Source organism: Muscardinus avellanarius, assembly GCF_963383645.1.
Source record: "Muscardinus avellanarius genome assembly, chromosome: 13".
Lineage (NCBI taxonomy): Eukaryota > Metazoa > Chordata > Mammalia > Rodentia > Gliridae > Muscardinus > Muscardinus avellanarius.
This window is the reverse complement of record NC_137799.1, coordinates 24,396,610-24,540,788: the sequence shown is the minus strand read 5'-3', so window position 1 is coordinate 24,540,788 and position 144,179 is coordinate 24,396,610. Positions and strand designations below refer to the sequence as shown.

The window sequence follows — 144,179 nt, the reverse complement described above, 5'->3', positions numbered from 1 at the left end:
TTAAAATTACCTTTGTGCAAGAATTAATGCATCCATATTAAAAATATTAAATGTTATTATGTAAAAGTAGTGCAATTCATTTCTTTCAAAATTATTGACTGTTTCCACTATAACTAAAAATACCAAAGGATAGCAACTGAAACTGTATGCAAATTTAAATCATTTGTTGTCTTAGGGAATATCTATTGTCCCTGAGCAATTTGAAGTTCAGCAGCTATAATATACAGAAGCGTAAAACTTCAAATCCTTCAGGGATGATGTCCCAATGATCCAATTATATCAAACTATTTTAGTCAGACAGAATGTGAGCTGCAGTGTCTCAAAAATACTTATAAGAAACTCCTAAAAAAAAAAAAAAGGAAAAAAAACAGTTTTTTATTCCTCCTTCTCTATCAATCACTAGGTATGTCAAGAATTTTTTTCTTTTGGTAAATTATTACAGTATAGAATTATTAACAGCATACAGAGAAAAGATGTCCCTAGAATTCTAAGATATACAATTTTTCAATTGTGAAATTACTGCCCACCCTTCAGAAATCAAGGGAAGAATGTTACTCTTTTAAGCCACAAATAAGCCACTTAATGTTCCAACAACTGGTCACAATTTTTATTCAAAATATACATATTAAGAGGGCCTTAAAGCACTGAGAGCTCAGTACCAATGGGCATGCTCAAAATCCAGATATGGCTTCTAAATAGCATTCTCTACTGGAAGGAATTACAAACCAGATGTGGTGGCGCACACTTGTAATCCCAGTACTTGGGAGGCTGAGGCAGGATTGCAGGTTCAAAGACGGCCTCAGACACTTAGTGAGATCCTCAGTAACTTAGCGAAACTCTGTTTCAAAATAAAAATAAATTAGGGCTGGAAGTATAGCTCGGAGGTAGAATGCCCCAGGATTCAATCCCCAGTGCTGACTCACACACACACACACAAGGAATTACAACTCTTTGGAAAGTAACTGATACCAGTACTAAAGCAGAGAAAAGACAAGAGACTATCTTATCATGCTAGAATTAAAGAACTATACAAAAAAATAACAAGCTGGGCGTGGTGGCACACATCCGTAATCCCAGTACTTGGGAGGCTGAGATAGGAGGATCAAGGTTCAGGACAGCTTCAGCAAGTAGTGAGACTCTCATTTATTTGTTTCAAAACAAATAAATAAATAAATGATTGTGAATGTTGTCCAGAGGTAGAATGCCTCTGGGTTCAATCCCCAGTTCCAAACACACACACACACACACACACATACACACACACACACACACACACACAGAATGACAGAATATAGCCAAAAATCATAGATGCCTACTTGATGAATCTGTTATTGCTAAATCTGGAACTTTTGAGTATCAAATTAAAAAAATGATAGCATAAAATTAAATGCATTAATCCATTATGACATAGAAAATAAATAGTAATGGAAAATAAAAACAAATATAGAGAAATGGTGTTAATTGGAAAACAATCATGGTTAAGGGTTCTTATAAGCAATAAATGACTATGGGTCAAAATAGTAGTCTATTGCAGTTTTTCTAGGAAAAAGTTGGACCAAGTACAGGATGCTTATGAGGAGGTTGAAGGAAATAGGCAGATAGGAAAGAGGCCTCCATAGAGAAAAACCTAATTTCCTGAGGGGCGACGAATATCTGATATTCCAAAGGCTCAGAGATAAGAACCAAAGCTTCACAAAGCCATCTGTTTACTAATCAACAAATCCAGGAGCCATCACCAAGCAAGTCTGGCACTCCTGAAAGGAGACCCTTCAAAGGACTTGAAAATACCCTATGCAAATTCCAAGAGCTGCTTCCCAGAATTCCCGGAATCCCAAACTCACCCTAACCAAAAAGAGGACTTGTAAATGTCGGGCAAAGGCCCTAGCAGGCCAGCAAATTGGGTTTTTCCCTCTCGGGACCCCCTCCTCTTTGGGGGAGCTTCTCTCTCTCTCTCTCTCTCTCTCTCTCTCTCTCTCTCTCTCTCTCTCTCTCTCTCTCTCTCTCTCACAGGTCGTGTTAGCCCTGAGAGAAGACAGAGTGCAATTGAGGGCACGTGGCACAGGCAGCTCTTGGGTAGTTACCTAAAGGCCTCTGCTGGACATCAAGGCCAACCAGGGCCCCTAGGGGTGCCCTGCTCCTCTTTTCTGGCAGATTGCGTGGACTCTGGGAGAAAGTAGTTTGCAACTGATGGCACGTGGCTCGGGCGACACTCGGGAAGTGACCTAAAGGCAGCTACTGGACACCAGAGACCCGACAGCCCAAGAATTGTTCTGCCACTTTTCCTATTCCTTTCTGGCAGATCGCGTGGACTCTGGAAGAAAGCAGTCTACAACTGAAGGCAATTTGGCTTGGGCTACTCTCAAGTATTGTCCTGAAGTCAGCTGCTGGACCCCAGAGTTCTAGCCCCTTTGGGGTGTTCAGCCACCCTTCCCCATTCTCTGCTGCTTCCAATAAACCTTTTACTCCCCTTCCTGAGGTCTGCGGTGTCATTCTTCGCTCACCGTAGACGAGAACCCTGTAAGGAAATGGCGAGTTTCTTCTCAAGAAACTCCGTTTCATCTTTGATGAAACTCCAGGTTTCTTCCCAGGAAACCCCCCGTTTCATCTTGGGGGGCTCAGAAGAAACCCCCGTTTCACTTAGATGGTGTCAAAATATCCCACTACAAATGACTTAATAATTTCAAAGGTAAAATAATAGCTATACAATGGGGAGACCTTGGAGATAATCACCAACACTGGACAAGTTGATTCAACGGGACTGGTGTGCTGATGCACTAAGGATACAGCAGCATTTCTGTGGTGTTCCTAGCAAAAATAAATTCCCTGAATCTACTTGTGACGAAAAGCTGACTACTAAATGTTGAGATGTTTTATAAAAATAATCAGCTGATAATTTTCAAAAACATCAAGATCAGGAAAAAAAACAAGAAAAAGTTCTAGACTAAAGAACATTAAAGAGCCATGAGGAAAATAACTAGCTGCCATTAGGGCAGCACATGACCTTTGTTTTGGGAGTTTGTTTGTCTGTTTTTTGTGTGTGTCTTACTAGAAATTTAATCCAGGGCACTATACCACCAAGCTACATTCACAGCCCTATTCTTATTTTGAAATAGCATCTCACTAGGTTGATGAGAATGTCTCTACTTGCTGAGCTGTCCTTGAATCTGTGACCCTTTAGTCTCAGCCTTGCAAGTACCAGGATTATAGGCTTGTGCCACCACACCCAGCAAGCAGATGAACTTTGAATATGGCCTGGGGGTTAGGTACTTGTATCAGTGTTAGATTTCCTGATATTAATAACTATACTGTGGTTCTGTAAAGGAATATCCTGTTCTTAGGAAATACATGTTGACATGTTTAGTGTTAACAAGGCAATATCTCCAACGTAAACCTCCAATAATTTATAAAAATATTTTTGTTTTTAAATGCCCACCCCCATTGGATGCAGGAAGAAGGTGCCTGTATTACATGTTTTTGCAAATCATGCAGTTCCCATATATTCTGTGTCCTTATGACAGTTTGCTCTGGATCACTGACAGGAACTGGATGCTCCAGATCAAGGACCATCAAGAAAAACTTGGAAGAAGCATTTGTTTTTCCTTTTGAGGAAAAGAAGTAATAATAACTAGATTGAATAATACAGATATTTAAAACAGAGTTTTAAATTAGGTCGTAGTATAAGACCGAAGTGGGGCCAAAGTGGGGCCATGACAGGCTTCATCCATACAGCAAACACGCTAGGCCTAAGTTCAGTTTCCCAGGAATACAACTAACAGTTAAGTGCCAGTTTTGGCACCTGGGTCAGGATGAAAAACTCCCAACCAACCCCAGGAGGCACGAACCAAATGGGAGGCACCAAGTATCCTGCCCGTTGCTTGTGATAACAGCAGTAAAAATTCCTTTAGGTCTAAAGATAGCTCCTTTGTAAATCACAGCCCGAGTGACTGAAATGTATAGAACTGCCTTGGAACAAAGACTCGGGGTCCTTGTCAAGACTCCATTGCATTGGAGGAACTTGGACCCTAGCTCAAGTTAGTTCCCCAATAAACCCTTCCTGCCTTTGCATTATTGTGTGAGGGTGATCTCTGTCACCCTGGGATCCCAGACTTTGGGGATAACATGATAAATAAAATCAAAGAACTATATAAACAAAGAGCCATGCCATGTTCTAAGATGACAGGCAGGAAGACACACTATCAGGATGTTGGTTCTCAACTCAATCCAAACCCCAGAAAGTTATTTGATGGATAGCAATAAACTAATTCTAAAGTTCATTTACAAAATAATACAGTCATTTTGGAAAGCAGTGTGGCAATTTCTTACAAAACTAAGTGTACTCTTATCATGGAATCTATAATTATAAATTTTAGAATTTACTCAAAGGGGCTGAAAACTTAAGCCCACAAAAACCTGCACATGGATGTTCACAGCATTAGTATCACACGTTACATTAATTGACTCATATGTTAAACCTGAGATAAATCCCACATGGCCATAATGTTTATAATCCTTTTCATCTATTGCTTCATTCAGTTTCTAGTATTTTATTCGCAACTTCTGTGTCTATGTTCACAAAAAAAATTGCTCTATAGATTTTCATCTGATGTCTTTATTTAGTTTTGGTATCAGGTAATACTGGCCTCACAGAATGAGTTAGGAAATACTCCCTCTTCTTTTTTGTGAAAAACTATTTAAATGTTTGATAGAATTCACCATCTAGATCTGAACTTTGTGGGTAGTTTTTTTTTTTTGTAGTTGTGTGTATGTGTGTGTGTGTGTGTGTGTGTGTGTGTGTGTGGTTTTGTTTTGTTGTCATGGTGATGGTAGTGGAGATTGAATCCAGGAGACATTCTACCTCTAAGCTACACCTTTACCTCTATTTTATTTTTTCAATTTGAAACAGGGTCTAAGTTACAGAAGGCCTCACTAAGTTCCTGAGGTTGGCCTTGAACCTGTGATCCTCCTATAGCAGCCTCTAAACTACTGGGATTATAGGCATGGGCCACCATGCCCAAGTTGTTGATAGCTTTTTGATTATTATTTTATTATTTCTTTACTTATTTTTTTTCTTTTTTTTTTATATAACAATTTTTTTATTGAACATAAATAGTATACATTTACACTATATTTGGTGCCCTCCCCCCCCCGCCCACATTTCCCCCCACACACACACCAATGGTTGTCCAGGTTAACCATGTCTTATTCATAATTTTACACATGTTCAAGTGTAGACCCTTATTAATCGAGACCGGCCTTCCTCCTCTCCTATCTTACCATCCAAACTTAGCTAGTATTTCCCCTTCAATATCTGGAGTCCCTCTGGTATTCTTTGTGTTTCCTAGTTTGGGCATATTAGAGGAAACATATGTATCTTCTTCTTCTGTGCTTGGCTGATCTCACTTAACATAATGTTCTCCAGGGCTTTCCATCTTCTTTCAAATGATATAATTTTGTTCTTCTTTATGGCTGAATAGAATTCCATTGTGTGTATTTCCCATAGTTTTGCTATCCATTCATCTGTTGATGGTGATCTGGGTTGGTTCCATATTTTGGCTATTACAAATTGTGCTGCTATGAACATAGGTATGCATATGTTGCTGTAGTTCTCTGAATTCAACTCCTTTGGAAAGATACCCAGGAGTGGTATAGCTGGATCATATGGTGGATCTATTCCCACCTTTCTTAGGAATCTCCACACAGATCTCCATAGTGGTTGAACTAGTTTGCATTCCCACCAACAGTGTAAAAGAGTTCCTCTTTCCCCACATCCTCGCCAGCATTTGTTGTTATTTGATTTCTTTATGCTTGCTACTCTGACTGGGGTTAGATGGAATCTCAGTGTAGTTTTGATTTGCATCTCCCTGATGGCCAGTGATGAAGAACATCTTTTCATGTATCTATTAGCCCTTTGTGTCTCTTCTTTTGTGAAGTGTCTATTTAGTTCATTTGCCCATTTCTTGATTGGGTTGTTTGTTTTGCTAGTGTAGAGTCTTTTGAGCTCTTTGTATACTCTGGATATTAGCCCCCTATCAGAATGGTGGCTGGTAAAGATCCTTTCCCATTCTGTAGGCTTCCTCTTTAGGTTATTGATAGTTTCCTTTGATGAGAAGAAACTTTTTAGTTTGATGTTATCCCACTTGTTTATTCTTGCTTTAATTTCCTGAGCTTTGGAGGTTTTGTTGAGAAAGTTACTGCCTGTGCCAATATGTTGTAGTGTTGAACCTATGCTTTCCTCTACTAGCTTCACAGTCTCAGGTCTAATTTCTAAGTCTTTGATCCATCTTGAGTTGATTCCTGTGTTTGGTGAGATATAGGGGTTTAGATTCATCTTTTTACAAATGGTTAGCCAGTTCTCCCAGCACCACTTGTTGAAAAGGCTGTCTTTTCTCCAGCGTATGTGTTTGGCCCCTTTGTCAAAGATTAATTGACTAAAGATGTGTGGGTTTGTTTCTGTATCTTCTATTCTAATCCACTGGTCAGTATATCTGTTTTTGTGCCAGTACCATGCTGTTTTTACTACTATTGCTCTATAGTATAGTTTGAAGTCTGGGATTGTAATGCCTCCTGCGTGTTTCTTGTTATTGAGAATTGCTTTGGCTATTCTAGGTCTTTTCTTTCTCCATATGAAATTCATGATTGATTTTTCTAGGTCTCTGAAGAATGTCACTGGTATTTTAATGGGAATTGCATTGAACCTATAGATCAGTTTTGGCAGAATGGCCATTTTGATGATATTTATTCTGCCTATCCATGAGCACGGGAGATCTTTCCATCTTCCAAGGTCTTCTTCAATTTCTTTCTTTAATGTTTTATAGTTTTTGTTGTAGAGGTCTTTTACATCTTGGGTTAGGTTTATTCCTAGGTATTTTATTGGTTTTGAAGTTATAGTGAATGGAATTGTTGTTTTTATTTCTTTCATTGTGGATTCGTTGTTGGCATAAAGAAAAGCCACTGATTTCTTTAGGTTGATTTTGTAACCTGCGACTTTGCTGAATTTGTCAATCAGGTCCAGAAGTCTTTTGGTTGAGTTCTTTGGGTCTTCCAGATAAAGGATCATGTCATCTGCGAATAAGGATAATTTTAATTCCTCTCTTCCTATGTGAATTCCTTTGATTTCCTTCTCTTGTCTGATTGCTGCAGCAAGAGTCTCAAGGACTATATTGAAAAGGAGTGGTGATAGTGGGCATCCTTGTCTTGTTCCTGACTGTAGCGGAAATTCTTGCAGTTTTTCCCCATTCAATATAATGTTGGCTTTGGGTTTGCAGTATATTGCCTTAATGATGTTGAAGTACTTTCCTTCTATCCCAATTTTTTGCAGTGTTTTTAACATAAATGGGTGTTGGATTTTGTCGAATGCTTTTTCAGCATCTATTGCTATGATGATGTGGTTTTTGTTCTTGGTTCTATTTATGTGGTGAATAACATGTATTGATTTGCGTATGTTGAACCAGCCTTGTTTTTCTGGGATGAAACCGACTTGGTCATGATGTATTATTTTCTTGATATAGTTTTGAATGCGTATAGCTAGTATTTTGTTTAGAATTTTTGCGTCTATGTTCATTAAGGATATTGGTCTGTAGTTTTCCTTTCTTGAGGTATCTTTATTTGGTTTGGGGATTAATGTGATACTGGCCTCATAGAAGGAATTTGGAAGAGTTCCATCTCTTTCAATTTCCCGGAACATGTTATGCAGTATTGGTATTAGTTGTTCACTGAAGGTTTTGTAGAATTCAGCTGGGAACCCATCTGGGCCTGGGCTTTTCTTTGGTGGAAGAATTTTTATTGCCATTTCTATTTCTTTGGTTGTTATTGGTTGGTTTAGGCTTGCTATGTCCTCTTGGCTAAGTGTAGGAAGGTTAACTGTGCTTAGAAATCTATCAATTTCTTCCAGGTTTTCAAGTCTATTGGAGTATAAATTTTTAAAGTAGTTTCTAATAATATTTTGAATTTCTTCACTATCTTTGGTGATATCTCCTTTTTCATTTCTAATTTTGATAATTTGAGTTGATTCTCTTTTTCTTTTGGTTAGGTTGGCCAGGGGTTTATCAATTCTATTAATCTTTTCAAAGAACCAACTTTTTGTTTTATTGATTCTCTGAATTGTTTTTTTGTTCTCTATTTCATTTATTTCTGCTCTAATTTTGATGATTTCTTGCCTTCTGCTGGCTTTGGGAATAGACTGTTGCAGAATTTCTAGATCCTTGAGCTGTGTCATTAGGTTCTTTACTTGGTGGTTCTCCGTCCTTTTTATGTGGGCACTCAATGCAATAAACTTTCCTCTTAGTACTGCCTTCATGGTGTCCCATAGGTTTTGGTAGGTTGTGTCTCTGTTTTCGTTTGTTTCCATAAATTTCTTTATTTCTTCCCTAATTTCTGCTCTTACCCATTCGTCATTCAATAGTGTATCATTCATTCTCCATGAATTTGAATACTTTCTTTCGAGTTTCCTGTTGTTGATTTCTACTTTTATTCCGTTGTGGTCTGAAAAGATGCAAGGAATTATATTACATTTTTTGAATTTGCTGGTATTTTCTTTGTGTCCCAGGATGTGATCAATTTTGGAGAAGGTTCCATGGGCTGCTGAGAAGAAAGTGTATTCTGTAGTTCCTGGTTGAAATACTCTGAAAATGTCTATTAGGTCCATTTGGTTTATGGTTTCCCTTAGTTCTAAAACGTCTTTACTCATCTTTTGCCTTGAAGATCGATCCAGTGGTGTGAGAGGCGTATTAAAGTCTCCCAGAATTATTGTATTTGGGTCTACTTGGGATCTTATGTCCAGAAGGGTTTGTTTTACAAATGTGGTTGCACGCATATTTGGGGCATAAATATTTACTATCATTATATCTTCTTGGTATAGTGTTCCTTTTAGTAAAAGGAGGTGCCCTGATTTGTCTCTTTTGATGTGTTTTAGTTTAAAGTCTGTTTTGTCGGATATTAGGGTTGCTACCCCTGCTCTTTTTTGGTCACTGGTGGCATGGTATATCTTTTTCCATCCTTTCACCTTCAGCCTGTGAATGTCTTTGGCTGTGAGGTGTGTTTCTTGCAGACAGCATATATTTGGATTATGTTTCCTAATCCACATTGCCAATCTATGTCTTTTGATTGGTGAGTTAAGTCCTTTGACATTAAGAGATATTATTGATATATGATTTTTGTTTTCTGCCATTTTGTGTTCTGTCTACTCTTGGGTGGTGTGATCTTTCTTCTTTACTTAAGTGGCCCACTTATTAACTTCCTCTCTTCTCTGATTCTGAAGTCTGCTTCTTTTTTCTTCCTTATGGTTTATTTCTTTAAGAATTTTCTCTAGTGTTGGCTTTGAATTCATGAATTTTTTGAGATTCTGTTTATCGTGAAAGACTTTGGATTCACCATTGATCTTGAATAGTAGTTTTGCTGGGTAGATGAGCCTTGGTTGGAAGTTATTTTCTTCCAGGGTCTGAATCACATCATACCAGTCTCTCCTAGCATTCATGACCTGGGTTGTATAGTCTGGGGTGATTCTTATTGTTTTGCCTCTATATGTCACCCGTCCTTTTGTTCTCGCTGCTTTTAAGATTCCTTCCTTGGCCTCTATATTGGTCATTTTGGTTATTATGTGGCGTGGAGTGGTCTTTCTTTGGTCCTGTCTCAGTGGAGTTCTGTATGCCTCCTGGACTTGAAGATCGAAGTCTCTTTCCAAATTTGGAAAATTCTCTGAGATTATTTCCTTGAAGATATTACAGATGCCCTTGGTCTGTACCTCTATCCCTTCCTCAATGCCTATTATCCGTAGATTAGGGCGCTTCATATTATCCCATAATTGCTGGATGTTTAGGTTTTGTTGCTGTAAAGATTTCTGTATATCGCTGACTGTGTTTTCGGTTTGGGATGTACTGTCTTCTAATATTGATATTCTGTTTTCCATTTCATCTAATCTTCCAGAGTTTCTTTCAATTGCTGTCTTCATTTCACTTATTGCCTCTTTCATTTCATTCCAGACCTCTTTCTGATTCTTTTTTAGTGTTTCTAATTCACCTTTAACCTCCTCTATACTTGTTTTGAATCCTTTCATCATATTGAACAACAAGATTCTGAACTCCCCTTCTTGCATTTCTAGTAGGTCAGTATTCGTGATTTCTGCTGTCTCTTCGTAATTCCTGGTTCTCATATTTGTAGCGTTCTCTGTCCTGTTTTTCTGGTTTCTACCCATCGTTCGTGAGTATTATGCTTAGTCAAATCTTAATATTAGGAGTTGGGGTATCGGCTAGTCAGCAGAGCCTTTCCAGTGTTGAGGGTGGGTGATGTGGGAAGAGCTGGGGTGATTAGTAAAGGAGTCAGATTAGGTAGAGGATATGTTTAGGTTGAGAAAGACTTTGAGTATCGTAAGGTGAAATCTTGCTAGGAATGAGAGAGAGTTAACTACTAGGACTCTTGTCGTTCGTGGAGTAATTATGAATGTAAGAGATACTTAGAGTATTAGACCAGGAGGTATATTATGTGGAAAAGTTTTGGGGGGGAAAAGTATGTAGGGTTAGTGTGGGAAGGTTTGTAAATAGGGGTGATGGAAGGAGCAGACAGACACAAAAAAAGAATAGAAAAAAAATCCACACAAGATACCAAGACTATTATGTAATCCTAGAAAAAGGGAGGAAGACCAATCAAAGGAGGAGAATGAAAATAAAGGAAGGAAAGAGGAAGAAAGAGGACAAAAGAACAAGAATAAAATAAAAGGAGCTAGCAGCTGTGTGAAATAAAAAAATAAGGCAAACTATCCAATATATATATATATATAAAACAACATGTGAAAGTAAGAGAAGTATGGGGTGAAAGAAAAAAAAATAACACAGCAATAACCATACCAAAACAAAAGCACTGTAAAAGCAATATAAAACAAAACATCCACATTAAAAGTAAAATAAACAGTCCTCCTTATTTACGCATATGGGGTCAGGCCTATATAATATGTGCGTATGTGATTGCTTTAGTAACTTTCAGAATACCATCCAATGTCTCTTAGTTTTCTTTGTACTCTATTTTTTTATCTTCTTAGGTCACTCTGGGTGTTTGGACACCTTCTCTCCTTTAGCTGCTTTAGGTTTATGTGTCCGGATGTCTGGTTTCACTGTTATTTGATTCTATACAATTCACAGGTTCTGCGAAATTCTAACCTGTGGTCAGTACCTCTGCACTCACCACCCTAGACTCCAGCCTGTGCTTCCCTACGACACGGGTGGAGCATGACCAAGGTATAATTAGAACCTCCCCCTGAGGTCCTGTGCAGATATTGTGGCCCGATGGATTTTCCTGTGTCTCTGGAAATTCCAGCTGGGTTAGCCAGTGTGGTCCCAAGATGTACCCTGGGCAAATGGGTGCTGGTTCCTGGGTGCCCACGCTTGCTGCCAGAGCTCTGCCTATTCCAAGGGTGCAGGCTGGGTGTGCTGCTTTTACTGGAACCAGGAGTGAGTGGATGCAGCTGTCTGTTGCTGCTGGTATGCTCTTCCAAGGTGTATTGAGCTGAGTTCTCGTTCTCGCTTAGAATTAAGCCTCTGGCTAGCAGGAGGGTGGGAACACCCAGCGGTGGGCCAGGAGTGCAGGATAGGTGCTCAAGGATCCAGTGCGTGGTGCCCAGTAAAGGCCTCTGCCTCCCGCGGGACGTAGAAACTGGGGGTGCCCCAAGGAGATTTCCAGTTTACACAGGGCTTTCGCAGCCTTGAAGGCAGTCTCTGGCAAGGTGGCGGGGGGGGGGGGGAGCTAGACACCCAGGTAGGCTCCAATTTAGTGGAGAGAGTGGGACAGGCAATGACTGCTAGCAGGGAACCGGGGCGCCGACAAGGTGCGCAGAGGGGAGTGCTCGGGTCTGAGGCTTGGGCGTGCTGGGGGGTTGGAGTGCAGCGCACGCTAGGGTCCGCACTTCCCGTTGCCCGCAGGTACCTGTCTTCCTTGGTCCAGGATTCGTGGGAGTCTCTATGCTGTTGTGATCCAGTCGCTGGTGGGCACACAGAATTCTGACGTGGGAGCTGCTCGCTGTTTTCAGTCCCGGATTATCTTGCTGCGGGACTATCGGGGCTATCGGGCAGGCAGCTCCGCGGGCCCGCGAAAGCAGCCCGCGGCCGCCGATCAGCGTTTGCAGCTGGTCCGGTGTCCGGGTCTATGTTCTTCTTCTTCTTCAAGTTCAGAGTTCCCCCGAGGTACCAGGATTTGTTTTGGTTCCTGGTATGTATTTTTTTTTTTGTTGATTAAGACACAGCTTTCTAAGTATCTGAAGTTTTATTTGCTTCAGCTACTGAGGAGTACTGTGTCCCTCAGTCGCCATTTTGAAAAAAACTCTATTTCTTTACTTATTACAGTTCTATTTGTTTTCTATTTTTTCTCAAGTCAGATTTTTCACGTCTTCCTAGGAAGTTGTTTTCATATAGTTATTCATGGTATTTCTTTATATTCCTTTTTCTTAAGATTAGTAGGTAGTAATGTACCTTCATTGTTGTTTTAGTAACATGAGTTTTGGGTTTTTTGGGGGGGAGGGAATATTGGGAATTGAACCCAGAGACATTCTATTTCAAAGCTACACCTCCATTTATTTTTTTTTTCCATTTCTGAAATAGGGTCTTGCTAAACTGCTGAAGCTCTCTTCAAACCTGGGATCCTCCTGTCTCGACTTCCCCTGTATTGGGACTATAGGTGTTTGCCACTATGCCCAGCCATGAGTATTCTTTTTCTGTTCTCAAGTTTATCTACTTCTGCTCAGATCTTTGTTTCTTCCTTTGTTTTCTTTGGGTTTAATTTGCTTTTTCTTCTTTTCCCAGTGTGTAGGGCTTTGACTTGAGATGATTTTTTAAATGTTGGTTTTTTAGCTATATTTTTCCCTCCAGGCTATGCTTTATCTGCAAAACCTTCAGGTTTCATATGTTGTGTCTTTATTTTCATTCATCTCAAAGTATTTTTTAATTTCCTTGAAGATTTCTTCTTTGGTCCAGTTTTATTGAAAAGTATTATTTAATGTCCACATGTTTATAAATTCTCCTAATTTCATTTGGTTATCCATTTCTATTTTCAATTCATTGTGATTGTATACTTTCTATTAATTTCAATCCTTTTACATTGAACCCAGAGACATTCTACTTCAAAGCTACACCTCCATTTTTTTTTTCTCTGAAATAGGGCCTTGCTAAACTACTGAAGATCTCTTCAAACCTACGATCCTCCTGTCTCGACTTCCCATGTATTGTGGCATGTTTTATGGACTATACGTTCTGAACAATTAATGCCTACACCAGAATAAAAACAAGTGGAAATAAACTTCATTAAAAGGAACATTCTAAATAACATTAAGTATAGTGCACCAAATAAAATAATAACATTAATAATGAAACATTCTAAATTTTTTGTGATTTTCTTCTTCCCCTATAATTTTGATTCCTAAAGAATAGTTCTCAATAATGTGAAGCTTCCTTTCAGAACTTAATTTTGAAAATTACTTACCTGGCTAGAATAATTCAAGTCAATTTAGAAAGATTAGAGTAGCATAGGAAAAAGTAATCCAGAATCCAACTACCCTGGGGACCCAAATAATTACAGGCAGAAGTTTCAAATGCAAACGTCCTGGATTCAATGCTGTAAGCCACATTTGGAGAACTAAATTTTAAAATACTGGAGACTTCCGGGAAGATGGCAACCGAGAAAAGCGGGGCTTATGAGCCCCGCTAACAACAAATCTCCATTACCACAAAATCAGCGCCTTTCATAGCCAGAAAACACCATCACCAGTGAAACAAAAAATCACCAGGCTCCAGAGAGAAAGCAGACTGAGAACAGAGCCACAGAGGAGATAACCGGTCTCGCGCCCAAGGACGCGGCAGACGCGACAGCAGCGCCATACTGCCGGCGGCACCGGCGAAATCACGGGATGGCTACAGCAAGCCGAGGTGAGCCACTGCGGAACAGCCAGGCGGGATTTCTCCAAGCAGAGAGCGTCTAAAGCTCCCAGTGGCTGAGCTCAGCACACGCTGCAGGGATTCAGAGTCGAAATCAAAACCAAGAAGAAAACGCCAGCCCCATAGCCGAGGGCGTAGCAGCGGCGCCATATTGCCACTGGTGGCAGCAGCAGCAAATTCAGCGAGGCCAGTACAGCTACATCTGCGCACTCAAGAACAGTGAGTCAAATTGCGGGCCACAGAGGAGAAATCCCAGTACTGTACTCCCTGGGACTTGACCCAGTGGGGGAGGGGCGGTGGCAGAGATATCACACCATAGGAGAATGTGCAACCTGGCACCCCCCACAGTCTAAAGCAGCCTCTATCGACTCTCTGGGTCAGAGACTCTGTGATACAACCCAGTAAAGGAGTAGTGGGGTCTGAGATACTACTGACTCGAGATCCAGAACACCTTAAGTGAAGTCATAGTGACCCAAGGGAAGAACCCAGAGAAGGCACAAACATCTGAAATCATGGGAAAGAGGAATAATACTGGAGCAATTAATGCACACAACCCCACAACATCAGAACCCGATAAAACTGAAAATCAGAGATTTCTAGAAGATCAAATCAGGAAAATAACTGTAGAAATAATAGAGATGCTTCGAAAAGAACTCAGAGAGAGCCAAAAAGAGATAAAGGATGCAATTAATGAAGTAAAGGCCTCAATTCAAAGCACAAACAACCGATTAGAACACATGGAGAACAGAATCTCACTCTTAGAAGATGAGCAATCCAAAAATGAACGCATAGTTTCTAATCTAGAAAAAAATATCCGACAGCAGGAATCTGATATTGAAGAAATATGGACCCATTTTAAGAGAGCTAACCTAAGAATAATTGGAATAGAGGAGGGAAAAGAAAGTGAAACCAAAGGGATCAACAATCTCTTCAAGGAAGTAATAGCAGAAAATTTTCCAGACATCGAGCAAGAGGCCGATACACAGGTCCAGGAAACTTATAGAACTCCCTTTAGACAGGATCGAAGAAGAGGATCCCCACGCCACATAATTGTCAAAATGACCAATGTGGAAGCCAAGCAGAGAATCTTAAAGGCAACAAAAGCAAAGGGCCAAGTGACATTCAGAGGCAAACCAATTAGAATCACTCCAGACTTCCCAAACCAAGTTATGAGAGCCAGAAGGGCTTGGAGTAACATATTCCAAACTCTGAAAGAAAACAACTTCCAGCCAAAAATTTCCTACCCAGCAAAACTTTCTATCAAATTAGATGGAAAAATAAGAAGCTTCCATGACAAACAGAAACTGAAGGAATTTATGTCTTCAAAACCAGCGCTAGAGAAAATACTCAAAGAGATTAACTACAAAGAAGAAATAGGTAACACACACCAGAACTAGAGAAACAAGATTTTCCATCCAACAGACAACTAAGATTGGTTATCTGTGGAGATTCATTATTTATGTTAGTCTTTTACCTATCTCTAAAGGGTATTGTTTGTCTTTATTGTTGTTAATTTTTAGGATTTCTAGTTGGAATATTAATATACCTTCAGATATAGCAATTGGAAATATTTTATCCCATTCTATTAGTAACTGTTAACTCTGTTTACATTGTCTTTGGATATACAATTTTTTTTTTTTAGGGAGTTTGTATACGCTTCTGTTGCCTGTGCCATTGAAATCATAACCAAGAAATCACTGCCAATTTCAATGTTGTGAGGTTTAATGACCCAGATTTTCTCCTAAAAGTTTATAGTCTTAAGATTTATATTTAGGTCTTTTATCTATTTTGAGTTAATATTTGTATATGGGATTAGGTAAGGGTCCAATTTTATTCTTTTCCATGTAATATTTTTTAACAATATTTAGTTAAAAGATTAATATTTCCACCACCAAATGTTCGTGGAAACCTTGTCAAAAATAACTTGACAATATAGGGAAGAATTTAGCTCTAGGCTTTTATTTAACTCCAATGGTTTATATATCTGCCTTTAGAATAGTACTACACTGTTTCAATTATCGTAGCTTTATATGGTTTGAAATCAGAAAATATATATCTTCTAGCTTTGTTCTTTTTCAAGATCGTTTTGGGTACCTAAGTCCATATTCCATATTAGGATAGATTTTTTTCTGAAAAATAAATATATAAATATATGATAGTTTCACCTAAAAAATAGAAAAAAAATATTCTCTGGTAAGAAAGAAAGCAAAAAGAAATATTGAAATGTCATCTTTAAGTCATCAAAAGCTTGGTATCAGACAAATGAAACTGTTATGTGAGATTATCATTTTTAATTTTAGATAAATTGCCATAATACTAGATGTCAACTACTAAGCCAAGCATGGGAGGGAGGGATAGGGAGAGAATGGGGTGGGGGTTGGGTGGGGGCTGACTGGGAAAAGTGTGCAAGTATGTCTACAAAAGTATGTATCCTACTATGATGTATGAATACAGTGCACCAATAAAAAAAAAATTTAAAATCCTGAACTCTCTCATCCTTTTGCCAGAGTCAACATTGCACATATTCTCCTCTTCAGTTAAAACAAGTACAAATGCACTATAGTTATATGCAAAGTATAAATCATCACTCTTTAATAATTTTACATAAAATACTTAATTCATAAATCCTAAATTAAGAAGAAAAAATTTACATGAGAAGTCTCTGTGCTTTCCATTAATTTTCCTATGGATCTAAAACTGCTCACAAGCAACTGACATTTACTTAAAAAATGTTTTAAAAGGAAATAGTGATGTAATTGATATGTTTATATCACTTTCTCTTTTTTATTCTTAGACAGTATTCAAACTTTTTTTTTTACAATGTCAGATAGAAAATGTTGTATAGGCTTTGTGGGACTTATGATCTCTGTCACAGTCACTCACCTTTTGTGAAAGCAACCATAGACTAAACATAAGCAAATGGACCAGGCTGTATTCCAAGAACATTTTATCCACAAAAATAAGCAGCAGGCTGGATTTGACCCATGGGCCATAGTTTGCTGAACACTGCTATAAGATAACTGGAAGAAATGGAATCGTTGCATGCACAAAGAAGTCAATTAAGAACCACAACAGGAAACATGTTTCAGATTTTGCTAATGAAGTCATCCAGAATAAGAACACGATTCTTGGGAATAGGAACATTTTCACAGGGCTCAATTTGACATTTTCCTTTTATTTCTAAAACTTTTGAGGAAATGTGAGTAGAAAAACCTGTTTTGTTATCAACTTTAATTTTTAAATCACTGCATGTTTACACAAATCAGAAATTACCATTTGGTTACTGGAGTTTTGTACTCATGATGCATGTTTTTTCTTTGTTTGTTTTTTTGTTTGTTTGTTTTCTTTTCTTTTGAGGGTCTGGGGATGGAAACCAGAGGCTTTTGACTTCTGAGCTACACCCCCTGCCCAATTTTTTATTCTTTATTTTGAAACAGGATCTCACTGAGTTGCAAAGAGCCTCACTAAGTAGCTGAGGCTGTCCGCGAACCGCGATCCTCCTGTCTCAGCCTCCCAAATGCTGGGATTACAAGCATGCACCACCATGCCCGGCTTATGATGCATGTTTTAAAATTGTATAAATAGCAAGCACTATAACATTTAGGATCAAAATTAAGAACTGAAAGCTTTTCAAAAACAGTTCCTCCATTTAATAGCAACACAGAACTCAAGAGAGATACCAGTGATCTAGTTCCCAATGGCAAAACAGTTGGTATTCTAATAAATGACTTTGCAACTTTTTAGCTAATGATGACTATAGATATTAGTCAATGTAAGATGGGATCAAGTCAAGCGGGGTACTGCACACTTGTAATCCCAGCATTCGGGAGGCAGACAGCGGAGGATCATGGTTCGCAGACAGCCTCAGCTACTTAGCAAAGTCCTCCACAACTCAGTGAGACCCTGTTTCAAAAAATAAAAAGACTAAAAAATAGGACTGGGGGTGTAGCTCAGAGGTACAATGCCTCTGGGTACCATCCCCGGTACGGAAATAAATAAATAAATAAATAAATAAATAAATAAATAAATAAAATGGCATCAAGTCCACCTATGCACCAGTTTAATTCTGTGTGTGTGTGTGTGTGTGTGTGTGTGTGTGTGTGTGTGTTACTGGGATGAAACCCAGGGGCCTTCTACCTCCATGTTATACCTCCAGACTTATTTTATATTTAATTTGGAAACAGGGTCTCACTAAGTTACTAAGAGCCTCACTAAGTTACTGAGGCTGGCTTTGAACTTAGGTTCTCCTGTCTCAGCTTCCCAAGTACTGGGATTGCAAGCCTGCGTCACCACGCCCGGCTGCACCAGTTTATTTAAGATAAAAAGAACCATAATGCCCATGACTTTAATAGTCTAAATAAAAAAGTAATTCTTTTCCCCTTTGTGCCAAATCCCACTTAGATAACAAAGTACTTCAACACTCTCAAGTTCCTGTCTAGCAATTCCACTTCTAACAATTAATCAAATGAGGTAACTGAACAAGTGCTCAAAGCTGAATGTTCAAGAATGTGTATCACAGCTCTGTTTAGAAAAGAAAATAAAGTAAGCAACTTCGAGGTATTAAGAGGACAGTCAACTCTATGTGCACTCTGAGACCATAAAGCTGAGTTCAAACTGAACATATTTCATAAGATATTGAGAACACAAAAGGCATAAAACATGTGGGTCCATTTCACCTTCAAATTAATAATATTCGTTTCGGGAAGATGGCGACCGAGAAAAGCAGCATTTACGAGCCCTGCTAAAAGTCTATCTCTATTGTCACAAAATCAGTACTTTTCATAGCCAGAAAACTCCATCAGCAGAGAAATAAAAAATGTAAACACAAGGGACAGAGAAAAAAAAGACTAGAAGAACAATCAGAGACCAGAAATCAAGCCTGCAATGCAGCAGCGGGGCCACACCAGCACCATCTTCCCTCACAATACCAGGATCCAGAGAGGAAAGGTAAACAAGGAGCTGAAGTGAGCAGCTACAGATCATTCAGGTGAAATTCAGCAGTTCTTTCAGCACAAAGAATCTCTAAAACTCCCAGTGGTCAAGCTCATTACACCTTCCAGGGACTCAGAACAGAGCTCAAAACCAGAAAAAAAATATGCCAGCCTCACAGCTGAGGGTGTAGCAGCGGCGCCATATTGCCAGCAGCTCCAGCCTCAAGACCAAGGGTGTGGCAGCGGTGCCATATTGCCAGCAGCTCCAGCCTCATGGCTGAGGGCGTGGCAGCAGCACCATATTGCTAGCAGCAGCAGTGAGTTCACCGCACTCTTGACAGTTCCTGATCAACATGCACAATAACCATGAGTGAAATTGCGGCCCCTAAAGGAGAAATTCCTGTACTGCATGCCCAGGGACTTTGATAATCTCCCTGGGTCTGAGATTTTGCAGTCCAACCCAGTGAAGGAGTAGCGGTGGCAGAGATACCACACCCTAGTCGCAGATCCCCATGGAAAACGCCCAGTGCAGCACTCCCACAGTCTACCACAGCCTCGATTAACTCCCTGAATCTGAGACTTTGAGATACAACCCAGTAAAGGAGTAATGGTGGCTGAGATTACCACAGACTCGAGATCCAGAGCACCCTAAGTGAAGTTGTAGTGACCCAGGGAAGGCACAAAATTCTGAAATCATGGGAAAGAGGAACAAAAATAGAGCAATGAATGCCCACAACCCCATATTATCAGAACCTGATAACACAAAAATTCAGACATCTCTAGAAGATCAAATCAAGAAAAAAACTGTAGAAATAATACAGGACCTTTGAAAAGAATTTAGAGAGAGCCTAAAAGACATAAAGGATGCAATCATTGAACTAAAGGCATCAATTCAAACTATAAGCAATCGATTAGACCACATGGAGAATAGAATCTCGCTCCTAGAAGATGATCACTCCAAAAATGAATGCATACTTTATAACTTAGAAAAAAAATCAGACAGCAGGAATCTGACATTGAAGAAATATGGGCCCATTTTAAGAGAGCTAACCTAAGAATAATCAGAATAGAGGAGGGAAAAGAAGATGAAACCAGACTTCCGGGAAGATGGCGATGGAAAGAAGCCGGACTTACGAGCCCCGCTAACAACCAATCTCTATTACCACAAAATCAGCACCTTTCATAGCCAGAAAACACACCAGCAGCAGAGAAACAAAAAATGTAATTAGCCGGGCGTGGTGGCGCACGCTTGTAATCCCCACGCTTGGGAGGCAGAGACAGGAGGATCGCACAGATTCGAAGCCAGCTGCACGCGCTGGCTTAGGAAACCCTATTTCCAAATAAAAATGTAAAAATAGGTCTGGGAGTGTAGCCCGGAGATAGAAGGGCTTCCAGGAACCCCAGTACCCCCCAAAAAAATGTAATTACAAGGGACAGAGAAAAAGAGAGCTGGAAAAACAAGACACCAGAAAGAAACCAGACCGCAGTGCTGCAGCCGGAGCCTTGGCGCAGAGCGGCGGGCACCATCTTCCCTTGCAGGACCACGCCCCAGAGAGGAGGGGGACTCTGAATGGAGCTCAGAGACACAGAGGAGAAACGCCGGCCTCCTGCCCAAGGACGCGGCAGCAGCACCTTACTGCCGGCGGCAGTGGTGAGTTCACCGTACGGCACCAGACCAATGCACTTAACAGCCCACCAGGCTCCAGAGAGGAGCGGCGCACAGCGAGCCGAGGTGAGCTGCTGCAGAACAGCCGGGCGGAACTCGGCAGATTTTTCGGCGCAGGGAGAATCTAAAGCTCCCAGTGGCTAGGTTCAGCACACTCTGCAGGGACTCAGAGCGGAGCTCAAAACCAGAGAAGAAATATGCCAGCCTCATGGCCGAGGGCGTGGCAGTGACTCCATATTGCCACCGGCGGCAGCAGCAGCAAATTCACCGAGTCCACTACAGCTCCATCAGCTCACTCAACAACAGTGAGTCAAATGCGGCCCCTGGAGAAGAAATCCCAATACTGTACTCCCAGGGACTTGACCCAGTGGGGGAGTGGCAATGGCAGAGATATCACACCATAGGAGAACGCCCAACCTGGCACCCCCCATAGTCTAAAGCAGCCTCGATTGACTCCCTGTGTCTGAGACTCTGTGATACAACCTAGTAAAGGAGTAGTGGGGACTGAGAAACCACTCAAGATCCAGAGCAACTTAAGTGAAGTTGTAGTGACCCAAGGGAAGAACCCAGAGAAGGCACAAACTTCCGAAATAACAATGGAGCAATGAATGCCCACAACCCCACAACATCAGAAACTGATAAAACAGAAATTCAGAGATTTCTAGAGGATCAAATCAGGAAAATAACTGTAGAAATAACAGAGGTGTTTCGAAAAGAATTCAGAGAGAGCCAAAAAGAGATAAAAAATGAAATTAATGAAGTAAAGGCCTCAATTCAAAGTACAAACAACTGATTAGACCACATGGAGAATAGAATCTCACTCTTAGAAGATGATCATTCCAAAAATGAACGCATAGTTTCTAATTTAGAAAAAAAAAATCCAACAGCAGGAATCTGGCATTGAAGAAATATGGGCCCATTTTAAGAGAGCTAACCTAAGAATAACTGGAATAGAGGAGGGAAAAGAAGGTGAAACCAAAGGGATCAACAATCTCTTCAAGGAAGTAATAGCAGAAAAATTTCCAAACATAGAGCAAGAGGTCGATACACAAGTCCAGGAAACTTCTAGAACCCCCCTTTAGACAGGATCGGAGAAGAGGATCCCCATGCCACATAATTGTCAAAATGACCACTGTGGAAGCCAAGCAGAGAATTTTAAAGGCAACAAAAACAAAGGGCCAAGTGACATTCAGAGGCAAACCAATTAGAATCACTCCAGACTTCCCAAACCAAGTCATGAGAGCCAGAAGGGCTTGGAGTAACATATTCCAAACTCTGAAAGAAAACAACTTCCAGCCAAAAATTTCCTACCCAGCAAAACTTTCTATCAAATTAGATGGGGAAATAAGAAACTTCTATGACAAACAGAAACTGAAGGAATTTATGTCTTCAAATCCAGCGCTAGAGAAAATACTCAAAGAGATTAACTACAAAGAAGAAATAGGTAACACACACCAGAACCAGATTTTCCATCCAACAGACAACTAAGATTGGTTATCTGTGGAGATTCATTATTTATGTTAGTCTTTTACATATCTCTAAATTGTATTGTTTGCTTTTATTGTTGCTAATTTTTAGGATTTCTAGTTGGAATATCAATATACCTTCAGATATAGCATTTGGAAATATTTTATCCCATTCTATTAGTAACTTTTAACTCTGTTTACATGTCTTTGGATATACAATATTTTTTTTAATTTTTTAGGGAATTTGTATACCCTTCTGTTGCCTGTGCCATTGAAATCATATCCAAGAAATCACTGCCAATTTCAATGTTGTGAGGTTTTATGGCCCAGATTTTCTTCTAAAAGTTTATAGTCTTAAGATTTATATTTAAGTCTTTTATCTATTTTGAGTTAATATTTGTATATGGTGTTAGGTAAGTAAGGGTCCAATTTTATTCTTTTTCATGTAATTATTATTTTTCAACAATATTTAGTTAAAAGATTATTATTTCCTCCACCAAATGTTTGTGGAAACCTTGTCAAAAATAACTTCACAATATATGGAAGAATTCATCTCTAGGCTTTTATTTAACTCCAATGGTTTATATATCTGCCTTTAGAACAGTACTACACTGTTTCAATTATTTTAGCTTTATAAGGATTGAAATCAGAAAATGTACATCTTGTAGCTTTGTTCTTTTTCGAGATTGTTTTGGGTATTTATTGTTCATATTTCATGTTAGGAAAGATTTTTTTCTGAAAAATAAATAAATGCATGATAAAAAAACAAATTAATAATATTATACTCACTACATTAGTGATATAATAAGTCACTAATAGCTATTATTCCTGAAATGGTACCCCATCAAAATATTAACAGATGTTATCCCTGGGTAGTTAAATATAGGAGATCTTCATTTTTCTTCTTTAAACTCTTCTGCTGGGTTTAGTGGTAATCCCAATACTTGGGAGGCTGAGAGAGATTGCAGGCTTGCAGCCAGCCTCAGCAACTCAACAAGACCCCGTTTCAAAACAAAAAATAAAAAGGGCTTGTAGTAGCCAGGCATGGTGGCACATGCTCAAAATCCCAACACTTGGGAGGCTGAAACAGGAGGATTGCAGGTTGAAGGATAGCCTCAGCAAAGAGTGAGAAAGATTCTCATTAATCTAGTGAGACCCTGTTTCAAAATAAAAATAAAGTAGGGCTAAGAGTATAGCTTGGAGGGAGAGTACCTCGTGGTTCAATTCCCAATACAGAAAAGAATAGAATGGGATAGAATAGAATAGGAATGTGATTTGGGCAACAAGTATTTATTATCTTTGTAATCCAAAATAAACTTACAAAATCTTACATTTTTCATACTTTTAAAGGAAATTTTAGATTCACAGCAAAATTGAGAGGAAAGTACAATGTACTTTCCCTTCATTTCCTCACATGCACAATACAACCTCACCATCAACATCTTTTACCATGGTGGTACATTCACTGAAATCGATGCACTTAACATTATCCAAGTCCATATTTTGTCTTGGGGTTCACTCTTGGTGCTGCGCACTCTATGGGTTTGGACAAATGTATAAAGAAATTTACTTACAACTGTAGTAACACACTGCTATATTCATGGCCCTGGAGAACCTCTGTGCTCTTTATTCATTCTCTTACCTTCCAGTAACCAGTCTCCTGTCTCCACATTTTTGCCTTTTCCAGAATGTCAGTTTCAATCATACAGTAATGTAGTTATACATACTGGCTTCTGTCACTTAATAATACACATTCAAGTTTCTTCCCTGTTGTTTCATGGCTTGATAGCTTGTTTCTTTTGAGCACTAAATAATATTCTGTTGTCTAGATTTTGCATAATCTCCCATTCACTTACTGAAAGACATGTTGGCCATGCTAAGTTTTGGCATTTATGAACAAAGCTGCTTTTGTGCAGATTTCACATGGACATTAATCCTCAATGTGTTTGGGTAAATGCCTATGAGAACAATTGTATGGGAAAGGCATATTTGGTTTTGTATAGCTTTTCATAAACAAATATTCTTAAATTCTACTTTCACAGCCGGGCGTAATGGCGCACGCTTGTAATCCCACTATTCGGGAGTCTCAGACCAGAGGATCGCGGTTCACGGACAGCCTCAGCTACCTAGTGAGGCCCTCTGTAACTCAGTGAGACTCGGTTTCAAAATAAAGAATAAAAATAGGGCAGGGGGTGTAACTCAGAGGACAAATGCCCCTGGGTTCCACCCCAGACCCTCAAAAAAAAAAAAAAAATCTACTTTCAGTATGGTGGAATAACTTCCCCAGAGAGACACCAACCCACCTGTATATAACTCTCAAGCTCACTCTCTCTTCTTCTTCCTCTCTTTTTTCTCCTCCTCCTCCTCCTTCTTCTTCTTCTTCCTCTCTCTCTCTCTCTCTCTCTCTCTCTCTCTCTCTCTCCCCCACAACCATGTATATTAAGGAGAACTTTTGTTTCTACACAATTATATGAAGTTATTTTACCAGAAAATCAAATCTTTCAATGACAATTTTCCTCCCAAGTACCTGATAGCAGTAATTTGAGGTGTCTTTATTTTGGTTTTCCTTGGAACTCCCAGACACTTCAGCCAGCAATTTCTACATACTAGTTAGTTCAGAATATGGCAGGCGGTCGGCATTTTTTTTTTAAGTACAGCTAGTCAATGCCTTGGCAGTTGAATACTTTTCTAGAGAACTGATAAAAAATTAACGTACTATGTCAAAAGAACAGACCATGCAGCTTTTATTTAACATTTAATATCTTCTTGGGCATGGGAAGGATTTTCCTTTAAAGTAAGTCTTACCACATGCTTTGCGAGGTTGAGTAAATATTACAGAGATTCTGTGAAGATGTTGCATACAAAATACAAAAATCTCTTACATATATATCCATGTAACAATATTTTGTATTTACAGTGAGTATCAATGTCAAAATAACTCCCTGGACTTTCACAAGCAGCATGAACATACTGTGGCAGCAGCAGGTAGCAACGTCCCACAAAGGGCAATGTTCACACAATACACAATACACAGACCAAGAAGGTCAAATCTTTTTTCTTTTCCTTGTTAGTGAATACAAAGCAAATGATGGAGGGCCAAAGCAATAGGTCTTGTTGTGCAGGTAGATTGTGTTATAGGCAGACATCCTACCAACTGTAAACTGTGCAGAAACATTCATTGAAATAGCTGCTCTTTATCACCAAAAACACAACTGTATACAACATTCATGGATATTTCCAATGGCATTTCAGATCGTTCCTCTCACATGTCATTAAATTTGTGAAGACACAGCTGGGGTACCAATGCCAGGAACAAGGAATTCAGTAAGAGATCCTACAAGTCAATTGTATGACACGGAGCTCTAAATGTGTAGGGGGAAAATGACGACGATATGTTCCAGATAGTTTTGGAAAATAAAGAGTGCTGACAGAGGCATGCATGGAACTTCTGCCGCTCACTCACCAGATCAACGCTTCACACTTAAAACCTCAGTTACTAACCCATTCACAGAAATGTGTGCACACCAAATGTCGGCTACATCATGTGACAGTAACTTAGCATTAGTAGTTGTGTAAGTGATTTGGCTGGTCAAAATGAAGGCATTAAGCATATAAATTAGAAATGTGCTCAGAAAGATAAAAGAAACGAAATTCAATAGCACTAAGGTTCAGGAGTCTTAGCACCACTCTCAGCACCAAGGGAAATTCCCAGTATTAAATAACAAAAAGTTTTAAAAGCACAAAGTATGATGAGGTTTTGAGATTTGCTATAAACCAAGAGCACAATTCTTGCCCTTACTCTCACACTTTCTGAACATACCTGCCCTGTACTATGAATGACAGAGGGTCCTCAGTGGAGAGGAAATACTGATCTGGAAAACACCAGGTCCTGAGAGGCCACAGCTTTCTGAAGACCATCCAAGCAAAAGCCCCTCTCAAATGGAAGCCCACAATAGGTTCTTTAAAATCCATGAGGCTACAAAGACTCATAACTACATTTCACTATTGGCAAAGAGGGGTTTGGTAATAAATTTTTATTTGTAAACCCTTTTTCCCATCAAAAGCAATCCCACACACCGCACATATGGGAGAGTTTAGGTCCTATCCATGGCAGTTTTTCAAACTGTGAGTAGCAATCCAGTTGTGTGTCAGGAAATTAACTTAAAGGGTCTGAAGAACATTTACAACAGAGAGGGGAAAACAAAGAAATCAAAGTATGTCACAAAGAATAATTATGTAGTATTTCATGAAACATTTATTTCAGTGAAAGAATTTATTTCCAGACATACATACACAAACGCAAAGACACACACACACACACACACACACACACACACACACACGCGCGCGCGCTCTGGGTCATGATATAAAAAGTTATTATGAATCACAGCCCATAAAGTGAGAAATATAGATTAGTCAACTAAGAGAGGTGGGTGGAGTTTCTACCAAAAAACATCGAACATGGAGAGTCTTGATGTTAGTGTCAACAAGGGAAGCGTTGTGCTCTAGAATATAAGGCAAGCTAGAGACCAGCTTACCATAAACACTTAGGTTAGCCTGCCCTACACCTTCAGGCAGGAGCACTAGCAGTAGCATCAGAAGGATGGTTTTTTGAAGGAGACCCTGATTTGGAGGAGTATCATGCTATTTTGAGAGAAGACATTAAAAAAAAAAAAGTAATTCCAAGATGGCTAACAGGCTTTCCTTCTATTCTATAAAGTCATACTGCTAACATAACAGAGAATAAAAATCTCAAATTGTTGTTACAGTTTTGAGATTATAAATGAGCTAAACCAAGGCAGACTGTTTGTTATTGTTTGGGGTTTTGCAAAATATGCAACAACAGATACAGACCCAGAAAGAGCAATCTTGTCCTAATCTATCTTTTCCTTTTTTATTTTTATTTTAATTTTTATACTAGAGATCCAACCCAGAGGTGTTCTACCTCTGAGCTACATCCCAATCCTATTTTATTATTTTATTTTGAAACAGGGTCTCACTAAGTTGCTAAGGTTGGCCTCAAATCTGCAATCCTCCTGTCTCCGCTTCCCAAATACTAGGATTATAGGTGTGTGCCACCATGCTCAGCTTCCTAATATATTTTCACCTACCTGTAAAAGGACTTCAACTAGAAATATATAGAGACCAAATTTGTCCTTTCAACCCATAAAGATACTAGGAAGTCACTTTCTTTCTTTGGTACTGGGGATTGAACCCAAGGGAATTCTAACTCTCAGCTATACCCCCAGTCCTATTTTTTTTTATTCTTTATTTGGAAACAGGGTCTTGCTAAGTTGCATAAGGCTTCATTAAGTAGCTGAGGCCGGCCCGCAAAACTGTGATCCTCCTGTCAGCCTCCCAAGTACTGGAATTACAAGCATGTGCCACCACATCATGCTAGACAATCACTTTCTAAAACTTAACCATCGAAATATGAAATGTCCAGTTTCTGACTTTCATGAATGCAGTAATAAGAGTCACTTTAGTTCTGGCCTAAGAACTGCATGCCACTCTAACTGTACCTCACTTGGGGAGCGTCTGGGGTAGGCCACAGCAATGATTTGGCAGCAGGTTGTAAAACCAAGTGCATTGGGCAGGATGTTAAACACTTGGACTGGTGTTGGTGGAGGGCTCAGAAAAGAATCTATGTCATTTCCAAGCTTATTTCTTCAGGTGGAAGAGAAGGAGTTTACACTAACTGATTTATAAGACCCCAAAATGAAATGACTTTAGCTTGGATGCAGTTCTAATATTTCCATCTAGCTTGCTCTACAATTTTGTCTATTAATTTCTTTATTGAGAGTTTTAATTCTTTTACAACTATTTCTGCCAGTCTCATTTTCAATCACCTCTCAAACACCCAAGGTTCCATTAAGCTCATTTAGTCCACATACTTTAAAAAAAAAATCAAGTAAAATAAAGCTAATAAGGAACAAAATTTAAGGCTTTTTCTTTTTTATTTCAGCCAAGGAATGATGCATGCTACAAATGAATCTTTGCTTTTCCCACTGGGTTTTTTACAGAATACCACCATTTCAATCCCCATGAACATGGCACTTGTTTGTTCCTTCTCCTTCTCATTTATTCCAGATTTTCAAGTGTTTTCTTCAGTAATGACGCTTTCTCCTGCAGCTCAGGTCTGCTGTCTGTCTCCATGGTGGCTAAAGATTCAATCAGGAGCACTCTGCATTCAGATGTCAAACTTCCCCACTGTTTAGATTCTAGAATGGAAAAAGAAAAGAAAAGAAAAGAAAAAGAATCATTGCATAACAAGCAAGAAAAAAAAATTGAAACTACCTTTCCACCCAAAACCCATCCTCAAAATAACCTCAAAACAACCCTTTGATAACAGATCAGTATATAATAATCTGAGGTTCAACAAGTATCTTACAACCCAAGTACTGACAATGGCCTGAAAGCTCATCAGAGAATATCATCCCTTTTACCAAGCACTTCAGCCTGCAGTGAAGTGGGAGAAGGAAATGCCAAGGCAAGTCAAGAGGACCAAAAGTCATTCAATAACAAAGTCCACCTCACAACATACACTTGGTAAGAACAATCTTGAAAAATTCATAATTATATGGCCATTTACTCATCTCATAAAGAACAAAATTTATGTCATTTGCAGGAAAATGGATCAAACTAGGGAAAATCATGCTATGTGATATTAGCTAGTCTCAGAATCAAGTGCCATATGCCCTCTCTCACATGTGGAGTACACAGAGAAAATGGGAAACAAAGGAAGTTCAGATCATCACGGGAACATGGAAGGGAGGTGTGGAGGGGAGAGCTGACCAAGGAGAACAGTTCAAAGGACGCCATGCCCGGGGGGGAAGGCCTCACTGCCAAGCTGCCTAATATGCATGAGCAGGGCTGGGCAGCAGGGTGGGACCTGCAGGTGTGTTTGCTTCTATGACTTTGAACCTTACTATGGTGCATAATTATAATGTGCCAATAAAAGTATTCTTAAGAGGCTAAAAAAAGCTCTGCAGGTTATTAATGACCATTTAGCCTCACTTTAATATCTAGAATATATTAGCACATATCTGGCAAACTGGTAATTCAGCAATATGACTAAGTGCTTTGATCTTTTATTTAAACATGGGAAGAATGGATTACAGTATTGGTGTTTTGTATTACTAATTCTAAAAGGCCTATTTTAAGAAGACCTAGAAGAGGTATTTTTAATTGCTAAGAAAAAAGAGGAAAGTTGAAATGGTAAATATACAAGGTTGTGAAGAAAACTATGTTATCTTCTACATTTTTTTTTCCCCCGGTACTGGGGATGGAACCCAGGGCATTCTACCTCCAAGCTACACCCCCAGCCCTATTTTTTATTCTTTATTTTGAAACAGGGTCTCACAGAGTTGCAAAGAGCCTAAGTAGCTGTGGCTATTCACAAACCCAGATCCTCCTGTCTCAGCCTCACAAATGCTGGTGCCACTACACCCAGTTTCAACTTCTGCATTCTTAATCCATGGAGTTTAAAACAATAAAAAAGAAGAAAAATAAAACATTCCTCCTTTTGAAATCAGTGACTAATGCACCAGGGAGAAAATGCTGGCAGTCTTCTTTATCTTCTTTACCAAGATACAACAGACCCTCAGAGGCAATCTGCCTCTTGATAAGGTTCTTTCCAGTCTGCCATTCTGTTCATTTACATGTATTCAGTGAAGTCTACTATACCACTATCAACCACTTCCTATATAACCAAGGTTAAATCAGAATTATGATGGAAATACTTTATATGAAATAAATATAGCTTAATAATACATTAAAAGTATATAAATTTAGAATACCAGATAATTAAAATTTAATGGTTTTAGTTTTGTATATTCTACTTATATGCGCATAAATATTAATTTATATTTTAGAGAATAAGCAAAAACAGAAAACAATAATTTCTAAATGTACGCCACGAAGTGTCCTGGCTTTCTAGTCCTTCAATCAGAATTATTAAGAACTCACCTTCAAGTTTTTTAAGAAGTAATTCTATCACAGATAAAGCTTCTGTTCTCACAGAGGTGTAGGTCTTATTTTCTAAGAAGAAAATCATAGAGTTCATATGTATGCCTTACAGACAAAACTCCCAAGGTCAAATTAATGCTACTGAAAGAATGCTGTTCACAAATTAAAACTCCATGGAAAGATACACCTGGAGTTTTAAAAATTTATTCAAGTAAGCTTCCTATGCCAATTTCAAATACCTGAAATGTACTACATGTCACATTATTTTCTCTGGGGGATGGGGAGGATGTCAGCCAAATATACCAAGCACAACATGGTAATACTTAAAGGATTCATTTTAGAAGTGGGAGATCAAGACACTATGTCACACACAGTAATCTTCATATCACAGCCAAGAAAGGCTTTCACGTTTTCATGACCCTTCCCATTTTACCAAAGAACAAATTTATTATCTATTAGTTCTTCATTCATAAAAGCATGCTTCAAGCTGGGTGTGATGGGGCATGCCTGTATTCCCAGTGCTTGGGAGGTGGAGACAGGAGGGTCGCAGGTTCAAGACCAGCCTCAGCAAGTAGTGAGACTCTCATCAACCTAGAGAGATCCTGTTCCAAAAAATAAAAATATAATACAGCTGAGGGTGTAGCTTGGAGGTAGAATGTTTCTGAGTTCAATCCCAGTACGACAAAAAAGTGAGAAAATTTTAAAAAAGGAAAGCACACTACTTCTAAGAATTGCCCTGGAAACATACTTTGCTGGTTATCTACTCTTTGTTGTGGCATCCAGTTCATAGTGAAATTATCTACCATAAAACTAATATATAAGCAAACCCAGGGCAGGAAGGAAGGGCTGCAAAAGAGGATAGTGACCTGCTAAATGGGCAAAGGAGTCAACTTGACAAGGCTTCCACCAGCCATGTGTGGGCAATCCGAGTAACAAAAGAACTAATGAAAATTATTTACTATAAACCACTGGAGCAGGGGGAATCAAAGGAATCCCTGAACCAATACCAGTGAACAGATAAATAAACAAACAGGGACAGGAAAAAGATTTGCTTACAAAAGAATACCAGCTCCCAAACAGTACATAAGGAAAAAGTGCTGGTGTGAAAAAAAATCTTAAAAATACTGGTTCAGGAAAAAAATCATCAATGCTTGCTAAATTAGAGGAAAAAAATTGAAAAGGAGAATTTGCATGGCCTCCCAGTGCCTTCAAACAAAGTGCTTCTTAGATGCAGTTCTGAGGTTATTTAGTGATCCTGGACTGGATTCTTTAATGGGGGAGAGGGAGGAAATCCTGTAAAGATCATTAATAATTTAACTGGGGGAAAAAAAAAACTAGAATATAAATGGTAAAAATCTGGTAAAAATAATATTACATTCATGCATATTATCTAAATTTAATAACTATATCACAGTTATATAAAAGAATGAAGACTTAAGAATTTAGGAATAAAGGGGCAAGATGTAAGCAATACACTTTCAAATATCTCAGGAAAAAACACATATACAGTAATCCAAAGAATACAGCAAATAGCACACAACGTTAGCAGGTGGCTCTGGGTAAAGTATACACAGGTATGTAGGAATGGTTGCCAAATGTTCTGTAAGTGTTAAATTATTTCCATATAAATTTTTTTAAAAATACTTACCACAAAGGTCTAACCTAGGTGCTAAAATCCTATTTTAATTCCAGATTAAAATATCTCAGTTTAGGGGGAAATATGGAATATATTAAATATGACAGCATATTAAATAAGAACTAGATAGAACATATTGGAAGCTCAGTTCCTTAATTTTACATCAGTACTCCGTATCAATTTCAGTTTACTACACTCACCTAAAGAATGTGTGATTGATTTACAAGTTTCGAGGAGAATTTCAGCCAAAGCCTCAGGATCTGCATAATCTTCTTCCAGAAGCATTAACCTATGCATATCAAAAGGCAAGATACAAACGCTACTCAGTAAGAAACACTCTCAAATCTTCCTGGAACAACAATTTCTATCTGCATGTTATTGTTTTTATCATTCACTTTGGCAACTGGCTTGAACATTTATAAAAATTCCAAGGATATATTAAGAATGCTGGTTGGGGGAGAGAGGCAAAATTAAAACTAAAACATAAAGCAAATTACCCCTGAAAAAAGGCATTCATTGACTGGAGGACACCTAGCTGCACTTTCCACGTGCTGAGTTTCAGTCGTTCACACATCAATTTGCACAGCTCCAGACGATAACAACCTGGTGGGGAAAAGCGGGGAGGGGAACACAGTGGAACAGCAGGAGAGAGTGTGTGAAGGAGCAGGAGGACAAATAAAAGGCAGAGAAGAGAGATGGTACAGGGGAAAGAAGGAAGAAAACAGTGAAGGTGGGGGACAAGAAACACAGTTAATTAAAGCCATGAAAATCCCCAAACAGTTCAGTGTGACTTTGTGTACAATTTCCAAGTGAACTTCCTTAATAAGCATCTCTCTCCTTTAACAAAGATAGCTCTACCTGTGCATAAACATCTCCTTTCAAGATGTCTCATCCTCCATGAAGCAAAGGAGCTGAGCTGACCATATTCCCCTTTAACAATCCCTAAGAAGCACCCTCTTGACACACACAACTAGAGGTTTTCCAAGAGTCAGGTCCTCTTCACAAACCTGTTTTGTCAACTGCAACTGCTACAATAATCATGTAATTACTATCATGCTAATTGATAAGTCAGAGAATAACACTCAAAAACAGGAGTTACTTTTTTAAATGCTGTGCAATTTAGTAGAACTCAAGCAAATGTAAAAACTAAGGGACAGCAGGGCATGGTGGCACACGCTTGTTATCCCTGCACTTGGGAGGATGAGACAGGAGGATCATGCAAGTTCGAAGCCAGCCTCGCTGGCTTAAGAGACCCTGTTTCTAAATAAAATATAAAATAGGCCTGGGAGTGTAGACCAGAGGTAGAAAGCCCTGGGTTCCACCCCCAGTACCACCAAAAAACAAAAAAACTAAGAGAGTAAAAATCTAGAATTTTGCACTAGGACTTCTTCATAAAAGTTTATCATTTCTTTCTCTATTGTATAAAAAAAAAAAAAAAGCTAGAAATTGCAGATGATATATTACAAGTAAGATATATAAGAGAAGTCAATGTATAACAGTTAAATTCTTGAAGGGAAGGATTTAGGGTGTAGTTCAGAGGTAGAATGCCCCTTAGTTCAATCCCCAGGAGTGTGAAAGAAAGAAAAGAAAAGAAAAGAAAGAAAAACTGCTTTCTATTTATGTCATTTTTAAATATAATTCCTTACTTTTAACTTTTTCTGGCTATCAAGCAAAAATTAATAATCCTGATGACATGAAATAAGTGGTCTTAAGCTACAATTCATACATAATAACAAAAAATAACATCACTCACAAATTTAGAATATCTTTTGGGAAATTCTTCCTATATGTAGCAAATACACTTTATACATAACAAATGTAAGTTCACACAAAGAATGACAGGCCCAAAGAAAGCCTAAAGTCTGATTTTAGATATAAAAACAATGTGTGTATATATATTTTTTAATTCAGATTCTAATTCCACGCTACACTTTTCAGCCCTTATTTATTTATTTATTTATTTATTTATTTATTTATTTATTTATTCCTGGTGGTACTGGGGTTCCTAGAAACCCTTCTACTTCCGGGCTACACTTCCAGACCTATTTTTATACTTTTTTATTTGGAAACAGGGTCTCTTAAGCCAGCAAGGCTGGCTTTGAACCTGCAAGATCCTCCTGTCTCCGCCTCCCAAGCGAGGGGATGACAAGTGTGCGCCACCATGCCCGGCCCTAATTTATTTTTGAAACAACGGTCTCACTAGATGCTGAGGTATTACCAAGTTACTGAGGCTGGCCTTGAACCTGCAATCCTCCTATCTCAGTCTCCGAAGCACTGGGACTAGACCAACAATACTCTTTCTTTTTTTTTTTTTTTTTTCAGCACTGGGGATGGAACCCAGGGGCATTCTACCTCCAAGCTATGCCCTCCAGCCCTATTTTTTATTATTTTTGAAAGAGGTCTCACTAAGTTGCAGAGGGCCCAAGCAGCTGAGGCTAGCTGCAAACTGTGATCCTTTTTCAGCCTCACAAGCACTGGGATTACAAGGGTGCACCACCATGCCCGGCAACAGTACTTGTTAGGACATTCAAGAATGTTGAGATGTTTAGTGAGATCGTATAGGACCCAGAGCAAGAAAAACTTAAAAGTGTAGTATCAACCTAAGTTTACGGCCCTATCAAAGGATTCTATTAACTGCAACGTCATCCAATCAGGGCTTACTATTTTTTTAATTCATTGGACATACATATCCAATTCTGAAAATCTCTCGAGTTATTTCTCAGTGAAATAAATTCCACTTGCTTACTTGGCAGCAAGACCACTGATTCTGAGATGAAGAGAATCTACTAATCATTGTGGATTCTTCAGAATAGAGCTATGATCAGAGAAAAGAGTAACAACTATTTGCATAAGATCTATCAGGGTTGTTATAAACTAAATTGTGTCCACCAAAATCCCTCTGTTGAATTCTAACCCCCCCATACACACAGTGCAGAATAGGAATTATTAGAAGACACACTACAGTGTTTGTAGCTGGTGTAATGGCGCATGCCTGTAATCCCAGTAGTTGGAAAGCTGACAGTAGGATCTCAGGTTTGAGGGAAGCCCCAGCAACAGTGAGACTTTCAACAACCTAGCAAGACCCTATTTCTTAATAACAACAACAACAACAACAACAAAAATAGAGCTGTTGATGTAGCTTGAAAGTAGAATGCCCCTGGGTTCAATTCCCAATCCAAAAAACCAGTTTGAATGGGTGGGCCCTATTCCAATATGACTGACATTCTCACCAGAGGAGATTAGGATACAGAAGGAAGCCCAAGTAAAGAAGCAGAGAAGATGGCCCTTCACAGCCAGAGAGACCTCAGAGGAGCCTGCCCTCCCACGCCTTGATCTTGGACTTCCATCTCCAGAACTACGAGAACAAATTCTTGTGGCTTCAGCCACTCACTCTACAATACTTTCTTACAGTAGCCCCCATAAAGTAATACAGTAACCAATGAGATTACTTGCTGATATAATAGTAAAAATTGGGGGGTTATTTTCACTATTAATCAATCAGGCTCTACAAGAAACAGTAATGTGCCATACAGAAAAACTTTGCCCTTGGTAAGTAACCTCTGGTTACAGCACTCCTTCAAACACAGGCTGTGCTTACGCTGGGTCTCCCCGTTCCGAGGCCACGCTTCCCCCAGGCTCTTGAAGGCGCCCAGCAGGGACTCCAGCTGTAGCTCCCTTTCCTTCTTGTTCTCATCCTCAGCTTTGGTACCGCGGACGCCCATGCTTTCCACCGAGTTCTAGGACACAGCAAAGAAAAGGGGCGGAAAATTTACTATCTTCTTGTTCTTCAGTGTCACAGGTACACTATTAGAGCAATCAAGTTACCAGATAAGAGGTACTGACCAAGAATTAAACGTTAAATTCTATATCCTAAGTTTTCAAATTTGTAACTAAAACACTACACCTCTAATAAGTTTGGAAAACACTTTAAAAGAACCTATAAACAAAAATGGGAAGAATACCTTATATGTAATGTTTTGAGCACAACTTAAAAAAGACCTGCATCAAAATGGGAAAATTAAAGCTGTAAGAAACTTGGTAATGATATAAACCCAAACTCTTTCTTGGTCAACTGGAAAATGGGTAAGAAGTAACTTGTACAGCTAGCTGGTCATAAAGATCAATTTAATATACAAGTCTCTCAAATTCAAACAAAAATTATTTTAAGGCTTATTACTGAAAGAAAATACCTACAAATCAGTGGCAGCACAAGAAATGGGAATGCTATTTAAAGTATTTTACAAATGCTTCACAAATAAATAAACTATATTTTTTCAGCACCCATCATTTGAAAATGAGTACTTCATTTTCCATATGAAACCAACTTTTTTTTTGTATGCCTGTTTACCAAAACCACCCAGCATATCTAGATGATGCAAGGGCTCCCTGCCTTCACTCTAGTCTGACCAGGGGGGCATCTGCAAATGCTTGCAAGGCAAAGCTTATTAGGGAAAAACTTCATTCACTATAAATCCACTTTTTCCTTCCCCACAGAGGGAAGACAATGGCCAAGATGGAGACTATCTTTCCTAGCTTCTTCTGCTGACAGTTGTGGCTATGTGGCTATGTACTGGCCAACAGGATATCCGTGAAAGAACCATGCTGCAGTCTCCAAAACTTTCCTTAAGAGAACTGATACGCCTACTGAGATCCTTCATTCTTACTCCATCTCCTCTGCTCTCTGTCTAGAAATCAGATACAAGACTGAGGCCAAGATAATGGCCACACTCTAGAGATGGCAGAACTGGGGGCCATCAAGAACCAGAATGCTTGAAGATTTTATGAGTCTCCCACCTATTATATGAAAGACAAGTCTCTATTTTATTTGATATTTTGGGATCCTCTGCTACTTGTAAATAAACTAATCCTAATAAGACACACAATCAGTACACTGAAAAATCTTTTCAAAATAATGTTTTTAAAGTATGAACCAGAACTGAGGGGATATAGTGTTCATTACCTTCTTGATGAGAGGTATGACAATGTCAGAAAACTCCTGGAACCTGTCTTCTTTGGTGGCCTTCAAAACATCAGCTGTACAGCTGATTGCTACAATCTTGTATTTGAGATTTTCTCTGCAACATTCCTTCAGAAGAGCTTGAAGAATTTCATTTATGCTCGGTTGATTGGGCACAGATTTTTCCAGCTCTGCACTACAAGATCCATGCAAAGTCATGATAGCAGTTACTAAAGGCTGCAACTTTCAGGCTCAATTTAAGAAATGGCATCTTAAAAGAACATTTACCTGCAAGCTGTCACCACACAGGCAATGGCTTTCAACAGTTCTTCCTAAGGGGTTGAAAGATGAAAGAATACTATTTTTTATTTTATTTTGGGGGGGCAATGGGGATTGAATCTAGGGGCACTCTACCTCTGAGCTCCACCCACAGCCTAACTTTTTATTCTTTATGTTGAAACAGGACAGAGGGCCTCACAAGTGGCTGAGGCTGGCTGTCAACCTGCCATCCTCCTGTCTCAGCCTCCCAAGTACTGGAATTACAAGCTTGCGCCACCACGCCTGGCTGAAGAAATACTATTAAGCCCACGTGTCACATTTTCTATGCTATGAATACAATTACCTCAGGAATATTTAATGACAACAATAATTAACAAGGTCCATCTTATCTTTTAATGCACTTTACTCTTATAGGTGCATCCACTGAATCAAACCATGAATGCAGGATAAGAATCGTGACGGATTCTCAGTCAAGTACTATTTCTGTATTTCTGCACTGGTCACTACAAAATAGACTGTTGCCACAACCTCATGTTGGCTACTAGGTACTCACTATACATACATCTCTTGTGTAAAAAAACATACTGCTTCTAATTCGCAAGCCCCAGACATGGGCAACATGTGCTCAGAATTAGACGTAGCTCACCTTGTGACCCAATTTCACACACGCCCAATCCTGACTTGTACACATGAGGTCAACAGGTACAAAATGGTGACAACTTGGTTTAAGATACTGTGGAGGGCTGAATGAAAAATATATCATCTCTGCATTACCATTAGGAGGTTATACTTTGAGATAAAACAGCATGATTGGGCGAAGTTCACCTAAAGCCTCCCACTGGCTAGAAAATCTGGTTCATAAAAACAGTCCAGCTGAAATTACCCAAAACCAGATTCTTATTTGTATATGAAAAAAAATGAAGTGATAGCCCTTAAAATGATATCTTAAATCGACTGGGCATGAAGGGCCCTCACCTTTCCTGCCCAGGTCCTCCCAGCCAGGCCTTGCAGCAGTGCGCTCAGCGTCAGTCCCAGGTATGGAGGTACCAGAGAACTGGTTTGTTTCGCAATCGATGCCATGGCAATGGCACCCTGGGCTTTCATTTTCCAGGACTGAGACTGTAGAGCTTTTTGGGTAATGGCAATCAACTCCTGCAGGTACAGTCGAATGCCTCCAAAGGACCCTAGGTTACAAAGAGCAAAGTTAAAACATGCTTGAGTGACAAGAAAAATTAGCTGACTTTTCTAAGTCTAAAAATAAGTCAATGGCTATCAGTCCAAAGTAGTGATTCTCAACTATTAAAGTATACCTTTTCCATAAACAATAAGATGTTATGCACTTGCATGTATTTTCAGGAGGGTGTCATGCAAATAGTCATCATCCATTAATGTATCAAGGTAAAAACCACTTAAGAGAAACATTACTCTAAAATACCTAAAATCACTGTTACATTCTCAGTTAAACCAAGTAAAGCTTATCTTTGCTTGGGCAGAGTTTATGTTTTAGGACATGGCAGTGAGTCAAAGAGAACTTGAGTGCCACCTTGGGAACTTACGATATTTTGATGGGCTTAAAATTAAATGAACACACATTGCTAAAGTCCTGGGAAAGTACCTACAGAGGAGTGTACGAATAACAATGCAGTTCCTAGGAAGCACATTTAATCTACAGGACCATTTACTAACCGGGTACATTTTCCTGCCACACTTCAGTCCATAAGTTACATTCTTCTTTTTCAGATTTCTCCTCATCAGCAATTTCATGCATGCCCAGAAATGCCAAGGGCAAAACTTCTTTGGCATGGTTCTTCAGTACATCAGGGCTATATCGTCCAATTGCATGAATAGTCAAAGCACAAGAAGTCTTGTAGATGGGTTCTGAAGAGAAAAAAAAAAAGAAACCAAAACTGTTATGATGCTTACTGCCTCTTAGGGTAACTAATCTAAATAGACTACTGCTCAGAATATGCCTTACCAAAATGAATAGATAAAATCAATTAGAAATTTTCTAGCAAAGCACAGTTTATTTGTATTGCTTTATTAGGTTTAAAATGACATAAAACAAGAAAAGAAAGGTACCTTCCTTTTCCATATACCAGCCACTGAGCTTCTGCAGCAGTTTTTCAATGCTGCTATCTCGTGAGGTCTGAAAAGAAAACGATCCTAGTCATTTTGTTATTATTATCAAAGAGTTTCATTTAACTAAATAAGAAATTCAACTCACCCGAACTAAATGGCCCATTGCAAATGCACAGGATTTCTGAATCACACTGTTCCGATCTGTCAGGCCACTAAGCAAAGCACTCATAAGTTTACCTACAAGAAATAAAAGAAAAAATCTGATACTTGGTTAACCAAATGTTCTGCTCTATTCTCAGGGCCAAAACCAAAAAGCAAAATAATAAAACAAAACAAAAATAAGTTCAGATCTCCGGAATGCTGTATTTATGCCATTCCTTTTGCTGGATAAAAAATTAAAAGTTAATCTGTGTCTAAAGTATGATGGAGAAAGCTACAAAAAAAAATGAGAGCTAAATACATAAAGTACACTGGTCCTGCCTAGGAGACCATCGAAGAGAAAAATGCTGATGTTAAATTAGCTATGAATTGGTAAACAAGACTTTGTTCCTTCTTTACACTGCTAAGAAGTAATAATCAAACACTTAAAAGACAGTGAAAACTTTATTTATTTATTTTTGTGGTACTGGGGGTGGAACCCAGGGGTCTTTTACCTCTGGGCTATACTCCCAGACCTATTTTATACTTTATTTGGAAACAGGGTCTTAGTTGCTAAGAGCCTCACTAAGTAGCTGAGGCTGGCTTCGAACTTGTGGAATCCTCCTGTCTCAGCCTCCCAAGCACTGGAATTACAAGCGTGCGCCATCATGCATGGCTAACAGTGAAAATTTTTAAACCCTGCACCTCTTACAGATAGACTGGGTTAGGGGAATCTGAGGGAGGAAAAGCATACAGCAGAAAAGCCTGTCTACATATTTTTCCTTTTAAAACATCATGACATAAGATGTGACCATGCAAAAATATACCCACATATCATATGACAAACTCACCTGAGTAAGGTGTCAGGTCCTGGGGACACTGAGTAGTTAAAGACACGATGACACTGGCACAGCCGCCCTGTAGGGTTACAAAAGCAAAGGTCTAAATCTGATGGTCACAATGTTCTGTCCATCAAACCATGTTTAAGATATCACAGATTTAAAGATATAAAACACATGAAGCCTAATAACCCCTCCAGGATTCAATCTAAAAATGGGCAAACTTATTTTAACTAATATTTCAGAGATTTTTTCTAAGATCTCCAGCAGAAAGATGAGTGATCTCGACACTTAATAAGAAAGAAAATTAGTATAATCTTTTAGAAAATAACTTATGTCATCATCTATTCTTGGGCTAACATTTTAATTTCTAGAAATTTAACCAAAGGAAACAACTTTCAAGGTATCTAAATATATTCATTACAATACTTTGTATAATATTTTTTAAAACTAAAAACAATACTTGGGAGACAGACAGGAAAACTGGCCAGCCTCAGCAACTTAGCAAGATCCTCAGAAACTCAGTGAGACCCTATTTTGAAATAAATATAAAATAGGGATGGGGTATACCTCAGAGGCAGAATGCCCCTGGGTTCAATCCCCAGTACCACAACAACAAAAAACAAAACTAAACTAAATTAAAAACAATCAGATATTCCTTAGCAAATAAAAATAAATGATGTTATAAAACAGAGAAATCATACAGCCATCACAGAGAACCTTAGTCTTCTCTGTGAACATTATGAACATTTTTAGCCGGGCGTGGTGGCGCACGCTTGTAATCCCCGTGCTTGGGAGGAGGAGACAGGAGGATCGTGCAGGTTCGAAGCCAGCCACGCTGGCTTAAGAGACCCTGTTTCCAAATAAAAATATAAAATAAGTCTGGGAGTGTAGCCCGGAGGTAGAAGGGCTTCCAGGAACCCCAGTACCACAAATAAAAAAAAAGAAAAGAAAAATATGAACATTTTTAACTTTCATCTGACTCATAAATTTAAAAATTTTAAATATAATTTATAAAATATTTATCATAAAAAATGTGAGTTGTTGTTAAAAAAAAAAAGAGGGTAGGAGCGTTATCCTTGTAAAATCTCAGAAAAAGACATTTTTCTGTCTGCTGACTTGCTGACCCCTCTACGAAAAATTCTAATAACAACCCAAAAAAATCACTCCTTAAGCACTGGATGGACATCGCTATCAAGTGATGCTAAAGGAGAACCCAAGGCATGTACATGGCAACCAGGGAACAGAAACGATTCTGCTAAAATAGAAGGGCAATGTTTCCTGAATCAGTTACGTGTTTTACTTCCACATGAGTTACATGTTTTAAGTTAGCAACTGAACCAATGAAACAACATCTTTAATGTATAATATTAGGTTTTAAAGAAATGTTCATTTCAGCCAGGTAAGGTGGTATATGCCTGTAATTTCAGTACTTAGGAGGCTGAGACAGGAGGATCACAGGTTTGAGGACAGTCTCAGAAATTTGACAAGTTCCCATTTCAAAACAAAAAATAAAAAGGGCTGAGGGTGTAGCTCAGCCCCTGTACAACAAAAAAAAAGGAAAATGTGAATTTCAAACATGATGGTTATTATATTTTTGTATTTAAAACTAACAAAAGATGCATGCCTTCTCTTGTGAAAAATTGAGCTGCTTACCTTAGTTCCAAGACCTACACCACTTCTGATCAGTTCACATAATCTAGGAACTAGCTCACCCAGCACCGACACGTCAAGATATTGCAGGCACTTTTGGAAAAGAATAAACATGAAGGCAAACCTTAGCCAGTAATTGCTAGTAACACATTTTCAATTAAAAACTGTCCATGTCAAACAAATGCCCACTGGGTTTGACATAAAGTTAAAAAAAAAATCACTGGTTTGATTTTACTCTGATTTCGATATGTGAACCCCCACTGAGCCAGGTGTTGTGGTGCATTCTTGCAATCCTACTACTTGGGAGGCTGAGACAGGAGGATCACAAGTTCACAGCCAACCTCAGTAACTTAACAAGATCCCTCAGCAATTTAGTGAGACCTGTCTCAAAATAAAAATTAAAAATAGGGCTGGAGGTGTGGCTCAGAAGTAGAATGTCTCTGGGTTCAACTTCCAGTATCAAATTAAAAAAAAAAAAAACACTACTGGATTACAGAAAAATTATTCATGCATAGCTCAACAGTAAAGAGCAAAACAAGAGCTAGGTGTGGTGTTGCATGTTTGTAATCCCAGAACTTGCGAGGCTCAGACAGGAGGATCAGAGGTTTGTGGGTAGCCTCTAATACTTAGTGAGACCCTCTGCAACTTAGTAAGAACCCATTTCAAATAAAGGATTAAAAAAAATAGGGCTGGGGGTGGCGCTCGGAGGTAGAATGCCCCTGGATTCAATCCCTGGTATGACATTCACACAAAAAAAGAGCAAAACAAAAATATTAAACAACATCAATTTACTAAAGAAAAAAATAAAGATTACAAGAGATCTCTCTGGACCTACTTCCTCTTTATCAATCCATGTTTAATGTAAAACAAAAAGAACCCTGGGTTAAAACTGACCCTCAGTAAGCCTACTCCACCATAATTAGTCAGTTTCTTAGGTGAACTTTTCTCTAGTTTGTTCTATTGTATTTTTTGAAAATTCAATCACATATTTTGATATTAATAAATATACTCATAAGGTATTTGTTAACTACTCTTATTTTTTTAAACTTTATTTTCTCCCTATATTCCAACTAAGACGTAACATTCTTAGAATGAATGTTGGTAATATCCTGTAGGCACTAAAAAATATATCTATTATTCTTATCCAGCTCTGTGATCTGCTTAGCAAAATGACTTCCTTTTCAGTGGTTCACCACTGCAGGCGAGGCCAGGCAGAGCTGACTCTCCCAGACCCAGGAGCTGCTGCACTCAGAGCCTCGAGGCGCCAGGCATCTCTTCACTGCAAATCCCTTGCTGACTGAAACAGGTCTCTACTGCTCAGTTCCCTTCACCTGCCTTCTGTGCTGCCTGCTTCACTAGATACCTCTAGCTTACTCCTTCTGGGTCCCTTCCAGAGACAACTCTTAGGCAAAGGCAAAAAAAAAAAAAAAAAAACCTTTCCAAATAGGGAGACCAAAAGATAAACAAATACAGATTTATAGTGGGATCTTTTAATGTTATTCTACTTATAACACAAATTGTACTAATTAATTCTATTATTTAGAAAATTATTTACTTCATTTAGGGGTACAGAAGAAAAAGAATTAATATAAAAAATTCATAAATATGTAAAAACTTAAAAATAAATAATATTCGCCGGGCATGGTGGCGCTCGCTTGTAATCCCCGCGCTTGGGAGGCAGAGACAGGAGGATCGCGCTGGTTCGGAGCCAGCCTCGCTGGCTTAAGAGACCCTGTTTCCACATAAAGTTAAAAAATAGGTCTGGGAGTGTAGCCCGTGGGAGTGTAGCCCGGAGGTAGAAGGGCTTCCAGGAACCCCGGTACCACCAAAAAAATAATAAAAATAATAAAAATAAATAAATAAATAATATTCAAGAGAAAAAAATGGAGTTACAATAGTTCATTGATGCATCTCTTCAATCTGTTTCACTTAATGTAGGCTAAAGATTTTTAAAACATTATACTTTAAGGAAAGCAAACACACTTTCTAACCCTCCTGAGACACTTACCATGTTGATTGTCTCCATCATGGGAGAAGACTTAGCAGCACTGAGTCGAGCACTATCCATGGCAGCCTGAACAACATCAAGTCATTAGGACATTCAATTAACTAAGAGCACGCCACACAGAGTCCAATAGAAGGGTTTTACTTCCAAACTAAAGAACTTTTAAAAGAATCGTTCGTGTGTGTGTGTGTGTGTGTGTGTGTGTGTGTGTGTGTGTGTTACTGGGGGGTAGAACCCATGGGCTTTTCTACCTCTGGGCTACAGAGGTAGAAAATACTTTATTTGGAAGCAGGGTCTCACTACGTTGCTGAGAGCCTCACTCAGTAGCTGAGGCTGGCTTCAAACCCGTGTGATCCTGTCTCGGCCTCCCAATGGCTGAGATTACAAGCGTGCGCCACCACGCCTGGCCTTAAAAGAATCTCTAATAAAATTCAAACCTAATTCTGACTCCAAACTCTTGACCTTCACTCAACAATTCACGTGTAGAGGCAACATCTCACTAAAGGTGATAAATTCAGACAATAGTCAGAACTACACTTAGAAATCAACAGGCTCTGGCTCAGAACAAGTCAGCCAGCCCTCAGGGGCCTCAGGCTCTCTGTACACTAAATAAAGTAGTAGACTCACTTTCTAGCTAAGGTCTTTTAAACTTTAAAATGATGTAGTTCTTTAACTTTAAAATGAGGCTTCATATCTAAAGTGCTGGTTTAGTCAAAACTATGCTGGAGGCGAGATTAACACTATCCAGACAAAATAAGTGAGAAAAGTATAGTGTTCAGAAGTGGTCTGCCAAGTGCTGCGATGTCTCTTAATTTATCTCAATACGTAGCAAGCTTACTAATGGGAACCTAGGAAAGGGCAAGTCAGCTGCTGGAGGAGGCAATAGTGATGACTGGAGAGGGAGCAGCAGTGGAAGAGGCAAAGGAAATGTTAGCAGAGTAGTTTGAGTTAAAAGTCAATGGTGAGCTGGCAAAAAATGACATTGTATGACAGGGGCTTAGAGTCCTAATAAGTTAGGATAAATGTAAATCAACCAGTCAAGTACAAAAATAGGTATGAGATAGGAAAACAATTCACAGAATAAATATAAATGGCTAATATGATATAAAAATGACAAGGTGTAACACTTGTGAAAGAAAAATAATAGAATAATGAGATCCTTGCTAATCAAACTGATGTTATTCCAATGTTGGCAAGAGTCTGGAGGAATAAAACTTCATAACCTTTGATGTTGCAAAACCTCTCCTATAAAAACTCAAAATCACCTCTTTATAGAGTACTGCACATGCATTAAAAATAATGAAACAGGCTGGACGTGGTGGTGCACACTTGTAATCCCAGCGCTTGGGAGGCTGAGAAAGGAGGATCACACAGGTTCAAAGCTAACCTCAGCTACTTAGTGAGACCCTGTTTCCAAATAAAGTATAAAAAAGGTCTGGGAGTATAGCCCGGAGGTAGAAAAGCCCCTGGGTTCCACCCCCAGTACCACACAAAAAAAAAAGAAAGAAAAAGAAAGAAATCTATATACAAACATAATATATTGTCAAATTTTACTAACTGAATGGCAGACCAATATTAAATCCAGGGGCATTCTACCGCCCAGCTACAACCTCAGCCTTTTTTTTTTCTTTCTTTCTTTCTTTCTTTTTTTTTTATTTTTGTGGCACTTGGGATGGAACCCAGGGGCATTTGACCTCTGAGCTACACCCCTAGCCCTATTTTTTAGTCTTTATTTTGAAACAGGGTCTCCCTGAGTTGCAAAGGGCCTCACTAAATAACTGAGGCTGTCCACGAAGCACGATCCTCCTGTCTCAGACTCCTGAATTACAAGCATGTGCCACCCTTTTTAAAAATCATTTTATATTTTGAAACAGGGTCTCAGTAGGTTACTGAGAGCCTTACCATGCTGCTGAGGCTGTCCTTGAACCTACAATCCTCCTATCTCAGCCTCCCAAGTACTGGGATTATAAGTGTGCACCACTGTGCCTAGCTATTTTTTAAATTAGCATGTTTGTTTGCTTCTGTTGCCTCTAACTATAAAAGAATTTTCAAAACAGCATAGGAAACTGTTGACAGTAAGGATCTCTAGGGGGTTACTTTCTACTCTTCTATTTTAATGTTGTTCTACATTATAATTTTTGTTATAAATATGTTGTTCAATGAATATGTTTTCTCTACAAAAATGACTGATCAAAGACAAGGGAACCATAATATCTTTGAAAGGCAGAATGATTCTAAACTACATGAAAGTCTAGGTATAAGTTCTCTTTACTTGTAGGGCAGGGAGGTAGTTTATAGGACTCTGAAGTGCAACCCCTAAAAACATGAACATGTACAAAACTATATGCTAAATTTTTATTACGTTCCAGGTATGGTGATATACATCTGTAATCCTAGTAATTGGAAAGGCTGAAACAGGGAGATTGAGGCTCAAAGCCAGCCTCAGCAACTTATCAAGACCCCCCACTGAAACCCTGTCTCAAAAAGTAAAAGGGCTGGGGGAGTAGCTTGGAGGTGGAATGACCCTGGGTTCAACTCTCAATACAAAAGAATAAATATATTATACACTTATCTACTGTGTATATTTTAATGCGTTTTTAAGATGGAAATGTCAGTTTTCATCTGATTCATAAAACACTATTATAAGCCAGACTCCTCAGATCTCCTAAGAAAATAATAAAGCACTGAATGTGGTAACAGAAGTAGTTTTTGTAACAGCGATGAACGTGCCTTTCACGACATGTAGTGTATCTAAGGACACTGGAAGGATTACTCAGCTGCACCTCAACGTCTTAACAAGGCTCTTCCTTCATAATACTTATCAATATATTTGTGCTATGAACTCACCTTTTCTTGATCTGTAGCCCGGAGGCTCAAGTAATTGAGAACTTGGGGCTCCAACACACTTAAGGACTCCAGCAGAGCTGGGATGAGCTTTGGTGCGTGTGGTTTCAACATGGCTCCTGCATTTTTGCTGATCTTGACAAGGGTGTTAATGCTACAGACATAGAGAATGCAACTCCTGAGTCCATTTACCAAAAGTGAAAAACCCTAGGATGTTCTGCAGTTTACTGCATTCAGGCATATACTCATGCGGTTACAGAGCCTGGTGCTGGCAATCTATTTTTTGGCAGAGGAGATAATAATGGGGATTGACCCCAGGGCCTCCAACCCTTTTTACGTTTTATTAAAGAAATTTTCAAGTACATACGAAAGTAGAGCATATCTTAAATTAAATTACTCACATTCCCCACTTAGCTCAACAATTAGTAACACCTGGCCAATTTTGTTTCATTTATTCCACCTCCATGTACTCAGGCACAATTTTTCCCTGCCCATTATATTATCTGAAAGCATATCCTACAACTCAAGGTCAGTATGCATCTCTAAGATACAAGTAACAAAAAACTTTTGCAATAATCATAATACTATGTTTACACTTTAAAAATATTAGAAGCTTTTTCTTATCTAACATCCAAATTTCCCAGATGTTTCACAAATATCTTTAAGACCTGGTTTGTTGAAATCAGAATCCAGAGTTCATCCATTGCAATTCTCTACATTCCTTGAATCTATTTTAAGAGTCCCCTTCCTCCTATGTTTTTTTCTTATTTATTTGTCCATATTGATCATATTCCAGGTGTGTCATTTAACACGTTCCTCTGTCCCTTGTACAGATCTGCAAGCTAAATCAATTTCAGGTTCAACTAATTTTTTAAAAAGAATCTTTCACAGACAGTATTATAACATATTCTATCCCATCATATCAGGATACACACAGTAATGTGTGTATCCTGTAGGTTTAGGTTTGGTTGACCTGAATCATCATAAAATTCCTCATCAGCCTTTTATAACAATGGATACAATACAGGGGCCAGTAACAATCACTACTACAAAGATTATTTTACTGAGAACAGCAAAATGGTGATATTACAATGTGTAGTCCCAGAAGCAAGTCCACAAGGACATGGGGCGAAACAGGAAGAGGTGCACTGGCCGGGGCCAATGACAACAGAATAACATGCAACTCAGAATGCTGGTCAAAGACAAGGTCCCCTGAGGATGCTACTGTGAAAACGTTCTGACTTAAAACTCTGCATAAATGCCTGATCGCCTCAGTGGGTTCTCCTCAGCCTATTCCTCATACTTTCAAGAGTCTATCATTGAGATAAATGCAATTTCTCCTGAGCGGTTAGCAACTAAGTGTGCTCATTTCACCAACTGATCCACACCTGAGGGCTCGGACTTCTGTCACAGGGCTCATCATCCCCTTGTCCAGAAGGCAAGGCAGCAGGATGGCGACCGTCCTCTGGCCGGTTGCTCCCTTGGCAGGGTCACACATTTTCACACAGACCTGGACACACAGAGAGCATGGACATTAATGAAACTCACCTCTCAACCAACATGGCATTCATCTGACAATTTATTTTTTGGACTTGGGATCGAACATAGGGGCATTCTATCCCTAAGCCACAACCCCAGCCCTTTTAATATCTGTATTTTGAAACAGGGTCTAAGTTGCTGAGGCTGGCCTCTAATGTGCAATCCTCCAGTCTCAAACAAGTACTGAGATTATAGGCATGTGACAACACATCCAGCAACAAAATAATTTTTATTTCACTATCAAGAGAAAAGAAGCTGGGCTTGGTGGCACATGCTTGTAATCCCAGTACTTGGGAGGCTGAGACAGGAGGATCGCAGGTTCAAGGCCAACCTCAGCTACTTAGTGAGGACCTCCACAACTTAGTGAAACCCTGTTTCAAAATAAAGAATAAAAAGAGGACTGGGGGTGTAGCTCAGAGGTAGAATGTCCCTGGGTTCAATTCCCAGTACCGCAATAAAAAAAAAAGAGAGAGAGAGAAAAAAAAAAGAATAAGTGAGACTACTCTTTCTGACCCTACAGTATTTGGGTCCTAGGTCGGCCAACAAATAAAATAGAAAACTTTTACTCTTTAAATTTTTATTTTCTAATTTGTGAAATGGGAAACACAACGATGAAATGAGAAAGTATATAAGAAAACACCTTTAAAAAGGCTTAAAGTACCATCATTTTCAATAATTATGGGTGACAGGACAATATAGTCAAGAACACAAACCTGAAATGAGAAATACCTGAATTTAAAATCTAGATTTACGCCGGGTGTGGAGGCGCACACTTGTAATCCCAGCATTTGGGAGGCTGAAACAGGAAGATCCGGGTTCACGACCAGCCTCAGGTACTTAGTGAGGCCCTTTGCAACTCAGTGAGACCCTGTTTCAAAATAGGGCTGAGAGTGTAGCTTAGAGTTACACTGCCCTTGGGTTCCATCCCCAGTACCGGGGGGGAAAAAAAAAATCTAGTTTTGCTACTGACAAAAGTTAATATAATTTGAATGTAAAAATTCCTAATAAATCATGCCAGGCATGGTGGCGCACGCTTGTAATCCCCGCGCTTGGGAGGCGGAGACAGGAAGATGGTGCAGGTTCGATGCCAGACTCGCTGGCTTAAGAGACCCTGTTTCCAAATAAAAATATAAAATAGGTCTGAGAGTGTAGGCCAGAGAAGGGTTTCCAGGAACCCCAGTACCACCAAAAAAAAAAAAAAAAAAAATCCTAATAAATCATAAAATAGGGCTGAAATGGTAGATTACTTTTAGTTTCAAACTGCTTGCCAATGTCCTAAATATGAAAGATAATAGACAAGTGCTATCTGATCTAAGTGAGTAATGTGTTCTTCAAGGTAAGTGAAAGTTACACCTTGTGTAGAGACACACAAGCTCACTATTTAAGGAAACCAGAGTTACCCTGTGCTCAAAATACAAGTATTAGCTAGGCATGATGGCATACACTTGTAATCAGAAGTCTAAGACATGAAGATCGCAGGTTCAAAACCAGCCTCAACAACGTAGCAAGACCCTGTTTCCAAAATAAGAAATAAATTCAGGCTGGGGATTTAGCTCAGAGGTAGAATGCCTCTAAATTCAATCCCTAGTGCCACAAAAAAAAAAAAAAAAAAGATACAAGTATTCTAGTATAATACCCACTTTCTCATTCATTATTAAGAGCAATAAACTATACCCAGAAGCCAATTACATATCTACTACATGCATTGCCAAGGTAACACAGAGCTCTGCCCCACTCCAACTGCACTGTGAGATGGAGGTTCTCACCTTACTCAGAGTTTTCAGAGCTAGTTCTGCTGCTTTCCGTACAGACTCCTGAAAATGAAAAAAAAATTGGCATCATGTAAGTTAGAGTGTTAATTCTCATCTACCCTGCTAGGTACAAATAACTGCCTCACACTTTGCAGAAATTAGTGAAAAATACTACTTTCAATGGCAGGTTAAGAAATAAGCATGGTGGCACATGCTTGTAATCCCAGCATTTGGGAGGCTGAGACCAGAGGATCGTGGTTCATGACCAGTCTCAGCTATTTAGCGAGGCCCTTTGAAACTCAGTGAGACTCTGTTTCCAAAGAAAGAATAAAAATTAGGGCTGGGGGTATAGCTCGGAAGTAGAATGCCTCTGCCTTCCATCACCAGTAACACAAAAAATAAATAAATAAAAATAAAAACACACATACACACATATGTACATATGTATACGCACATATAAATGTATTATCATATTTATGCTGGGCACACACACATTTCTATGTGTGTAAAATGTTTGCTTAGGCTCTTTACCCATAAAGAAACATGAGCCGGGCGTGGTAGCGCACACTTGTAATCCCTGTGCTTGGGAGCCTGAGACAGGAGGATTGCGCAGGTTCAAAGCCAGCCTCAGCTGGTTCAAGAGACCCTGTTTCCAAATATATAAAAAATAAGTCTGGGAGTATAGCCTGGAGGTATAAGGCCCCTGTGTTCCATCCCCAGTACCACCAAAAAAAAAAAAAAAAGAAAGAAAGAAAGAAACATATTACAACTCCCTATTTGTCATTTTTTAAAATTTGGTATGACTTACTTTGACCCTATAAAAACTTAGCTATTAAATACAACAGTTCAGAAACTACATGTATTATAAAAGTAAATATATAAAGATCTATGTGAGGATTCTGAAAGATTTAACAATTTCTAATGAATAAGGCAAAGGAAACACATAACTAAAATTCAGATTGCCCAGTGCAAGGGTTTAGACCTTGACTGTTTCCCCAAAGGCCTACATGTTAAAGATTTGACCACAGAGTGGTACTCTTAGGAGGTGGTGGGACCTTTGGGAGGTGAGACCTAGTATACTCTCAAGGGACTGCCAGACCTCAGCCTCTCCTTCCTTTGTGCTTGAGCCGTGAGGTGAGCAGTCACTCCAGTACACACTGCCATGGTGATGTGCCTGCCTTGCCACAGGCCCAAAAGAGTGAAGCCAAGTGGACATAAACTGTGAGCTTTAGTTATACCTTTTCTCTTTTTATAAGTTAATTATGTCAAGTATTTTATTATTAACATAAAGCTAACACACCCCAAAAAAATTCAGAGAAATTTTTCATTAATCACATTATTTCAGAATGACTCAATTTATGAAAGTGATCAAAGTATATTATTTCAAAACAGTTATTTATCCCTAATCCAGTAGGATTATGAGAATTCTATTAAAAGACAGCAGTAGCCAATATTTTTTAATCAACTTAATTTAGATCTAATGATACCAACTTTGCAATGTCAGAGACACATCAAGACTAAGATTATAGGAAGAAACGGTGGTTTCTTAAAATTGTCTTGATATAAAATTTTGAAATAAATAACACTTTAACAATTCCAGTTTAAGCCATTCTATAAATGAATGTAGACTTATTTCAATAGTACCTTGATATCATCTTGCACTCTAAAAAGTGTTTCCCAAATTTCTGGAAGTTTATCAATGATGTCATCTAATGGTCTTCCTCTCAATAAATCATTCAAAGCTAAGCAGCTGAAAATAGAAAAATCAATTTCAAATATATGATCAAAAACTCAATATTTTACTATGAAACATTCATATTAGATAATAACATAAATTCCACCAATATTCCTAGTCCTAATCCCCTTGCTCCAAGGAAATCATGATTATTCTTTTTCTTTTTTCTTTTTGGTGATGGGGATTGAACTCAGGGGCATTCTACCTCTGAGCTAAACCCCCAACCCCATTTTATTTATTTTTTTATTTGAAACAGGGTCTAAGTTGCAGAGGGCCTCACAAGTAGCTGAGGCTGGCCACAAACCTATGATCCTCCTGTCCCCAGTCTACCAAGTACTGGGATTAAAAGCATGTGCCACCATGCACAGCTATGATCATTCTTTTAAGTATCTCAAATATATCAAATATATATGTCATTTAAAATCATCAAATGTTTGTTTCCCACAACTACTGTACAATTCTTTTGAGATGATACACCATTTTTGTGATATACCACTTTTTACTCAACAGTGTGCCCTCTAGGCCTAGCACACTGCCAGAGACACAGCAGGCACTAAGTGAACATAAACTGCCCATACAAACAACTGCTACTCTACAAAATGACTTCTTAATATCTAGCAATTTAGCAAATGTTCACTTCTCTAATCTCATATAAACTTAGAAAAACCATTGGTTAGTTTAAATAGTTACATAAAAATAACTATCAAACCCAACCAGAAATGGCTTTTTAGAAGTTTTAAACTATTCCTATTACACAAAGTAAATTTAAAGGAAAAAGATCTCCATTGTATTTGACTAGTCTTTTATTTCCAAAGTGGTACCTGGATTCTCGAACTCGCCACATATTGCTGGTAAGATTCTTAATCAAATCTTGAAGAATTTCCTTCAAATACTTATCCACCTAATGAAAACAAAAGGATAAAATTAAAAATATATAATCCATCAACAATCAAATTATTCACCTCCCCACCATACTGACCCTCTTCCCACTTTGGTTGCTGTCAGCTGTCTAAATCATCCTAAAATGCAAAGTTGATCTTCATGCTCCTAAATGTGTGAAAATAAAGGCCGATCACCTGGGTATGCCTACCATGCCTGCTGTGACTCACCCAGCATCAAAGCATCCTGTTCTGCCCAACCACTACTCTTTCATGCTACCTGTACTTATACTGTGTCCCACTCAGAGAAGGCTGACCTAGGGACTGTCCTCCGCGTCCCCACAACACCTTGAAGTGCATCGCCTCAGCCCATTAAAAAAAACTGCACTGTCGCTACCCTAGAGACCTCAAGGGCAGGAATGGTGTCTCACTCATCTTTGTATCTCCAGTAGTAGGACAGTATCTGGTTTACAAAGAAATATTGTGATTGTTTAGAATGAAAACTGAGTGTAATCTTTTAAGCTTCTATTCTGATATCAACTTGGTAATAAAAACAAATTAATGGTAGACTCAGTTTTTATACTAATAGATCCAAAGACTCTCAAAACTTGTGGCCTGGTGTGGTGGTGTATGCCTGTAATTCCAGTATTTAAGTGGCTGAGACAAGAGGATCACAAGTCCAAAGCCAGCTTCCAGAACTTAGAGAGGCTCTCGGCAATTCAGCAAGACCCTGTTTCCAAATAAAAAAATAAAACAGGGCTGGGGGGTATAGCATGGAAGTAGAAGGCACCTGGGTCCCATCCCCAGTAACACATACACATACACACACAAAGAACTTTTTTCACTTTTACATGTACAGGTGTTTTGTTATGCTCATTTATATGTAAGAAAACTAAGATAAGTCAGGCATGGCGGCACACATCTGCAATCTCAGTAATGGCAGGGGAGGGGAGCCACTGAAGGATTTAATCTAAAACAACACAATACAATGTGTTGTTGTTTTTTTTTCAGTACTTAAAATTGAACCCAGGAGCATTCTATCTCTAAGCTATACCCCCAAACCTACTTTATTTTGAAACAGAGGGTTTTCTCACTAAGTTGCAGAGGGCCTCACTAAGTAGTTGAGGTTGTCTACGAACCTACGATCCTCCTGTCTCAGGCTCCCAATACTGGGATTACAAGCATGTGCTGCCACGCCAGGCTTCAATGTGATTTTTTTTTAAATTACTTTTGCAACTATCCAGATAATTAAATGAAGGAAAGCAAAGAGAAAAATGGTGATGACCTGTTCATTAGGAGAGAATTAGGGGAAGAAGGCAGTGCATTCAAGGAACAATCTAGAAATACAATCACCAGAAATTACTAGATTCAACTGGGGGTAGAGGGAAAAGACAGACAAAAATCAAGAATGATATCAAGTTTCCTGGCATCTTGAAACAATAGACAAGTGAAATGTTAAGCATTGTATTTAAATATGCAAATCTGAAGCACATGTCACCATCCAGGAAAGAAGTACAGAAATGAGAACCATCACAATAAAGATGACATTTATATGACCAGGAATCAACATAGAGAAAGCTGGGAGAACAACAGGTACTCAAGAGGCAAGTCCTAAGAAGTCTTAATCTAAAAGTAGGACAGAAGATGCTAAATAGCCGGTGATAATTGCTTACTTCCTTCTCTTTCTCCCCAACTAAGGGAACCCCTTAAAGGTAGAACTATGACTTGTTCTCCATGACATCAATAATAGGTACCAATATACAGTACTCTATTTGTCTGAATATACTATCATTTCCTTAACCATTCACCACCAGGACATTTAGATTGTTTTTATTTTTGAGATTTCAAGACATGTTGCCATAAGCATCTTTGATGCTTTGAAAAAAGAAAGCAAGAAATTTAAAAAAAAAAAAGTTACTTATTTAAACAAACAGGCATTTGGGTAGAAAGCAGACAGCAAGACGAGCCCTGTGTATATGACTTTGGACAAGTTTCAGTATTTTCCTTACACACAACAGTTCACAGATACTTGCCATTGATTTGTCAGTGACTAACGCATTCCAAATACTCGTCATGGCTTGTCGAATGCCAAGGTTGGGATCAAACTGATAACGATAAAGACGAGGAACTAGCTGAGGCAGAAAAGGAGCCAGTTGTTCCCCGGCTTTGGTAGCAATTACATTAAAGCCAAAAGCAGCACCCTGAAAATGAGAAGAAGTGACTCAGACAAACCTGTTGCAGTAAAGTATCAACATTAAATATATGAGAATCACAGACCTCTTCCTCCCAAACTCGTCCCTAAATCGGCTCGCTTTACTGGGTGCTCCAGTTTTACCAATCCCTGATAACTGCCATGTGGCAGAATGGCTCTCAGGCACAGATTTTAAAAAGTGCACTACCTGCCAACTGCCACTGTTTGCCAATACAGCATGCTTGGTTTTGGAGGGAAATGAAATAGAAGAACTGCCCAGTAATTAACCGCTCACCTTCCTTGAGTTCCACATTGCATGATGGTTGGCCAGATTCATAAATTTATATACCAGATCTGGCTGACTAAGATCACTTGCCAGAGAACAAAGCTCCTTGTAAGTAGAAAGGCCCTGGCTTGGAAATAAACAAAAAGAAATATACAATAATAAATTTTCCATCTCTGGTCTAATACAAATCACATCATCAATATTACTAAACAGCTGGGCATGGTGACACACACTTGTAATCCCAGCATTTGGGAGGATGAGACAGGAGGATCACGATTCACAGACAGCCTCAGCTACTGCTTAGTGAGGCCCTTTGCAAATCAGTGAGACCCTATTTCAAAATAAGGAATCAAAAATAGGGCAGAGGTTGTAGCTCGGAGGCGAAATGTCCCTGGGTTCCATCCCCAGTACTGCAAAAAAAAAAAAAAAAGAACACTGGGCATTTTAGAATTACATTTTTTCACTCAATTTCTCATATGAATTATATCATCTCTATGCATCTATGCAGACAGAAAAGTGGTTTGAGAAGAATGTAAAATGTCACCTACTTCAATTAAAACAATTTATCCTGCTGCTGGTAAAAAAATAACCTAAATGTACTGTAACTCCCATGGAGGTAGAACCCTCACTACCTCAGGAGGCAACTCAGTAATTCCTCATTATATTGTACACAAATCTCTTCCATAATCACAAGAGGTTCATTTAAAGACATTTGTCTTCCCATGTATTTTCTACATTAGACCACCCTAATCCTGTTAAGAATTTCTTTGAATTTTATTAGCCCTCCTCTGAACAAATAACATTAGTTCAAATATCCGGTCCTTTTGTTATCTTGTGAAACGTGAACATTTTTAAAAATCCAGGTATCAAGCCGGGCGTGGTGGCGCACGCTTGTAATCCCCGCACTTGGGAGGCTGAGACAGGAGGATCGCACAGGTTCGAAGCCAGCCTCAGCTACTTAGTGAGGCTTTCAGCAACTTAGTGAGACTCTGTTTCCAAATAAAATATAAAAAAGGTATGGGAGTATATAGCCCGGAGGTAGAAAGCCTCTGGGTTCCACCCCCAGTACCACCAAATAAATAAATGAATAAATAAATAAATAAATAAATAGCCGGGTATCTACAGAGTCTAAGTGGACTTAAAACAATGTTGACAGGTGAAAACATAGCTCAGTGGTACAGTGTTTGCCTAGAAATTGCAAGATCTTAGGTTCCATCCCAGCACTGTATTAAGAAGAAAAAAAAACTTTTGATGTGAAAACAGGGAGCTACAGGAGAACATAAAGACAGAACAACCTGCAGCTCTCTCTTGTTGTAGAGACCACAACAAGACAAAGCACATGGCACAGATCTGCCTGCGGACTCTACAGGAAAAGAAAGAATATAACCACATGGATAATGATAAAATAAAGGAAGTAAAGCTCAAGTAATTAATTTGAAATGCTAAACTGGGAAGCACCAAAATGTCAAGTTGCCCCCACTAAAAAACTAAAATGCACTGGGTGCTGAGCTGTGCTGCACTGTCAGCCTCCCCCCCCCCCCCAGGACTCGGCTGCCAGGGAGCTCACAGCTCCTGACCTAGTCTGTCTCCCTGAATAGCCCTGAGAGCCTGAGGGCCACAGCCTTCCAGAGAGCAATCCACTGACAACAGCCAGTCACTGAGAGGACATACAAGGCTACTGAGGGTACATAAGGCCCTAGCTCTGTGTCTCAAAGCAGAGCAACTGAAGGGCCATCTCAGCACAGCACAGCTCCTTGAAGATCTAATATTTACCGAAGTACTGGCACTAGCTCAGCCCCTTCCTCCACTGTCAGCACTATCTTGCTTGCTTATTCCCTTAAAGACAATACTTAGGGAACTCCCAATGAACCAAGAACAAATAAATATCTACACTTAGAGTCGATTTCTCAGGAAACTCAAAGACAGGAGGCTTTTTCTGTACTGGTTTTATGTTTTCACCAACAAACGTTTCTCAATAGGATGAAAATCAACTTCATAACTACTTTATTAACTAGATGTAAAAATATTTTTAAGATATTTGTGTTTTGTTTTTGTGGTACTGGGGATAGAACCCACTCAGCCCTATTTTATTTTTACTTTTCTTATTTGGAAATAAACTCTTGCTAAGTAAGTTTCTGACAGCCTCACTAAGTTCCTGAGACTGGCTTTAAACCTGATATCCTCCAATCTCAGCCTCCCAAGTACTGGAATTACAAGAATGCACCACCACACCGGGATGAATTGTGTGTGTGTGTGTGTGTGTGTGTGTGTGTGTGTGTGTGTGTGTGTGTGTTTTGTTTTTTGTTTCGTGGTACTGTGGATGGAACCCAGAGGCATTCAACCTCCAGGCTACAACGCCCAGCCCTATTTTATACTTTATTTGGAAACCGGGTCTCACTAAGTTGCTGAGAGCCTCACTAAGTAGCTGAGGCTGGCTTCGAACCTGTGTGATCCTCCTGTCTCAGCCTCCCAAGCGCTGGGAATACAAGCGTGTGCCACCCTGCCCAGCTCTGGGCTGAATTTTAAGATGTTTACACAAACTGATCAACAGATTTGACATGCTTACCCATCTGGTGTTTTGCCAAGGGTTCCCCCTTGAAATAACACTGTCTCTCCAGAAACTTCATGTTTAGCTCTAAACAAAAACAAGAAAAATTTAAATTAGTCTCAAACATTCCACACCAGCATTCAACTAAGAACACATTTCATTTACAAACTGATAAAACCAAACTCCCTATCAAGTGCCTATTGTATACAAGATATAAAAGTCTCCTTTCCATCAGAGCAGGGATTTTATAAAATCAAATCTAAACTGAACAAATTAGAGTATATAAAAGACAACCTATATAAAGCTACATTAAAGTAAATGTGGCCGCACATTAAAAGCCACTCTTCCCACAGGAAGGCAACAAAGGGCAGCAACCAATTATGATTTATTTCCCACAGACTCTTCGCAGATCAGGCTACGAATGATGCACATACTGCTTTCTCACATCTGAATTTTCATTCAGCCGTCAGTAATTACGGCATTTTTCTAATCTAATGCTTTAATTGTCCTGGGACCATTCAACTTTCAAACTCTGACCAACTAGCATATTTCTAAAGTAAAGGATATACACTGGAATAATTAAAGCTAAATTATTTCTGTATAACATATTCTCTATATGTGCACACAGTTGCCCTAAATATTCAAATCTACAATTTTCAAGTTCCCCATACCTTTTGCCTGTCATAAGTGTTTCTACCAGCATAGACACCAACTCTTGTTGATCTTGTTCACTGCCGAGTTCATAAACCAATCCAAGGCCTTTTGAAGCAACATCTTGGCTAAGTTCTACAAAAAGAGTCAGACAAAACTGTATCATTCTTAAAATGTTTGACTAATGCCATCAAGCCAGGATTAAAAAAAAAAAAATTTATCAAGTACATGCCAAATTCCCAGCTACTTGGGAAGCTGAGGCAGGAGGATCATAAGTTTGAGGTCAGCCTGGTCAACTAAGCAAGACCTTGTCTCAAAATAAAAAATAAAAAGGGTTAGAGATATAGCCCAATGGTAGAGGATTCCTGGGTTTACTGTGCAAACTCACACACACCGTTATCAAGGTAAAATATGCAAACATAATCCAAATCAATCTACCTATCTTGCCAAAAATATACTAAATTATCTTAGTGGACATAGCACCATGAGTCACTATAATGAGAACTACATTAGCAGAAAATCAAATTCACAAACCAAGACAACTGTTGAACCTACATGGTGTCACTAGACAGTGTATGACAGAATATCAATGTATGCTGTACACATCAGAGATAAAAGCAGCCTCACATGACTTTAGTACACGTGTACCACATCCAATTTTTAAAAAATGAAAAATCAATACAAAATTGTAGTCGAGCATTGTGACACACGCTTGTAATCCCAGCATTTGGGAGGCTAAGACAGGAGGATCACGGTTCACGGCCAGCCTCAACTACTTAGTGAGGCCCTTTGCAACTCAGTAAGACCCTATTTCAAAATAAGGAATAAAAGCCGGGCGTGGTGGCACACACTTGTAATTCCAGCATTCAGGAGGCTGAGACCAGAGGATCATGGTTCGTGGACAGCCTCAGCTACTTAGTTCCTCCCCAACTTAGTGAGACCCTGTTTCAACTAAAATAGGGTGGGGGGGGGGGCGGAGAGACACAGGTAGCTTGGAGGTTGAATGCCCCTGAGTTCCATCCCCAGACCCACAAAAAAAAAAAAAAAAAAGAATAAAAATGGGACTGGGGGTGTAGCTTGGAGGAAGAATGGCCCTGGGGTTAAATCCTCAGTACCAAAAAATAATAATAAATAAATACTAAAAAAAAATTAGGGCTGGGGATATAGCTCAGAGGTACAATGCCCCTGGGTCCCATCCCCAGTACCCCCCCCCACACACACACACACAAGACGGTATGGTTAAAACAAGTTATAAAACAAAACTACTATTTAAATGTTTAAAAAATTAACTATCTCCAATCAGAGAAGAAAGGTTATCAGAAATAGAAGAATACTAATATTTAGTAGTGGTGCTAATGTTAATGAAGGCCACAGCTCCATTTTTAATACAAAAATAAAGAACATGTTCTAATTAATTAAAAAAAATAAGAATTCCATTTCTAGTACCCTAATCAGAAAGTATTTGGCTTTTTAGTCACTAATATAATGATTACCCCTGATACTGATAAAGTTAAATTTTGTTTTTGTTTTAAAGCTATGTAAAAACTCACAGTTTTCTTTTATGTTCATTAATCCAGATGTTTCAAATTTTTAAATGTTTAATAAAATTTAGAAATAAAATAGTTACTGGCAACCTACCATCATTTTCTGACAGAACCGAAACAAATGCACTCTGGATTTCTTTAAGATGAGACTGAAAGAAGAAAGCAGGCATTAGAACACTGAAACTCTCCCTCTTCAGGAGAATGAAGTCCTTGCTCTCAGCGCACACAAGACCTGACGACCAAGGTAGCTTGCCTTCATCTTTACAGGTGACCAATCAGGCGGGCTGGCACGTGCTCCCTGACCTGACCCAGCCTGGGCCTTGCCATCCTCAGCACTTCTGGGTTCTATCAAGCCTAGCGCATCCTCCAGCCCGTTATCATCGTCTGCCATTCCTTCAGAGAGGGCTCATTTCATCAGTCCCTGCTCCTGGTTAGTGGCCTTCGCCGTGGTGTGCTTTCCTTCCAACCTCTCACTTGGGAACATGGGCTTCCGGCAAAGCTGACAGACATGCGGCGCAGCTCACCTTCACTTCCTTATGGGTGCTCAGCTTCCTCACAAGGGACAGGAGCCAGATGCACGCTGCCTGCCTCACGTGTGGGTTGGGGCTGATGATATGTTTATTTAAAATCACATCCAACACCCATGGGACTACATCATTCACTTTGATTCCTGAGGAAAAGCAAAGAAAGTTCATCATTAAAATAACTAAATATGCCCACCTGAAAAAAATAAATTTAATTTAAAATTAATATAATATATTAACTCTGTAACACGTGAAAATCCAAATGACTAAAAGGTAGCTGTAGGAAGACTGAATAATTATTCACTTTGGAACCTAGGATAAGCTAAGTAACCTTTCAAAAGTATTCAGGTGACTTTAGTTCCCTAGAATGAAAATTTATTCCACTCTCTCCAAGCTCAAAACTTTTTCTCTGTCTAAAAACAAACCAGCCTCTTTTGACTTCACTTGCCTCCTCAACCACCGTGCTTTCTTCCCCTTTCCTTCCTTACTTCAGGCTTCTTGACTCAGCACTACTGACATCCCTGGCTGGGTGATTCTCTGCTGCAGAAAGCTGAGCTGTGCACTGTGGATCCCTGGCCTCCACCGCTATCCTGCCCATCCTCCCCAGCCTGCAGACATCACCAAATGCTGCACTCCTCCAGGCAAGAATCGCTGCTGTACACTAAACCCTTCAGAACAGTGGTCTATACTCGTGGTCAAACTTCTCCTCCAAATCAGCCCTTTAGCTTCTCTTCTCCACAGAAATCCCTTATGAAAGTCACCAAGTACCTTCCTGCTGCTAAATCCAATGATCCCTTCTCAACTCTCATCTTAATTTACTATTAGCAGTATATGACAGTGATTCCCCTCCCATCTCCCAATGTCTCACCTCATCACAGCACCTCACTGAGCGAATTAACCTAGTTCTGAGAGTCATATGAAATCTCTTCTTTACTTTCCCATAACCACTACTCTAGCCAACTGCAGTTCTGCTAGCTGGTCGCTACAATTACCAGGTGTGCCAAGTGTTACATGCTAGAGATACAAGGATAGCCACAAACTAGGCCCGAACTGGCTTCTCAAATGTTCTTCTTCCTATTCGCAGCAAGATTAGTATTCTATAAAAATATCTAAAAGACTGAGTAGCACCCAGCTGAGAATGACAGAACATGCATGATCAAAATTCAGGTAAAAGCCAGGTGTGGTGAGGCACATCTGTAATCCCAGTACTTGGGAGCCTGAGACAGAAAGATTGCAGGTTCAAGGACAGTCTCAGCGATGTAGTGAGATCTCAGCAACCTAGTGAGACCCTATTTCAAAACAAGAAATAAAAAGGGCTGGGAGCAGAGCTCAGAGGTAGAACACCCCTGGATTCAAATCCCAGCACAAATAAATAAGTAAGTAAGTAAATAAATAAATAAATAAATAAACCCTCAGGTAAAGATTCATCAGCACCACTTCAACCACAATGCTTAATGTTTTCCCTTCTCTAAACAGATGAAGACAAGAGAACCTCAACATTCACTGGACTTGAGATTCTTCTGGATAAATAAAAAGCCAAGCAAGATCAAATCTCCCTAGAAAAGGTTAAGATAACATAAAAGAAGTTCAGAAGTACAAAAATTGGCACAGATATCGCTACTTTTAATAAAAAACATCTAGTTCAAATACTGAAGCATATTTTCAATTCCAAATTCAAATCAAACCACAAGCTATCTGTAATCTTAGTAATTGCAATGTACGGTCAGAAACCATATGGCTGCTCAACTACACAGACACTAAAGGCCAGTGTACCTTCAGGGCCAGCAGACAACACTGGACTTCATTATGCAATAAAGGCTTAGGAGACACATAATTTGCAAACCGCTGTGTATTAAATTCTGAAACTAGCTGAACATATTAATCCTCATGAGAAGAGCAAAAGCTTGAAGAACATGCATTGCTAACTTGCCAGCCTGCTTGCCAAAGGATTGAAAAAGGAAGTTTCCATTAATCGCATGCTCACACTTCTTTAATCAACTGTTTTCCTTAACTGAACAAAATTAGCATAGCATATATAAATATGTAAAGATGAGCTAGTAATTATTTTTTGCCTCAAGTGCGACAAGGAGAGGAGACTAAGGCTACGTAAGGACTCTACATCAGTTAACCACGCATTTGGTACCAGCAGGAGGAGCATATTCTTCTTCAGTCACCAGCCAGGCATCTCGGGCAGCCACAGAGCTCGTTCCTATTGCAGCACTGGTAATGGCTTCGCCAATAGTGAACTGAAGTTCTATCTGCTTGGCCTGCAAAGAAGGAAGCAAAAGTCATGAGTGCAAGAGAACATTTCTCAAAATATCCATGTCTATGGAAAAGCTGCTTAATTTTTGGCCTGCTGTTTTCACTCTTTGGCCTGATAACTCAGAGGTTCAAAAGTGGGGTGCAATGAGGAATAGAGAATGTAAGAATGACTTGAAGACCTTTTCCAGGTCTATGCTGTATTCCTAACCTTCAGAAGAGAAAGCCAAGCAATGATTATGATTTTCTAATCATTGAAAGCATGATATGGCTCACCTATGCTGACTAGGGTATAAACTCACTTTGAAGCCACACAAATCTCAGCATAAATTCTAGCTCCATCTCTCACTAGCTACATACCCTAATGAGGTTACTCTGAGCCTCAACATAATACCATCATGTCCCTCAAATGAGGTCAATGTACACAAAGCTTCTACTATATGATACACCTAACTATAGTAACTGCACAATAAACAGTATCCATAGCCTACTAATATCTATTTATACCTATTAACTTCACTAATTTTTCACATCCTTAAATTATACATTATCCAAGCCAGGGATGGTGGTTGAGAGAGGAGGATTACAGATTCAAAGGCAGCCTCAGCAACTTGGCAAGGTTCTCAACAACCTAGCAAGACCTTGTTTTCAAATAAAAATAAAACAGGGCTGAAGGCATAGCTCAGAGGTAGAATGCCCCTGGGATGAACCCCCAGCACCACATCAAGTATGTTTGTGTGTACATGCATGTACACACAGTATCTTCAAACTACTCTCAAATGGTTCAGAAAAATAAGAATGATAAAGCAAATGTAAAATGTTAAAAATTCAGTAAATCTAAAGAAAGGGTATATAGGAGTTCTTCACACTATTCTTACAACTTCACTCTAAGTGGATAAGTTGTAAAAAAATGTTTCAAAAGTCAAACTTGTCCATAATCCCAATACTTGGAAGGCTAAGAAAGGCTAAGTAAATAGGTAAATCAATCAATAAATAAATAATGGTCTTTCCCACATAGGTGATTTCATTAGAGCAGTGCATGGCACTGTGGCAAGCCTAAAGCTAGCAGTCAAGTTTGTGAAAGGCAAATAAATGAATAAAGGCTTAATGAAAACTCTCAGCATACAAAATTACAACAACAACCACAAAAAGAATGACTAACAATCAGAACAATATAAATACCTCCACAGAATCCATCAGACCTTGCAAGAGTAGTTTCTGGTGAGGAAAATCCCCATCCCCAACTGGAAAATAGCCCAGTGTTTGGATTGCTCGTTCTTTCATCTGGAAGAACACAGAATTTTTCTTTTAAATAAAGTATGCAACGGCTTCATTTTAGAACAGTGTTTCCAAGATGAGATGACAGGGAAGGTCAAACTAACACATGGATGCCCAACTTTTTACAAAAGCACCCCAATTTTACAGTATTATGTCCAAATGACAGGGAATGTAGAAAACCATAAAACTGAGTCCATTAAGGAGCCACAGCTGCAATAAAGCAAAAGAACACTTTTGGTCTTACTATCCTTTAAACCATCAGGGTTAGCAATATGGATTCTGGGCCAAGAGAACCTGGACCAAATCATCTTAATCATTTTAGGAGCCTGTGTAGTATATAGCTTTAGGCAAGTTCCTCCACCTCTCTATGACTCTTTCTCATGTTATCTCAAGGAGATCAAAACTACACCTACTTCACTAACCTTCTGGGAGGATTCAATTTTAATGCATGGAAGTGCTTATAAGCATACACCCTGGCATATTACAGTGGTCAACAATAGTTGTTAGTAACTGGTCAGCAATAGCTAATAAAACTATACTATGTGATCTTCTCAGAAAGATTTAAACAGCAGCTAGACCAAAAATGAAATTATTATACTTGTACTAAACTGGTTTTTCCTACTCATTAAGTCATCTTATCTTTTAAAACTAAGGTGCTTTGATCACAAAGGATGCTTTAAAGTCTATGAAAATAGTTGTCTAAACCCCCCCCAAAAAAACGATATATGTCCTTTTCTTCAGATTATTCACATTGCTTAATAACATCCAGGCTTCTTAACAAAACTAGCTATTAAAGGTTTAGATTTAGGTTGGATCAAAAATCATAAAACTGTCAGGATTACAACATTTGTAATCCCAGTACACAGGAGGCTGAGACAAAAGGAGCTCAGGTTCACAACCAGCCTCAGCTACTTAGTGAGGCTCTCCACAACTTAGTGAGACACTGTTTCAAAGTAAAGAATAAAATATAGGGCTGGAGGTATAGGTTGGAGGTAGAATGCCCCTGGCTTTAATTCCCACTACCACAAGAAAAAAAATCATAAAACTACTTAACACCTTTTCTTCTGTGTGGTACTGGGGATGGAACCCAGGGGCATTCTACCTCTGAGCTATGCCCCCAGCCCTATTTTTTATTCTTTATTTTGAAACAGAGTCTCACTGAGTTGCAAAGAGCCTCACTAAGTAGTAGCTGAGGCTGTCCACAAGCGATCCTCTTGTCTCATCCTCCCAAATGCTGGGAAGCATGCACCACCACGCTAGGCTTACTTAACACTTTATTATCCACCTTTTGCTTTACTAAATATTTCTTCATTAATACTTATTTCCAATCTCAACAGTTAAGGCCCTAACTTGGAATAATTGGGCCTGATGATGCACATACTATGGTTGTACGCAAATCATTCCTCGATCAAAAGAAAACACCTAGATTTTCTTCTTTATCGCTCTTTTTGACATCAGTAAATCTTTCCTCCAGCTGCTACATCATCTATCTTCATTATATTGTTTTGTTCACTGGCACATCGGGGAATAGAAAGAACTCCAGAAAGGAAGGGGAAAAAGAGGAGAGGGGGAGAAAGAGACAGAGACAGAGACAGGCACACACACTGCCCAACTTGCCTTATTTGTTTCTTTACTGGAAGGAATTCTACTTAGTAAGCTTTCGACAAGATGTAGTTTGGTAAAGCCAGATCCCTCACCGGGGACTGGGAGTGGACCGTTTCTGCCAATTTCGCCCAAGGCTGTACAAGCAGCAATTGCCAAGAGGGGTGAGGTACTGTCCAAAAATGAGCCTGTAAGCACATTTAAACAAAACACAGTAATATACTACTTATCTTTGTGATGCAAAGCATTCAGCAATGTATTGAAGTTTTTTAAGGCAACAAAATAAAATCAAAGTCTACAATATTTTCAGTTAACCATTTGTTAAAATTTACTCAGTAATAAGATAACCATGGCAACTAAGTATAGCATCTTTTTACCCTATAACATGTAGAAAAGGACAAAAAAAAAAAAAAAAAAAACTGGGTGCGGTGGCGCATGCTTGTAGTCCCCACACTTGGGAGGCAGAGACAGGAGGATCGTGCAGGTTCAAAGCCAGCCACGCTGGCTTAAGAGACCCTGTTTCCAAATAAAAATATAAAATAGGTCTGGGAGTGTAACCCGGAGGTAGAAGGGTTTCCAGGAACCCCAGTACCACCCAAAAAAAAAAAAAAAAAAATGCCAGGTGTGGTAACGTATGCTTCTAATCCCAGTACTTGGGAGGCTCAGGCAGGAGTATCTCAGGTTCGAAGCCAGCCTTGGCAACATAGTGAGGCTCTCAGAAACCTAATGAGGCCGGGTGCGGTGGCACACTCTTGAAATTCAGTACTTGGGAGGCTGAGACAGGAGGATCCGGGTTTGCGACCAGCCTCAGCTACTTAGTGGGGCCCTCCACAACTTAGTGAGACCCTGTTTCAAAATAAAGAATAAAATTGGGGATGTAAATCAGAGGTGATATGCCCCTGGGTTCAATCTTCAGTACCGAAAAAAAAAAAAACTAAAACTAATGAGACCTTGCTTCCAAATAAAAAAATAAAATCAGTCTGCAGGTATATCTTGCAGGTATAATGCATTTAGGTTACATCCCCAGTATTAAAAAAAAAAAAAAAAAGTAAAATCAAATGCTTTCACTGTTACTAAAAACATAAAATTTGTTTATTAAAAAGTTTTATGGTGAAAAATCTTGAGCCTTTAAAGGATAATATTGTAAAATTATTAAAAATCTATTACAATTTAATATAGCTCAAAAATTGCAACAGCCACGTAAGTAGACGTTAATGACCTATTGTTTCTGTGGCGCTCCGAATGAGCTCCTCTTGCTCAGGCAGGGAGTCGGTGGCATTTGTCTCCAGGGCTTGCTGCTCTGCCACTCGCGCTTTCCTTTTAGCCAAGTATCTTCCCACCGTGAAGCCCAGTGCAAGCAAGGATCCGTGCTGTATCTCAGGGCTCTGAATTTAACAACACAATAGTGTATGTCTGTTTCTTATTTATGAAAGATTACAATGAAATAAATGTCTATCAGAATCACATCTCTGATAAACCTAAGACCAAAAAAAGAGGCAATTACTCCAGCTTCCACTGGGTGTCAACAGGTCGAACCTTGAAATTCTAACATACAGGATGCTGAGGAGTTTAACTGTCTTGATTCACTTCCAGGTTTAGATGCCCTAATTTCACACACGACCACTCTGGGTGAAGTAACTGCCTTAACCTGCTCCTATAGTACTCACACTTTCTTCTAACTTATACCTCTTGTGTAGATATAAAATGATAATTTTCAAGCACAATTTCTCCCTATTGCCAATAAAATACAATGAACAGATTCTATTTCTAATTGCTAAAAGCTTTAAATACAAGGTAGCCAAATACACTGCTTGAAAGCACAATTTGTTTTTTACAGGCACCATGATTAAGTGAAAATAGATGAAGAAGAAAAAAAGGAGGTAACATTTCTTTTTTCTTTGCAGTCCTGGGGATGGAACCCAGGGGCACTCAACTGCCGAGCTACATCCCTAGCCCTATTTTTTTAGTTCTTATTTTGAAACAGGGTCTGAGTTGCAATGGGGCCTCACTAAGTAGCTGAGGCTATCTGCGAACTAAGATCCTCCTGTCTCAGCCTCTCAAATGCTGGGATTACAAGTGTACACCACCACTCTCAGCTCAGGAGGTAACATTTCTAAGTACCAAGTAATCCTACGGATTCTTATGTACGTAGCTATCAGTTTATTCACACCTAAAACAGTGCTTTTTACACACAGCACTCAAATCTGCTAAACTAACCAAATGAGCTAGGCATGGTGGTGCACACTTGTAATCCCAGAATTTTGGAGGCTGAGACCAGAGAATTATGATTCACAGCCAGCCTCAGCTACTTAGTGAGGCCCTCCACAACTTAGTGAGAACCTGTTTCAAAATACAGAATAAAAAATAGGGAAGGGGGTGTAGCTCAAAGGTCAAATACCTATGGGTTCCACCCCCAGACTTGCAAATAAATAAATAAATAAATAAATAAATAAATAAATAAATAAATAAAATTAACCAAACAAATCAATATATTATCTGCTCAATCTTAACAGCGATAAAAGCAAGAAACTTGTAAGTTCATTTTACATATGAGAACACAAAAGCTAAAAATAGATTAAATATTTTTGTAAAGCCGTACCCTCTAAAGGTATGAAGATAGACCATTAACATACATGATTGTCTTTTGTCGTCTTTATAAGTTGTTCTATCATTGACTTCAGCTCATTTCCCGACACTGTTGATACGACCACAGAATAAAACAGCGCTGCCAATTCACGCATTTCTTCTTTACTGCTATTCATCAGACTCTGAGCCGTACAGAAAAATAAATACACTCATGATATATAACCATCTTCCCGCTGACAACATCTACTATCTAAACTAAAAGAATAAATGAAACACTTTAGTGTTCAGTCTATTGATATTCATGAGAAAAGCCCACAATAAGCTATTATTTCAAAGCAGAATAAAAGCTAAATATACACCAAAATTAAGCTCAGGCATATTTACTTCAAAGATACAAAAATTCAAAACAGGTGAAAGAGCAGAGATGACCTAAAACAGAGGTCAACAAACTTTTTCTATAAAGACCAAAAAGGCTTTGTGGACCTGTAGGAAGAAGAAATCATGAGATAGTTTGAAATATCCACATTCAAACATAAATATATATGCATAGGACATACCTTTATCCATTCTGTTTTGTCTACAAATTTGGTAGCCAATTTTTCTGGATACACAGACACAGCTTCCAATAGACAATACATGACTGGCAAACCTAAATAAGAATTTAGAACCCTTTTAAATTTTGAGAAAAGAAATTAAAATACAGGGATTACCAAATTCCTCTTAAACAGTAAGTCTAGTGTTTAAACACAAACTCACTCAGCAATACAAAAACAAATATTACATAACCTAAATATTATACATAATACTGCAAAATTATAGATTCTCTATTAAAGGTATACTCTACACATCAACTTTCAAGTAATTATGTATCTACTGTCAGCATTTCTTTCTGAAAAAAAAAAAAGACCTATTTCAAGGATGAATCAAGTATGTATAAAATAGAAACAAGCTGAGTATGGTGGCACACACTTGTAATCCCAGCACTTGGGAGGCTGAGACAGGAGGATTATAGTTCATGGCCAACCTCAGCTACTCAGTGAGGCCCTCTGCAACTTAATGAGACCCTGTTTCAAAATAAAGAATGAAAAAATAGGGCTGGGGGTGAAACTCAAAGGTAGAATGCCCCTGGGTTCAATCCCTAGTACCATAAAAATAAATAAGTAAATAATAGAAACAAAAACTAATGTTCAGCTACAGAAATGAAGAGGGAAAATTAATTTTGCTTTAAATTCTTAGCTGAATTTATTTTTTATTTATTTATTTATTTATTTATTTATTTATTTATTTATTTAATGTTGGTGGTACTGGGGATGGAACCCAAGGGCCTTCTGCCTCCAGGCTATACTCCCAGACCTATCTTATATTTTATTTGGAAATGGTCTCTTAAACCAGCTGAGGCTGGCTTCAAACCTGCACGATCCTCCTGTCTCAGCCTCCCAAGCATGGGGATTACAAGTGTGCGCCACCATGCCCAGCTCTTAGCTGAATTTAAAATTATATTTTTGGGGGAGTGGTGAGTTGTCCCGGGCCACCCTCCCCCTCATGCCATTTTGGCATGAAGCTGTAACTATTTTCTGTATTTCTATTTTCTGTATTTCTATCTTTTTAATAAACTTCTTTAAATCTTCAAAAAAAATAAAATTATATTTTTGCTTCACTGCTTCAATATCTTTCCTTAGCATAGTAACTTCTTACCTCCAACACCTGCTAAAAGCTGCTGAAGCAGGCCAATGTAGATCTGAACAGGATTGGTTTCTCCACTCTTATTCGACGATGATGAGGCTGTTGCCTGGCTGCTTGACATTAGAGTCCGTATGTAGCGTCCAATGGCTGGAGCATGATCTTGCATATCAGCCAGGCTCTGAGAGGTAGGCACCACCCCAGCACTATGAGCTAGGCACATGCGCAAGTACAGGACTATCTAAAATCAGAAGAAAAGGAATACCTGATAAAACATCTCAAAAAGTCAATGTAGAAGTATATTAAAAGTGACAATTTCCAACTTTATCATTCTTCCCAGAAGCCAGAAAATACTATTCAATATGTTATCTAAACTGCCATAATGAAGCAAAAATATTATACAATAAGTTTTATAAATTTATGTAACTTTTATGAATCCAAAAGGCATACTTCTTTAAAGAAGTTAAAATGCTAGCTCAACCCTAGTCCCCCTACCCTTTGGTGCTGGGGACTGAACCCAGGGCTTTGCATATGCTAAATCACACGCTCTGCTAATGAGGCACAACCCCAGTCCTATTCTTACTAAACTTTAAATAAGATTACTTCTTGTAACTTAATTAGTACAAATCAATAATCTCAAACTAGACTTTCCCTGGATAAATGAATTCTCTTTGACCATCAAACCTAGAAAACCCTAACCTAAACAATGTTAACATTACAACTGAAATCTAACTTGCTAAAAAAGCCCAATAGCAATCAATCCAGAGCATCCAGTTCTCCCACAAAACCCCCTGAGGGCTGGGGATGTAGCTCAGTGGCAGAACACTTACCTAGCATGAAGCCAGTCCAAGATTCAAACCTTAAACACGCACACACACACACACACACACACACACACACCCCTCATTAAAATAATTATGAACTAAAATAATACCAATTACTAAACACCCTGAAAAGAACAATAGCACAACTTATGGATTTACCTAAAACACAAAACAAAAAGATCAAAGATGTGATTTTGGGGTATAATGCTATTGTTTAGAATCTCTTACAGAAAGCCAAATGAAAGTCCTACCTCTCCAAATGCCGCTGGATTAAACGGAAGGACAGTGGTCCCAGTCATGTATTTGACTGGAGTTTTCATTCGATGCGAAGCCTAATAAAAATAAATCCAAAACAAACACAATCATTAAACGATGGGGCACATGTGCCCTTCCTTAACTCAAGAGAACTGTATTTCTAGCCACATTATTATCCAAGATTTGCATCTGTCTTTTTCTAATCAAAACATTTTCCTATTAATTCTGCTGGTGTATATGTCCTTCATACCCTAAATGGCAGGTGTGTTGCCTTTTCTCCACATTTTTTACTGGAGTATTTAAAAAGAATAAGTCTACTCCAAACATCTATTAACATGGTCACCCCAGGTCACTAAAATGCCTGTAACTTCATTAACAGTGGAGGCACAGGGCATCTTCAGACTACAAAATGACTACCATGGAAAGGAGAATTATGGCTGCTGCACAGTGACCTCTAACTTCCATAAGGTGCCAACCAAGCAAAAAGCAAGAATCACAGTAGAAGTGAAAGGCGGCCAAATACTCTGCCACATATCCAAAAGGCACTGATGTGCCAAGCAGGAGAGATAGGGCTAGGGATCATTACCACCAATACTCTGGCCCACAAGCAGGAAGCAATGGCTGAAGCAAGTGATTTGCAAGATCATCTAAACTGTTCCCTGAGGCATCAGTAAATTTATGCTATCTAAACAGTGCCTTTAAAAATAAAAAAAAGAAGGCCAGGCACAATGGTAGACAACTGTAATGTCAGCAACTCAGGAGGCTGAGGCAGAAGAAGCACAGGTGTGGTGAGCCTGGGCAACTTCATGAGACCCTGCCTCAAAATAATTTAAAAAAAAAAGAGGAGGAGGACGGAGATGTATTTCAATGGCAGAGCACCCCTGGATTCAATCCCAAGTACTACAATCAATCAAGTAATCAAAAGGAGAAACTGGAGACATCAGAGCACTTGCCCAGCATGCACAAGGCCCTGAATTTGATCCCCTGTACCACAAAAAAATTAAAAGAAGATGTATTTTGTTGGTGGGGTGGGGGGTAATTGGGGATTGAACCCAGGAGTATTTTATCACCAGGCTATACCCCCAGCACAATTTTATTTTTTGTTTTGTAACAGGGTCTCACTAGATTGCTGAGAGTCTCACTACGTGCTATAGCTCTCCTCAAACTTGTGATCCTCCTGTCTCAGCCTCCCAAGTACTGGGATTACAAGTGTGTGCCACCATGCCCAGCTAGAAGGTATATTTTTAATCATTCATACCATGGGAAAAATTTTTTTAAACATAGCCAAATGTTGATGAGCATGAAAGAATTATAAATAAATCAGATTTATGCAAAGCAGATTAATTGTATCTAAAAATCACATTTTTCTCCTTACTTTGTACCGCCCTCTCACTATAAATCTCAACACTGCTAGAAACTACTAATATCCAATATTTAGTGATTGCATTGTCACTTTAAATGTTTATTTTTATCATCTGTTATATGTTTCAAACTAATTGTCTGAAGTAAAATGCCATACCTTTTCTTGTATATAATACACCATCTCTGGGAAAGAAGGCATCTGTTTAGAAGCATTTTCTTTGATGTTTCTACCAGGAAGACACCTTAATACTCGTTGTGCTTCTCCATGAACTTCTTCGCGTCTTTCAGAAAGACAAACAAGAATAAAAAATAAATTTTACCCAATGGAGAATGGCTATTTGAAGAATGGGAATTTGATTTGGCAGCTAGAGCTCTGAGAAGATGTCTGAAATATATCCTTGGCTATCTAAGCAAAATCTCAGTAAAATTTATTAAAAGAAATTACTTCTTTTTGTAAATTTCATGAGATTTAGAGACATGGCTTACATCTTTGATTTTTACTCACAGAAACAAACAAGACAGGATATTGTTCACAGACACAAGCATCCATGTGTGTGCTCTACCCTTACTAGATGCAAACCACAAACCATGCACACGCTGACACTTGGTGACTGGAGCCCGGGGGATGGCACAGGCCTGTGAGCACAATGCTTGGGAGGCTGAGACAGACAGGAGGCTGCAGGTTAACGGCCAGCCTCAGCAACTTAGTGAGACCCTGTGTTTCAAAATAAAAAAATAAAATAGAGCTAGGAGTATTTCTCAGAGGCAGAACATCCCTGGGTTCAATCTCCAGTACCAAAAATAGACAAATAAATAAGCAAATAAATAAAAACTAGTGACTGCGAAGGGGAGGTGCTGGGGTATCTAAAGTTAAATGTCATACCTTTTCTTCAGGTATGAAATTGACCAAATTAGCTATATTCATGTGAGACTATGTCACAATGAATTCCATTATGCATAATTATATCCAATTTTAAAACATCAAAAAATCAGTGACTGTCCACTGTCCTAGACTACACTCAAACTCTTAAATCTCTGCAACTTAGCTTCATTTCAGACCACCTACAGAATGTCTTTAACAATCATCTTATTCAGATACCACAAGTTTTAAGTCTATAATTGCCTATGATTTGGTATAGTTTTCCTAACAACACTTACAAAGAAAGGAATTAATACATAATAAAGCTTCAAGCTATGGGGATTGTGAGATTCCATCTCACTCTAGTTAGAATGGTAGTCATTAAGGATATAAAAAACAATAAATGCTAGTAAAGATGCAGGGGAAGAAAGAACTTTTTATACATAGTGGATGTAAGTTAGTAAGCACTATGGAAATCAGTATGGAAGTTCCTCCAAAGAACAGGAATGAGTCAGGCGCGGTGGCCCACGCCTGTAATCCCAGCATTTGAGAGGCTGAGACAGGAAGATTGCAGGTTGGAAGCCAAGCTCGGCAATCTAGAGAGGATCTCAGCAACCTAGCAAAACCTTGTTTCCTAATAAGAAATAAAATCAGGCTGAAGGGTATGTCTTGGAGATAGAATGGCTCTTGAGTTAAATTCCCAGTACCATTAAAAAAAAAAAAAAAAAAAAGGCTAGGAATGGAACCACCATATGACTCAGCTATAATACTCTTTGGTATTTATCCAGAAGAATTAAAGTCAGCACACTATAGCAACATATGTATATCTATATTTATTCCAGGAAAATTCACAGCAATTAAACTATGGAATCAACCTAGGTATCCATCAATAGATGAATAAAGAAAATGTGCTATTTATTTATAATAGAGTTTTATTCAGCCATAAATAAGAACATAATTATGTCATTTGTAGGAAATAGAACTAGAAAGCATACGTTAGGCAAAATAAGTCAGATTCAAAGTCAAGGATCATATGTTTTATCTGATATGTGGAAGAAAAAAGGAAATGGCAGGGGAAATTATGAAAACAGAAGGGAGACTAATAAAGTAGAAGAAGGGAGCCAGGTGGAGGGAGGGTGGGAGGAAAACAGGCACTAGGGAATGGAATTGACCAAATTATGCTATGTTCATGAACAATATATAACAAATCCCACTATTATTTAATCATAATGCACCTTTTTTTTTTTTTTTTTTTTGCAGAACTGGGGATTGAGCCCAGGGACATTCTACCTCCAAGCTACAGGCCCTAGCCATATTTTTTATTTTTTATTTTGAAACAGGGTCTCACTGAGTTGCTGAGGGCCTCACTAAGTAACTGAGGTTGGCCACAAACCTGATCCTCCTGTCTTAGCCTTCCAAGTATTGGGATTACAAGTGTGCACTACAACACCCAGAAAAAAAGAAAAAAACTTTTAAAAAAGTCAGAACCTGGCCAGGCGTGGTGGCGCACGCTTATAATCCCCTTGCTTGGGAGGCGGAGACAGGAGGATCACATAGGTTCTAAGCCAGCCACACTGGCTTAAGAGACACTGTTTCCAAATAAGAAAAAAAAAAAAAAAAATAGGTCTGGGAGTGTAGCCCGGAGGTAGAAGGGCTTCCAGGAACCCCATTACCACAAAAAAAAAAAAAAAAAAAAAAAGGTCAGGACCTAGCAATACTCATGATATTCAGTTAAAATAGCAACCCCCAAATCATAACAAAACATATAATTTATGAGGGGTAAATAAAGGGCATGTAGTTGGACTGGTTAGAATACTGAGTTACCAAGGAATTGCCCACTTATTCTTTCTTTTTTTTTTTTTTTTGGTAGGTCTGGAACCCAGGGGCATTCAACCTCTGAGCTACACCCCCCTGCCCTATTTTTTTTTCTTTTATTTTTTTGAAACATGGTCTCATAGAGTTGCAAAGGGCCTCACTAAGTAGCTGAGGCTGTCCTTGAACCGCAATCTTCTTGTCTCAGCCTCCCAAATGCTGGAATTACAAGCATGTGCCTCCATGCTGGGCTTATTCTTTATTTTGAAATGGGGTGTCACTAAGTTGCAGATGGCCTCACTAAATTGCCTTGGCTGGCTGTGAGCCTAGCTTTCTGTCTCAGCCTCCCAAGTACTGGGATTACAAGTATATGCCACCATGTGTAGTTTTGCATACCGCATGTCCCAATTTCAGAAACACATCAATGATTAAATGAAGGTATCATACAGTCAGAAATTTAATAATATAATGTATTTATATAAAATTTAATATATACCTCATTTTCACTTTCTTTTGCAGTACTGGGGGTGGAACCCAGGGGCATTCTACCTCTGAACTACACACCCAGCCCTATTTTTATTCTTTATTTTGAAACAGGGTTTTAGTGACTTGAAAAGGGCCTCACTCAGTAACTGAGGCTGTCCACAAACTGTGATCCTCCTGTCTCAGCCTCCCAAATGCTGGGATTACAAGCTTGAGTCACCACACCCAGCCTATATATCTCTTTTTGTGTTGTGTGTGTGGTACTGGGGTGGAACCCAGAGGCTTTTCTACCTTGGGCTATACTCACAGACCTATTTTATATTTTATTTGGAAACAGGGTCTCACTGAGTTGCTGAGGACTCACTAAGTAGCTAAGGCTGGCTTCAAACCTATATGATTCTCCTGTCTTTGCCTCCCAAACCCTGGGATAACAAGCGTGAACCACCATGACCAGCTTTCTCATTTTTAAACTTAGTATATTAAATATAAAATCATACTTCAATGAAATGCTAAAATATGTATGTCAAACCATCAATGACATTAATCTTTTCTTCTTATATAAGGCCTGTTTTAAAGATAAAAGTATATAATGTATATAATTATATAATTTGCTTTATTTGCACTGACCATTTTATAAACATTTTCTATACTCTCTACATATCAGGTGTTACTGACATACCTGTAATCTATACATATTAATCAACTATACATGTAATTTATGTATGTAATTCAATCTACTGAATTATAAATTCTAATACTTACATTTTACAAGTCGTATCAAGGGCCATACTATTTAATAAATTGCTTCTAAGTGTCAGAGACCAACATTGCAAACACCACAAATTTTAGTAACTTCCAAATAAATTTAAAATGAACCCAAATTCAAATTAACACCTTTGGAAACTTACGGATCTCCAGCAGCTAGTAGAAGCAAATATCTGGAAGGTATGTGATCTGAAGGGAACACCGTGCTGGCAAACTTCACAGCCACCTGCCGAACTTGAACTTCAGGCTATTAAAAACACAAAACAACCCCCCCAAAAAACCAAACAATGCAATTATCAGCAACTCATTCCAGTCACAATAAGTCATCCTCATTATAAATAATTCAAAATTTAAGTTGACATTTCAATAAATATGTATGTAAATCAATAAAATCAAGCAAATCATTTGTTCAAGACCACGCCCTACCCCCTTCTTCTCTCTCTCATGTTGGGGATTGAAATCAGGACATCATGCAATGTAAGCACACATTCTATCTCTTCACAGTTCAAGATCTTTAAATATGTTGTTTAAAAGTCTTTGTGATCCTCTGGTAGAAGAATAATATCTAGACTATACAGAAAACTCAAGAAACTCAGCACTAAGAAAACAACCCAATCAAAAAATGGGCAAGTGAACTAAATAGACACTTCACGAAAAGAAGAAATTCAAACAGCCAATAGATGCATGAAAAAATGCTCAACATCAGAAAGATGCAAATCAAGACTACCCTGAGAGTTCACCTAACTCCAACTAGAACGGCAATCATTCAAAATACAAACAACAACAAATGCTGGCAAGGATGTGAAGAAGTGGGAACTCTAATCGTTGGTGGGATTGCAAATTAGTGCAACCACTTTGATAAACTGTATGGAGGAGCCGGGCGTGGTGGCACATGCTTGTAATCCCCGCGCTTGGGAGGCAGAGACAGGAGGATCGCGCAGGTTCAAAGCCAGCCGCGTGCGCTGGCTTAGGAGACCCTGTTTCCAAATTAAAAAAATAGGTCTGGGAGTGTAGCCCAGAGGTAGAAGGGCTTCAAGGAACCCCAGTACCACCAAAAAAAAAAAAAAAAAAAAAAACTGTATGGAGGATTCTCAGAAGAATGGAAACAAACTTACCATATGATCCAGTAAAACCACTTCTGAGTATCTACCCAAAAGAATGGAAACTAAACTACCAAACTAATGCATGTGTATCTATATTCATAGCTGCACAATTCACAACTGCCAAACTATGGAACCAGCCAAGATGTCTATCAACAGATGAATGGATTACAAAACTATGGGATATGTACACAATGGAATTCTACTCAACCATAAAGAAAAACACAATTACATCATTTATAGGGAAATGGATGGAACTGGAGACCATTATGCTGATATTAATTAGTAAGTCACAAAAAAAATTAAGAAATCGGATGCTCTTCCTAATATGCAAAAGCTAAGAAAAAAATGGTTCATAGGAGGAACTCTAGACAAAGAAGGAGATACTACAGATGAGCAAATAAGGTGACCTAACTGAGGGGATGGGAGGGGGGAAGAGAAAAATTCTTTAATGTTCATGATGTATATTAACAAATATATCAAAATCAATCACTAAGCCAAACATGAGAATGAGGGAGGAGGAGGAATGGAGTGGGTTGGGTAAGGGCTAATTGAGAGATGTGTGTATGTATGTCTCCACCATCTTGAACTCCATTAAGATGTATGACGAATAATGTGCCAATAAAAAATTTTTTTAAAAAAGTCTTTGTGTCGATGGCATTACCTAAAATACTTTGATAAGAAGATCCTCCAGGTAATGCAGAAAGATCCACAAAGACTGTAACTACAGAAATTCTCTGTACATGCATATCTTCAGCCCAAAACTTGGGACCAGGGTCCCTGTGACAGTATCTTGTCACCATCTCTGCCTCCCCAATTCTCAATCTCTCTCACATGAGTAAAATTCAGGTGTTTTGCAAGGAACAGAAACAGCACTTACTTCAAATCCTTACAAATATGAAACAAATGTCTCTTAACACGCTCAGACTAGCTCTAAAGTTAAGACTAATTCCAAAGCAAAGATTCAAATACATAATCAATTTAAAAAATCATTTTAGCCAGGTGTGGTGACACACACTTGTAATCCCAGCATTTGGGAGGCTGAGACAGGAGGATCGCAGTTTGCGGACAGCCTCAACTACTTAGTGAGGCCCTTTGCAATTTAGTGAGACCCTGTTTCAAAATAAAGAATTAAAAATAGGTCTAAGAGTGTAGCTCAGAGGTAGAATGCCCCTGGATTTCACCCCCAGTACTGCAACAAAAAATATATATATTAGAACCTATTGATCCTACAGCTTTACCCTCATATACCTTTCTATAGGTCATTCCTCTAACCACAAATAGAAGCGACATAAAAGAGATACTAAGAAATATATGTCCCTTTCATTCAGGTATTCTTAGCACTTTGCATTCCTTGAGTTTCATCAAAGAGCAATGATATTAGCCAGATGTGGTGGTATATCCCTATAATCCCAGTATTTGGAAGGCTGAGACAGAAGAATTGCAGGTTTGAAAACAGCTTCAGATCTAGCCACACCCTGTTTCAAAGTAAAAAATAAAGCTGGGCGTGGTGGCACACATTTGTAATTCCAGGACTGAGGAGGCTGAGACAAGAGGATCATGGGCTTGCAGCTAGCCTCAGCAACTTACTCTGCAACTTGGTGAGACCCTGTTTCAAAAATAAAGAATAAAAGATAGGGCTGGGAGTGTAACTCACAAGAGAATACCCTGTATTCAATCCCCAATACCACAAAAAACAAACAAACAAACAAACAAACAAACAAACAAACAAACCAGGCATGGTGGTACATGCTTGTGATCCCAGTGCTTGGAAGGCTGAGATAGGAGAATCACAGGTTCAAGACCAGCCTCAGCAACCTTGTGAGACCCTGTTTCCAAATAAAATAGGGGTGGGTGTAGCTCAGAGACAGAATGCCCCAAGTTCAATTCCCAGTACCACAAAAAAATAAATAAATAAATAAATAAATAAAAGGGCAGGGGCGTCGCTAGGAAGTAGAATGCCTCTGGGTTCAATCCCCCCCCCAAAAGCAATGGTATTAAGAACTAGTCTAAATATCTAAATTATATAATTTAGAATTTAGTCTACAGTTTGGTTGCTTTAACTGTCTTTCACTTTGTCATACCACTAAATGATTTTATCTGCATGAACAGAACCAGTATCTACAAGCATCACATAAGCATCACATTAGCTTGTAAGGTTACCTAGAGAAAGTTTTAAGTGTTCTATTCCACTGAGCTTCCAGATTAGCCTAAATATCTTTGAGATAAAGGACCATGTCTAGCTCCTGTGTACTGGATACCAGGAGCATTTGGCAATGAAACTCTATGTAGAGTAAGCTTGCAGAATATATATAATGTTACACCTTAAAACTCACATTTCATTAGAAACCTTTCTGAACCTTTAAAATTTCCCTCAATATAAACCTATTAAATTATGTAAGCCTAATCTCAGTAGGAAGTAGTTAATGTTCATCTCATTAATATTTTAGCATCATTCCCTTCGCAAATCTCCCCCTTTCTCTATGAGAAATGTAGGACAAAATTGCTGTAACAAATAAATAATGTATGCTGTATATTACATATTATGTATATCTCTAAAGATACTCCAAATTCTCCTCCAAACCCCCATGAAAGCTAATAAAACAGAAGGAAGAAGAGCATGCATGATAGTACTAGCTTGCTTCTACAGCCTAACTTTGACTTAGGCAACCTGTCTTTTTTCCTTCTGCTTTTCTCTGACAATGCTAAAGAAAAAAAAAAAAAATTTAAATTTTGTTCTTAAAAATGTAAAATTTAGGTCTGAGAGTACTTGTCTAGCATGCACAAGGCCCTGGGCTTAATCCCCACCCAGCACTATGAAAGAAGCAAAGGAAGGGAGGGAGGAAGGCAGGATCTTGTCACGTTTGACAATATGCATGGAACCAGAAGACATTATGTTAAGTGAAATAAACAAGGCACAGAAAGACAAATATTACATAATCTTGTTCATATGTGGACTCTAAAAAAGTTGACCTCATAGAAAGAGAGAGTAGAATAGTGGCAACCAGAGCCTGGGGAAGTAGGGGACAAGGAGGGAAGGGGACAGGTTCGCTGCAGGTACTACACTAAAATTAGAAGTAGTAAGTTCTGGTGTTCTACTGCAAAGTAGGGTGGCTACCGATCATGATAATATACTGCATATTTCAAAAAGCTAAAGGAAAGGATGTTTAACATTTCACCCCAAAAATGTTTGAAGAGAAATACTTACCCTGACTTAAATATCATACAATATATACATATATTAAACATCACAATGTACCATAAATAGGTAGGGTTTTGAATGTGTCAACTTCAAAGCTGTATTTTTAAGAAAAAATGTTTATGTGCTCCCTGCATTGTCACTCACATAGCTGGGCCCACCTTTATTAAGTACGAAGCCACAAGTGCCTCCATCAGAGTCCGCTGTGCTCCTTCCAAGGTACTATAGGCCCCAACCATCATAGACAAGGCTTCTTGAATAGCAAGTCGAGTCTCAGGCTCTTCCTATAAAATGACAAACAGTGTTTGCCTTCCTGTTGCTGCCCAGATGCACATCCAAGCAGAAAGCATCAGCATTGCCTGCCTCCCTACCTTACACAGGGCTTCAAAAAGCTGCTGCACAAGAGCAATATCCTTGGTGAATAAATGAGGCATTCGACTGTAAGAAATACAAGGGTATAATTACTATCATAAATTTCCATGAAACGAAAAAAGAAGATGAAACCACACACAAATTTTTCTACACAAATTTTTCTAAACATTTTCCTCTCCATATATGTTGGCATAATAAGATTCCCTCCCCCAAAGCCTAATATTTTTAAAGTAAATATCTTATCCTTCAACTATCTAATCCAAGTAATCCTTGATTAATACATAAATTTTCTAGATATTTTTCTATAATCTTCCATGCATTCAGTTAACATTTCTGATTTTCACAGGAAGAAAAGAAATAAGAAAAAACTGAAATTTGTGGAAGCCAACAGTAAGGATTGCCACAACCTTGCGCTCTACAAGGTGAATCTGGGCTTACTTTCTTCTGAATCCCAACTCCTTTCTCTGCACAGTAAAAAAGAACAGGCCTTGTCTACACAGGCCAATACAGAACCTGCTCTCTCTCAGGGCCAAAGCAGCACAGGGTGCTACCGAGGACACTTCATCTCCACCTCCCAGCTCTGAAATACAGTGAGAGAAGGCAAAAACCCGGAGGAACTGTAGGGAGGAAGTCATGCTGAGCAGAAGAAAGTAAATCCATCTGTGACAAGAGGGCCACTCAGAATAATATAAACACTACCAGAAAAGAAGAACCACCAGACAAAATTCAAGTGCTGGGATTATCAAGTTTAGGAGTAAGTAGCAATAAGAACACATAAAGTCAATCAACTGTCTGTAGGGGTCAAAAATTGTAAACCATTATGATGGAATTAAACTCAAAATGTCACTAAAGACTATGTTTAATATGGTAATGTATCTTCAAATATAAATTAAAATGTCTCATATCTTTCTCTTACAAAGACATTTCTAAACAACCTATGGCCACTAAGTACATTTGCTTTCAGAATCACAACAAATTTATTCTCCGTCCATCATTAAATGCCATATATTTTTTTCTCAATTTACCAACAGGATATCTCTCTGAAAAAGAGTTTACTCACCTGGAGAGTTTTCCAACAGCTGAATATGCCATTGACAGTAGTTTAGGGTCCTTGAAATTAAACAAAAAAGAAAAAAAAGAAGAAAACAAAAAAAGAAAACAAAAAAACAGACAAAACAAAAAATACAGTAAACAGCAAAACCTTTTCGCTGCAATTACATGCATTATTTTACTCCTTGTTAAACCTAGGTCTCACTCTGCCTAATTACAGGATAATAGCATCTGAACAACAAAAACAAAAACAAAAAAAAAACATTCAAACCCAGAAGCCATCATACTACCAAAAGGAAAAACAAAACAAAACCTGCGTCCCCAACTTACTCTAAAAGGAAAATGCAGTAATCATCTATGAAATGTTTCTCTAAGCTGGTACTCAAGTCAAGATATTTTCAACACCACATATTCCACAAACACCAAAATACTCTAGGAAAACATTTCAATTCTCTAGGAAAACAGCATAAGTAATCAGAACATTCATCACTGTCCAGAAGAATAGGTTCCTCACTCTTTTGCCAAAACTGCAGTAAGCTGTAGTATGATTTAAATAGCTACACTATAATAATCAAGCTTCCTCTCATTTCTTTCTTCATAACAAATTAAAGGGTCAGAGCCATTAAGTGAATTACTGAGGTTCCCTCCTGAAGATATAAATAGAATTTCGCATAGTTTTATGAAAACCAATAGTCTGATTACTGAAAACACAGTAACAAACTCCTGCCATTAAAGCTTATGCCTATGGGTTCTATTCAACCTAGGATTCACTCTGACACACCTTCCTAGTCACTCATGGATTCACCTGTCAGGAAGGCATGCAGATGTCTCCTGGAGGTAGGACGGTTAGATTCCTATGGTTTACCTGGACTCTCTAACATATTTTGAAATATACATTTTTCACCTCAGAAGTCACCAAATTTTTTTATTTCTACCAACCACTCCAAAGCATCTGATTATCCATGCCATAAGATAAAGGGAAAGGTTCCCTAGACCTTAAAAACCAGGCAAGCATTATTCAGTTAAAGAAAGCAGCTAGGAGAGCCAGGCCTACAGCATGCCCTGGAAGCACAGCTGTGCAAGAGAGCAGCTGATCATCAGCAATAACGCCTGCTAGGGTCCTGCACTGTGCGAGCCATCTAGGTGAACTGACTCAATGCTCACAATCACACAGGGAGCAAGTACTACTGTTTTCATGTTTCTGATAAAGAACAGACCCAGTCTACACAGGCCAATACAGATGCTGGGCTCAGGGCCAATGCAGCACATGATGCCACTGCCAACACGTCAGCTCTGGCTCCCAGCTTTTAAGTAATTCACCAAAGACCAAACTGACATTCAAATTCAATCCTAACTTCAAATGGCAAGCTCTTGATCTCACCGTATTATTACAAACATGCATTCATGTTTAGCTAAGGCGGAAGAATTAATGCTAACTGGAGTTTGCAAAACCTTAACCTTACCTTTTTAGCACATACTCCTGAAATACTGGCAATAGTGAGAGAAATACAGTAGGAAAAATAGGATTCAAAAATTCTATAATCCAAAAAATTCTCATCTCACTTATCTTAAAGAATCAAAAATTTACTGAATGCATGTTTTGACAGAATTCTGAACCAATGAACTCTTAGCCCCTAATAAATAACACTGTTTCCCATTGTAAGCCAAATCCAAATAGTCCCATATGGAAATAAATCATAAAATAAATTTCAACTAATTCCTTTCATTTTATATAATGCACAGAAGTATAAAATGCTCTCACTTTAAAACATGTTATTTAAAGAAGTGGTAAGACCCTCAAGACTTATATCAGTTTATCATATATCTTTAAGAAAAGCAAAATATGGCAGGTAATTTCTGAAGTTTGCACCACTTCAAGTAAAAATGTTAAACAATGAACAATAGTAAACAATACATAACAGATAGACCAAAAATAATATAAAACACTTCAAAATACAAAACATTAAAATTTAAAAGACAAATCACTTACGTCTTTATACTCACTGATCAGCTTAGTGAGGCCATTCAAAAGCATTGGGCCTAATGGCTTAATCTTCACTTCTGGACAACTTTTAAAAAAGCACATAAGTAAAGCAAGATAAGAGTTATGTATCTTTAGCCGGGAATGGTGGTGCACACTTGTAATCCCAGTACTTGCAAGGCTGAGACAGGAGAACACAGGCTTGCGGCCAGCCTTAGCAACTTGTGAGGCCCTCCACAACTTAGTGAGACCCTGTTTCTAAATAAAGAATAAAAAATAAGGCTGGGGATGTAGCTTGAAGGTAGAATGCCCCTGGATTCCATCCTCAGTATCACAAAAGTAAATAAATAAATAAAAAAGTTACATATCTTTTCAGATGATTACTTAAAATTTTTAGAGACAAGCTAAATTAAATAACCCATTAAAATCTGCTTTTTTGTTTGGGGCAGTAATGGAAATTAAACCTAGGGGCATTCTACCTCCAAACTACACCCCTCTGCCCTCTTTTTTTATTCTTTATTTTGAAACAGGATCTCACTATGCTGTGGAGGGCCTCACTAAATAGCTGAGGCTGACTGCAAACCTGTGATCCTCCTGTCCCAGCCTCCCAAGTTCTGGGGATTACAAGCACGCGCCACCACAATCAGTTAAAATCTGAAAAATTTTAAGATAAACAAACATGATTTCTTTCTAGGTAATATGGGTAAAAATATATATACTCAAATCATTTGACCATTTCAGCAGTTGAAAACAACAATTAGAATAATTTTTAAAACTTACGTTATACAAATGTGATGTACAAACTGTAGGGATAATGTTCTTAACTTTGAATTTGTATTTGTACCAAAAAGTCCATCATATACCACCTATGTAAAAGGAACAAAATAGACATCAATCAACAAAAGTAACAATTTATTATTTTCAAATAGTAGTCAGGATTCAATAGTAGACCTTTAACACTACATCATCTTCTTCAAAATTAATTCAGTTCTTTTTAATACAGCAAACATTAGCCAACCAGCTTAGAAAGCTGATTAGTAGTTCCTACCAATAGTCATGATATAACATAGACTTGTGGTTAATCTCTGTAAGTCTGGAAAACTTCTGGGTCTACCAAGAGGAAGCAATGAAGAGTTCACACTTCACTAGGGCACCACTTTGCCATTCCATACCACATAAAGAACACTAGCAGATGGAATCATTTGGAAGCAATAAGGTTTCTTAATTATAAGTAGTCACTTAGAACAAATTATAATAAAAAGCTTTACAGAAAACTTCAAAATTAAAACATTCCACAAGTGTGTGGTCAGGTAGAGGTGTTCTATGTACTATGTAAAACCTGTCTACAATGCAAGCCTTGAGGATGAGTCCTGTGTAGCATTCAACAAGTTCCAATATTGAACATCAAAGATATTTAAACCAAGCTGAGTGTGGTGGTGCACTCCTGTGATCCCAGTACATTGGAGGCTAAGACAGAAGAATCATAGGTTTGCATACAGCCTCAGTTACTTAGTGAGGTTCTCTGCAACTTAGTGAGACCCTGTTTCAAAATAAAAAATAAAAAACAGGGCTCAAGGTGTAGCTCAGAGGTAGAATGCCCCTGGGTTGAAACCCCAGTATCCCCCCACAAAAAATTAAAAGGGCTTAGGGTGTAGCTCATAGGTAGAATGCTCCTCAGTTTAAAACTCAATACCAAAAGAAAAAAGACATATAACTGCTCAAACTCCTACTTTTTATGGGAAAGATTATTTTCACAATTTAAAAAAACTTATATATTTTTGTTCTAAAAACTACTTAGTACTCTGTTCTTATTTAACAATAACACGTAAGGTACGGAATACTACCACTGAGTATCTATCTGGCTTTATAATTTCTACTATGCTTGGTAGCATGAGATATTTTTAAATAAAGCAAGCACTGTTATCAAGGCACAGAATATTGTTGAGTATTAAAATGTATATTTATTCAAAATGATAGAGGACAAATATAGTCCCGTGCTATATTATTTGGAACAGACTTTTTTAAGAACAATCATCTGGTATCACTTTTGTGTGTGTGTGTGTGGTGCTGGAGATTGAACCCAGGGGCATTCTACCTCCAAGCTACACCTCCAGCCCTATTTTTATTCTTTTATTTTGAAACAGGGTCTCACTAAGTTGCGGAAGGCCCCACTAAATTGCTGAGGCTGGCCACAAACCTGCAATCCTCCTGTCTCAGCCTCCCAAGTACTGGGATTCCAAGCGTGCATCATCACACCGGCTCTGATGTCATACTGCATAGAATAATACGGTAAGACAATAAAAGCAGAGGGATTAATTGAAACATTAGCATTCTGTGAAGAAGTTTAAATTTATGGTGCATATGTTATATGTGAAGAATTGTGCTGGGTGCTTCCACATGTTCAAAAACAAAAGAAAAAAAAGGCAAGGCATGGGAGCACAGGGCAGCGAGCAAGGCAGGCCAGCTGATGAGGGCAGACCATGAGTTTAACTTTGAGAAAGCCCAATTTTAGCTGGATTTGTTTTCAAAACATAGAAACAAGTCACTAGAAATAAAGCACACATCTATGGGAGAATTTGAATATTTGGCCAGATGTTCCAGCAGTTTATATAATGTACTATTACTACAAACATTTTCTGAACAAAATTATGGAGAAAGTGACTGGGAAACAGTGTTTAGAAAGTAAAATCTAAGCCGGGCGTGGTGGCGCACGCTTGTAATCCCCGCGCTTGGGAGGCAGAGACAGGAGGATCGCGCAGGTTCGAAGCTAGCCGCGCGCGCTGGCTTCGGAGACCCTGTTTCCAATTTAAAAAATGTAAAAATAGGTCTGGGAGTGTAGCCCGGAAGTAGAAGGGCTTCCAGGAACCCCGGTACCACCAAAAAAAAAAAAAAAAAAGTAAAATCTAAGAAGCTTTTCTGTGGCGATTTTATGTTTAGGAACACATGGAACAGAATATTTGAAAGTATTCAAATGTTAATATACCAGACACTGGGAATGAACATTTTATCATCTAGAATTATGACAGAGCCATATAAACAAATAAGCTTTAAGCCAGACAGATGCTAAAGCAGAAGCCTGTTGTGTCCACCATGCTGTGAAACCACAAAGGACAGTGTGTTCCTCTGGGACTGAAAAGGAGTCAGATAGGAGATCAGAGGCGCACTCTTGAGCAATAATGAAGCATGAGTAGATGTTTGCCAGGCTAGAAAGGAAAGGAGCCTCTGTGCCAGCAGAGCGGAGCCACAGACCATGAACGTAGCACATCTAAGAAGCTACAATCTTCTGTTGGAGCAAAGGTAAAGGGCAAAGGGTGGCAAGGGATGAGGCCAGAAGGCCTTCTGCCTTTTACTGAGAACTTAATAACTGAGTAAGAACCAACTTCTGTGTTCTACGCCTCCTAACTAATATTCTATCTATCTTAACACTGCTATGAGGTAGTTATTATGGCAGACTTATTTAAAAGTCTGAGACTTAAGATCAAAAGCAAATAAAACTGACTTTACAAGAAAACTGCCAACTAATATCCTTTATAAACATTGACACCAAAAAAAGACAGAAACATATCCTTGATGAAATACTAAACTGAATTCACAGCAACTTAGGAGATTTATACACTAGGACCAAATGAGATTTACTCCTAAAAGGCAAGGAAGTTTAATCTACAAAAATCAATATAATACTCCACACTAACAGAACAAAAAGAGAAAAACACCTAATTATCTCAATTGACACAGAAACAGCATAAAAAAAATCTTTGTATGATTAAAAAAAATTTGACCAACCAGAAATAAAATAAAACTCATCAATATAATATAAGCCATCTCTAGAGAGGAGAGAGAAGATGGTGGCCTCCAGGGATGGTGTCACCATAGACACACCAAATTGAATAGCTACTCACACCCCATATTGCCTCCACAGGAGCTAAGGAAATAAGGTGAGAGACCTCAGTGCTTAGTTTAACAAAAATAAAAGACAAAGTGAAGAAGACAGGGAGCAAAGAGCTGCCAGCATCAGCCTCACCCTGTCCCAACTCCAAGCAGCCTAGCATGTCTCCTGCATGAAGGAAAGGGATAAATCCAGGCCTTAAAATTGAAACCCAGCATATTTCATTATTCTAACAAAGAAACTTAACAAAGATATGTAAGAAATTTTTAAAAATCAAACAACACCAAGAACATGTACATGGATGTCACTGTTAACATGATTTACATTGAGACTACAGTGCACCAATAAAAGCATACAAAAAAGAAAAAAAAATTCTTGAGCTGAATATTTCACTCAGTGAATTTCTTTTCTTTTTTCTGGTGGTACTGGGGGTGGAACCTAGAGGCTTTCTACCTCTGGGCTATACTCCCAGACCTATTTTATACTTTATTTGGAAACAGTCTCACTAAGTTGCTGAGAGCCTCACTAAGTAGCTGAGGCTGGCTTCGAACCTGTACGATCCTCCTGTCTCAGCCTCCCAAGCGCTGGGATTACAAGCGTGCGCCACCACGCCCAGCTCACTCAGTGAAATTTAAAAACACACAGAGAGTATCAATTAGCAGGACAGATCAAACATAAAAACTATTGAGCTCAAAAACAGGCTATTTTGCCTAGCGTAGTGGCATACGCATGTAATACCAGTACTTAGGAGGCTGAAACAGAAGGAATACAAGTTCAAGAACAGCCTCAGAAAGTAGTGAGACTCTCACTACTTTGAGACCCTGTTTCAAAATAAAAATTAAAAATAGGGCTGGGGACCAGGCGTAGTGGTGCACGTGTGTAATCCCAGCATTTGGGAGGCTGAGTCAGGAGTATTGCAGTTCGTGAACAGCCTCAGCTACTAAGTGAGGCTCTTTACAACTCAGTGAGACCCTGTTTCAAAATAAAGAATAAAACATAGGGCTAGGGGTATAGCTCAGAGTTAGAATGCCCCTAGGTTCCATCCCCAGTACCACCAAAATAATAATAATAATAATAATAATAATAATAATAATAATAATAATAAATAATAAGGCTGGAGAATTAGCTCAGAGGTAAAATGCCTGGGGGTTCAATCCTCAATACTACATATGTAGACAGACACCAAAAAAAAAAAAAAAAAAAGGTTATTTAAAAATACACAATGGAAACTGGGAACAGTGATGTACAACTATAATCCCAGTACTTGAGAGGATCACAGGTTCAAGGCCAGCCTCAACAGTTTCAAAGTAAAAAAAAATATGCCAGGGTGGTGGCGCATGCTTATAATCCCAACATTTGGGAGGCTGAGACAGGAGGATCTCAGTTCAAGGACAACCTCAGCTACTTAGTGAGACCCTTTGCAATTCAGTGAGACTGTTTCAAAATAAAGAATAAAAAAATAGGGCTGCAGTATAGCTCAGAGGTAGAATGCCCCTGGGTTCTATCCCCAATACCACACACACACAAAAAAAAATAAATAATAAATAAAATGCCCCTGGGTTAAATCCCCAATAAAACGAACAAGTACACACACACACACATGCACACACACACACAACCTGGTTTGAAAGAGATTATCACCATAAATTTAGAGTGAATGAAAACCATGTTTTTAATAATCTCTGCAGAGCCTTGTAACATTACCTGCTTGAAATCCCAGTAGTTGGGAGCCTAAGACAGGAGGATTACAGGTTCGAGGACAGTCTCAGCAAATAATGATACTTTCATTAACATAGCAAGACCCTGTTTCAAAATAAAAATACAATAGGGCCGGGGATATAGCTCACAGATAGAATGTCCCTGAGTTCAATCCCTAATGATTTCTGCAGAAATAATTAAGAAAAAAATAGAAACTCAATCTACATACATCAACCTACCTCCTGAATATCATTAACACACTTCTTTCTCTAATAAAATAAACATAAAAGGGCAAATTAGGCATTCTTCTCTAAAAGAAAGAAATTACCTGAATGTTAGCTGGGAACGTTTCAGCAGCTTGTCTAGAACGAAGGAGATGGGGAACAATCTTTAACTTGACTCTGGTACTGACTGGGTCCCTTTTGAGCTCTGGTTTCAGAACTGCTCCCTGTGAGAAATATGTCTGATTATAACACAGCAATTCAAAATCACTTATCTTTTGCTCTAAAGACTCCAAAACAGCTTTTATTTGCATCAATATAGCCTGTCAGCATTTATTAGACATTAAAACTGAGAAATTTTTAAATGTTTATTCACTTGGGAACATTAATTTCATAAATAGCTTTCTTATAAAAATTAGCTACACTTTCCAAAACACACCAAGAAGTGGCACTGCGTCACACTTTCTGTGAATGTTTTTAATAACCACCTTACAGCCAATGGCGCATGTACATTCAGGGCTGGAATTCAGAGGTCTCAATTCATTGTTCTTTCTCAATTTGAGCTGATAAGATTTCTTAAACTACTTATTGTTTAAGTTAAAAGCAAGAAAACAAATCATCCTTGTGTGTATAGTTTTGGATGTGAAATTCTTTTAAACACAGTGAAAAGAACTTATGCTACTGAGCAACATTTTACTTCAAAGCTGCAGAAGAACCCATCTTTTGCTTGTAGTTTCTAGATGAGGGTTCAGCAAACTAAAGCACACAAACCAAATCTGGCCCACCATCTATTTTGATAGGGCCTATGAATTAAAAATCATGTATTTAAATGATTTTTTAAAAATCACAGAAATATTATTTTGTAACACATGAGAAAGACAATATTCAAATGTCAGTATCCAATGTTTGGTTGGAAATTAGTCATATTTATTCAGTTATGTATTACCTACTGCTTCTTTAATGTTACAAAAGCATTGAGTAATTGTAGCTTCAGAAACCATAAGTTAAGATGGGCGTGGTGGGCACAGGCTTGTAATCCCAGTACATGGGAGGCTGAGACAAGAGGATAGCAGGTTTGAAGCCAGCCTCAGTTACTTGTGCCCTCCAAAACTTACTGAGACCCTGTTTCAAAATAAAAACTAAAAAATAGGGCAGAAAGTATAGCTCATAGGTAGAATGCCCTGGAATCCCTAGTACCGCAAAAAAAAAAAAAAAAAAGAGAGAGAGAGAGAGAAAAGAAAAGAAACCATAAGTCTACAAATCTAAAATATTTATGGAAAATTTACTGATCAGTAATCTAGACAATATGTCATCATTATTTCTGCACCTGCATTGAAAATAACAGATTTAGTAAACTAAATTACTAGAAGATTTTAACTCAGCTAGACTAGGCTGGCTTAAAACTAGTATTTCATATAGATTCAGCTTAAATCAAAATAGGAGAAAAACTACAGTTCACATCAACGAAATGTTTTTTATACTGATGAGAATAAATCAAACCAACCTACCTCTTTTGTCTTCAGTGGTATATCTCCAAGGTAAACCTTGTACATCTTATTAACGATGGTAGGATTATTCCAGTCGATTAAGCTATGGAAAGATTCAATATAGGATGTTAAAATTATTGTTTCCTCCCACTGCAATGATTTCAAAAATCATAACCTCATATATCTGTTACCAAAAGAAAATGTTAGAAATACACAAATTAAATAAGCAACTGATGCAGAAGAAAGAAAATAAAAGGAACTTCTACCAAAGTTAGCTTTAAAAATATATGGATCATTTATCTGACCTTGACTCACCAATTATTGCATCCAATGACCCGATCTGGTACCATGCAAAAAAACTGGACTGTATTCCTATATAGGAGCTCTCAAGGCCAACACCATGGAGGAGCCAGAGCTACACTAACCCGTGTTCTAAAAGCCTGGGGCAGGGGACAATTATTCTGGGTTACCAAGTGAAATTCAAAGTGGTAAGTGACAAATTTCTACTCTTAAAATTCACAGCCATGGAAGCTTGTAATCCATTGTTGTCTAATGCTGTATCGTTTGATTCCCAGCAGCCCCATTCCTTACCTAGGAGGACACACTCGCAGTTTTCAGCACCTACCTCTACAGAGCAGTCAAACTGCCATTTGTCAGTAAGACTTATTCCTGTTTGGGCTCCACAAAAATCAGGATTAGTATATAAGGTGATTACCACCACTCCCTCGCCAAGCAAGAGACCTTGTCAAAATATTTAATAAACCTAGCAATGTCAGGTATGGTGGCGCACACCTGTAATCTCAGTACTTGGGAGGCTGAGACAGGAGAATTACAGGTTTGAAGCCAGCCTCTGCAACTTAGTGAGGCTCTCAGCAAGCTAGCAAAACCCTGTTTCCAAATAAAAAATTAAAAAAAAAGGTGAGAGTGTAGCTCAACAAAAAAAAACCCTAGCTATAATGCAATCCTTTATTTCACCTGACTGGTGAGGTCTGCCCCTCCTCTCTCTGACTTTCCATGCTGGTTCTGCTTAGCTATGCTGTATTTGTACAAACACAATTTATCATGCTGCCCCCACTGCTTTTCTGATCCATCTCTTTTCATAGTTTAATCTGCCTTTGACTGGCTATAGTCCCCTACTCTCAAAGACATTCTACAACTCTATCTTAGGTATTACTCACCTCTTTTCTCAGCTGACTGCCACTAATTAATTCTAGAGCCCCGCCACTGCTTCCCTTCTACAATAATTCAGGCTTAGAGAGTTTTGACAAAACACTTTATAAAAAGAACTCAACAGTTGATAGTGGTTAAAAAAATGAGTATAATGATCACTGTTCCTTTTATTCTGCTTCTTCCCCTCTTTATACTTTCAGTTTTCTGACTGCATGCTTGATATGCCAGTTTAGAAACAAATGATACAAAAAATAAAATTCCTTAAAAACCAAACCATATACCCCTGGCTCCTTTTCAAGACAACCACTAACTTTAGTATATCTTTTTCTAGATTTCTTTCCTATGTGCATAAAATAAGTAGATGAATACAGCAGACAGGTAGATAAAAGAAATAGATGCATCATTTAAAGAGATACTTTGGCTGCCGGGCGTGGTGGCACACGCTTGTACTCCCAGTACTTAGTATGCCTGGCTGAGCATACTCATTTTAAAAGAAAGACTGTGATACAGCCAGGTATGATGGTGCACACTTGTAATCTCAGTACTTGGGAGGCTAAGACCGGAGGATCGCAGGTTCATGGCCATCCTCAGCTACTTAGTGAGGCTCTCAGCAATTTAGTGAGACCCTGTTTCCAAATAAAGTATAAAATACATCTGAGAGTATAGCCCAAAGGTAGAAAAGCCAGTGGGTTCCACCCTCAGTACCAATACATACATACATACATACATACATACATACATACATACATACATACAAAAAATAAACAAAATAAAAGATAAAAAATCGGGCTGGTGGTGTAGATCAGAGTAGAATGTCTATGCCCCTGGGTTCAATCCCAAATACTGAAGAAAAAGGGGGGAAAAAAAGAGATACTTTGGGCTTTTTCTTAAACAAAAGAGAGTGCCTGCATAATGTTCTCTGACTCAATATTTATCTTTTAACAATGTTCTATTATTTTTATGGAAAAATGCATACTGTGTGACATTGTGGGAAGTGAATCCAGAAGCGGCCTACCTCTGAGCCACACTCCTAGCCCCACCTTTTTTTTAAACAGAGTTTTATTAAGCTGCTGAGGGTCTTGCTAGGCTGCTGAGGCTGAGCACAAATCTGTGATCTCTCTGTCTCAGCCTCCTAAGTACTGGGATATTACAGGCATGTGCCACCATACCCACTATATAATTTTTAATAGATAAAAACAAAATAACTAAAATACTTAAGCAGCACATGTGCATTTCCAACCATCACAACCAGAATATGGTATAAAAAAAATAGGGCCAGTTCAAACATAGAAAAGTTTTAGAGGAGGAATTCTTTGATATTTCAAAACCAAATTCCTTGAAAGAAATACCAAAAATATAAGCAACTAGAAATTTAGGCTTGTAGAGATGTTAGATTCTAAACAATATAGAAGCCTAAACAATATAGTCAATTATCATTTTCTAGAGTCTAAGGCCCAAGGAGTTAAATCAGCCTCCTGAATTCATATAACTGGCAAGAGGCATGACGAGAACTAAAGCCATGACTAACTTCCTCCTCTATGCCACCTCACATGCTCTCAGCAGTAAGGCATTTCCAACCATCACCACTGCACACTCGCTCACATTTCAATAAGCACACTAAGACCCTATAAGGCTAATCTCCTTATTCTATTATACCTTCCTGGACTAATTTCCTTTTGAGAAAAATAACTGTACTGCATACAACCTTGAAAAAGTTTTGACTTTATCCACATTCCACTGTCCAATGCTTATTACATAAATATAAGCATTAAATTAAAAAAAAAAAAAACCATGAGCCAGACATGCTGGCACAACACCCTTGAAATCCTAGTACTTGGAAGGCTGAGACAGGAGGATCACAGGTTTGTGACTAGCCTCAGCAACTTAGTGAGACCTGGTTTCAAAATAAAAAATAAAATAGTGCTGAGGGTGTACTTAGGAGGGAGAATGCCCCTGGGTTCATCAAATATCTTCATCAAATATCTTCATTTTTATATTACTATTTAGCCTTTGCATGTTACTTTTTAAATTTATAATCTATAAATTATGCCATTTGCACATTGCTTTATTATTTTGCCATTATTTGGAGCAATTTACATATTGCTACATTACTTTTATAATTATTTTGGCAGATATATAAAATTCCATAAAAAGATATACAGTTAATCTATCCCCATTGTCAAAAACTGAATTTGTTTCCACTTTTTTTTTAGTGGTGCTGGAGATTGAATCTAGAGGCATTCTACCTCTAAGCTATTCTCCCAGCCCTATATTTTTATTTGGGAAGAAATTCTAAGTTGCTGAGACTTACTTAAACCTGTGTTCCTCCTGTCTCAGCCTACAAGTAATTAGATTACAGGCAAGCACCACCACACCTAGCTTTTTTTCACTTTTTTTTTAAAACAATAATAGGGAATGATACATTGAACAAATTCATAACATTTTTTTTTTTTTTGGTGGTAGTGGTACTGGGGGTTGAACACAGAAGCATTCTACCTCCCAGGTAAATCCTCAGCCCTATTTTTATTTGGAAACAGGTTCTCACTAGGTTAATGAGTCTCACTACTTACTAATACCGTCCTCGAGTCTGTGATCCTCGTACCTCAGCCTCCCAAGTACTAGAATTACAAGTGTGCACTACCACTCCCAGCTTCTTTACTTCTCTTATATGATTTATTTAGGATTAATTCCCAAAGATTTAGATAAAAGGGTGTAAATATTTTCATAATTCATTACTTATTGCAGACTGCTTTCCAAAAATTATTTCAATTTATAATGCCAATCAACAGTTGAATAATTCATTTCATAAAATCCTAAAAGAACAAATATGTGCAGAGCTTTTAGAAATCTGGCTCTTCAATTTGAAATCTTAATAGGACAGTAATCACCTTTGCTTGCTTTTCAACTCCAGATCTGCTGCTGTTGCCACACTGTGGCGTGTGTCACTAGAAGCAATCACCAGGTGGAGAACAGCTTCGAGTTCAGGCACCTGTTCAGCTTCTATGAATTTCACTATACCCAATTTGCACTGTAGACAAATGAAGGGAAGGAGAAAGAATGGTTAGGGAAACAAAGAACACTCTCTAAAAGTACTGTTTAAATTATCAGTGTGGTCATAAACCAAGGATTAATAGTAACGACATCTCTTTCATATAGAAACATCTATGTAAGTATCAGCCCCACTAAGGTATACAATGTGCCAGGGACTATACTAAATCATATATATTCATGGTTTCATTTAACCCTCACAATCTATGAGGTAGGTACTATTATATACATTCTTCAGATGAAAAAACTGAGGCAAGGTTTGAAAAAGTGGTGAAGGTATGATTGAAACCCAAGTCTCTCTGACTCCAAAACTATTATAAAACACAGCCTTCCTATGAGGTTACACAGACTCCCTAGAGTGATAAAGCCTTCAAGTCCAATCTGGGTACCACCCTTAAGGGTGGTACACACCTGTAGTCCTAGTACTGGGAGTCTGAGACAGGAGGATCGTAGGTTCAAGGCCATCCTGGGCAACACAGTGAGACTGTATCAAAATAAAAAATAAATAAGAGTTGGGGATGTACTTCAGTGGTAGAATACCCCAAGAGTTAATCCCCAATACCACCAAAAAAATAAGAAAATGGTATTCCATACATTTTTATAATAGTTCAAAAAGAACTAAACAATTCACATTCCAAAGGGTTCCACTATTTTGTTTACATACAAGTTCTTGTCCTTTCTGTTCTTGGATAATGAAAGCAAAGAATATGATTTCATGTATACTCTACTCAGTCAGGCATGGTGGTGTGCCTGTAATCCCAGAACTTGGGAGGCTGAGACAGGAGGATTATAGTTTCAGAGGCCCTCAGCAATTTAGCAAGACTCTATTTCAAAATAAAAAATAAAATACAACTGGGAGAATAGCTCAGAAGTGGAATACCCCTGGGTATTCAATCCCCAGCACCACCAAAGGGTAACAAATATACTCAATTCCAGTACAATTCTACTTTAAATTCAATCTAATTGACTGGCTAAAATGAAACACAGACTAAAGAGAGATTCTACTTCATGCAATGTTAAGAAGCTATGAACTTCACCACAAACAACTCTAGGAGGAAAAAAAAATGAAAATTAAACTAACTTCACTTTAAAAAATCAGTTACCTAATAATTCTTATGCATATTAATTAGGATAGAAAATATTTATAATTATTAAATGAGAAAGGATACAAATTTAAAAGGTATAAAAAGGTCTGCCTTCCCTCCCCTATTCAACACAACTTAAAAAAAAAGCTAAAACTTTTAAAAACCTCATTTATATAAGCCCTAGATAGATGAATGATAAACTGGGATGGCGGGAGTCCCAATAACTTTGCACATCTCTTCATGGCCTTCTTTATTTATCCTGGTGCTTTGCATGCTAGGCACTCCACCACTGAGCTACGCCCCAGCCTCATACTATTTTTTACTACTTACTTTAATTTTATAATTAGACAAATAAAACTGGCTTATATAAAAAAGTACAAAACAACAGATACTTAAAAATTAGAAGAAAATAACTTTCATCTTTTGGACTCCTTCTCTAGTCTACTTCCTTGGTTTGAATTCTCTGCTGGGTTATTTCAGTTTATTTGGTGGGGATCAAAACCACTAAAACTAAGTTCTTAGATTTTGAGGGATTCTTTATTACAATGATGGGAAGGGATCACTGTTACATTGACTTCTAGTGTACAAGATACTGTCTGTGTATTCTGTATTTTTTGACTAACTATATGGAAAGTTGTCAGTAAAGCCTTTGTCAGAGGAAAAAAACTAGAAGAAAACAACTTTCATCTTTTAATATCTTTATTCCAGCACTGGATTATGAAACTGACAAAATGTATACAGAAGCCCTGTTAATTCAGTAAGTGATGACCAACAGTAACAAGTGCCCTCCAGCATCTGTAGATCTAAACGCAAAGCTTGATGACACAATGAAACCCTGGTCAATCTCAAAACTTCACTGCCACTCAGAGATGGAACAACAATTTCTACACCTCCCTGGGTTACTGGGAGGATTAAATGGCATAATGTACTCAAAAGTACCATCAAGTGCCTGCCACAGGTCACATTAAGTCAAGAGTAGCTTCTGATACTATTTACCTTACTTACATCATGGCTTAAGAAGCAAAACAAACAAAATAGGGTATATAAAATGACGTAAGTCTAATCAATCATAAACCTCATTGAATAGAACATTCTATAAATTTTTGAATGGCAAGAATGCCCCACTTGCCTCTTTCCCTCTCCTGGGAACACTGTTCTGATCAATGGCCACTTACATTCCCAAAAAGAAAAGGATCAAATCATTGAGACTGCCATGGAGAAATAAAGGAAGGATTAGAAGACTAACCCATGTTGCTTGAATTCCAAAATAATTACATACTGATCTCATCTGTTCTTCCCTGAGGTGCCTGATGACACAGACACAGTGAGGCACCTTCTCTGTAGAGCACCAGTCATTTAAAAGCTGCTCAGAGAACATCTGTGTCCTGTTTAAATCCAGAACAAAATTCTTAATGCCAATTTTTAAATTCCCAAGAAGAAATATAAAAGGGAGTCATGCTTTTCCCCCACATTGTAACTTGAAAAGTACAGGGGTTGTTCACTTTACACACAAGGTACATCCCTAAAAAGTTGAACAAGGTAAATTGCATTTTAACTGCACCAAAGGAGCTAGATAATTATTAAACCTATAATTAAAAACTGAAACAACAAAAATTAAATATACTCAGTTTGTAAATAGGTTTTGCTTGATACTTGAAATATGAACAATGTTAGAAAAACTTAAGAGTATTTCCCACTCCTCCCTTTCCCTAGGGCTTTAACAAATAACCAACAAGGCGAAGAGAACACATTACATCAATTGCTCCCTCAAGCATATTCCATAGAGAGCCTGAACATTCTGGAATTGTTACACATGCTTCCATGAACTTCACAGGGGCAAGCGTACAGGGCCAAGTCCCATGATGAGCAAGCAGTGTGCGATACCTGTTCCAGCTGTTCAGGTGTCCATGGGTTATCACCAATAACTCGTTTAGCTGCATAAAAACTCATTCCTGGGGGAGGCTGTGGAATTCCAGAACCTCCCCCACTGTTTGAAGAAGAACCCTGTGCTGAAGATGAATTTTGGCGACTCTGGGATTCATTTAACACATATCTGGAAAGGAAACAAAAGTTTAACCCTCCATAAAAATACATACATTCATATGCATACATACATATATATGTGTATGTACACACATATATACACAAACACATACATATATTAAAAAATATCCAATCATACTCTGACTTCTAACACTATTTTTCTAGGAGAATAAACACCTGAAATATTTTTTTTATTTTAAAAGAGAATTTTATTTTTGTTTTGTTTTGTTTTTGGTGGTACTGGGATGGAACCCTTCTACCTCCGGGCTACACTCCCAGACCTACTTTATATTTTACTTGAAAACAGGGTCTCTTAAGCCAGCAAGGCTGGCTTCGAAACTGTGTGATCCTCCTGTCTCTGCCTCCCAAGCGCGGGGATTACAAGGGTGCGCCACCAGGCCCAGCCTTAAGAGAGAATTTTAAAGGTATCTAAAAAAAGTTATATACATCTGGTTATATATGAACTACAGTAGTAGCTAACAACAATGAATATAAATACTGTGTTCACTCTCAATCTACAAATTATTCTAAGTCATTATGACTTACTGCATTCTGACGTTGTAGTTGACAAACATACAGATAGGTTTGTTGAATGGCAGGGGGCAGGGTAGTAGAGAGATCATTATTATTATTCTATATCAAAAGCAAGAGTGTTTTTAAAGACATTCCTCATTTTTGCTAAGTTGTAATTTATTTCCAATCCTCCCTTAACACTTTATATCCCATTAGAAAACCCTCTAAAACCTCCAAGACACCTATCACACAAGCACCTAATACCCCAAAAGTGAAAGAAAGCAAAAGGAGCCTGAAACCATAAAAGTTAAGAATTAGTTTTTCCCATTAAATGTTCCAAGCTTCTGTGCCTCCTTGTTACTAATTTATCATCCTACTACACTTTTAGCTCATATAGAGCAGAAATAAGTTCTCTAATAAATTCCTTTTGACCAAATTAAACTAATATTCCTTGTGTGCAAATTTAAATTTTTTATATAAATATTAATTCAGATCCCTTCAACTTGAAAATTCTATACTGATAAACATTAGAATAAAGTTTAAATAAATACTTGGAACCTGATAGCAAAGTAAATTACTTCACATTATTTATATGCCATATTCATTCAATTCCTAAATTCATCCATCTTTTTAAAAAATCTTAAGAAATTACTAATATTTTTATATAAATAAAGGGGAGTTCTCATTGGTAAGAAAAATGTGAGGAATATATTAGCTTGAGTATATTAATTTCCTAAGTTCAATTTGGATTTCAAGGTTTATTTACCAAAGCTATCACCACCTGTCAATTCTGGCTGTCTATTTTACAAATATAAAAGGAGACTTTCATTTATTTCTCAATTATAGAAGAATGGTGTCATTAAGTAGATCAGTCAGTACATCCTGAACATCCTACACTGTGTATGGCATCATCCTAAGCACAAGCCAGAGAAAAAGAAGCCTAGCGTGAGTCTATACCACCTAGAGCAAGTCTAGACACTATCAATATGACACGGGACAGCACTCGCCACATCATCACAGACTCAGAGAAATCACAGAGAAATAAAAAATGATCGGGCAGAGGTCGAGGGAATAAACATGGAGTGTTTAAAGACCCAGAAAACAAAGTGCCTAGGTAGGGAAACAGAAGAAGAGCAAACTGAAAAGGAGACTGATCAGACAACCTGGGCCTGCCTGTCCTGGGGAAGAGGATGTGCAGGCCCACAGCAGAGCCGCTGAGCGCACACTCCCGTGAGCAGGGACGAGAATGGTGAGAAGCACCTTAGAAAGCCATCCCTGGCAGCAAATCAAAGCTTGGACACTAGAGCAGGTTCAAACGCCAGATACAACACATCTCGACTGTGAGGAGCTCATCATCATTTAAGAGAGAAGGAAATACCAGCAATGCAAAAATATACAAAGCAATCATACAGGGAGGTAGTTTACTGTTATGAGGACACAGGAAATAGTGCTTTTCTATCTGCACAGGACAAGAAATATGTGTAACACACACAGAATTGACATCCAGGCCAATCTGGGATGCTTTCAAAGGGGCTTTGTTGTTGTTTTCTTTTTCCAATACTTTCCTTCCTGTTGATGGGGAAGTATTCTAAGTGCACTTGCGTGTGTGTGTGCCTGCGTGCATGTTTTAATGGGGATTGAACCCAGGGGCCTTCTACCTCTGACTGACCTAAAAAGGGTCCTGCCGACTTGATCAGAGTCGAAATAATTGCTGTGGCTGTCCCCGGAGCTGTGATCTTCCGGTTCAGCCTCCTAAGTACTGGGATTACAATCATGCACCACCACACCTGGTTGATGGGGAAGTATTCTGAACACAGAGAACTGCATTCTAGGGTGGGATGTGTACATGTTATACAATGACTGAAAAAGAAGAACCCAAGGACTTTATGACCTGATTCAAATCTACTCTACGACAATATAGAAAGTTTTGAAGAGTAGGTGATAAGAAAGCAATTGTAACAAGAGCTGAAAAGGGCCAAGACTAAATAAAGGCAGTGGTAATGGCTCCAGTACATCCAGGAGGTAGGACAAATAATAGAGAAAAGCTGGAGAAGTTCTATGCACAAATGTACACAAAGTGTACACCAAGACAGTCAGGAGAAGACTGCCAGGAGAATCATAGCATTGACAGCAATTTGAAAAGTAAAGGTATTTTATGGGGAAAGACTGATTTCAGCGTGGACTGAATGAATTTGAAATCACAACAGCAACTCAGCATCTAAAAGGCCACTAAGTAGTGGACCCTGACGTGAGAGGATGTTGAGAAAACAAACAAAAAATCTGAGATGCACCCATTTACAAGTGAGAACACAAGCATTTAATACAACACTTAAAGCCGGGCATGGTGAGATATGCTTGTAATCTCAGTACTTGGAAGGCTGAGACAAGAGGATAGCATGTTCATGGCCAGCCTCAGCAACTTAATGAGACCCTGTTTCAAAATAAAAAATAAAAAATCAGGGTGGGGGTGTAGCTCAGAGGTAGAATGTCCCTGGGTTCAATCCCCAGGACCACAAAAATAATAATCTGAGTATGGTGGTGCACACTTGTAATCCCAGCATTTGGAAAGCTGAGACAGGAGGATCACGGTTTGCAGCCAGCCTCAGCTACTTAGTGAGGCCCTTGCAACTCAGTGAGACCCGGTTTCAAAATAAAGAATAAAAAATAGGGCTGGGGGTGTAGCTCAGAGGTAGAATAGCCCTGGATTCCATTCCATCCCCAGTACTGCAAAGTAGTAGTAGTAGTAGTAGTAGTAGTAGTAGTAGTAGTAGTAATACAGTACTCAATTTCCACACAGTAAATGCAATCAAGAACAAGGCTGCTTGGTTTGGGTTTTATTTCTTAACTCACCCATAAGGCATCAGAAGGACATCTAGCATGAAGTCCAAAAGCAGCTGCACAGTCTTTGGTTTCTCAGCAAGATTAAACGGAGAAGCTGATTTTGATGATTCAACAGGGTATTTCATGTGAAAAAGGGTTGGTATTAAAAGATGCATTAAGCTGAAAAAACAATTATATTTATTGCAACTATTTAAAAATAATGTTTTTAAACATGAAAAATAACAATAAAACCAAAACTTACATAACAGAAACTAGCAGTTGTAGCAAGAGCATCCACCTTCAACACCACTGATGTACAAAGTACTAATCTAGGGACTGGCCTTGGTTTCTTTTTTATTGAAAGCTCAGTATATTAAGTGATAATTGGCATCAAGTCAGTCCAGCTTATCACTAAAAGCATCTGAAAATGTGCATAATTAAATAAGCTAATATTCAAAATTATCAGAAGAGATTGTATATTAAATCCTAGGTAAAGCTTAACTTATAACACGCTCTCACAAAAAAAAAACTTTTCTTTCCCACAATTAATTAAAATGAAGCTATTCCAAATACAATTTTAAAATCATATCAATATTAAGATTTTCACTGTATGACTTTAAGTAACAGATTTATCAATTCCTTTTTCAAAATACTTTGATAATCTTAAACAGTGCTTGTGATATTTATTAACTATGTATAAAAATCTGCATCATTTTTTTTTCCCCCAGCAGTACTGGGGATAGAACCCAGAAGCATTCTACCTCTGAGCTAAATCCCCAACCCTATTTTTTATTCTTTATTTTGAAGCAGGGTCTCACTAAGTTGCAGAGGCTGGCCGCGAACCTGCGATCCTCCTGTCTCAGCCTCCCAAGGACTGGGATTACAAATGGGTGACATCTCACCTGGCTACGTCACAGGCGTGGTGGCGCAGGCACATGCTTGTAATCCCCACGCTTGGGAGGTGGAGACAGGAGGATCACGCAGGTTTGAAGCCAGCCGCGCTGGCTTAAGATACCCTGTTTCCAAATAAAAATATAAAAAATAGGTCTGGGAATGTAGCCCGGAGGTAGAAGAGTTTCCAGGAACCCCAGTACCACCAAAAAAAAAAAAAAAAAAAAAAAAAAAAAAGAATATGCTCAGCCAGGCATGATGGTGCATGCTTGTAACCCCAATACCTGGCAGGCTGAGAGAGGTTCAAAGCCAGCTTCAGCAACTTACCAAGACTCTCAACAATCTAACGAGACCCTTTTTCCAAATATGATATAAAGTCAAGCTGGGGCTGTAGCTTGAAGGTTGAATGTCTCTGTGTTCAGTCTTCACTACCAAAAATAAAAATAAAAAAGTATGCTCAAGATGCCCTGAGATGGATCCCCAACATCAAACTATAAAAATAAGCTGGGCATGGTGGTGCACACTTATAATCCCAGCATTTGGGAGGCTGAGACAGGAGGATCGCAGTTCATGGCCAACCTCAGTTACTTAGTGAGACCCTTTGCAACTCAGTGAAACCCTGTTTCAAAATAAAGATTAAAAAAAATATATAGGGCTGGACATTTGGGAGGGTGAGACAGGAGGATTGCGCAGGTTCGAAGCCAGCCTCAGCTACTTAGCAAGGCCCTTTGCTACTCAGTGAGACCCTGTTTCAAAATAAAGAATAAAAAATAGGGCTGAGGGTGTCGCTCAGAGGTATAATGCCCCTGGGTTCCATCCTCAGTACCACAAAAAATAAATAAATAAATAAATAAATAAATAAATAAATAAATAGGGCTGGGGGTGTAGCTTGGAGGTAGAATACCCCTGGGTTCCAACTCAGTACACAAAAAAATAAATAAATAAAAAAGTGTGTGTATAAACTGAAATCACTGTTTAACTCCATCTCTCTACAACATCTGCACTCCTTGTAATGATTCTTACTACAACAGACCTAAAACAGGTCTTTTGTCTAAGCCTAGAACAAATAACATTATCTAAACGTTTCTAACTCTCGGGTGCCCCTACTAATACAAACAAGTATTCTGTTTCTTACAAAAAAGGCTAGGGAATTTTTTATTCTTCAAAACAGAAATGTTTTGGTGTAAATGACTTCTAAAGTTAATTTTTACCATCACATAAAATTAACTGCCTAAAAATAATTGACAAAAATATAATGCACTTAAACATAGAAAATACCATTTGTTCTGGACATTTTTCAGTGTTCACATCAAAAAATTCTGTTAACAGCCAGGTGTGGTGGCACACGCTTGTAATCTCAGTACTTGGGAGACTGAGACAGGAAGATCACAAGTTTGCGGCCAGCCTCAACTACTTAACAACTTAGACCCTGCAGCTTAGTGAGACCCTGTTTCAAAATAAAGAATAAAAATAGGGCAGGGAGTGTAGTTCAGAGTTAGAATGCTCCTGGGTTCAATCTCTATTACCACAAAAAGAAATTAAAAAATTCAGTGTTAATAAAACAGTAACTGGGGTAACACAGAAAATTCAACTCTTCATTAGCTGAAAGAGCTCATCTTTCGTTTGCCAAGTGAAGCCAAGAACCTGTGGCTCACAGGCACAGGCTGAGTCCTGCGAGTAGAAAGTAAGGCGACGGGGTCGTACCTATCCTGCTGTGGCTGAGGCTTCCCTTCCATGGCAGTAAGCAGCGTTGGGGCCAGTTCACACTGTTTTTCCACTGGTAGGCGAGGATAGCCCATCTTAACATAAATTATAGTAAAATTCTAATGCAATAAGAGAAAAGGCAAGTAAGTGTGAAGGAAATATCCTATGACTGCAAGACAGTAATAACAGAAACACAAACATGAACCATCTTCTCGCCACATGCTTACTACAACGTGATCAACCCCGACATCGCAAAGTAAGAATTATAGTCCAGTTTATTCAAACTGCTCACTTTTAAGGTGGGCTTCATGTGAGGAAGACAGCCTAACCTAATGCACACATATACGCAATGACTTGCCACCAGGAAGAAAAAACAATCATTTAACCTAACTACACGCCACACATTAGCATCAGATCTCCCAGTCACTTGCATTAATCCTTACAAATTAGGAGGAGACTGTGTGATAACAAATCCCCGACTGCCATTTTCCAACTGGTCAATTTCCACAATAGCCTTAGGACAGTGCAACACTGTGGCTCTTCACTCCACTCTCTCAGCAATGAATGACAGCCAGGGAAAGCTGAGTGCCCTGGGCATGCTCTGTCTCCAGAATTTATTCAAAAGCCGAATCTGAAGCAAATCCATAAATGCATATCTAGATTTATACATAAGATAAGGATTTGCTTTGCTGAAGGCTTTTTCACTAAAATGAACAAGCTCACAGATTGCTACTTTAAATATCTTCTAATCTGACATGTTTAATGGTACAGTGTTTCTGTTTGCTTGTAGAAAGGGACATCAATAATAGAGCTCTGTATCCAGAAAAGGCACAGACAAGATGCCTAGCTAAGTGGCTTCAAAAGACTTGTGACTCCTGATGTTACATTAAGATTCAATAGACTCCTTCTCAATACTAGGAACTACATGTGTTGGGTGTGGTAGTGCACACCTGTAATCCAAGTACTTGGGAGACTGAGAGAGGATGAGTGCAGGTTTGAGGCCACCCTAAGCAACTTATTGAGACCCTGTTTCAAAATAATTTTGAAAAAAAAAAAAGAAGAAAAAAAAAAAACAGGGCCAGGGGTATAACTCAAGGGTCAAATACCCGAGTTCAATCATTACAAAAAAAAAAAAAAAAAACCTCTCTTCACATTATGCCAACATCTTTTTGACATTTCATTCTCATGAAGACAATAGAAATACTTCTTTCCAAACTTAGATATACTCTAATTTTGAAAAGAATACCTTCGGAATACTACATTAGAAACAGATTTTTTTATTCAAACTTTTATAGATCTGTATTTTTGTCCTTTCTTCTTCTCCTCTTATCCTTTTGCAAGCCTACATCCTACATACATAACCCTTTATTTCTCTCTATTCAGACTTGTCTCATAACCTCTAAGAATCAAATCATTCATTGTTTAATTCAACTTTATTTTAACTGATACATAAAACATAAAAATCATTAACTATAAAAGCGGCACCATGTGATATTTCAATACATGTATTAGTTATACAATATTTACATTAGTTTAAATATATCTCATATAAAATTTAAATAGCTAACATTTATGAAGAAGTTTCATTTGTTTATATAAAACCTTCAAAATCCTCTATTCTGGTCCTCTGAAATGTATAGTACCTGACTGCTATCATAGGCACCCTACTGTACAGTAAGCACATCAGGGCTTCTTCCTCCTCTCTTACTATAACTTAGCACTCACTGATTAACCTTGTCCCAATCCTCTCTCTCCAATACTCTCCTAACCTCTAGCAACCACTATTCTACTCTGAACTCTATTAGATGAACTTTTTTAGATTCTATATAAGTGAGATCATTCTTTTTAACTCAGCATACCTGACAAGTCATTTCACCAACTTTTCTTTGCCCAATGCAAATAGCCCTTCATCACCCTGTTCCTACCATTTCCTTTAAAGCAGTGTTTCCTCTGGATCAGTACTCAGTGGGAAAACAGCTTGTCACTTAAAGAAAAACATCTCATGTTGCACTTATCTAAGGTAAATTCTAAGTTTGCCAATACATCCATTGTATCTGTTGAATGTTATGATAGAAAATATTCCAAAACAACACTCACGGTGACAAAGGAAACTGCAGCAGGGTCCTGGTACTGAACCAACAGTGTCTCTACTGGGAGTTGTATTTTGGGGCGGCTTTTTATACGCTTATTCAGATGGACCAGCAGTTCCATTACCTAAAATAGAAATAGGAAGTAAAGTAATTGATCACATCTTTAAAAAGAAAAAACAATTCATTCCTCAGATATTAACTATTTCAGTGATTAATAGCTATTTTTTTCTTCTAAAAGATGCCAACTTGACATTCCAGCAAGGAAAAACACAATATCATATCTTGCCACACAGAGAGATAAATGTAGAATCCTACTGGTTTCCAGATTCTACTAATCTGTCAGATCAAGGAACACTTCAGGGAGGAAGGAACATGAACACTGAGTTCTTAACATCACAAGAATTCTAAGCAGAAACTCAGCTCTAAGAAGGTACGGAGTTGAAAAGAACATGGCACACCACATCAGTCCACTGAAGCCCAGAGAGGTAAGACTTCTTAGGAGGAAGATCGAGACTATAGATGTCTGGCAAAACGCTGAAGTCCATCTGATACTACTAAAACTTAAAAGTTAGAAATAACATGTTTCCTCTCTGTTGAGTAGAAAAAGAGACCAGAAATAGGAATTAATACATCAAGAGTTCCTGTGAATGGAAAGGGAGGTATAAAATGGCCTTGACCTTACTCCAATTAAGGGATTATATGCAAGAGAGGAAAAGACACTGCATATTGGAAATAAGATTTTTTTAAAGCCTCATGTAAGAAAGATTCAAGAATTTAAAATAACTATTCTGGCCGGGCATGGTGGTGCACGCTTGTAATCCCAGCATTTGAGAGGCTGAGACTGGAGGATTGTGGTTCCCAGACAGCCTCAGCTACTTAGTGAGGCCCTTTGCAAGTCAGTGAGACCCAGTTTCAAAATAAAGAATAAAAAATAGGGCTGGGGGTATAGCTTGAAGGTAGAATGGCCCTGGGTTCCATTCCCATTACCACACACACACACACACACACAAAATAACTATTCTGGAAGGCCATGTCTACACTACTATTCTGTGTTATTTCTTTTTTTTTTTGGGGGGGGCAGTACTGGGGATGGAACCCAGGGGCATTCTATCTCTGAGCTACATCCCCAATCCTATTTTTCAGCCTTTTTTTTTTTTTTTTGTAGTAATGGGGTGGAACCTTGGGGTTTTTCTACCTCCGGGCTATACTCCTAGACCTATTTCATAATTTATTTGGAAACAGAGTCTCACTAGTTGCTGAGAACCTCACTAAGTTGCTGAGAGCCTCACTAAGTAGCTAAGGCTGGCTTCAAACATGTGCGATCCTCCTGTCTCAACCTCCCAAGCACTGAGATTACAAGTGTGTGCCACCACACCCGGCTAATTTAGTCTTTTTATTTTTTGAAATAGGGTCTCACTGTGTTGCAAAGGGACTCGCCAAGTAGCTGAAGCTGTCGCGAACCGCGATCCTCCAGTCTCCGCCTCCCAAATGCTGGGATTACAAGTATGCGCCACCACACCCAGCCTGTTTTATTTCTGAAATTTATGTTTTAGTCTCAGAACAGGCATTAATGAAAGCTATAAGGATGTTTGCAAGAAACAACAAATGGTCAAAGAAATCTAAAATGACCAAAAAAAGGTAAATTATATTTCTGATTAAAAACTAATCTATAACCAATGTTTGTTAAATGAATAAAAATAATAAAATAGCTAACATTTATTAAGTCGTTTTCCTACACATTCTGCACTGTGCACAGCAGTGCATGTTTTATCTAATATGATTCTCACAACAACCAATATGGTGGGGTTATCATTCCCATTTTACAAATGAGGAAATAGGCTTGAGGGAAGCAAACTGACTTGTCCAAGGATACTGAGCCAGGGAGTGGCAAAACCAATATATGACTCCAGAGCCTATTTTCTTAACCTTTTGTACTGATACCTGAGGACAGATCAGCTGCAACCTAAGACATGATAACTTAAAACTTGCAGTATCACTCACACTTCACCTAAACTTCCTGCCTGCTCCAGATCTGTGATACAGCTAGATACAGGAGAAATCTGGAGGAATCAGGCTAAAAGAAGCTCCCTCTTTGATACTGTAATCCCAGCTGATTCCTAGAAGGACTCTGGAAAAATACTGTTTATGGTGACAATCATGCTTTAATTACATGCGTTATCTTTCTATAATAAATTTACTTTGAGTTTAAATAGATTAACTATCCAGTCATGGTAGTGCACACACCTGTAATCCCAGAACTTGGGAGGCTGAGATAGAAGGATTATAAATTCGAGTGCAGTCTCAGCAAGTAGTGAGACTCTCATTAACCTAGTGAGACACTGTTTCAAAATAAAAATAAAAACCACGCTTAGTGGCGCAGGCACGCTTCTAATCGCTTGTAAACTCAGCATTCGGGAGGCTGAAGCTATTTTTCCTTATTACTTAGAGTTAATTTGTTATTAATATAAACTTAATTGAAATTATAATATATACCTAAAATACAAAACTATATACAATAAACCTTTACAAAATGAGCATACTTCCATACACCAGAATCCCAAAGGCCCTACACCCCATGTCCCTTTCAAGTCACTAACCCCTCCTTCCTCCTTAAAGGTAATCACTGTCTGGAATTCTAACACCAGTTTGAAATGGTATCAATAGCATCCAAACTGGAGAATATATGCCAAGTGAAATTAGTCAGTCACAAAAAGTAAGAAATCAGATGTTCTCCCTAATATTTGGAAGCTAGGAAGAAAAAGGGTTATAGGAGGAACTCTAGACAGAGGATTAAAAACCAGAGATGAGCAAATAAAGCCTAACTGGGGGTGATGGGAGGGGGGAGGAGAGAGATTCCCTAATGTACATGATGTACATTCACAAATATATCAAAGTCAACCACTAAGCCAAACATGAGGGGAGGGAGGGAGAGGGAACAGGGTGGGAATTGGGGGAAGGGCTAAAGGGTATGCATGTATGCCTCTACCATCTTGTACTCCATTAAGATGTATGACTACAATATACCAATTAAAAAAAATTTTAATCCTACAGGATGAACTCCTGTCTCGATTTTTATCATTCTACGTTATATTTAAGAGTCATCCATGTTGATGTTCATAGTAGTTCACTTTTAGTGCCTTAATATGAAAATATTACTACTTATACTTTCTCCTAGTAATAAGCATTAGATTGCTTCTAATAGTTTAGGGCTATTATGGATAATGCTGATAGGAACATTCTCAGACACATACATTGGTGCATATTTGTACATATTTCTGTTATACACAAACCCAGGACTAGAAATGTGTGATCGTGAGCATATGCTCAGCTTCAGTAGTAGACATTCCCAAAGTTTTCCAAAGTATGCTAATCCAACATCGTATGATCAGGCCTTGATTTTTAGCTATTCCGATAAGGTAAACTTAGTAGAATTCTACATGACAAACCTCGTTTTCCTTAAAATAGGAAATGTACACTAAATAATATGTCACCAGAGTTCAAAACTTTCTGCTATTTTATATAATACTCTGTTAAGTCTAATATGTATTATAAAATTGGCATTCTACCTCCGAGCTAACCTCCAGTCCTATTTTTTTTTTTTTTTTTTGAAACAAGACCTCACTAAATGGCTAAATCTAGCCACAAACCTGCGACCCTCCTGTCTCAGCCTCCCAAATACTGGGACTACAAACCTGCAGCCGCCATGCCTGGCTTAAAACTATTCATTTTACCAAGACATAGCATATGTTGCAAAACTAGTGTCCCCAAAACTCTGGAAAATGAGAAAGAGAAAGGAGAATTCTGAAAATCTCTTCAGAGGCCTATAAGGAATTTCCTTCTCTTAAGTCATCTCCATAAGTGTAAAGGTTGATTTTCCGTTTGCTGGCTTCCCTGGCGCGGCCAGGGGACAGCATCAGGGCAGGGCAGTGGGAAGCAGAGAGGGAGGGTGCAGGCTCCCTTACATCACGGAGAGGAAGCAAGAGCCAGGGCGCCTTTTTGATCCTCCACTTTCATTCCCTAGCCATCTTATTGAACTGAATTTACTCTCACACATAAGCTAAGGAATGAAGGGTTTAGCAATTACATGGAGCAGTGTCTGGCAAAAAACCAGTTTAATTTTGGAGTTATCTCATACTCTGTTTCTCTTAGGAAGGGATTTTCTTATGAATATTAGAATATACTTCAGGGCTCAGGGTATATCTCTGGGTCAGAGCTCATGCTTGGCATGCACAAGGCCCTGGAGTTTGATCCTCAGCACTAAGAAAAAAAACAAAAACATTTTTATAAGGTCTCAACTTTCACAAGTAGGCTCCAGAACAGATTATTGTTAAATCAGGCAAATTTCACATCAAATGTTTTAAAACTAAAAGCAATTATCTTAAAAATTAACAACTAGGGTAAAAATAAACAAATATTGCATGTTGGAGCCAGGCACAGTCACTCACGCCTGTAATCCCAATTCTTAGGTGAGACAGGAGGATTGCAGGTTTTCGGACAGCTTCCGTAACTTAGCAAGGCCCTCAGCCATTTAGAAAAACCCTGTTACCAAATAAAAAACAAAGCAGAGCTGGAAATAGCTCAGAGGCAGAATACTCTAGGTTCAATTCCCAGCTACACACACACACACACACACACACACACACACACACACACACACACACACACACCACATCAACATATTAGGGTATAACCAAAATAGCAATCAAAAAAATTCATAAACTGAGGCAGTTGTTGATTCTGAGTTTTTTTTTAAATACACTATAATTGAAAAAAACAAATATTTAACTGTGGCCAACCTTCATTTTGAGGTTTCAGCCATGTGTATAAATCATGGCTCAAACTCTCATTATCTAACCTTAAGCAAGTTTATTAATCATTGCAAACCTCAACTTCATTGTAAAATGTAGAAAATGCCTACCTCACATAATCTGGTAAATATGTAAATCCTTATTACTATTTTTCTTGACACATTTCCATTAGTATATTAATTATATAAGTTAGTTAACATATTAATTTGAATAAAAACAAAAAAACACACTTTAAAAAGGAAAAATTGAGATGGTGTGGTGGTACACACTTCTAGTCCCAGCATCTGGGAGGCTGAGACAGGAGGATTGCAGTTCTTGGCCACCCTCAGCTACTTAGTGAGGCCCTTTGCAACTCAGTGAGACCCTGTTTCCAAATAAAGAATAAAAAACAGGGCTGAGGGTGTAGCTCAGAGGTAGAATTCCCCTGGGTTCCATCTCCAGTACCACAAAAAGAAAAAGAAAAAATTAACCTAAAAGCTGATTTTCTTTTTAATAAGGCCCATAAAAATTAAACCTTGATAGTATTTTGGGGGTGGGATATTGAGGATTGAACACAGGGGCAGTCTATCTCTGAGTCTATTTGCTGAGAGCCTGGAAACTGGGATCCTCCTGTTTCAGTCTCCCACGTACTGGGATTACAGGTGTACTCTACCAAATCAACTAAACGTTGATAATATTAATAAAAAATTGGAAACAAGAATGGAATTTCACCATTTAGAAGAATGATATGACAGAAATTAATGATATACAATCAGATGGGCCTGGTGACACTGAGAGGCTGAGACAAGATCTCAGGTTCATGGACAGCCTCAGCTTCTTAGTGGTTCATGGGCAGCCTCAACTACTTAGTGAGGCCCTCTGCAACTTAGTGAGCCCTTGTTTCAAGATAAAGAATAAAAAATAGGACTGGGGCTGTGTAGCTCAGAGGTAGAATGCCCCTAGGTTCCATCCCCAGTACTACAAAATGAAAAAGAAATTAATAATACAAAACCTAAAATTTAAAGTAGATGATTGAAGATGGATGATTTCCTACAAAAAAAAAAAATTACAAGAAACAAAATATCCTAAAATAAGAAAATGAGTTAAGAAAAACTACTGAAACCACTCACCCTGGTCTAATGCAAAAGTCCCCTGCTCACGCTCCTGGACTCCACTCCTTGCCTTCATCCACGTCTTTCTCCAGCAGCCAGGGTGAGTGTTCACCAGCATCAATGCCCTGTCTAACCGGTGCCCCTAGAATCCCTGTTCATCCTACTGCTCTTCCTCTCGTCCACAGAGACCATCACTGTGGCCTCTTCAGTTCCTTATTCTGGCTCCAGTCAGAACCTCTGCTCAGGGCTCTCTGCCTTTAATGCTCTCCCGTCTAGGCCTCGTGATTTACTGCACACCAAGATACCTCCCTTCTAGCCCACACTCAGTCTAACTCTTGTCTCTAAACACATTCTTTCATTTAATTTTTTCTTCTTCCATTTTAGCATGTATTACAAATAGCTATGTAATCTTATGCCTGTTTTTTTAACTGGGGATTGAACCCAGGGGCATTCTGCCTCTGAGCTACACCCCCCACTCCTATTTTATTTTTTATTTTGAAATGGTCTCATTAAGTTGCTGACAGCCTCCCTAAGGTGCTGAAGCTGACCATAAATACTGTTTGAGCCTCCCAAGTACTAGTATAAGCATGTGCTACCACACCCAGCTTTGCCTGGTTTTGTTTGTTTGGTTTGGGGTTTTTGGTAGTAGAAATTGAACTCAAGGGCATTCTATCTCTGAGCTACATCCCCAGCCCTATTTTATTTTTATTTTGAAACAGGGTCTCGCTAGGTTGATGAGAGTCTCACTACTTGCTGAGGCTGTCCTCGAACCTATACTCCTCCTGCCTCAGCTGCCCAAGTACCGGGATTACAAGTGTGATTTTTTTTTTCTTTTTTCTTTTTTTTTTTTGGTGGTGGTGGTGGTGGTGCTGGAACCCAGAGGCTTTCTACCTCCAGCCTACACTCCCAGACCTAGTTTCTATTTTATTTGGAAACAGGGTCTAACTAAGTTGCTGAGAACCTTTCACTAAGTAGCTGAGGCTGGCTTCGAACCTGCACAATCCTCCTGTCTCAGCCTCCCAAGTACTGGGATTACAAGCGTGCACTACCACGCCCGTCTACAAGTGTAATTTTTTAATACTGGTTTCTTCAACAAGGCATTTCTTTTATTCACTAACACATTCCTTAGATCTGGCATACAGAGGACATTCAGTAAGTAATGAGTCTGATAAAACTAAAAGACATCAACTGAGGTTTTTTAGACCTTGCTATCCTGAGGGAAGAAAGCCTTTAGGTTCTAACTAGGAGAATGGCATGATCAAATACACATCCCTTTCAGCAAAGAAGGGTGAACAGACAGTTTATAATAGCCAAAATATGGAACCAACCTAGATCTCCATCAACAAATGAATGGATTGCAAAATTATGGGAAATGCACACAATGGAATTCTATTCAGCTATAAAGAAGAATAAAATAATAGCATTTGCAAGAAGATGGAAGGAACTGGAGAACATTATGTTAAGTGAGATTAGTCAAGCACAGAAAGAGAAGGGACAATGCTTTCTCTAATATGCCCAAGCTAGGGAGTAGTGGTAATACCAGAGGGACTCCAGATGATGGAGGGAAAATCTCAGCAAAGCTTGAACGAAGGCATAGGAGAGGAAGAAAGCTGAGGTTGTTTAATGCAGGAGCTACATCCAAATATGTGTAATAGTATAAATATAACATGGTTAACCTGGATACTCTTTATTGGAAGGGGGAAGGGAAATGGGGGGGACAGGGCACGAAGCACAATCTAAATGTACACCATTTTCAATATGTCCCACTTATAAATAAAATAAAATATGAAAAAAATTTTTAAAAGAAAATTCAAAAAAAAAAAAAAAGGTGAACAGAACATGCCAAATACTCAAGCAAGAATGCGCACTCCTTACTGCAAACATAACAGGCATTCTTACACAGACTTTTCCCCACTGAGCCCAAATCAGGCCTCCAGTGAAAGTGTTCCAAAGGATGAAACCTGATAGTAGAACTCAAAGACTAGAGGTTTATTATAAATATACTGAAAGAATACTAAGAACTATTTTATAAATCAAAGGGGAAATGTTCAATGTAAAACAGTTAGTTTGGGGGTCTATTTGTGTGTTTGTGGTGCTAGGGATTGAACCCAGAGGTATTCTGCCTCTGAGCTACATCCCCAGGCCTGTTTTATTTTTTATTTGGAAACAGAGTTTCACTAAATTGTGAAGGACCTCACTAAGTAGCAGAGGCTGGCTGCAAACCTGTGGATCCTCCTATCTCAAGTTTTCCAAGTACTGGGATTACACATGTGCCACCATGCCCAGCACGAATAGTTCGTTTTTAAAACAAAATATTGATGTTAGTTATCTGGCTTTCTGATTATTCTGCAATATCTTAAAACAGAAACTTCACAACAATATTTTGCTTTTAAAACAATTTACTTGCTTACCTTTAGTTAAGGTTATCTTCTCTGTCATCCTATGTCAATCCTATGATTAAAAATGTTTTTGCTTCCTATGTACCACCTGACTTTTATCTTGGCATTAAAGGCATGGATACTGGATGAGGCCTCTATACAGTCCCAAATAATTATCTTTTTTGGGGGGAGTACTGGGGATGGAACAGGGGTATTCTACCTCTGAGCTATACCCCCAGCCCTATTTCTTATTCTTTATTTTGAAACAGGGTCTCACTGAATTGCGAAGGGCCTCGCTAAGTAGCTGGCGCTGGCCACAAACGGCCATCCTCCAGTCTCCGCCTCCCGAATGCTGGGATTATTAGTATGCACCATTACACCCAGCTCAAAATAATTATCTTGATTGAATTGTTTGGCACAGTGTTTTTTGGTGGTAAGTGAAGCTACACTAAGCACACAAACTCCATTTAAGACATGAAATCTGGTTCTAGACTTACTTTCCATTTTTTAACACCATAATTAGGATAATGAACCCAGATTTCAACAATAGGAATGGAAAACTCATTTCATAATCTATAACCATTTATTAACTATTTATTACCTCAACTGTCCCAATTTGCTTACCTTTTTCCGTACTCCTTCTTGGGTGCTGGACAGTTTGAGCAAAACAGGAGGAAGGAATTTAGATATAATATTCTGTAATTGTTCATCTGTTTCAGCATGGCCAAGTCGTAAAAAGACCCGTTCAAGCTGATCTACAATATAAAAAGAAAAAAAGAGAGAACTTGGCAAATCAAATACAACCAGTTCTATTTTCAGAACTTAATCCTTTTTTTCTGTACTGGAGATCCTTCAGTCAGAACTTTAATGAGAACTAGCCCTGAACACAGATGATAATGGCACAGCTACAAAACACTAAAAAAGTACACTGACTGTGCTGCCTGCAACTGTCCTGACCACTTCATCTCTGAAGGAGGGAAACCAAGCCAAGAGCAACGGCACTCGCTCCTGCACACACTACACACTTACTGTCTCCTCAAAGGACTTGGATACTACAAAGGACACAAGATGTTTGAAGGAATTTCCTACATCTGGCTAGCAAAGGAAGACAAGGGAACTTTAATCTGACGCCAGAACAAGAAATGTTTGGTGGCACATCTTACTGATGAAGTTTCTCCAAAGACAGACTCACTATCCATTTGTGTGTGAGGGTTACAGAACGAGAGAATCAGAAAGAAGTTTCCCTCAAGATGCCACTGTGAGAAACATGTTAGGCAAGACCGTGGTGACGTGCTCAGCAACACCTGGAGTGTGATCAACTACAGAGCAAGCGAACCTGTTCCTCTGACGCACGCACTGAAGCAGCAGCAGAAAGGTACAGGTGAGAACTACATCACGACTTGACTGTAAGGAGTGACTGTGACACTTAGTTGTTCCCAGCATGCTTGAGGCCCTGGACTCGAGCCCCAGCACTGAATAAGGAATTATGTTTGTTTATTAAAGGTTCCTTTTGTGTGTGTGAGGTACTGGGGATGGAACCCAGCGGCAGTCTACCTCAGGCTTCATCCCAGCCCTATTTTATTCTTTATTTTGAAACAGGGTCTCACCAAGTTACAGAGGTCCTCACAAGTTGCTGAGGCTGGCCACAAACCTGAGATCCTCCTGTTTCAGCCTCTCAAATACTGGGATAACAAGTGTGCACCACCAAGCCCAGCTTTAAAAGTTCTTACAAAAATTATCAATAGTAATTAGAGGGCCTTCTAAGGGGGTAGAAATTTTCTGTATCTTGATTTGGGTGGTGGTTACATACAATTACATTTATAAAAATGCATCAAATTCTACATTTTCACACTTTGTACTGTATTTACTATACCTCTACTGAATATATTTGGCTGTGTGCAGTGGTGCAGGCCCGAAGTCTCAGCTGCTTTGGTAGCTAAGGTGGGAGGATCACTTGAGCCCAGGAATTCAAGACCACATGGGCAACATAAAGAGGCAAACCCCATCTCAAAAAAACAAGCCAGCCAGGCAAACTGGGTGGGTTCAATGCACAGTACCACAAAAAAAAATTTAAAGAAATCCTTACTTTTTAGATAAAGACTGAAATATTTACAAGTGAACTAGCTAGTGGGATTTATTTCAATAATGGTGAGGTGATCGTTGGAGAAGGTTCTAAAAATAAAACCAAGACTGAACACTAACTGATAACTGTTCAAGCTTCATGACAGACACTAGGAATTACTTTTTGTGTTTGTCTCTAATTTCTCAAAGAGAGGAGCTGGGAAGAAAAGAAGAGAGGGAAGGTCAGTCCTGAAAGGCAAGAAGCAATGACACCCGAGCAAACCCGGCATCAGCACCAATCTTGTTTTCAAATACTATAAGTAAAAGGAACCAAAGTTCTTGGAAGAATGGTCGATTCTAGGACTTAGATGAGATAAAAAACAAGACGAGCCTACAGCACCTTGTGGTGCCACAAGTGACAGGGAGCATGTCAGAGACACGGGGTCCAAGCTGACAGGCGGAGCCTTAGTGACCAAATCTGGGCTGACCGAAAGGACAAAATCAATGAGAAGCCAGTGCAGACATCCAATGGGCCACACTAATGTAAACAAGATCAAATGATTAGCTACATTAGGGAGAAAGGAAGGCAAGATTTCAAAATAATACAAGTGGATACTTCCCCTACAGAAGGTGGAGCTTAACTCCTCCTCTCCCCGCCTCCTATGCACACAAGTGAACTAGATTTAATGACTACTTCCAAAGAATAGAAAAGGGAAATGTTAACTTTACAGTGAAGAAATCTGAAAACTACTATTGTAACTGAGTGAAGAGGTTTTAATACCATTAGTAATATCACATGGATACCATATGTACCTAGTATAATGTGCCAAAAAAGGCAATTAATCTCAAGTATCTGTTCTAAAAATCCATAATCCCAATCTAATCATGAGCAAAATGAGAAACATTCCATAGGCTACCTCCTGACCAGTATTCCTCAAACTTTCAAAATCATGAAAAATGAGAAAAGACTAAGAAACTGTCCTAGGCCAGAGAAGGCTGGGAGACGTGACAATGAAATGGTGCCTGGGTAGGTTCTATGGCGAAAAGAGGACATTAACGGCAAGACTGGTGAAGTCCAATAAAGGCTTAAATTTACTCTGAGAAGTTAATTACAATAAAGGAACATCTTGGGTGTGGTGGTGCACAACTGTAATCCCAGTACTTGGGAGGATGAAGCAAAAGGATCACAGGTTCAAAACCAGCTAAAAAACTTAGCCAGAACCTTAACAACTTAGACCCTGTTCCAAAATGAAAAGGGTAGAATGTCCCTGGGTTCAACCCCCAGTACAAAAAAAAAAAAGATAAATCAAGACCTAGGACACCGGGCATAGTGGTGGTGCACGCTTGTAATCCCCGCGCTTGGGAGGCAGAGACAGGAGGATCGCGCAGGTTCGAAGCCAGCCTCACTGGCTTAAGAGACCCTGTTTCCAAATAAAAATATAAAATAGGTCTGGGAGTGTAGCCCGGAGGTAGAAGGGTTTCCAGGAACCCCAGTACCACCAAAAAAAAAAAAAAAAAAAAAAAAAAAGACCTAGGGATGTAGCTTAGCATGCTCAAGGCCCTGGGTTCAATTCTCAGTACTACAAATTTTAAGTAAAAAGCAGGAAGTAGAGAAATAATCAATGACGTCCAAAGATAAAAAAGAAAAATTTCAATATACCCACCTATTAAATTTTCAACCTGTCGAAGTTACCAAAATAAAAGGCAAAGGCTTAGCACTAGTCTGGTCCCTAAATCTGTTTTTAGAAACACACAAGAAATATGAACCCTGTCCTTTAGACTCAGCTCTGAAAATAGCCTCATGAGGGTGAGAAAAATCAAATTAGACCTAGGACTCTGCTATGTTTGACTGTTTCCCCCAGTTCACAAACAGGAAACTTGGTCGACAGTGCAATGATTGGGGGTGGGGTCTAAAGAGGGGCTCTCAGTCCTGAGGGCTCTGCTGGCGAAGGGCTTAGTCATTGCAAGAATGAGCTAGCTTGTGATGAGGGCAACCTGTTTACTCTCCTTCTAACAAGTTCTTGACCTTTCATCCTCCCACCTGGGATGATACAGCATTAAGGCCCTCAACAGTCCCTTAACTTTGGACTTCCCAGCTTTTATAACTGAATAAATAAATACCTTTTCATTATAAATTACCCAGTTTCAGGTATTCTGTTGTAGAATCAAAACAACAAAATCAGCCCTCTATTCAGAAACAAGAAGGGAACCGGTGGTAACGCACGCTTGTAATCCCAGTACCTGGGAGGCTGAGACAGGAGGATCACAGGTTCCCCACCAGCCTCAGCTATTCAGTGAGGCCCTCCGCAACTTGGTAAGATACTGTTTCAAAATAAAGAATAAAAAATAGGGCTGGGGGTGTAGCTAGCTCAGAGGTAGAATGCCCCTAGGGTTCCATCCCCAGTACCACGAAAAAGAAGGGATGGAACCAAAATTCTGAAAATATGAAAGAAATCTAAATTCACATCCTCCTTTTGTAAGAATTCAGCTGTAGGAACAATATTCTCTAGGTCATTACAGAGGAATCTGAGATATGAGAAACAATACTTCTGAGAAAGAAAAATGTGCCATCCTCTCCTCGTAGGTTTTGATTATTTATCTAGTCAAGCTCATATCAATTTCATTTAAGAGAAAATAAGAGATGTTACTGTGTCCTTGGATAACGATTGTTAATTGTGGGAAATATATTCTAAACCACTGTTTTTCCTATTCATATACAAGCCTTATATAATACCAAAGTAGACCATGACACATACTATTTCAGAGTTTGCCTCTTTTTTTTTGTAATGGGAGTTGAACCTCAGGGCAATCTACCTGTGAACTACACTACCAGCCCTATTTTCTGTTTTTTTTTTTTTTTATTTTAAATCAGGGTCTCACTAAGTTGCTGAAGGTCTCAGCATGTTGCTGAGGCTGGCCCCAAACCTATGATCCTCCTGTCTCAGCCGCCCAAGGACTACATGTGCCACCACACCCAGCTACCCATTTTTTCTTTTTCTTTTTCTTTCTTTTTTTTTTTTTTTTTTTTTTTTTGCATAGTACTGGGAATGGAACCTCTGAGCTACACTCCCAGCACTATTTTTTATTCTTTATTTTGAAACAGGGTCTCACTAAGTTGCAGAGAACCTCACTAAAGTAGCTGAAGCTGTCCATGAACTGAGATCTTCAGGTTTGACATTCCCAAGTACTGGGATTACAAGTGCTTGGGCCACCACGCCCAGCTCTTTTTTTTTTTTTTTTTTTTTTTAGTAACATAAATCCTTTATCTGAGACCTTAGAGCTCTCAGAACTTCAGATTTTAGAAAGATATTATACTGTGATGTGTAGCTCAAATAACTCTTTAGTCTAAGAAAACAGAAAAACTTACTTAACTAGCCCTCTATTTGTGTTTTTACCAATTTTATAGTACTACAAACAATACTCCAAAAGAACGACTTTATTCATATATAACTTTCTGCTTATACGAACTTCCATAAGCTACAACCCTAGAAATGGAACTGTTGAGTCAAAAGGTAGAAATGTCACCAAGTTTAACAGGCTTTGGAAAAATGCCCTTCAAAAAGTGTATGTGAAGCCAAGTGTGGTGGCGCACACTTGTAATCCCAGTACTTGGGAGGCTAAGATAGCCTCAGCTACTTAGTGAGGCTCTCAGTAACTTAGTGCGACCCTGTTTCCAAATAAAATATAAAATAGTTTGCCAGGCATGCTTGTAATCCCTGCGCTTGGGAGGCAGAGACAGGAGGATTGCACAGGTTTGAAACCAGCCTTGCTGGCTTAAGAGACCCTGTTTCTAAATAAAATATAAAAAATAGGTCTGAAAGTGTAGCCTAGAGCCTAGAGGTAGAAGGGTTCCATCCCCAGTACCATAAAAAAAAAATATATGTGTGTGTGTGTATATATATATATATATATATATATATATATATATATATATATATATATATATATGAGATAGGTTGAAGTGTAGCCCAGATGTAGAAGGCCCCTGGGTTCTATCTCCAGTACCACAAAAAAGAAAAAAAGGCTATATGAATTTACACCCCTAGCAGTACACAGTACCAATTTCCCTATATGTTTCTGCATACTAAATTATCAATCTTACTGAATAAGACAGAGATCCATTTTCTTTTCTTTTTTCAGTACTGAAGACTGAACCCAGGCATTCTACCTCTGAGCTGCAACCTCAGCTATTTTTTACTCTTTATTTTTAAACAAGGTCTGATTAAGAAAGCAACGGAGGCTGGCCACAAACCTGTGATCCTTCCTTCTCGGCCTCCAGAGTACTAGGATTACAAGTACCACCACAGCCGGCTCAGCTTTCACTTTTTATCTATTTTTTTTTAACTGAAGTAAAGCAACTTTTCAAGTCTTTAGAAGTCATTTGAAAAATCATCTTCAGCAAATTACTCATTATTCTTTTTAGATATTCATCTTGTGCTTGTTTTTGTTTTGTGGTGCTAGAGGTTGACTCCAGGGCCTCAAACACTCTATGCCTGAGCTACAGCTACAGCTCTTTAGTGGCTGAGTTGTACGAGCTTTTATACGGAGGTGGGGTGAATCTCCCCCTTTTCTCCTGTTCTTCCAGTTTGCCTTCTGACATTCCAAAACACTTTCTTTTCCATATCTAAGCTTTTTAAATACAGCTAAATGTATTATCATCCCTTTCCTTTAAGGTTTCTGAGTTCCTAGTCATACTTAAAATGCTTTTACATAAAGATTATAAAAAATATTATAAGACATACAAGAAAATTAACATAGCAGACTTGAGACTACCACCTACAGGAAGGCTGAATACCAAGCGCGGGCCTTGGTTGGCATTGGAAACTGTGATTTGGGGAGGCTTCTCACCATTTTCAGAACTGATAAAAGTGGCCCACTGTGTCTAAACTGTTTGTACAAACTATATGCTTTAAGGCTGAGCATTATCTGTTATGCTGGGAGGAATTTGGTACATCTTAGGCAACAAGTGCCAACATGACCAGCTCCAAACAGAAACTGTGAACACAGTCTGTGATGAGTGTCCCTGGTAGAGAGCCTTTTGCCAGTGTTGTCACACTCACTGCTATGGGGATCAAGCTGTCCTGTGACTCTGTCGGAGAGGACTCTTGGAAGCTTGCACCTAGATTCCTCCAGACTTTAACCCACATGGCTTTTCCCTTTAGTGATTCTGCTGCAATAAATCCTAGCCAGGACTACAAATATACACTAACTCCAATGAGTCCTCGGTGAGAATCACTGAACCTGGGTGGCCATGGACACACATGACATATACACTTTTTTCTTCTAGTATGCTTATAATTTTGCTTTCTGTATTCTATCTTTGATCCATCTGGATTTTTTTAGTATATGAAGAGATAAAAGAAACTTAGTTATTTGTGGAGTTTTTAAATCTGTCATTGTGAAATAAAATACATTAAAACATAAGTACACAGTTAAATGGATTATTATAAACACGTGGAGAGGGGTACTGGGGATTGAACACAGGGGCATTCTACCTCTGAGCTACATTTCCAGCCCTATTTTGTTTTTTTTATTTTGAAACAGGGTCTAAGTTGACGAGGGCCTCTCTAAGTTGCTGGGGCTAGCCTCAAACCTACGATCCTCTTGTCTCAGTCTCCCAAGTACTTGGATTAAAAGTGTGCATCATAACACTAAGGTATAAACATTCATGTAACTTCTATTCAAGCACAAGGGAAAAAAATATATTCTGAAACCTGCATAAAGAAAGATTTGGGAATAGAGATGTGTAGCTTAATGGTAGAACACATGCTTACCATAAGCAAGCACCTGAGTTCAATCCCCAGCAACCAAAAAAAGACAAGAAAGATTTATACTAGACCTAGAGTTGGCAGAGACTGAAAGACTGTCTGACATACAAAGGCAATGCAAAGAACTAAGTGTGATAGCACATACCTATAATCCCAGTACTCGGGAGGCTGAGACAGGATGATCACAGGTTCAATACAAACCTGAGCAAAATTAGCGAGGCTCAACAACCTAGTGAGACCCTTTTACAAAATATAAAACAAAATTAAAGAACTGAGCTGGGCTTGGTGACGCATAGTTGTAATCCCAACATTCAGGAGATTAAGACTGGAGGATCGTGGTTCACGGACAGCCTCAGCTACTTAGGCAGGCTCTTCACAACTCATTGAGACCCTGTTTTAAAGAATAAAAATACTTAAAAAATATAGCTGGGTGTGTAGCTCCGAGGTTGAATGCCCCTGGGTTCCATCCCCAGTACCGCAAAAAAAAAAAAAAAAAAAAAAAAAATTAAAGAACTGGGGGTATAGCTCAGAAGTAGAATGTTCCTGGGTTCAGTCTCTAATTCTATGAAATACACACACACACACACACACACACACACACACACACACACACACACAGAGTGAGAGAGAGAGAGAAAAAGCAGCCAGGCATGTGCCGCTTGTAATCCCAGCATTCGGGAGGCTGAGACCAGAGGATCACAGTTTGCGGACAGCCTCAGCTACTTAGTGAGGCCCTCTGCAACTTTGTGAGACCCTGTTTCAAAATAAAGAATAAAAAATAAGGCAGGGGGTGTAGCTCGGAGGTCGAATACCCCTGGGTTCCATCCCCAGTACTGCAAAAAAAAAAAAAAAAAAAAAAAAAAGCTAGGAGTTTAACTCTGAGATAGAATTTCCCTGGGTTCAATGCCCAATAATTCCCCCAAAAAAGATAATACATCATGCCAAAATGAGACTATTCCAAAAATAAAAAGTTGGCTAATCACTTAAAATCACTGTCATTAACCACATTAATGGAATGAAGATAAACAATCATGATTATCTCAACACATGGGAATAAACCACTCACACTGAATAGGCTCGAAGAGAACTTTTTTAATTTGACAAAGAATTTCTATAAAAACTTACAGCAAACATACTTAGTGGCAAAATATCAAATACTCTCCCTCTAAATTTGAAAACAAAACAAAGATACTTATTACTAATAATTCTTTTTTGTGTGTGACACTGGTGATAAAATCCAGGGGCTTTCTACCTCCAGGCTACAATCATAGAACTATTTTATATTTTACTTGGAAACAGGATCTTACTAAGTTGCTGAGAGCCTCACTAAGTACCTGAGGCTGGCTTCGAACCTGCACCATCCTCCTGTCTCAGCCTCCCAAATACTGGGATTACAAGCATGACCCACCACACCTGGATATTACTAACAATTTTATTCAGATTCTTATTAGAAATGTATTCAGAGCAGTAAGAGGAGACGAGTAATTAAAATACATTTATATTGAAAAAAGAAAGCCAGCCATGGTGGTGCATGCTTGTAATCCCAGTACTTGGGAGGCTGAGACAGGAGGATTGCAGGTTCACAGCCAGCCTCAGCAACTTAGTGCGACCCTGTTTCAAGATTTAAAAAAAAAAAAAAATTTTTAAGATTGACAAGAAATCTTTTCATTATTTGAAGATTATATCAATACAGTAAAAATCCAACATAATCTAATTATTAGAATAACAAAATACAAAAATCAAGTGCACTCCTATATACCAACAAGCCATTAAAAAAATAAAATACCTACTACAATGACATCAAATATCTAAAAATTAATCTAGAGAGAGATATGTAAGACCTTTATGAAGAAAACTAAAATACATGGCTGTCAGAAATTGAGGAAAACTATACCATATTCACAGATGAGAAGATTCAATGTAAGTTAAGGACTCATCATCCAAAATTTGAAATCTGAAATGCTCCAACAGTCTGAAACTTTTTGAGCACTGACACTATGCTACAAATAGAAAATTCCAAACTGGGACTAACACGATGGATCACAGTCAAAACACAGGTGCACTAAACACAGTGCATAAAATGACTTTCAGTATATGTGTATATTCATGAGATATAAATTAACTTTATGTTAAGACTTGGATCCTACCCCAAGATATCTTATTACATACATGCAAATATGACAAAACCCAAAACACCTCTGGCCTAAGCATTTTGATGAGGGGTTTCTCATATTGGTTTCAATTCTCCCCAAACTGATCTGAGACAATGCAATCCAATAGCAATTCAGCAGGTATCTGAGGAACACTGAAAATTTGATTCTACAATTTATGCAAAGTGCCAAGATTTTTCTCTCTCTCCCTCCCTCCTTCCCTCCTCTCCTCTCTCTCTCTCTCTTCCCAAAGAAGTTAAAGTTGGGGGTGTAGCTCACTGGCAGAGTGCACATTTAGCCTACAGGAGGCACCGGGTTTGATCCCCAGCACCACCCAAAAAAAAAAAAGAAAAGAAAAAACAGACTACTAAATTAATTGTGGAATAAAACTTGTTTACTCAAGTATTTGGAAAAAATATCCAATATACCACTTACCGTGGTACATGCCTATATGCCCAGTACCTAAGGGGCTAAGACAAGAGGATCACAAGTTTGAATTGAGCCTACAGTTACTTAGCCAGACCCTATTTCAAAATAATGTATTAAAAAAAAAGGCTAGGGTGTTGCCCATTGTTAAAGTACGAGCTTAGCATGTACAAGGCCCTGAGTTCAATCCCCAGTACCACCACCACCCCCCCAAAAAAAGGAAGGGGGAACAGGAGGATCACAGGTTTGAGTATAGCCTCACAACTGAGCAAGACCCTCGGCAACTTAGCAAACCCCTATTTCAAAACAAAAAACAATAATAATACAGGGCTGGGGGTGCGGCTCAGAGGTAGAATGCCCCTAAGTTCAAACCACAATACCAGGGGGAAAAATAATTTGAGAACATGGGTATAAAAAGTAAAATTTTAAACCAGGCAATGATGGCACATGCTTGTAATCCCAGCATTTGTGACGCTGAACAGGAGGAGTGTGGTTCTCAAACAGCCTCAGCTACTTAGTGAGGCCCTTTGCAACTCAGAGACCTTGTTTCAAAATAAAGTAAAATATAGGGCTGGGGGTGTAGCTTGGAGGTAGAATGTCCCTGGATTTTTTACAGTACATCCCAGTACTACAAATAAAAGCAAAATTTTAGAGCTTTTCAAAGAAAATAGAAGTGGGAATATTAAAACAACACATATACACAAACTCAAGTACAAAACATAAAACAGATATAAAGGCCGGGCGTGGCGGAGCACGCTTGTAATCCCTGTGCTTGGGAGGTGAAGACAGGAGGGATTGCGCAGGTTCAAAGTCAGCTGAGCTGGCTTAATAGACCCTGTTTCCAAATAAAAATATAAAAAATGGGTCTGGGAGCATAGCCCGGAGGTAGAAGGGCTTCCAGGAACCCCAGTACCACCACCAAAAAAAAATAATAAGATTTTTTTTTCTTTAGTGGTACTAGGAGGATTGAACCCAAGGGCATTCTACCTCCAAGCTATACTCCAGACCTTTTTATTTTTTGTTTTGAAACAGACTTTCACTAGGTTGATGAGGCTAGCCAGGCATTCTGATACATGAATAATATCCCAGTACTTGAGAAGCTGACACAGGATCATCACAGGCTCAAGGTCAGCTTCAGCAAGTAGTGTGACTCAGAAACCTAGCAAGACCTTGTTTCAAAATAAAAGTAAAACTAGGCATGGTGGCTCACCCTTGTAATCCCAGGATTCGGGAGGCTGAGACAGGAGGATAGCACAGGTTCCAAGACAGCCTCAGCTACTTAGTGAGGCCCTTTGCAATTCAGTGAGACCCTGTTTCAAAATAAAGAATAAAAAATAGGGCTGGGAGTGTAGCTTGGAGGTAGAATGTCTCTGGATTCTATCCCCAGTAACAAACAAAAAATAAAAAATAAAAATAAAATAGGGCTGAGGGTGTAGCTCAGAGGTAGAATACTCCTAGATCCGATCCCCAGTATCACACACACACAAAAAAAAAAAAAAAAGAAAAAGAAAAAGAAAATTGGTGAGGCTAGCCTCAAACCTGAAATTCTCCTGTTTCAACCTCCTAAATACTGGGTTTACCAAGCATGTACCACCATGCCTGCCTGTTTTTTGGTTTTGGGGGGGGGGGGTTTGGTGGTACTGGGGTTCCTGGAAACCCTTCTACCTCCAGGCTACACTTCCAGACCTATTTTTTTTTTATACTTTTTAATTTGGAAATAGGGTCTCTTAAACCAACGCGGCTGGCTTTGAACCTGAGCGATCCTCCTGTCTCCGCCTCCCAAGCACAGGGATTACAAGTGTGCGCCACCAGGCCCGGCTTTTTTTTTTTTTAGTTCTACCTCTGGGCTACACTCCTACACCTAGTTTGTTTTTTATTTGGAAACAGGGTCATGCTGAGTTGCTGAGAGCCTCACTAAGTTACAGAGGCTGGCCTCAAACCTGCAATCCTCTTATCTCAATCTCCCAAGTACTAGGATTACAAGCATGTATCACAACACCCATCTTACACTTTTTTTAACTGAGAAAAAACTGACAATAAATACTTAGAGAACTATAAGTCCAGATAAATCAACTAATCAACTAATCCATTTTTTTCAAGTGGACAAAGAACACAAGCAGGCAATTCAGAAAGGAGACCCAAATACCAACTAATACATCAAAAGATGATCAATCACAAGTCAGGTATATGCAAAATTAATGACAATGACATACTATTCTGTACCCTTTATAACAGAAAAAAAAGTTTGCAAGTCTAACAGTACCAAATGTTGGCAAAGACTTGAAATAAACCAAGAGAGACTCTAGTTCCCTGTTTATTAGGAGGATACAATCAATTCTCTAATGAAACTATCTCTAATACACTTGGAGAGGCAAATATACTTCAATCTAGCATTTCTATTCAAGTAGCCCACCTACAGGTAGCAAATATGTAAGGATCACTTCTTCCTTCAAAAAGTCTTACTGGGCCGGGCATGGTGGCGCATGCTTGTAATCCCAGCATTTGGGAGGCTGAGACAGGAGGATCGTGGTTCGAGGTCAGCCTCAGCTACTTAGTGAGGCCCTCTGCAACTTAGTGAGACCCTGTTTCAAAATAAAGAATAAAAAATAGGGTTGGGGGTGTAGCTCAGAGGTAGAATGCCCCTGGGTTCCATCTCTAGTACTGGGGGGAAAAAAAAAAGTCTTACTAGGATAACAAATGTAAAATAAATTAACAGTGAGGATCATATTCTCACAGAAGTTCCTTAGTTCCAAGAAATAATTTCAGATCACACTTTGTATAGCACTGTCCTAGAAATAAAGAAAAAGAATTCTCCCAAGGAAAGAGGAAACAGAAGGATACGTGCATAAAACTGCTCATAGCCACAGGGATAGTGAATGCACTCTAAGTATCAGACAACAAGAAGGAAGAAATTGTGCCAGAGTCATACAACAGTGGAAATAAACAAGACATGTCATGTAGGCCAGAAGGCCTATTTCTGAAAAATCTAAAAAAGTAAATTGCAGAAACATACGTACAATATGGATCCACTTTTACAAAGTTCCTAAATTCAGTATCTATGCACAGATATATGCAGTACATATACATATTTATATGTATACATATAAACATATACTTAAATATATATTTTATATATATTTAAATTCCTAAATAATTCTCAAATTCATATTATTCATCTGTCTTTAGTGTCTCTAAAAACAGAGAAGGAACTTTCCCTACTCCTACCTCAAGGAAGAAAGAGCTAGTATAAGCATAAGGCCTTGGGGCTAGAGAGGTGGCCTGGTGCTGGGGCACTGAGTTCAGTCCCCAGCATCACCAAAAACGAAGAGACAACATCAACAAGGGAGGAGAGGAAAGAGGACAGTTTAAAGGCTTCACTCCACTGCTACCCACCTTTATCCACTGGAATTTCTAAAAACTTTAAATTATTTTTGAGATATAAACTGCCCACACAAACCATAGAACTCTCCAAAATATACAACTGTGACTTCTGAGCTGAAGAATAAAAGTTATAGAAAAGGCATTATTATATGTATAATTATTGGTTTTTCACTCACATCATTACTTGTGGGGAAAAAAACAGGTAAAACCTAAAAGAAAAAGCAATAATCAGATTTCTTAGATGTATCACCTTTTTAAGACAACCTGAGCATCAAAATATTTCTTTAAAAGTATGGTGTTGTAGAGACTGTATTCATAGACTCATGACCTTACTGACTTGCCAAGTTACCAAACTAATGAGATACAGAATGCAAAGGTAAACCCAAAGAGATCTTTACCCTCCAGCTAACTAGTACACAGGACCTCCCTTCAAATAGCATCGTCTACTACTTAGTACTACCTACTGAGGTAGGTAATATTAGCTCCAACTTACAGATAGGAAAATAGAGTCTAGGAAAAATCACAGTGACCAAGATTTCAAAGATAGTAAGTGCACTTCCAAATACTACTACTTCTAGTATGCTAAACTATGCCCTGCTTTTTGTATTTGTCTTTGTGTATATGTAGTGTCAGGGATTAAACTTAGGGGCAATCTACCTCTGAGCTATACCCCCAGCCCAATTTTATTTTTTATTTTGAAACTGGGTCTAAGTTGCTGAGGCTAGTTTCAATCTGTGATCCTCCTGTCTCTGCCTCCCAAGTACTGGAATTACAAACATGTGCCACGATGCCCAGCTACAACATGGTTTAAGCAGAGAAAGTAAGCGGAGACAATACTAAATCTAACCAGATAACCATGGCAGCTGACTGTGCCCCGCCCACAGCCAGGGTGTCAGAGATAGGTCACTGCCACAACTCATCCTTTCTCCAGGCATGCAGAACTGGGGCTAGAGTCAAGCTTCCTCTGAGTGACTAGACATGGAAAAGTAAGCTAGCAGATATGACATGGCATCTTCAGCCTACCCCACAAAGCACAAAGTCAGAGAGAGTTGGTCTGAAAAAAAGACCAACTCTTTGTTGGCACAGAGTAGAGAAGCTAGAAGAAAATCTGAATAACTTCCAGTCCCGAGGCTTCTCTTGAAGGCCTGAGCTCCACAAGACTTCCTGATTCCGAAGTGCCCATTTTTGCTTAAGCCACTTAAAACCGATTCCAAACATGACTGAAAGGTCTTTAACAAGAAAACAAAGATGCTTCCAAAAGAGGCTATTAAAAAACTAAGCAGCTCCTACGTGCCTAGGGTGAGTATCAGAGGAGTCTTTAAGAGCAGGCTGATCTAGCCCCAAAGAACTTCCTCAGGAATGCATCCTCTCACTCTCCAAAAGTCATCCAAATTCCGAGAGTTTCTAAAGTATGCCATCTACTCTCTCAGCACAATTCTTCTGACCAGCAAGTCACTGAACAGGAAATACTCTCCCAACTGCTCCAACTCCTCCTTTCTTTCCTCATCCAAATCTGTCTCACTCAAGGTCCAGCTCAAATATCACACGCTGCACATACACACACCCCTCCCTCGCATCCTGGCCCACATAATCCCACAGACCTTTTCTACACCTCTCCAGGCAATGATTATCTTTGGCTGCGTATTTAACTGCCCAGTCTTCCCTTCCCCATATGGTAAGCACAATTTAAGGTGCATTTGATTCTCATCCTACTTCACTGCCTACATACATTTGTTTCCATCTTTTTCTAGTTCCAGTTGAAAAACAGTGATTTAGTAATCCCAGTACTTGGGAGGCTGAGACAGGAGGATCGCAATTCATGACCAGCCTCAGCTACTTATTGAGGCCCTCGGCAACTCAGTGAGACCTGTTTCAAAGTAAAGAATAAAAAATAGGAGTGGGAGCCAGATATGGTGGCACACACTTGTAATCCCAGCATTTGGGAGGCTGAGACAGAAGGATCCGGGTTCGTGGACAGCCTCAGCTACTCAGTTAGGCCTTTGTAACTCAGTGAGACCTTGTTTCCAAATAAAGAATAAAAAATAGGCCTGGGGGTGTAGTTCGGAGGTAGAATGCTCCTGGATTCCATCCACAGTACCAAAAAACGTTTATACAAAGCCGGGCATGGTAGTGCATGCTTGTAATCCCACGGCTTAGGAAGCTGAGACAGGAGGATCGCACAGGTTCGAAACCAGCCTCAGCTACTCAGCAACTTAATGAGACCCTGTTTCCAAATAAAATATGAAATAGGTCTGGGAGTAAAGCCCAGAGGTAGAAAAGCCCCTGGGTTCCACCCTCAGTAACACACACACACACACACACACACACACACACACACACACACATTTATACAAAGCCAGGCATAGTGGTGCACACTTGTAATCCCAGTATTTGGAAAGCTCAGACAGAAGGATCATGGTTCGCAGACAGCCTCAGCCACTTAGTGAGACTTCTACAACTCAGTGAGAGCCTGTTTCAAAATAAAGAATAAAAAGTAGGGCTAGGGGTTTAGCTCAGAGGTTAAATGTCCCTGGGACCCATCCCAGTACCTCCAAAAAGAAAAAAAAAGTCTATACATCTATGCCAGGCATGTGTTAATGCCTGTAATACCAGTATTTGAGAGGTCGATAGGAGAATCACAATTTCAAAACCAGCCTCAGAAATATAGTGAGACCCTCAACAACCTAGCAAACCCCTGTTTCCAAACAAAACAAAACAAAAATTAAAAAGGGCTGGGAATATAGCTCAGAGGTAGAATACCCCTGGGTTCAGTCCCCAGTACCACATTCACACACAAACAAAAAGCTTATACATCTAACATCTGTGTTACAGGAAAGGTGATGATTGATGATAAATTAGAAATCAGAATCTCTTAGATGTTCTTAATATTATGACAAGTGCTTAGAGGTTTTAAAAAATAAAAAAGTGAAATTCCTGAAGGTCTGATTGTGTGGCAGAACTGTTCTGTTCTCAATCAGGAAGGAAGAGTGTAGCATTTACTGCAGAAAGAAAAGCAAGAGAAAAGAAGGGAGCTTGGGGGTGTGGCTCAGTGGCAGAGTATTTCCCTAGCATGAGCAAGGCTCACAGAAAGGGGGTGGGGGACCCGTGAAAGCAGAAAACCAAGTGCTGTGAAGATAAGGCCTTTCTCTACAACTTCACCATACCTTCGAGAGTTCACTCCTGAAATGCTTGAGTAAAGGGAACTGTGTGAGTGTGTAAACGAGAGCAACGGGTAGATTTCACATCCAAGCTAACATGGGAGGAACCAAAGCAGTATTTTCAGAAATACAAGTCTACTTTAGCGAGGCTCTCAGCAACCTGCTGAGACCATTTCCAAATAAGAAAGAAAACCCAGCCGGGGGTATACTTTAAGAGGTAGAATGTCCCTGGGTTCCATCCCCAATACCAAAAGGAAAAAAAAAAAAAAAAAGAAATCAAGTCAAGTGTAAAGATCTAAGTTGTACAAAAATTGGAAGTGATGGTCTAAGGAGCAGAGAAGAGAATGAGCACCTCTGAGCTGACAGTTCTTGCAATTACTAGTTTGAGGCTAAAATTATGAAGAATAAGGAAGCAGTGCCTAGTACCCCGATTGCGTAGGTAATGCTCAAATGTTCTCCGGTGGGTCCAGTTTTGAGTTATAAATCTAACCAGTCCCTAAAGCTGAACGTGCCCGCTGATTCCTAAATGCCATTCCAGCCACTGAATGCCATCTAACATTGGCAAAGAGCCAGCGAGACGCATTTTTAAAAATTTATTGCTAGAAGCTGGGCATGGTGGCACACACCTATAACTACAGTACTTAGGAAACTGAAACCAAAAGATCTCAGGTTTGAGGCCAGCCTCAGCAATTTAGGGAGGCAACAACTTAATAAGATCTTGTCTCAAAGTAAAAAATAAGGCTGGGGGTCTAGCTCAGACGTAGAATGTCCCTGAATTCAATCCAGAAAGAGAAAACAATTAACAGCTAGAAATATGAAATCTGCGCTGTGAATGGTGCTACACACTTGTAATTCTAGTACTCAGGCCGAGACAGGAGGGTCACAGGTTCATAGCTCGCCTCAACAACTTAGTGAAGCCCTCTGCAACTTAGTGAGTCCCTGTTTCAAAACAAAAAATAAAATAGGGCTGGGAGTGTAGCTTGGAGGGAGAATGCACCTGGGTTCCATCCCCAATAACACACACAAACAAAATAAATAATAAATACAGGCTTGCCTCTAACCCTAGCTCTTTTTTCAAGAAACTCAATTAAATGCAAATGTACCTAAAAAGCAAGTGTTGGGCAATCTAACAGTAAACACAAATACAGTGTGTTAGGAGTAGAGAGAAGGCCCATTCCCAGAAAGAACAATCCTGATTCCTTGAGTTGCCTCCCTCTGGTCAGGGCAGTCCAGAGCGCAGTATGAGAACCTTTACAATCAATCCAAAGCCTGAAGTCCCTGCTGACCCAGTCCTAGCTAGGACTCCTGCCTCCCAGAACTAAGGCACTCAGATCCTCTTCCTGGCCCCTAATCCACCAGTCCCTCCTTCAAGGCCAAGGCAGATGCCCCTAGAAGGAAATCCCTATATCCAGATGCTCTAGTATCCATTTTCTTTAAACAGAGAAAAGGAAAGAGGAGTCTCCCAGACAGCTGTGAGGTCCTAGCCTGTATAGGCTACCCGACTACTTTAACCCCCTACAAATATGCCTACCTCTCCTGGCTTACACTAGTGGCCCCCATCCTGTTACTACTACCCTCCCCTCCCACCATACACACACACAGAATAAGAAAGGGAAGACATGGGAATAGCTTGGAAGGGTGGGGCCAAGTGTGGCCCCCATCCTGTTACTACTACCCTCCCCTCCCACCATACACACACACAGAATAAGAAAGGGAAGACATGGGAATAGCTTGGAAGGGTGGGGCCAAGTGATAAGAAAACAGCTGTCGTCTGTACCCTAGACATAATGAATAAGTGTCAAAACCAACACATCAACACTTTGAAGTCCACACAAACTCCCACTTCCCAAGAAGGCCCTTTTCCCCAGAGGCAACAGGTGGCAGATACCCAGTTAGAAATAAGATTTAGTAAGGTGACAGGCAGAATTACTTCATCTTATCAGAGCCTGTTAAAGGGAAATCATGTATACTGTGTAAGAGTTCAGGCTGCATAAAGGTCAAATATAGGAGAGTAAAGATCCACCCTAAAGCAGTTACTTGGAAGAACACTGCTCATTTGGACATGCAAACTCTAAATGATCTTTATTTAAAACCGGCTGCATTCTACCTCTAAACTAACTCCATTCCTTTGTTTTTCTTTTAAATCAGGGTCTCTAAGCCATGTGTAGTGGCAACTCACTTGTAATCCCAGTACTTGGGAGACTGAGACAGGAGGATTGCAGGTTCGAGGACAGCCTCAGCAATCCAGTGAGGTTCTCAGAAACTTTTTGAGACCTGTTTCCAAATAAGAAAATCAGTCTAGGCATGAGCATGTAGCTCGGAGGTAAAATGCTTCTGGGTTCAATTCCCAGTATTAAAAAAAAAAAAAAAAAAAAAAAAACAGCATCTTGGTAAATTGTCTAAGTTGCTGAGACTGTGATCCTCCTATCTCAGCCTCCAAATCCTCAGATTGCAGGCTTGCACCATGCCCAGCATTTGTGATTTGACCTGCTTGTCTTCAGCATATCTTAAAGGCATTAACACATCTCCTAGAATCCCAAAAGTTCTAACATTAAAAGAATCTAGGCCGGGCGTGGTGGCGCACGCTTGTAATCCCAGCATTCCGGAGGCTGAGACTGGAGGATTGCGGTTTGCAGACAGCCTCGGCTATTTAGTGAGGCTGTCTACAACTCAGTGAGACCTGGTTTCAAAATAAAGAATAAAAAATAGGGCAGGGGGTGTAGCTCGGAGGTTGAATGCCCCTGGGTTCCATCCCCAGACCCGCAAAAAAAAGAAAGAAAAAAAAAAAAACACAAAAGAATATAGGAGGGAATAAGTAATGCCCTCATTGCTCTTCTAAACAATTCTTCCAACTTCCCAATTTTCTTTCTTTTTTTTTTCTTTTTTTTTCTTTTTTTTTCTTTTTTTTTTTTTTGGTGGTACTGGGGTTCCTGGAAGCCCTTCTACCTCTGGGCTACACTCCCAGACCTATTTTTTATATTTTTTTATTTGGAAACAGGGTCTCAGCGAGGCTGGCTCTGAACCAGCGTGATCTTCCTGTCTCCCCTCCCAAGCGCGGGGATTACAAACGTGCGCCACCACGCCCGGCAACTTCCCAATTTTCTATTTCTCTACATCTCTGGAATAAAAATATATGAAACAGCACAAATAAACTAAAAGTTTTTCTAAAGTTTAACTCTGTTTTATAAAATATTGCATCCCTCCAAGTTCCGCATACGTGAATTAAGGCATTAGAAGCCATAATCAGCATTTTATCTACCAAAATGTAATAGCATGTACTGGGGGTTGGGGGGAGTAAATTAGATTAAGAATGAGAAGATAGCAACAAAATGTACTTTTGGATTGAGTTACAAAATCCCAAGATATCACTGGATACTGGGTCCTTAGGATCAGAGAATTAAAATCTGAATTCTCAGTTTCAACCACAGGTCCATCCTATACCTCCAAGAATAAAATTGAAAACATACTCTTGTCCTACCTCAGAATGAAGTAGAATTAAATGACTTTTTAAAAAGTAACATTGCATGTCAAAATAGTACAATCAGGAATATCTGACGACCATGAGGATGCCTCCTTCAGTACCTCTTCCCCTTACTGAATGCAGCACTTCAAATCTTTCTTATGTGGCAGACAATGAATGTTACTTGAAAACTATCACCCATTGTCTTTCCCTTGTGCACACTGCTAAGCACCATCTTCAAATTTTATCTATTTCTTCTTTCTTGCTAATGCTTTTATGTTAACCATCACAAAGAAAAGAGGCTTCAGGCACATATAAACTAACATAAACTTCACTGATTTTCTCAGGATATCAAGAAAATGAAAAAAAAAAAAAAACCATGAAAATCTTGGGATAAAACTGCTACCTGATCATCTCTGCATTTTTAAATGCTGCTAAAAAAAAAAAAATGCACACATCCTCAGGAACTAAATCTACTAACCTCTACAATCAATGTGATACATGGTTTATCCAATCTTGACAAAAATCCTCTGGATCACCAATGGTATGTTCATCCACTCGTACATATGCAATTGTATAAAGAATCTATTATTTAGAACACCAAAAAAAATACAATTAAAAGATTTATATGCATTGCTACCATTTTTTTAAATAAGCATTTTTAATTTTTGGTAAGATCTTTAATGCCCTGCTTTGCAAATTCAGCAGAATGAATTATTGATTACCAAATTTGGAGAATAAGGAATATGTCCATAAACAGAATTAACTAAGAATACACTGTTTCAAAAATACAGATAATTATTCAATGAAGACTAAAAAAAACTCCAAGACCAATACAACATATATTTTGTCATATAAGTACGTGTATATCATAAACATATTAAAACCTTATATTAAAATTAAAGAAAATATCTGATTATACAAGTTTTACAAGAAGAGTATTAGTGTATACACATTATTAGGACACAAGAGCTGAGAACATGAATGGTTAGTAGTCATTACCTTAGGTACCTATCACCTTGCAGCCCAGCACCCCTCATCTTGCCTGGCTCTTGATTTCTTCCCACCCCTAGGTATGTATATCCCCCAAACATCCGTCTAAACAATCTGTCCACTCCTGTGATTCCATCATTTCCACCCCCTCCTAAGCTTCAGACCAACATTCCCACAAACCTGTGAACTGTGTACCAAACACTCAGGCAAGTCCTTAGCATACAATATACGTTATCTCTTCCCATTCTTACAATAATCTGTAAGGCTGGTTTTGCTGTCCTATTTTGCAGATATGAAAAACAAAGTCCAGACGTTAGCTGGTTATGTGTTCAAGGACACATTACACAAAAAGCGGCCGACCCAGGATTCAAAACCAGCTGCCTCCAATTCCAGAGGCTTCAGCCACTACTCAAAGCATTCTCCATACACAGCTCCACAAGGGACTGCAATCATTCACTCACACAACAAAGAATTTGTTAAACATAAACCTGTTCTCTCTTTTCTCCATTTTCAATTCCCTGAGTCTGTCTAGAGGTTATACTCCCCTCCGTTCCTCCACCCACAGCCTTTCAATTTAGATTCCTGGGATCATCTGTAATTCCTCCCTCTCTTTAATAACCCTCCTCTACTTTGGCCAAAAATTGCTGCCTATTCTAGGGAGTCTAAGATTATATTACCTCCTTGCCAAATCCACTTCCCTTGTCCCAATTCAGATTCCACACTGCTTTTACTTGACCACTATGACACCCTCCTAATTTGCCCTGCTGCTGCTGACCTCCAGATCCTCATAATCAGTGCTTCACCACGGTCATCTGTCATCCTTATACCCAGATCTGCTCGCATTCCGCGGCTCAGGAGCCTTTGATGGTTTTCCACAGAACAAAGTCCAACGCAGTGTGCCGGCATGCCTACAACACACTGGCCCCGAACTATCTTCCCCAGCGTCACCTGCTACTGTCCTCCACACCAAATACATCAAGCATTATTTATGAATTATAGAGATCATAACTGTTTATACAATACATTTTTACATGCATTAATCCTAACAAAACTGTGTTTCTTGTTATCCCAATTCTATGAGAAACTGAAACTTAGGGAAGGGAAGGGAATTTGCTGAAGATTCCAAATCATAAGAGCAGCATGAGCCAAGTCTCAGAATCCTAAGTTTATCTCCCTTCCCAGCTCTTTACTCCCATTCCCCTCATACCAGACTTCCTTAGTTTCTTCTGAAAAGGCACAATATTTCCATTTCATGTCCCGGCTCAAGCAACTGCCCTGGAATGCTGCACTCATTCCTTGAGCTTTCCAAAGCATTTTTCAATATCATGCTTCATAATAGCTATTTATATTGGTACATAAACCTGGATCTAATTATAAGCCCTCAGAGGACAGGACCATAAATTATTTGCTTAATTTTTAAAGTCTGCCTATAAACTGAAAAGTGTGTGGGTAAAAGATGCCACCTAAGATGGCAAGCATGAGGGCAGACGTGGCCAGGCCTAGAAGGAGAGATCAGCAACCGGATCAAACCACTGAGGACACTGGACTGGAAGGGCCTATTCTAACATCCATCTTCTGAGGAAGGCCAGCGCCCAGTGCCAGCTGCCCTCACTGACACTGCCCTTCAGTAAATATCAGTTTACTGAAAGCATAATTCAAAACAGAATGGGGAAGAAGTGAAAAATTAGAATGAAGTTGATTTTTTTTTTTTTTTGGTGTGTCTGGGGATGGAACCCAGGGGCATTCGACCACCAAGCTACATCCCCTGCCCTATTTTTTATTCTTTATTTTGAAACAGGGTCCAAGTTGCGGAGGGCCTCACTAAGTAGCTGAAGCTGGCCGCGAACCGCGATCCTCCTGTCTCAGCCTCCCAAATGCAAAGATTACAAGTGTGCGCCACCACGCCTGGCTGAAGTTGATTTAAAAAGTAGAAATACCATTGTTATTTTCCATTTTAACCTTCCTGTTTAAGTAACCAAAATTTAAATGATGCCGGCTTGATTTAGCCTTTCCACAAAGATCAGCTCAGTAGTATGTATGCCTGTTATTAAAGTAATCTCTTTGGGGCTTGAAATAGCCACAGAATCACAATGGACTCGCAACTCCACACACAGCTTCCCAAGCCTCGACCTTTAGAAGAGCCACTCAGATTTCTGGCACTGGGAGAGGCTCTCTCCAAAGGTACCTGACATGTGGATTATCTGACCAACTTGTGCAAGTCAAGTTTCCCATGGCTGTGTCAAATGGTCAGACTTAATAGTATATTATTTACGATTACAGACTTCTGTTCCTTCATGAGTTGTCTTCCAACAAAGATCAGGTTCTGAAGATCCTTATAATTATAAAGCCCAGAATATGAAACCACTAAGCAGCTGACCAGGTGAAAAGTCTCAAATGCTTCCTTTCCTCTGTCAGAAACATCTCTGCTTTTCACTGCTGAAATATAACTACAACGTTAATTTTTCCACAAACTGACAGAAGATAATACTAGAAGAAAAACTAGCCACCTGCCCTACATGAATTTCATTTGCAAATATGACCCTAAAAATAAAGTACTCTCAGCTTAAATAATTTACAGACTAGATTTCAGAACTACCTTTAAGAGTCTGAATTAGTTGGTTTTTTGGCATATATTATCCCAAAATTTAGTATGTTCTATTCCACAAGCATCAAAACATTGCAATATTATACACTACACATGTAATTCTCTCTAGATAACCAGAAAAAAGTGGGGGAAAAAAGCTACCTAGATTTTGTTATAAACTGTATATCCACCTTGCAGGGAGATTGATATGCTGGGAATTAACATTAATTTTGGAATCGAACTCTGTACACACAGGTAGCTCCAGCAGAGACAGTATGAGCATCAAACTCGCGGGGTGGGTACGAGGATGCAATCAGTACACAGGCGCAAAGCAATGAGCCCACATAATAAACTCTTAAGAAACTAGTTCTATTATAATCACCTGACCAAAGTGACGACTACACGAGACTTGCAAAAGGGCCATAAATTCTAACACATATCAACCCGAGATTATCCTGCCTACCTACCTTTTGGCAAGTGTCAGGTTTAATACTACAAAAGTAAAAAACAAAAAGAGGTAAGTAAAACAAAGGAAAAAGATAAAACCTTTTATTACAGGTGGCACATGCAATCCAAGTACATCCCAGTACATGGGAGGCTGAAAAAGGAGGATTGCGGGTTTGAGCACAACCTCAGCAAGTAGTGACACTGTTTCAAAATAAAAATAAAATCAGCCAGGCCTAGTGGTGCACGCTTGTAATCCCAGTTTTTGGGAGGCTGAGACAGGAGGATCACACAGGTTCAAAGCCACCCTCAACTATTTAGTGAGGCTCTCAGCAACTTAGTGAGACCCTGTTTCCAAATAAAGTATAAAATAGGTCTGGGACTATAGCCCAGAGGTAGAAAAGCCCCTAGGTTCCACCCCCAGTACCACTAAAATAAAATAGGGCTAGGGTTGTAGCATGCAGGCAGAATGCCCCTTGGTTAAAGCCCCAGAACCACAAATACAAAGAAAGAAAGAAAGAAAGAAAGAAAGAAAGAAAGAAAGAAAGAAAGAGAGAGAGAGAGAGAGAGAGAGAGAGAGAGAGAGAGAGAGGAAGGAAGGAAGGAAGGAAGGAAGGAAGGAAGGAAGGAAGGAAGGAAGGAAGGGACAGACAGGAAAGGCAAGCCTGGCGTGGTAGCATGCTTGTAGTCCCAGCATATGGGAGCCTGAGACCAGAGGATCATGGTTGGTTTGTGGACAGCCTCAGCTACTTAGCAAGGCCATTTGCAACTAAGTGAGACCCTGTTTCAAAATAAAGAATAAAAAATTGGGCGGGGGGGGGGGGGGGGTAAGCTCAGAAGTCAAATGCTTCTGGGTTCCATCTCCAGACCCACCCAAAAAAAAATGTTTTTTAAAGACTACAAAGGAGGGCTGAGGGATGTATAATGCACCTGGGTTCCATCCCCAGTACTGCAAATAATTAATAATAATAATAATAATAATAATAATAACCGTCCAATTCTGCTTTTCAGGAACTCTCAGAAAAAAGTATAATTGAAAGTGGCTATGGACTCAAAAACAGGGACTACTTAATGCCATTGAACTGTACACCTAAAAACAGTTAAGATGATAAATTTTATATAAGGTGCATTTTACCAAAAGTTAAAAAAAATAATAATACAGTAAAACCAAAGAAAAAAGCAGGGCATACACCTGTAATGCCAGTACTTGGGAGACTAAGAAGGCTCACAAGTTCAAGGATAGCATGCAGTAAGTTAGCAAGTGTTTAAAAGGGGGGGCTGAGGGTATGGTTCAGAGGTAGAAGGCTCCTGGGTTCAATCCCCAGGATTACAAAAAACAAGAACTTTTTTTTTTTTTTTTTTGGTGGTACTGGGGTTCCTGGAAGCCCTTCTTCCTCCGGGCTACACTCCCAGACCTATTTTATATTTTTGAAACAGGGTCTCTTACGCCAGCGCGGCTGGCTTCGAACCTGCGCGATCCTCCTGTCTCTGCCTCCCAAACGCGGGGATTACAAGCGTGCGCCACCACGCCCGGCAAGAACTTGTTTTTAATAAAAGAAATTAGAAGCCAGGTATAGTGGTGCACATCTGTAATCCCAGAGCCTGGGAGATTGAAACTGGAGGCAGCCAGCCTCAGCAATTTAGCAAGGCTCTCAGCAACCTAGTGAGACCCTTTTTCGGAACAAACAAAAGAAAAAACGCTGGGAGTATATCTTGGAGGTAAAATGCCTCTGGATTCAATCCCCAGGACAAACAAAGAAACAAACAAATAAATGAAATTAGAGCCAGGCATAGTAGCATGTGCCTGTAATCCCAATAAATGGGAGGCCAAGACCAGAGAACCTCGGTTTTGAGGTCAGCCTAAGCAAGTTAGTGAAGCCCTCAGCGACTTAGTGAGGTCTGCTTCTAAATAAAAAAAAATAAAACAGGGCTAGGGGTGTAGCTCAAAGGTAGAATGCTCCTAGGTTTAATCCCTACTACCACACTTTTTTTTTTAATTTTAAAAAAGTAATTAACAAATATTCAGATAATTCGCTTTTATGGAGTTTTAAAAAGCACTATTTATCAACATCTCCTCTTTTATTACAGCCATCCTGAAACTAAAAATGCTTTATCTGAAACTTCTTAGCCAGTATGTATATGTATTTATAGATAGATATGGTTTCAAGTTAACTTAGCCCAAGGTACCAGTTGCCAAGCATTTAATCTCTTCTAAAGAAATACAGAAACCAAGTCAACAGATTTCTGTGTCAATGATTGATCTGTCCAAAGCAAATATTGAAAAGGCAAGATTGGTACTGGAATTAAACCAGACCTTTCTACATTCAAGAAAAATGCTCTACTAAGCCGGGCGTGGTGGCACACGCTTGTAATCCCAGCATTCGGGAGGCTGAGACAGGAGGATCCCGGTTCGCAGACAGCCTCAACTACTTAGTGAGGCCCTCTGCAAATCAGTGAGACCCGGTTTCAAAATAAAGAATAAAAAATTAGGGCAGGGGGTGTAGCTCAAGGTTGAATGCCCCTGGGTTCCATCCCCAGACCCGCAAAAAAAAAAAAAAAAAAAAAAAAAAAAAAAAAAAAAAAAAAAAAAAGCTCTACTACATCCCAATTTTTTTTCCTAATTTTAAGGATCAAGTCTTCTAAGTTGTCCAAGCTAATATGGAACTTGTGATACTCCGACCTCAGTGGCCCAAATACCTGGAATTACAGGCATGTGCTACCAAGCCAGGCAAAAGGCTAGAATTGGCTATCTGTTCCTAACTTTCCCATGAACTGCTAAAGCCAGAAAATTCCTTAACCAGAAGTACCTCCAACATCTTAACAGGTACCAGCTATACAAAAGCACACTGCACAGACACAAATACTTCAGCCACCTCAAAATACCTAATTCTCCCTCTTGTTCCTCATCCCTACTGGTAAAGGAGATTTTAATGTATATCATGCTACAACAAGAACTCAGACACCATTGAGTAAATAAATCTTTTTTTTTTTTTTTTTTTGGTGGTATTGGGGATGGAACCCTTCTACCTCCAGGATACACTCCCAGACCTATTTTATATTTTCATTTGGAAACAGGGTCTCTTAAACCAGCAAGGCTGGCTTCGAACCAGCACGATCCTCCTGTCTCCGCCTCCCAAGCGCAGGGATTACAAGCGTGGGCCACCACGCCCAGCGTTGAGTAAATAAATCTTTAAAACTCAGACCACCTCACAACTATTGACATGGTTACTATTGAGGATATAGAAAACAGCAAATGTTGGCCAAGATGCAAAGAAACTGCAACTCCTATGCCATGTAAAATGGTATCATCACTGTCACAAACAGTATAGCAGGTCTGGGGATGTAGCTCAGTGGTACAGCACTCACCTAGCATGCATAAACTGGGCTCCATCTCAATACTGCAAAATGGGGAGGAAAAACAGTACAGTGTTCTTTGAAACTCAAAAACAAAATTAAAATGTGATCCAGCAATTCCACTTCAAAGACAGATTGTACATCTGCCTTCATATAGCTAAGATCTAAAAATAACCCAAGTTATTAGAGATGGATTTTTAAAAATGTGGCATATACGTGCAATGGAATATTACTCATCCTTCAAAAGAAAATTCTGATACATGCTACGATATGGATGAACCTTGAAGACATTATGCTAAATAAATCAATGGCAAAATGACACACACAGTACCATACCATTATATGAAGTAGGTAAAGTACTCCAAACACAAAAGCGACAGAAATCAAAATGGTGGTTCCTAGGGGGTATGGGGAGGGGAGTCACAGGGAATTGGTTAATGAGCACAGTTTTAGTTTTACAAGATGAAGAGTCTTGGAGATGGATGGTGATGATAACTTCGCGACAGCGTGAATGGACTTAAGGCCGCTAAACTGGATACTTAAAAAATGGTTAAGATGGTGAATTTCATGTTACGTGTATTTTGCCAGAATAAAGTTAAAGATGAAAGCAGAGAGAATGGATCTCGTCAGAAGGCCTGCTGGTGCTCCCAGTGGCGCCCAGAGACAATCCATCAACCAAGGCTCTGAGCCCCATCTCTACCCCTGACCTCATCAGGAGACCCGGGCTCCTCGCTCGCCAGCGCCCCACGTCACGCCAAGTGTTTACTTCAGCTTCAAAAGAGCAAACAGGACTCCTGTTCCACCAGTTCTGTGTCAAAGCAGCAAGGAATTAAACGTTCTAAACCTGCCTCCTCTTTAAAACCAGAATTCCCACCTACCTGCCCTTGTTACGAGGACAGAAGTGACATCATGTATATAAAAGTCGCCTTAAGCTGCCAAGCCCCAAAGAAACATCAATCTGTGTTTACAACTACTTCCCTATGGAAATTCCGCAGGAGCTTTTTAACCCCAGAAGCTTCACAACCATAAGCTTGCAACAGCTCGCCCGGGCTTCCATTTAAAACCTACATCCTCCGCGAATGACATCTTCCTTGATTTTGCCACAAACTGAAGGACACGCTCGGGGGTGGGGGAGGGCGAAGCCTCGGGCTCCGGTAACCTAAAAAGCCCTTCCAGCCACGCTCCCGAACACGGCCACGACTGGGGGCCCGCCGCGCGGCCGCGGCCCGGGGCCTCTCCGCTGGAGGCCGGGCGCCCCGCGGGCCGGGGGCGAGGGCCGGGGGCCGAGGGCCCGGGGCGCGGCCCTCCGGCGGCTGGCCCGCAGGCCCCTGCCGGCCGCCGAGGAGCTCGGCTCCTCCGACTCGCCGAGCGCGGGGCGGAGGCCCGGCCGCCGCTCCGCTTTCAATTCCGCGACGTGACGGGGCACGGCCAGGCCCGCCGCACTCACTCAGCTCGTCCTGGGAGGCCCCGGCGGCCGCAGCCATGTTGCCCGAGCGCCGCGCGGGCGGGGCTCGCTGCCGCCGTCCCCGCGCCGCCGTCCGCCGCGTATATTTAGAAAGCGCTGAGCCATCGGCCCGCCGCCCCGCCCGCCCGCCCGCCCCGGCGCGCGGCCGACCTGAGTCCGAGCCGCTCTCCATGGCCGCCGCGGGCTCGCGGGCCGGGCTGTCACACGCCGCGCCGCCGCGCGAGGAAGAGCCGGCTCCGCCGCGGCCGCAGGAAGCCCCGCCCCGCGCCCGCCCGCGCCGCCTCGGCCCGCCCGCCGCCGGCCCGGCCAATGGAAGGAAGAGAGCGGGCCGGGGCGCGGCGGGCGAGCACGCCTGCCCAGACCGTCCCCGCTGCCACAATTATGTGTGTGTGTGTGGGGGGGGGGGGCACATATGCACATACACGTTCTGTGTATACACAGATGTGTATATACACATATGCACATACACGTTCTGTGTATACACATGTATGTATACGCACATATGCACATACACGTT

At 39.2% G+C, this 144,179-nt stretch overlaps 1 protein-coding gene across 1 annotated transcript; it reads right to left on the bottom strand.

The window, feature by feature from the left end:
- Positions 1–28,054: 28,054 nt before the first annotated feature.
- ECPAS (Ecm29 proteasome adaptor and scaffold) lies at positions 28,055–143,681 on the bottom strand (the record flags this gene model as incomplete). The annotated part of the gene is made up of 49 exons (XM_080709071.1): positions 28,055–28,194; positions 29,942–30,013; positions 31,778–31,866; positions 32,075–32,180; positions 35,176–35,314; positions 36,538–36,730; positions 36,823–36,866; positions 37,789–37,997; positions 38,500–38,691; positions 38,893–38,959; positions 39,038–39,129; positions 39,882–39,948; positions 41,526–41,615; positions 43,531–43,596; positions 46,375–46,525; positions 47,760–47,881; positions 49,677–49,724; positions 51,306–51,411; positions 52,218–52,297; positions 54,308–54,475; positions 54,761–54,878; positions 57,318–57,386; positions 57,971–58,085; positions 59,589–59,643; positions 60,019–60,164; positions 62,162–62,285; positions 63,460–63,561; positions 65,173–65,345; positions 66,377–66,542; positions 67,791–67,925; positions 68,301–68,392; positions 69,439–69,664; positions 70,499–70,579; positions 72,022–72,145; positions 75,927–76,030; positions 80,244–80,366; positions 80,454–80,520; positions 81,515–81,564; positions 83,495–83,573; positions 84,266–84,351; positions 89,398–89,517; positions 90,799–90,880; positions 94,836–94,975; positions 97,965–98,133; positions 101,487–101,636; positions 104,052–104,170; positions 106,149–106,265; positions 115,043–115,173; positions 143,645–143,681. The coding sequence occupies 49 exons, from the start codon at positions 143,679–143,681 to the stop codon at positions 28,055–28,057; spliced, it is 5,541 nt and encodes a 1,846-aa protein (XP_080565197.1).
- Positions 143,682–144,179: the final 498 nt, after the last annotated feature.